This window comes from Mustelus asterias, chromosome 27 (assembly GCF_964213995.1).
Source record: "Mustelus asterias chromosome 27, sMusAst1.hap1.1, whole genome shotgun sequence".
Taxonomy (NCBI): Eukaryota; Metazoa; Chordata; class Chondrichthyes; order Carcharhiniformes; family Triakidae; genus Mustelus; species Mustelus asterias.
In genome coordinates this window covers 16243409-16387587 of record NC_135827.1, presented here as the reverse complement: position 1 = coordinate 16387587, position 144179 = coordinate 16243409, and the positions used below count along the sequence as shown (strand labels likewise).

Here is a 144179-nt window from a genome sequence, read left to right as displayed (position 1 = left end):
ACTTACACCCTCCTTCAGCCTCTTTCACCCTCCTTCACCCTCCTACACCCTCCTACACCCTCCTACACTCTCCTTCACCCTCTTTCACCCTCCTTCACCCTGTTTCATCCTCCTTCACCCACTTACACCCTCTTTCAGCCTCCTTCACCCACTTTACACCCTCTTTCACCCACTTTCAAACTCCTTCACCCTCTTTCACCCTCCTTCACCCACTTACACCCTCTTTCAGCCTCTTTCACCCTCCTTCACCCACTTACACCCTCCTTCACCCTCCTACACCCTCCTTCACCCTCTTTCACCCTCCTTCACCCTGTTTCATCCTCCTTCACCCTCCTTCACCCTCCTTCACCCACTTTCACCCACTTTCACCCACTTTCACCCTCCTACACTCTCCTTCACCTCTTTCACCGTTTCATCCTCCTTCACCCTCGTTCACCCACTTACACCCTCCTTCAGCCTCTTTCACCCTCCTTCACCCACTTACACCCTCTTTCACCCACTTTCACCCTCCTACACTCTCCTTCACCCTCTTTCACCGTTTCATCCTCCTTCCCCTCCTTCACCCACTTACAACCCTCTTTCACCCACTTTCACCCTCCTACACTCTCCTTCACCCTCTTTCACCGTTTCATCCTCCTTCACCCTCACCCTCCCTTCACCCACTTACACCCTCTTCAGCCGCTTTCACCCTCCTTCACCCTCCTACACCCTCCTACACTCTCCTTCACCCTCTTTCACCCTCCTTCACCCTGTTTCATCCTCCTTCACCCACTTACACCCTCTTTCAGCCTCCTTCTCCCTCTTACTCCTCTGCCCACTTTCAATCTCCTTCACCCTCTTTCACCCACTTACACCCTCTTTCAGCCTCTTCACCCTCCTTCACCCACTTTCACCCCTCCTTCACCCTCCCTACAACCCTCCTACACTCTCCTTCACCCTCTTTCACCCTCCTTCACCCTGTTTCTCTCCTTCAACCCACTTACATCCCTCTTTCAGCCTCCTTCACCCACTTACACCCTCTTTCTCCACTTTCAAACTCACTTCACCCTCTTTTCACCACTTACACCCTCTTTCAGCCTCTTTCACCCTCCTTCACCCACTTACACCCTCCTTCACCCACTTACACCCTCCTTCATCCTCCTTCACCCTCCTTCACCCACTTACACCCTCCTTCACCCACTTACACCCTCCTTCATCCTCCTTCACCCTCCTTCACCCACTTACACCCTCCTTCACCCACTTACACCCTCCTTCACCCTCCTACACTCTCCTTCACCCTCTTTCACCCTGTTTCATCCTCCTTCACCCACTTACACCCTCTTTCAGCCTCCTTCACCCACTTACACCCTCTTTCACCCACTTTCAAACTCCTTCACCCTCTTTCACCCACTTACACCCTCTTTCAGCCTCTTTCACCCTCCTTCACCCACTTACACCCTCCTTCACCCACTTACACCCTCCTTCACCCACTTACACCCTCCTTCACCCACTTACACCCTCCTTCAGCCTCTTTCACCCTCTTTCACCCTCCTTCACCCTCCTACACTCTCCTTCACCCTCCTTCACCCTGTTTCATCCTCCTTCACACTCCTTCACCCTCCTTCACCCACTTTCACCCTCTTTCACCCACTTTCACCCTCCTACACTCTCCTTCACCCTCTTTCACCGTTTCATCCTCCTTCACCCTCCTTCACCCACTTACATCCTCCTTCAGCCTCTTTCACCCTCCTTCACCCACTTACACCCTCTTTCACCCACCTACACTCTCCTTCACCCTCTTTCACCGTTTCATCCTCCTTCACCCACTTACATCCTCCTTCAGCCTCTTTCACCCTCCTTCACCCACTTACACCCTCTTTCACCCACTTTCACCCTCCTACACTCTCCTTCACCCTCTTTCACCGTTTCATCCTCCTTCACCCACTTACACCCTCTTTCACCCACTTTCACCCTCCTACACTCTCCTTCACCCTCTTTCACCGTTTCATCCTCCTTCACCCTCCTTCACCCACTTACACCCTCCTTCAGCCTCTTTCACCCTCCTACACCCTCCTACACTCTCCTTCACCCTCTTTCACCCTCCTTCACCCTGTTTCATCCTCCTTCACCCACTTACACCCTCTTTCAGCCTCCTTCACCCACTTACACCCTCTTTCACCCACTTTCAAACTCCTTCACCCTCTTTCACCCTCCTTCACCCACTTACACCCTCTTTCAGCCTCTTTCACCCTCCTTCACCCACTTACACCCTCCTTCAGCCTCTTTCACCCTCCTTCACCCTCCTTCACCCTCCTACACCCTCCTACACCCTCCTTCACCCTCCTACACCCTCCTACACTCTCCTTCACCCTCTTTCACCCTCCTTCACCCTGTTTCATCCTCCTTCACCCACTTACACCCTCTTTCAGCCTCCTTCACCCACTTACACCCTCTTTCACCCACTTTCAAACTCCTTCACCCTCCTTCACCCACTTACACCCTCCTTCACCCACTTACACCCTCCTTCACCCTCCTTCACCCACTTACACCCTCCTTCAGCCTCTTTCACCCTCCTTCACCCTCCTTCACCCTCCTACACTCTCCTTCACCCTCCTTCACCCTGTTTCACCCTCCTTCACCCACTTACACCCTCTTTCAGCCTCCTTCACCCACTTACACCCTCTTTCACCCACTTTCAAACTCCTTCACCCTCTTTCACCCTCCTTCACCCACTTACAGCCTCTTTCACCCTCCTTCACCCACTTACACCCTCCTTCACCCACTTACACCCTCCTTCACCCACTTACACCCTCCTTCACCCACTTACACCCTCTTTCAGCCTCTTTCACCCTCCTTCACCCACTTACACCCTCCTTCACCCACTTACACCCTCCTTCACCCACTTACACCCTCCTTCACCCACTTACACCCTCCTTCACCCACTTACACCCTCCTTCACCCTCTTTCACCCTCTTTCACCCACTTACACCCTCCTTCACCCACTTACACCCTCCTTCACCCACTTACACCCTCCTTCACCCACTTACACCCTCCTTCACCCACTTACACCCTCCTTCACCCACTTACACCCTCCTTCACCCTCTTTCACCCTCTTTCACCCACTTACACCCTCCTTCACCCTCTTTCACCCTCTTTCACCCTCCTTCACCCTGTTTCATCCTCCTTCACCCTGTTTCATCCTCCTTCACCCTCCTTCACCCTCCTTCACCCTTAAATTCCAACAGGTTTATTTGGTAGCAAATGCCATTAGCTTTCGGAGCCCTGCTCCTTTCGTCAGATGAAGTGGAAATTTGCCACTCCATCTGACGAAGGAGCAGCGCTCCGAAAGCTAATGGCATTTGCTACCAAATAAACCTGTTGGACTTTAACCTGGTGTTGTTAAAACTCTTACACAGATACAAACACATGGTTAGCATTGCTGCTTCACAGCGCCAGGGACCCGGATTCGATTCCCGGCTTGGGTCACTGTCTGTGCGGAGTCTGCACATTCTTCCCGTGTCTGCGTGGGTTTCCTCCGGGTGCTCCAGTTTCCTCCCACAGTCTGAAAGATGCGCTGTTTAGGTGGATTGGCCATGCTAAATTCTCCCTCAGTGTACCCGAACAGGCGCCGGAGTGTGGCGACTCGGGGATTTTCACAGTAACTTCATTGCAGTGTTAATGTAAGCCTACTTGTGACAATAATAAATAAACTTACACACAGAACACACAATCTCTTCTTGGACATTCAGAATAAAATAATTTGCATTTATATGGTGTTTTCCTAGAATTTTGAACATACCAGAAAATGCTTTCTAACCATTGCAGACATCGTCACCATTGCAAAGTAGGAAACTCAAGCAGACAATTTGCACACAGCAAGATCCCACAAACAACAACCTGTTGAGAGGCTGTATAACCCTGTTTTTTTTCTGTTGTCGGTTTTGGGGGGGGGGATAAATATTGAATACAGATTGGGGGTGAGGTAGGGAGAGGGAATCAAGTGGAGACCTGACTTTTATCGAGATGAATGGGGAGCAGGGGTAGCGGCTGTCGCTGAGATAACGCATCCTTCCACACTCCATCCATCCCAGATCGTGCGCCTCACTGGAGTGAAGCTTCCAGTGAACCCCCAGTGCTCCCCGAACGACCCCAACAGCAGAGGCAGCACCTTCAAAAACTAGACTGCGGCACAGTGGTTAGCACTGCTGCTTCACAGCGCCAGGGACCCGGGTTCGATTCCCAGCTTGGGTCACTGTCTGTGCGGATTCTGCACGTTCTCCCCGTGTTTGCATGGGTTTCCTCCGGGTGCTCCGGTTTCCTCCCACAGTCTGATAGACGTGCTGGTTAGGTGCATTGGCCGTGCTAAATTCTCCCTCAGTGTACCCGAACAGGCGCTGGAGTGTGGCGACTAGAGGATTTTCACAGTAACTTCATTACAACCTCGTAACAACACTAATAAATAAACTGTAAACTTAGAGAGGGAAGAGTCAATAAGATTCTTAATTAAGAAGACAGCACACGTTTTCATATCCACATTCGCTGGTCAAACTCTTCAAATGGTGATTTTGAAACCCACTTTGATTTCCGTCACCTCATTCACTCAGAGCCCAGCAGAGCTCAGTCTGACAGCACCAACAGAACCTGCACTCAGAGATACAACATCCCAACTACCTCTGCCTGCAGGATCCCCCCGGCCTAATTGGCTCCTGGACTGTCCTGTCTGAGATCCCTGTGATAGATCTTGTCAGAATATCAGAACCCTTCACCCCATGGCAGGACAATCAGATCAACAACAGACCCAGCTGTTGTGTTCCGCACAGCAAGATCCCACAAGCAGCAAACCAATCAACCTCTTTCAGTGCTGTTGACAGAAGGGCACCTTCATGAGATATTTAACATCTGTCTGAACCACTGCTCTGAATAACATTCTTAACTAACGGGTAACAATGGTGTGGAGTGTTGTTTTCCTGCTCTGCTTTTCAGATGTTTGAGTCAGGCCCCCAAGGAGGCCAGCAGAGGGCCACAGGGAGATGATGGTACAAAACTAACCGATCTCTCGTTCATTCGCTGACTAAAGGCAGGGGAGTCTAAAGCTAGAGGGCATAGCTTTAAGGTGAGAGGGGAGAGATACAAAAGGGTCCAGAGGGGCAATTCTTTCAAACAGAGGGTGTTGAGTGTCTGGAACAAGCTGCCAGAGGTAGTAGTCGAGGCGGGTACAATTTTGTCTTTTAAAAAGCATTCAATTACATGGGTAAGATGGGTATCGAGGGATATGGGCCAAATGCAGGCAATTGGGACTAGCTTAATGGTTAAAAACTGGGCGCATGGACAAGTTGGGCCGAAGGGCCTGTTTCCTTGCTGTAAACCTCTATGACTCTAACCTCTATAGAGGTTTCCCCCGTAAACATTAACCCCTCTCTCTAGCTGCTGCACATTTGCAGAAACATCCTCGTTTCCTCACTGTGCTATTTTAACAGAAATTAGGAGCAGGGGAAGGCCATTCAGCCTATCGAGCCTGCTCCACCATTCATTATGATCATAGCTGATCCGAGCGCATCGCTATGCTCCCGCAATCTCCACACATCTCTTGACACTATTTGTCCCTTTTCAAACTGTTCCGAGTCTCCAGTTTGGTCCATTCCTCAGTGAGAGGAAATGGCTGCTACTCATTTGCTTTGTGAAAATTAAACCTTGGTTCACTTTTAACATTTCACAGCTGAAGTGGGACGGGACAGAACAGGGGAGGATGGGATGGGTGGGGGTGTGCAGGATGGCGAGGGTGGGGGAGTCATGTTGTTAAGTCCACGATGGAAGCTCGAGTTACAGGACGTTATGTGGAAGTGGAGCTGTCGGTCCCCCTCTGTCTCCGACGCTTCAGCATGTAGGGTCCTTGGCTGTGTTCCATCCTCAGCAGGTCCCTTAGGTGTGTCACATAACAGCGTGTTAGTCTGACCAGGTCCAGGAACTGTCGCTTCAAGTCAGTGAACTGCCCGAAAGAACAACAAAATCACTCGTCAGCGACAAACAAAAAGATCTTGGCGACAGCTAATGAAATATCTAGAACTCCAGCCCTTGTAAATCTAGGAAACATGGCAGCCAACCTGTGCACAGCAAGATCCCACAGCCAGTAATTGGAGATGTTGGTTGAGGGAGAAATATCGGCCTTATTCTCCTTTCAAGAGTGGATTTGGATCTTCACCTGATGTCCACCCGACAGTGCCCTGGTTAACATTCCATCTGAAAGGCAGCTCCTCAGGCGAGGTAGCACACCCCTAGAGTCAGCCCAGAGTTCCAGTCTCTGCAGTGGGGGTTGTTGTCACAACCTCATATCTCCAGGGAATGAGTGACACCCTGTGGGCTTTGGCTGACAGGTCAAGGTTCAGGATGGAAGGGGGACAACAATCCCCTCTGGAGCCGACTCCATCAGCGACCATTAGAAAGATTCCACTCGGGCCATTCCTGCTGGACCTCCTTCCCTCACTCCTTTTTTTCTCCCTGAGGGATTGTAGGTCACTATTTGTTCAGCTTGCACTGGCTAGATATTAGCTACACTCAGTCAGCTGACTGTGGGATCCTGCTTTGTGCAAACTAGCCTTTCCCACATTAGAACAGTGACTACATTTCAAAAGTACATTGTTGGTTGTTAAGCGCTTTGGGACATTCTAAGGTTATGAAAAGTGCTACAGGAATTCCTTTCTTTGATGGCAGTGAGAGACCGGTGCAGGGGCTCCCAGGCACCATTTTCACAACCGAGTGATGACTTTTCATTCATTAGCCCAGACCATAGGCCAACTTGGTGAGGCAAGTCCTATCCTCAGTGCACACAGACATTTACCACGTGCGGCCCATCTGGGTTCTGAGTGCAGCCCACCAGAAATTTTGTTGACCATTGCCCAAGCGCAGGGTTGCCACATTCTGCTAGTTTCCAGCCATGTAGTTCTTTGTCTACCGGTGTGACTGAAGAGATATACACATATCGCTTCTGTCACCTCACCCGCTCGGTGCGGGCACTGATCCCCACACCCGCTCGGTGCGGACACTGACCCCCACACCCGCTCGGTGCAGACACTGATCCCCACACCCGCTCGGTGCGGGCACTGATCCCCACACCCGCTCGGTGCAGACACTGATCCCCACACCCGCTCGGTGCAGACACTGATCCCCACACCCGCTCGGTGCCGACACTGATCCCCACACCCGCTCGGTGCAGACACTGATCCCCACACCCGCTCGGTGCAGACACTGATCCCCACACCCGCTCGGTGCAGACACTGATCCCCACACCCGCTCGGTGCAGACACTGATCCCCACACCCGCTCGGTGCAGACACTGATCCCCACACCCGCTCGGTGCAGACACTGATCCCCACACCCGCTCGGTGCAGACTCTGATCCCCACACCCGCTCGGTGCCGACACTGATCCCCACACCCGCTCGGTGCAGACTCTGATCCCCACACCCGCTCGGTGCCGACACTGATCCCCACACCCGCTCGGTGCCGACACTGACCCCCACACCCGCTCGGTGCAGACACTGATCCCCACACCCGCTCGGTGCAGACACTGATCCCCACACCCGCTCGGTGCCGACACTGATCCCCACACCCGCTCGGTGCCGACACTGATCCCCACACCCGCTCGGTGCAGACACTGATCCCCACACCCGCTCGGTGCAGACACTGAGCGGCAGGTCGCAGTTTATTGCCTGGACCGATCCATTCACATGAAATAACACAGAATACCAAACCATTGGAAAGAAGGTAGAAGCGAGTGAAGAAGTGAAAGGTACCTCCTGGTGGATGGAGCTGGGGAAGGTACTCGCCGCTGGGGCTCTCTCAGTGAGGGGCTGGTCCTGTTTGAGGTTTGGCTTAAACGAGGATGCCTGAAGCTCAATTTGCTGCAATGAAAGAACTAGAATTATACATGTCTGTATAGCGCGCAAGAAACAATACTTTTCGCTGCACACTAATACCTGTGACAATAATCAATCCAATCAAGAAAATGGATCTGATTCAAGGAAGCTTCAGGTGGATTGAACCTGGAAATAGAGTGGGGGAGAAAGAGAGGAGGGGGGGGAAGGGGAGGGGAGAGTGGGGGGGAGGGGGGAGTGAGGTGTGGGGAGATGGAACTGGGAGAGGGAGGGAAGGAGACGGGACTGGGGAGGGGAGGAGGAGAGATGGGCCAAGGAGGGGTGGGGGGGGAGAGGGAGAGATGGGACAGAGGGGAGGGGGAAAAGAGGGGGAGATGCTGGATTGGTGAGAGAGTGGGCACGGGGAGACTGAATTGACAGGAGGGGGTGGAACGATTCTGAACTGGATCGGGAATTTAATCAGAAAGGGGAAGGGAAGAGAGGGATTGGTGCTGCCAGAGCCCACACTAGTTTCAGATTAGTGATAAATGTGAAGTTAATTGAATATTAATTGAGACACGGCATCTTGGGTTCAAATAGAAACAAAATCTTTTCCCCAGCACTAATCTTCCCAAACTCTGTCTGGAATACTACCCCAGTGGTGCTGGCTGGTCTCAGTACCTCACACTAACGGGAGTATTAGCCGTATGAAAGCCAAGTTAATGAGTGTGGGCTGTGATGATAATGTGCATTTGTGTCATGTTTCTTGTGAAAGGAATGTTTTACATTTCAGCTCTGATTGCAGTGCCGATTTGTCTGTTCCAGGCAGCCCACATGCGGAGAATGCAGAAGGATAATTGCTCCTAGTTATTGGGGTGTTTGTTTTAATCTGAGCTAATGCAGTTTTGTTACTTTTGGGATGTCCCCTGGGATTTTAGAGTTGGGTTTAATTAGGTTGATTGACAAGAACACGCCATCTGCCAATGGGAGGAGCTAGGCTTACAGAGGAAAAAAGCAGGCAGTTTCTATTTGGATTTGCAATGAGCAGCAGTTCTTTCTCTCTCTCTCTCTGGAGATTGAAGTTTGGGACCTGCTAGAAAATTGGATCTCTCTCCAAAGGGGTTCTGGATGCCGGAGGACTAGCAGCTCGCATGCCAGCATGTGGGCCTGTGTTGTTTTGCTAACTGAGGTTTGAAGAGGGGTTGAGCCTATGAGGAATATTGCTTAAATTGGAACAAATAGATATATGTTAGCAGTTAAGAATTGTACCTTGTCATTAGGGCGGCATGATAGCACAGCGGTTAGACTGCTGCTTCACAGTGCCAGGGACCCGGGTTCGATTCCCGGCTTGGGTCACTGTCTGTGTGGAGTTTGCACGTTCTCCCCGTGTCTGCGTGGGTTTCCTCCGGGTGCTCTGCTTTCCTCCCACATTTTGAAAGACATGCTGGTTAGGTGCATTGACCTGAACAGGCGCCGGACTGTGGCGACTAGAGGAATTTCACAGTAATTTCATTGCAGTGTTAATGTAAGCCTTATTTGTGACTAATATATAAACTTTTACTTTAAGTATTTCAATTGTTAAAAGTTACGCTAATTCTTTTTGCTATAATTAAACTGTAATTGTTAAATAAAGTTTGTTTTAATAAAAGTTTCCTGGTGTGTCAATAGAATCACACCTGGAGTGAAACAGCTTATCCTCACACTAATGCCAAAATAGAAAATAGTTGGGGTCTAGGCTACCTTCATAGTGTACCTTGGAGTTTCTGATCAGGTCCCTAACAGGGGCAGACTAATGGGCCATAACGCATATCACTGCTCAATGTGTCCCTCACGGCCCAACGCACTGCAGTTAACGGCATTGCCCAGTCCTCAATCTCAGAGCAGCCGACATGGCGACACAAGACAATGCTTCCACTCTCAGTGTGGAGACCCAGGCAAGGCCAGCCCAGAGTGAAGGATTAATGCACCCAATCAAAGCTGCCTCCCACTTGGACAACTAATGCAGCATCTGAAAAAATGATAGGAAGCAGTTTGGCAGCCAGCGTATACCTAACCCCAGCCCAGGTTCCAGCTCCAACCCAACCCCACTCCCCATATAAAAGGTGTCAACTGGAATCCTTTGAAGGAAGTGAGCAAGTAACCTTACTGGCCCTGTGGGGACACTACACCCTCCCTACATTTTCTTTATTTAATTATTTCATGGGATGTGGGTGTCACTGGAAGGTCACCATTTGTTGCCCATCCCTAATTGCCCTTGAAGCGAATCAACTGTGGGTCCAGAGTCACAGGTAGATCAGACCAGGTAAGGACGGCATTAATGAATTAGATGGGTTTTTAAACGACAATCGATGATAGTTTCATTGGTCTAAGAAAATTGGGAGTAGTTTTCAATTACAGATTTTATTAATTAAATTTAAATCTCACCAGTTGCCATGGTGGGATTTGAACCCATTACTCTGGGCTTCTGAATGACCAGTTGGGTGACATTACCACTATGCCATCAGCTCTCCCCATATTACCAAGTCCTCTATTGGGTCGGAAATGCTGTCAAGTTCAGGGGGCGCCTTCAGAGGGAAAACAACAAGGAAGGAAATTCCAGATAAAATCCATTTAACTATCGTTCAAAATCTCCACAATCAGATTTCTTCAACTATATTCTATGTGTGGTGATATCTGTAATATCATCACTGAGCTCCTTCTTGAACCGCTGCAGTCCCTGTGATGTAAGTACACCTACAGTGCTGTTAGGGAGGGAGTTCCAAGGTTTTGGCCCAGTGGCTGTGAAGGAGCGGCGATATATTTCAGGATGGGGAGTGGCTTGGTGGGTGTAATAGCTGAGGATCTGATGACCAACAGTGCAGATAAACCAACAGAGGTTTATTTGGGGGAAACTATCTCTATACAAGACAAAGATAAGAGAATGTTTCCAAACTCCATGATTCCCAGACTCCAACTGCCACAAAGCCCGCGCTCCCGCTCTCGATTCGCACGTCTCGTTGCAGTTGGCCAGATGGGTCATGTGACACCTCCGCGATAAGTTGCCTCTGAAAGGGGCACGCTACCACAATGGGGAATTGGGGGTGGTGTCCCGATGCACCTCCTGCCTTGTCCTTCTAGCTGGTAGAGGTGGTTTTTTAAACCAGTATTATTGTGTTAGCAGAATCTCAGACCTTCCGCCTTCCTGCTCCTGATTTCTCACCTTGAAGATGTGAACGCACTCACACTGGGTCATCTGACAGTCGCTCAGCTGGGGGGCTCTCTCTTCAATTTCTTCCACTATCCTCTAAAATTAGGGAGAAAAAGTGGTCAGAAACAACTCTACCCAGGCCAATTATTTCCAGATCAGACTGTCACACTGCACGGTGGCACACTGACCTAGAACAGAGCATCACTGTATGGTGGCACAATGGTCTAGAGTAGAGCATCACTGTGTGGTGACACGCTGATCTGGAACAATTTTGTTAACTACTCACATTACCATTTCTGTTTCAGAATGCAGAGTTCACTATAACATAGGAGAAGGTCATTCATCCCCTCAAGCTTCTTCTTCTACTCCATTAGGTCATGATCTACATTCACCCATTTTTATTTGATAATTATTGATACCCTTGCCTAACCAAAATCTATCAGTTTGGAACATTTTCAAGTGGGGCGGCACGGTGGCACAGTGGTTAGCACTGCTGCCTCACAGCACCAGGGACTCTGGTTCGATTCCCGGCTCCGGTCAGTGTCTGTGTGGAGTCTGCACATTCTCCTCGTGTCTGCATGGGTTTCCTCCGGGTGCTCCGGTTTCCTCCCACAGTCCAAAGATGTGCAGGTTAAGTGGATTGGCCATGCTAAATTAGTATCAGGGGGATTAGCTAGGGTAAATGCATGGGGTTATGGGGATAGGGCCTGGGTGGGATTGTTGGGATGGTGCAGACTCGATGGGCCGAATGGCCTCCTTCTGCACTGTAAGGATTCTATGATCCACAGTTTCAACAGAGAGTTCCAGAATTTTATTACACTTTTATAAAAATATTTTCTGATATCATCACTGAACCACTTCATTCTAATGTGGCTAATGGGTGGCACAGTGGTTAGCACTGCTGCCACACAGTACCAGGGACCTGGGTTCGATTCCCAGCTTTGGATTACTGTCTATGTGGAGTTTGCTCATTCTCCCCGTGTCTGTGTGAGTTTCCGGCTTCCTCCTACAGTCTGAAAGACGTGCTGGTTAGGCGTATTGACCCAAACAGGCACCAGAGTGTGGCGACGAGCAAAGTAAAAAGTTTATTTATTAGTTACAAGTAAGGCTTACATTAACACTGCAATGAAGTTACTGTGAAATTCCCCTAGTCGCCACAATCCTGCGCCTGTTCAGGTCAATGCACCCTAACCAGCACTTCTTTCAGACTGTGGGAGAAAACCAGAGCACCCGGAGGAAACCCACGCAGACACGGGGAGAATGTGCAAACTCCACAGACAGTCACCCAAGCCGGGAATCAAACCAGGGTCCCTAGTGCTGTGAGGCAGCAATGCTAACCACTGTGCCACCGTGACTAGGGGAATTTCACAGTAACTTCATTGCAGTGTTAACGTAAGCCTTACTTGTCATAGAAACCATAGAAACCCTACAGTGCAGAAGGAGGCCATTCAGCCCATCGAGTCTGCACTGCCCACAATCCCACCCAGGCCCTACCCCCACATATTTACCTGCTAATCCCTCGAACCTACGCATCTCAGGACTCTAAGGGGCAATTTTTAACCTGGCCAATCAACCTAACCCGCACATCTTTGTGACAAATAAATAATTTTTACTTTACTGTTAAGGTTTCATGCCCTTGCTTTGGACTCTGCCAATGAGAAGGAATTCAATCTATTATCTCCCTTGGAACATACAGAAAAGGTAGATCCGGGAGGATGTTTCCCCTGACTGGGAGAGTCCACTACTAGGGGATTTAGGACTGAGATAAAGTTGAATTTCTTCATTCACAGGGTGGTAAATCAGTGGAATTCTCTACCCCCGAGGTTTGTAGGGCTGTGTATATTCAAATCAGAGATCGCTGAATTCCTGGTTAGTGGAGACATCAAGGGATATGGGGAGAGTGCGGGGAAAATGGTGTCTAACGTTGCAGATCAGTCACGATCAAATTGAATTGTGAAGCAGGCTTGAGGGGCTGGTTGGTTTTCTCCTGGCTCCTGTATTCCTTTCTTTAAATCCTTTAATCATCTCAACCTCTCTTAATTAGATCACCCCTTAATCGTTTGTATTCAAGCTCCGTCTTCAGAATTTAATATTTTTAGCCCAGTATCATTCCGGTGAAACTGTGCTGTACATAGAATCCCTACAGTGCAGGAGGAGGCCATTCAAGTCTGCACCGAGCACAATCCCACCCAGGCCCTATCCCCATAACCCTACTTATTTACCCTACTAACCCCGACACTAAGGGGTCTGGCCAATCCACCTAACCCGCACACCTTTGGACTGTGGGAGGAAACCGGAGCGCCCGGAGGAAACCCAAGCAAACACTGGGGAGAACGTGCAAACTCCACACAGACAGTGACCCAAGCCGGAAATTGAACCTGGGTCCCTGGCGCTGTGAGGCAGTGGTGCTAACCACTGTGCCACCGCGCCCCGTCCTTCCACATCCTTCCCGAGATGGTGTTCCCAGGCTGAAAATAGTTACTCCAGATGAGGTCTAACTAGGTTCTGTGCAGCTAGAATATAACTTCCACCCGTTTGTCTTCCAGCCCTCTGGGAACAGTTTTTTGTAACAATTCAGGAGTTTCAGTGATATCTATACTTGGATTCCTAAATCCTCTCTGCTCCTCCAAGCTTCCCAGTCTCCCAATATATAAAATACCCAGGGTGGGATTTTCCAGCCGCGCTGGCCCCAAGGTCAGAAAATCCCGCCTGAGGTCAACAGACCTTTGTGAGGTCCGTGTCCTGCCCGCTACGATTCCCGTGGCAAGCGGGACAGGAAAATTCCGCCCCCTGTCTTTCTCAGTGCGAAGGTCGTGATCTCTCACTACCTCACCGAGAGCGAGATTGATTTGTTCCCTCTCTTTTGTCTATCCGGTGAACTATTCCCATTAAATCGCTGGTCCAAGATCGGTTAAATTAAAGTTACGGAGAGGGTTGATAAGGGTAATGCAGATGGTGTTGCCTATGTGGGCTTTCAAAAGGTGAACAAAGTATCACAGAATAGATTTGTCAGCTAAATTAAAGCTTTTATCAAATCAATGTGATTTGGGGGAGAGGGGGGGAGGACGGGGAGCGTGGGGGGTGATGATACACTCCAGCCCCTGCTGTGCCCACTGGTCAGAGAAGGCCGGAAGCGTGTTCGTGGACACTGCACACTCCCTCTCCAAGGACACCTGGCCATGAATGTTGTCGGGGAAGAGGGCAGACAATTGAGTGGGATGACCGCCTGATCCACCTGCTGCCTGGACTTGTTAATGGCCATCCTGGCCAGGTCCAGGAGCAGGTTTATAAGGAGGTACTCCTTCCCCCTTCTGCAAAGATCAGGAAATCTCTTTCTAGCTTTTTTTTGTTTTATCAGAAAATTTGCCTACAATATGAGGGAAGGGCCGTGGATTGACGAGGGAAGGGCCGTGGATGTCGTCTATATGGACTTCAGTAAAGCGTTTGACAAAGTCCCTCATGGTAGGCTGGTGCAAAAGGGTGGATCTCATGGGATAAAGGGGGAGATGGCTAGATGGGTGAAGAACTGGCTTGGTCACAGAAGACAGAGGGTGGTAGTGGAAGGGTCTTTTTCCGGCTGGAGGCCTGTGACTTGTGGTGTTCCGCAGGGCTCTGTATTGGGACCTCTGCTGTTTGTGATTTATATAAACGATCTGGAAGAAGGTGTAACTGGGGTGATCAGTAAATTTGCGGACGACACAAAATTGGCAGGACTTGCAGATAGTGAGGTGCATTGTCAGAGGCTACAGAAGGATATAGATAGGCTGGAAATTTGGGCAAAGAAATGGCAGATGGAGTTCAATCCTGATAAATGCGAAGTGATGCATTTTGGTAGAACTAATGTAGGGAGGAGCTATACGATAAATGGCAGAACCATAAAGGGTGTAGATACGCAGAGGGACCTGGGTGTGCAAGTCCACAGATCCTTGAAGGTGACGTCACAGGTGGAGAAGGTGGTGAAGAAGGCATATGGCATGCTTGCCTTTATAGGACGGGGCATAGAGTATAAAAGTTGGGGTCTGATGTTGCAGTTGTACAGAACGTTGGTTCGGCCGCATTTGGAATACTGCGTCCAGTTCTGGTCGCCACACTACCAGAAGGACGTGGAGGCTTTGGAGAGAGTACAGAGGAGGTTTACCAGGATGTTGCCTGGTATAGAGGGGCTTAGTTATGAGGAGAGATTGGGTAAACTGGGGTTGTTCTCCCTGGAAAGACAGAAGATGAGGGGAGACTTAATAGAGGTGTATAAAATTATGATCGGGTGAACGGTGGGAAGCTTTTCCCCAGGTCGGTGGTGACGTTCACGAGGGGTCATAGGTTCAAGGTGAAGGGGGGGCAGGTTTAACACAGATATCAGAAGGACATATTTTACACAGAGGGTGGTGGGGGCCTGGAATGCGCTGCCAGGCAAGGTGGTGGAGACGGACACACTGGGAACGTTTAAGACTTATCTCGATAGCCACATGAACGGAGTGGGAATGGAGGGATACAAAAGAATGGTCTAGTTTGGACCAGGGAGCGGCACGGGCTTGGAGGGCCGAAGGGCCTGTTCCTGTGCTGTATTGTTCTTTGTTCTTTGTTAATACAGTCAGTCCTTTCAAATAAGTCATTAAGGATCTTAAATAGTTCTGGCCCCAGTTCTGATCACTCTGTTCTTAATTTGATCCCCAACAAGTTGAAGTAAGTCTCTCTTTATAAGTGCTTAATTAAACAATGCCCTTCACATGTGTATCTTAACAATTAACATACCATTAATGCTCGCACCCCTGTGGAGTGGCTCCCAGTCCCCCTCCGGTTGTGCAGAGTTCTGAATCATTATCACCTACCCCCCGCCCCCCCCCACCCCCCGCAACCCCACCACCCCCCGCAACCCCACCACTCCTCCTTCCTGGGACCGCAATGTGGAGCCGCTCCTACTTCCTGTTCACATGACAGGAAGCAGATTCAGGTCACGGGGCGAGGAGAAATCGATACCCCAATGGCGCCCAAACACTTCCATGGCTACCCGAGGCTCAGGAATGAAGGCAGCAAAAATAAGCCTGGCTTACTGCAGGGCTGAACACAATAATACAAGGGGTGGGAGCGTGATGGACCACGTAGCCACTCGAGCCTGCTCCACTGTTCAATATCATTGTGACTGATCTTCAAACTCAATCCCACTTTCTCAGCTCAGCCCCATTCCCCTTGATTGCCTTAGGGTCAGACAGCATAGTTTTGTAAGAGGGAGGTCGTGCCTTACAAATTTGGAGGAGTTTTTTGAGGAAGTGACAAAAACGGTTGATGAAGGAAGGGCCGTGGATATCGTCTATATGGATTTCAGTAAGGCATTTGACAAAGTCCCACATGGCAGGTTGGTTAAGAAGGTTAAGGCTCATGGGATACAAGGAGAAGTGGCTAGGTGGGTGGAGAACTGGCTTGGCCATAGGAGACAGAGGGTAGTGGTCGAAGGGTCTTTTTCCGGCTGGAGGTCTGTGACCAGTGGTGTTCCGCAGGGCTCTGTACTGGGACCTCTGCTATTTGTGATATATATAAATGATTTGGAAGAAGGTGTAACTGGTGTAATCAGCAAGTTTGCGGATGACACGAAGATGGCTGGAATTGCGGATAGCGAAGAGCATTGTCAGGCAATACAGCAGGATATAGATAGGCTGGAAAATTGGGCGGAGAGGTGGCAGATGGAGTTTAATCCGGATAAATGCGAAGTGATGCATTTTGGAAGAAATAATGTAGGGAGGAGTTATACAATAAATGGCAGAGTCATCAGGAGTATAGAAACACAGAGGGACCTAGGTGTGCAAGTCCACAAATCCTTGAAGGTGGCAACACAGGTGGAGAAGGTGGTGAAGAAGGCATATGGTATGCTTGCCTTTATAGGACGGGGTATAGAGTATAAAAGCTGGAGTCTGATGATGCAGCTGTATAGAACGCTGGTTAGGCCACATTTGGAGTACTGCGTCCAGTTCTGGTCGCCGCACTACCAGAAGGACGTGGAGGCGTTAGAGAGAGTGCAGATAAGGTTTATCAGGATGTTGCCTGGTATGGATGGTCTTAGCTATGAGGAGAGATTGGGTAGACTGGGGTTGTTCTCCTTGGAAAGACGGAGAATGAGGGGAGATCTAATAGAGGTGTACAAGATTATGAAGGGTATAGATAGGGTGAACAGTGGGAAGCTTTTTCCCAGGTCGGAGGTGACGATCACAAGAGGTCACGGGCTCAAGGTGAGAGGGGCGAAGTATAACTCAGATATCAGAGGGACGTTTTTTACACAGAGGGTGGTGGGGGCCTGGAATGCGCTGCCAAGTAGGGTGGTGGAGGCAGGCACGCTGACATCGTTTAAGACTTACCTGGATAGTCACATGAGCAGCCTGGGAATGGAGGGATACAAACGATTGGTCTAGTTGGACCAAGGAGCGGCACAGGCTTGGAGGGCCGAAGGGCCTGTTTCCTGTGCTGTACTGTTCTTTGTTCTTGTTCTTTGGTCCAAAGACCTCAGCCCTCAATATACTCAAAGACAGAGCACCACCACCCTTTGGAGTAGACAATTCCAAAGATTCACAACCTTTTGAGCGAAGACATTTCCCTTCATCTCAGTGCCAAGTGATTGATCTCTTGTCCTGAGAGTGTGTCCCCTTGTTCTAGATTCCCCTGCCAGGCGAAATAATCTCCCTGTCAAATAGTCTCAGAAACATGTATGTTTTAAAGAGTTCAACTCTCATTCTTCCAGAGTGTATTGACCCATTCTCCTTAATCGTTCATATAAATAATCCCTCTTATCACCGGTGGCACGGTGGTTAGCACTGTTGCCTCAGTGTCAGGGACCCGGGGTTCAACGCCTGGGTTGGGTCACTGTCTGTGCAGAGTCTGCACGTTCTCCCCGTGTCTGTGTGGGTTTCCTCCGGGTGCTCCGGTTTCCTCCCAGTCTGAAAGACATACTGGTTAGGTGCATTGGCCATGCTAAATTCTCCCTCAGTGTATCCGAACACTGGTGCCGGAGTGTAGCGACTAGGGGATTTTCACAGTAGCTTCATTGCAGTGTTAATGTAAGCCTACTTGTGACACTAATAAATAAACTTAAACAAAAGTTCCTTTGTTGCATCACCTGAGGCCAAAACAGTGTTCCTGCTGTGGACCCAGTAATCTCCCATATCACTGCAGTTAGACATCCCTGTTATTTACTCCAATCCCAAGCAATAAATTCCAATCTGCCATTTGCCTTTGTAATTGCGTGCTGTGACTGTACGTTATATTTGTGTGTTTAGTGCACAAGGACACCCAAATCCCCCTGAACAGAGACATTTAATGATTTCTCACCTTTTCAAAAGAAAATTGTTATTCTCTCTGTCCCATCAGTGTGGCTAGTATTAGTATACCTGTCTTAGTATTGGACTGGGGACAGTATGAGTATACCTAGTCTGGTACAGGATTGGGGACAGTATGAATATACCTGTCCTGGTACAGGACTGGGGGCTGTATGAGTATACCTGTGGTGTTACAGACTGGGGGCAGTATGAGTATAGAAACATAGAACATAGAAAAACTACAGCACGAAACAGGCCCTTCGGCCCCACAAGTTGTGCCGAACATATCCCTACCTTTTAGGCCTGCCTATAACCCTCCATCCTATTAAATCCCATGTACTCATCCAGGAGTGTCTTAAAAAACCCTATTGAGTTTGCCTCCACCACCACTGACGGCAGCCAATTCCACTCGCCCACCACCCTCTGTGTGAAAAACTTCCCCCTAACATTTTCCCTGTACCTACCCCCCAGCACCTTAAACCTGTGTCCTCTCGTAGCAGCCATTTCCACCCTGGGAAAAAGCCTCTGAGAGTCCACCCGATCTATGCCTCTCAACATCTTATACACCTCTATTAGGTCTTCTCTCATCCGACGTCTCTCCAAGGAGAAAAGACCGAGCTCCCTCAGCCTATCCTCATAAGGCATGCCACTTAATCCAGGCAACATCCTTGTAAATCTCCTCTGCACCCTTTCAATCTTTTCCACATCCTTCCTGTAATGAGGCGACCAGAACTGAGCACAGTACTCCAAGTGGGGCCTGACGAGGGTCTTATATAGCTGCATCATTATCCCCAGACTCCTAAACTCAATCCCTCGATTGATAAAGGCCAGCACACCATACGCCTTCTTAACCACCTCCTCCACCTGTGGGGCCGATTTTAGAGTCCTATGGACCCGGACCCCAAGGTCCTTCTGATCCTCTACAGTACTAAGAGTCTTTCCCTTTATATTGTACTCCTTCATCCCATTTGACCTGCCAAAATGGACCACTACGCATTTATCTGGGTTGAAGTCCATCTGCCACTTCTCCGCCCAGCCTTGCATCCTATCTATGTCCCTCTGTAACTTCTGACATCCCTCCAGACTATCCACAACCCCACCAACCTTCGTGTCATCGGCAAACTTACCAACCCATCCCTCCACTTCCTCATCCAGGTCATTTATGAAAATGACAAACAGCAAGGCTCCCAGAACAGATCCCTGGGGCACACCACTGGTGACCAACCTCCATTTAGAAAAAGACCCATCTATACCCACTCTCTGCCTCCTTTGGGCAATCATGATGTGGAGATGCCGGCGTTGGACTGGGGTAAACACAGTAAGAAGTTTAACAACACCAGGTTAAAGTCCAACAGGTTTATTTGGTAGCAAAAGCCACACAAGCTTTCGAGGCTCTGAGCCCCTTCTTCAGGTGAGTGGGAATTCTGTTCACAAACAGAACTTACAAGACACCACACAACCCTGCCACAGCAACCTCTGCAAGACGTGCCGGATCATCGACACAGATGCCATCATCTCACGTGAGAACACCATCCACCAGGTACACGGTACATACTCTTGCAACTCGGCCAACGTTGTCTACCTGATACGCTGCAAGAAAGGATGTCCCGAGGCATGGTACATTGGGGAAACTATGCAGACGCTGCGACAACGGATGAATGAACACCGCTCGACAATCACCAGGCAAGACTGTTCTCTTCCTGTTGGGGAGCACTTCAGCGGTCACGGGCATTCGGCCTCTGATATTCGGGTAAGCGTTCTCCAAGGCGGCCTTCGCGACACACGACAGCGCAGAGTCGCGGAGCAGAAACTGATAGCCAGGTTCCGCACACACAAGGACGGCCTCAACCGGGATATTGGGTTTATGTCACACTATTTCACATAAATATTTCTGCTTTTTTCCTCCTGAGTCTTTATCATGCGATCCTAGAATCAGAATTTATGTCACACTATTTGTAACTCCCACAGTTGCGTGGACCTGCAGAGTTTCACTGGCTGTCTTGTCTGGAGACAATACACATCTTTTTAGCCTGTCTTGATGCTCTCTCCACTCCCATTGTTTTGTTTCTTAAAGACTGGATTAGTTGTAAGTATTCGCATTCCAACCATTATTCATGTAAATTGAGTCTGTGTCTTATAAGTTCTGTTTGTGAACAGAATTCCCACTCACCTGAAGAAGGGGCTCAGAGCCTCGAAAGCTTGTGTGGCTTTTGCTACCAAATAAACCTGTTGGACTTTAACCTGGTGTTGTTAAACTTCTTACTCCTTTGGGCAAGCCAGTTCTGGATTCACAGGGCAGCAGCCCCTTGGATCCCATGCCCTCTCACTTTTTCTAGAAGCCTTGCATGGGGGACCTTATCGAACGCCTTGCTAAAATCCATATAAACCACATCTACATCTTTCCCTTCGTCAATGTGTTTAGTCACATTTTCGAAGAACTCCACCAGGCTCGTAAGGCACGATCTGCCTTTGACAAAGCCATGCTGAGTAATCTTGAGCATACAAAACCTCTCTAAATGCTCATAAATCTTGTCCCTCAGGATCTTCTCCATCAGTTTACCAACCACTGAGGTTAGACTCACCGGTCGGTAATTTCCTGGGCTATCCCTATTCCCCTTCTTGAAAATAGGAACCACATCCGCAATCCTCCAATTCTCCGGCACCTCCCCGGTCTCCATCGACGATGCAAAGATCATCGCCAGAGACTCTGCAATCTCTTCCCTCGCCTCCCATAGTAACCTGGGGTACATCCCATCCGGACCCGGCGACTTATCTATCTTGATGCCATTCAAAGATTCCAGCACAACCTCTTTGTTAAATTCCACATACTCAATCTTTTCAGTCCACCGCAAGCCCGCAGTACATCCACCCAGGTCCTTCTCCTCTGTGAAAACCGAGGCAAAATACTCATTAAGCACCTCTGCCATTTCGACTGGTTCCGTACAGATTTTCCCGCCTTCACCTTTTATGGGCCCTATTCCTTCACGTCTCATCCTTTTACTCTTCACATATTTATAGAACGCCTTAGGGTTTTCCTTAATCCTACCTGCCAAGGCCTTCTCGTGACCCCTTCTGGCTCTCCTAATTTCCTTCTTTAGTCCCTTCCTACAAGCTGTATACTCATCTAGATCCCTATCTTCGCCAAGCTCTCTGAACCTTTTGTACGCTTTCCTTTTCTTCTCGACTAGGTCCCACACAGCTTTCGCGCACCACGGTTCCTTTAACCGACCAACTCCTCCCTGTCTGCTCGGAACGTTGTCCTGTAGAACTCTAGACAGTATACCTGTCCTGGTACGGGATTGGAGGCAATATGAGTATACCTGTGCTGCAACAGGACTGGGGGCAATATGAGTACATCTGTCCTGGAACGGGACTGGAGGCTGTATGAGTATACCTGGCCTGGTATAGGACTGGGGGCAGTATGAGTATACCTGGCCTGGTATAGGACTGGGGGCAGTATGAGTATACCTGGCCTGGTACACAACCGAGGTTGTGAGACACTGTCACTGTGAGAATGTGGAAATACCCACCCTGACATCAGCATCACTAATTCCTAACATTAATCTGCTGCAGGTTCCTGGTTAATGGGGTATCCTCGGTATGCCAATGTGCTTTTCATATACCAATCCTGTTACAAGAAAATCCATTAAATAAGTTGTCCTTCACTGCTGCAAGCTATATAAAATGTCTTTTAGGGTTAGGAGCATAACATCACCAGAAAGGAAGTGTGTCAGGCAATCCAATTTGAGTTTCACTTTTGCTTTTGAGCAGAGAAGGGCATAGCATGGATAGCTCTGCTGCTAATATCTTTAAGCTTAATGCCTCGGAGCCTAATCTCAATAAGTGACCCTCCAACACATTTACACAATCCCTTATGAGCAATTGTAACATCATAAAAACACAACACAGGTGTCTGCTCCCACGCAAAAGACCCTCACCTTCTGGTGAGTGAGGTTCGTGATGATCAGAGTCTCGCTGTCGCACCCTGTGGAGTGAATCCATTCCTGGAACTTGTTGGTCCGCACCACCCAGTTGTGGAGCTTATAGTACAATAACTGGTAAGATTCATAACAACTGGCAAAACTGTTCAATAACTGCAGCCTGGAATTCAGAACACTGGGTTAGAATGCGGAGATCAATTAGAATCAGGAATGCACATTAATTTACTGGAATGATATCTGGACACCAAGGGTTAATCCACGAGGAAAGATGAAGCTGGGGTTGTATTCCCTGGAACTGGGAAGGTGAAGGGGCAACTCAATTGATGTATTTAATATATTAAGTGGAGCAGATGGGGCCGGTAAAGATAAACTATTCCTGCTGATTGGGGACTCTCGGACTAGGGGACATAGACTAAACATTGGAGCCAGACATTTCAGGAGTTAGATAAGGAAACACTTCTTCATGAAAGAGACAGTAAAAGTCAAAATTCCCTTCTGCAAATGACGATAAAGAGTTATTTTTAAAACTGAGATTGATGGATTTTTGGCAGCCAAAGATATTAAGGATGTGGGAAAAGATGGGTATCTGGGGCAAGGTTGTAGATCAGCCAAACTTCACATCATAGAATTATGGAATCCCTACAGTTCAGTAGAAGGCCATTTGGCCCATCAAGTCTGCACTGACCCTACAATGAGCATCCCACCCAGGCCCACCCCCGCAACCCAGCACATCCATCCTTGTTAATCCCCCCTAACCTACACCCCAACGTCAATTTAGCATGGCTAATCCAAACAACCCGCACATCTATGGACTGAGGGAGGAAACCGGAGCACCCGGAGGAAATCCATGCTGACACGGGACGAACGTGTAAACTTCACAAAGTCACCCAAAGCCAGAATTGAACCCGGGTCCCTGGCGCTGAGAGGCAGCAGTGCTAACCACTGTGCCACTATGCTGCCCCTTCAACATCTCTGTCAATCTCTCCTTAGCTCTGATCTATCACTGATTTTCCGTTCTGTCCCATACCCCTCTCTGGTATATAATTCATCACATTTCTATCCCTTCAATTCCAAAGGTCACTGATCAATAAGTTAGATTGAGGTAAATGAATCAAATCAAATGGCATCCTCACTCAGTGTCTCTATTGCTGAAACCCTCCATTGTTACCTCGAGACTTGACTATTCCAACCCAATCCTGACTGCTCTCACTCATTCTACTCTCCATAAACTGGAGGACATCCAAAACTCCCCATGGTTTAACTCGCAGCGAGTCCCATTCCCGTATCAGCCTCTTCCTTGCTGACTTACACTGGCTCCGAGCCGAGCAACATCTTGATTTTAAAATCCTCCGCCTTGCTTCCAAATCCCTCCCTCTCTCTCTCTCTCGCCTCTTCTCAAGATCCTCTGGGATATCTGCGCTCCTCAAACTCTGGCCTCAGTGTATTCCTGATCATAATTGCTCCAACTTTGGTGGCCATGTCTTTGGTTGCCGAGGTCCCAAGTTCTGGAATGCCGATCCTAAACCGCTCTGCCTCTCTATCTCACCTTCCTCCTCAAAGCTTCTCCTTAAATCTACCAACCTACCCTTAAACCAAGCTTTTGGTCACCTGACCTAATATCCCCTCATGTGGCTTAACGGTTTGTTTTGTAATGCTCCTGTGAAGTGCTTTGGGACATTTTGGCATGTTAAAGGTGCTATTTAAATGTAGGTTATTGTTTTTGTAATTTCAAAGGACATTTCAAATACAACGCCTGGGAACCAGGCAGACTAGATTGGGCTGTGCTTGTCACAGACTTCACAGTGTCGCACCTCAGGCATTGTTTTTTTTAATTCATTCATGGGACATGGGCGTTGCTGGCTGGCCAGCATTTATTGCCCATCCCTAATTGCCCGAGGGCAGCTGAGAGTCAACCACATTGCTGTGGCTCTGGAGTCACATGTAGGCCAGACCAGGTAAGGACGGCAGATTTCCTTCCCTAAAAGGACATTAGTGAACCAGATGGGTTTGTCGACAATCAACTGGACAAAACCGACACACCACGGGAAATTAGTCACCAAAGTTCCCGCACCCCCAGCCAAGGATATAGAGAGAGTGGACTGAGGGATGACAGTGTTTGAAACCACCCCCCCCCCCCACCCCATTAAACAAGTCTCACTGACATTTGAAAAAATGTCTTTTTTGGTGGTGAAAAGTGCGTCCCTTCGAGAAAAGTACAGAATGATTTTCATTTATATAAATGTCTTTCACAGTCACAGGGCGCCCCAAAGTACTTTGACCTACTTTCAGAGCTTAGTCACTGCTGTAACATCAAAAATGCACAGCATGATCCCACAAGCAGCAATAAGATGGAAGATTTGGTATGTTTTAGGTGTTGCCCGAGGGATAAACACAACAGCAAAATACAAACTGGACTTTGCAGCATAAAATGAGGAGGAGGTTGTCTTCAACTGGCATTGCCAACGCTGGAGAGTAATCCATCGATGGACTCACCTTTCCTCGGTGTATATTTTCATTGATTGAAGTCTACTGCTCAACAGCTGAATCCTCTGCCCGTCTCTGGCTGTTACTACCTCATCGCTCTTGGTGTTATTCTGTGTGTTGCCCCCTGGTAAAACCAGAAGGTTCTTGGTGCTCCGGTTTAACTCATAATCTCGGTGATTCTCAGAGTCTCTCTCGGCTGCACTACACCGAGGCCCGAGGCCCTGTAGCACCGAGTCCACTCGGTGGATCTCTCGATGTAGCTTCTGAAATTAAAGACGATGATAAAGGTTTGGTTTCTCATGCCTGCCATCCCTTCATCAGGCATCGTGCTAAAGAAATGTTAATGAATAACGCATAGAATAGAATCCCTACAATGCAGAAGGAGGCCATTTGGCCCATCCAGTCTGCACCGACTTTCTGACAGAGCATCCCACCCAGGCTTTATAATCCCACATATTTACCCTGCTAATCCCCCTAACATACACATCTTGGAGTACCAAAGGGATAATTTATCATGGCCAAATCCATCTAACCTGCACATCTTTGGACTGTGGGAGGAACTGGAGCACCCGGAGGAAACCCATGCAGACACGGGGAGTGATCCAAGGCTGGAATCGAAGCTAGGTCCCTGGCGCTGTCAGGCAGCAGTGCTAACCACTGTGCCGCCATGCCGACTATTGATAGCAATGAGTGATTTTCACATCTGTTAATGGTGAACAAAAAAAAAACTGCAACTGAAGATGACTGAAGTCAAGTACATGGGTCATAACCTTAGAGTTAAAAGACTTTGCCCTGATCCTGATAAGGTGCAAGCTGCAGCAACCACCAGATGTGAAGATGGTGCATCAATTTGTTGTATTGGTAAATGACCTAGCCAGGTTTTTGCCCAATCTGTCATCAGAGTGTGAATCTCTACACAAGCTCATTGCAAAGGATGTTCAGTGGTATTTTGGCACAGAACAAGAAACAACTTTCACTCACATCAAACAAGTGACCACAACACTAATTCTGGATAGACACACGAACAGGTGGGGAATAGAGGGATACAGGCAGTTGGTCTAGGTGGGACAACATGATTGGCGCAGGCTTGGTGGGTCAAAGGGCCTGTTCCTGTGCTGTACTGTTCTTTGTTCTATATTCTTTGTTTGATAAAAGCTCCCCAGTGGGTCATTTGCATCAAACCTGAAGTGAAACATATAAAGCTCACCCGAGCCAAATTCAAGGTGCAAAACCTATGATTCAGGCGGGCTCCATAAAACACTTTGGAGTTTCTGATTTGAACCATAACAGAGGTCAATCATCTCAGTCCTGGATACTGATGCAGGAGTCCCTCAGGGTAGTGTCCCAGGCCAAACCACCTTCATTTGCTTCATCAGTGACCTGCCTTCCATCATAAGGTCAGAAGTGGAGTTGTTCACTGGTGATTGCACAATGTTCAGCTCCATTCGCCACTCCTCAGATATTGAAGCATTTCATGTCCAAATGCAGCAAGACCTGGACAACGTCTGGGCTTGGGGTGACAAATGGCAAGTAACATTTGCGCCACACAAGTGACAGAGACAATGACCATCTCCAATGTGAGGGGGATCTAACCATCTCTCCATGACGTTCAATGGCATTACCATCGCTGAATCCCTTTCTATCACCATACTGAGCAATTGACCAGAAACTGAGCACGACGAACCACATACATACTGTGGCTACAAGACAAGGTCAGAGACTAGGAATCCTGCAAGTAATTCACCACCTGGTTCCCCAGAGCCTGTCCACTGTCCACATGGCACCAGTCAGGAGTGTGATGGTACTCTTCACTTGCCGGGATGAGCAACCCTCAATACGTTTGACACCATTCAAGAAAAGCAGCCTCCTCAATTGGGACCCTATCCATCACCTTAAACATTCATTCCCTCCACCACTGGTTCACCGTGGCAGCAGTATGTACCATGAACAGGAAACACTGCAGCAACTCACCAAGGCTCCTTCGACAGCACCTTCCAACCCGCAACCTCTGCCACCTAGAAGGACAAGGGCAGCAGATACCTGGGAACACCACCACCTGCAAGTTCCCCTCCAAGCCACTCACCATCCTGACTTGGAAATTTATCGCCGTTCCTTTACTGTCATTGGGTAAAAATCCAGGAACTTCCTCCCTAACAGCACTGTGGGTGTACCTACATCACAGGGGCTGCAGCCATTCAAGAAGTCACTCAGCACCACCTTCTCAAGGGCAATTAGGGATGGGCAAAAAATGCTGGCCTAGCAAGTGACGCCCATGTCCCATGAATGAGTAAAAGAAAATTCAGTAGGTGGGACCTAAGTTTGAACATCTCATCATAGAATCCCTCTCTTGCAGGAGGAGGCTATTCGGCCCATCGAGTCTGTACTGACCACAATTCCATCCCGGCCCTATTCCTGTAACTCCACACATTCACCCTGCTAATCCCCCGACACTAGGGGGCAATTTAGCATGGCCAATCCACCTAACCTGCACATCTTTGGACTGTGGGAGGAAACCGGAGCACCCGGAGAAAACACACGCAGACATGGGGGAGAACATGCAAACTCCACACAGACAGTGACCCAAGGCTGGAATTGAACCCGGGTCCCTGGTGCTGTGAAACAGCAGTGCTAACCACCGTGCCACCTTGCCGCCCTCATCCAATGATCAGAACCTCCAACACCTAGTGTAGCACTCCCTCAGTACTGCACCAATGTGTCAGCCTAAATTTTGAACTCAAGTATCTGGAGTGAGAGCGCTGCCCACAGCTTAAAGGAGAGAGGAAGTCAATCAGCAGCTACCAGAGAATAACTTCACCCCCAAACTTCAGCAAGGAAACACCTTGCATTAAAAACATTAGGAAAAAACAAATCCAACTTCTCACCACGAATATCTTTCTGTATTTGGGATTGTAACACTGATCACTACTGTCTGTGCTCAGATCCGACTCCAGCATCAGCACCCTCTCTGCTGCTGAGGAAAGTGTATGGACAGGAGACTCCCTCTTTGTATTAGAGTAACTGGAAAACAGAAGGCAAATCAGCAAATCAACCATCTGTGTACAAAACCAGTTATAAAGAAACACACCATCGATTCAAGATCAAATGTCCCATTTGCAGTGTTCAATGTTTTTGTGCTTGATTATGAGTCTGATAGCTAACCCATGCTCACTGTACATGATTGGTTAAGTCTGGGTGTTGACTCAGAGCAAAGTAAATACATATTGGTACATACTGCTGCCATGGTGAACCAGTGGTGGAGGGAATGAATGTTTAAGGTGATGGATAGGGTCCCAATTGAGGTCAGTCACCAGTGGAGTGCCCCAGAGATCTGTTCTGGGACCCTTGCTCTTTCTAATTTTTATAAATGACCTGGATGAGGAAGTGGAAGGATGGGTTGGCAAGTTTGCTGATGACACAAAGATTGGTGGGGTTGCGGACAGTGTAGAGGGATGTCAGCAGTTGCAACGAGACATTGATAAGATGCAAGACTGGGCGGAGAAGTGGCAGATGGACTTCAACCCAGATAAGTGTGTGGTGGTTCATTTTGGCAGGTCGAATAGGATGAAAGAATATAATATTAAGGGAAAGATGCTTGGACGTGTGGAAGATCAGAGGATCTTGGGGTCCGGGTTCACAGGACACTCAAAGCAGCGTCGCAGGTGGAGGCTGTGGTTAAGAAGGCGTATGGAATACTGGCCTTCATCAATAGAGGAATTGAGTTTAGAAAATCGGGAGATAATGCTGCAGCTGTATAGGACCCTGGTCAGACCCCACCTGGAGTACTGTGCCCAGTTCTGGTCGCCTCATTACAGAAAGGATGTGGAAGCCATAGAAAGGGTGCAGAGGAGATTTACAAGGATGTTGCCTGGATTAGGTGGCATGCCTTATGAGGATAGGTTGAGAGAGTTAGGTCTTTTCTCCTTGGAGAGGCGAAGGATGAGAGGTGACCTGATAGAGGTGTATAAGATGTTGAGGGGTATTGATAGAGTGGATTCTCTGAGCTTCTACCCAGGGCTGAAATGGTTGCCACAAGAGGTCACAGGTTTAGGGTGCTGGGGAGTAGGTACAGAGATGTTAGGGGTAAGTTTTTCACTCAGAGGGTGGTGCGTGGAATGGGCTTCCGGTAGTGGTGGTGGAGGCAGATTCGATAGGGTCTTTTAAGAGACTTTTGGATAAGTTCATGGAAGTTAGTAAGATAGAGGGTTATAGGTAAGCCTAGTAGGTAGGGACATGTTCGGCGCAACTTGTGGGCCAAAGGGCCTGTTTGTGCTGTAGCTTTTCTATGTTCTATGTTCTAAATAGACACCACAGAAGTTACTAGAAGTTAGAGCTGGGATAATCATGGTGCAGATATTCCGTGATACGAACGAACGCATGAACTAGGAGCAGGCCATTCAGCCCCTTGAAACAACTCCGCCATTCAATAAGATCATGGCTGATCTGATTGTGGCCTCATCTCCACATTCTGCCAACCCCCGATAACCTTTGGTTCCTTCCTTAGTCAAGAATTTATTTTCCTCTTTCTTACAAATCGAATTGATTCTGCCTCCACTGCTCTCTGAGGAAGAGAATTCCAAAAATATTTGCAGAGATATTTTAAAATTCTTGTAAATAAACCTGTTGCACACTTAGAAACTAGTGTCACCTTACTCTCAGATATAAAGGAAAATACACAACATCATCTGCTCTTCTTTCTCCACTCACTGAGTTAAGGAAACAAAATCTGTTCTTTGGGGTTACAGGAGACATAGTTTTCAGTCCACATTGTAATCTAGCCTTATGCTGATTGAGCCCTGTAACAGTCAGCACAATGACTTCCTATCAGTGTCTAATGTTGACTGTAATTAGGTGGAACCTGTGAATCATAATCAGGCTGCGAGTGAAAATAGCTATCAGAATTGCAAGTTGACTACAGTAGATTGTGTTTCTTTTTGACCTTCTGTGATAGGCTTTCAAATTGAATACAGACAACAATGTGAAGGATTCTTTCGCTGCCTTTCCCAAGAACACATCTTCCTCGAACTAGAAGGACAAGTGCAGAGGTACATGGGAACACCACCAATGGCAAGTTCCCTTCCAAGTCGCACACCACCTCTGGTGCATATGCGTCTCCGTCTCGTCACTGGGTCAAAATCCCACCCCTCGAAAAGAATACCTTCATCACAATAACTGTAGCAGTTCACAATGACAGCTCACTGCTACCTTCTCAAGAACAATTAGGGATGGGCAATAAACGCTGGCTTTATCAGTGAAACATTGAAAATAGGAGCAGGAGTAGGCCATTCAGCCCATTATGCCTGCTCCGCCATTCATTCTGATCATCCAACTCAGTAGCCTAATCCCACCTTCCCCACCACCATATCATTTGATCCTTCACCCCAAGTGCTATATTTAACGCCTTCTTGAAAACATATAATGTTTTGGCCTCACCTGCTTTCCGTGGTGGTAGCGAATTCCATAGGTTGACCACTCTCTGGGTGAAGAAATTTCTCCTCATCTCAGTCCTAAAAGGTTTACCCCGTATCCTTACACTCTGACCCCTGGTTCTGGACACCCCACTATTGGGAACATCCTTCCTGCAACTACCCTGTCAAATCCTGTTGGACTCGTGGTGAAGACTACATCCCATGAGTGTTTTGTTTTAAGTATTATTTCAGTAGTTTTATAGCTCGGTCATTTCAACTTAATTTTGTGGGGTCACTTTTCTCTTATGCTGAAGGAGCTATGTCCTTACTGAGAAATGGATTTGCCAGAGACCCATTAGCACCTTTTCCAAATAGTTATTATATGTGACCCTTGACAGAAAGTGGCAATAGTATATTAAACTGTGGGAGACATCATAGCCCAGCACTATTCTGTCTTCACCTGACATCCACACGTACACGCATGTGAGATTCCAGAACAGAAGCTGGTCAACTTTTCCCAATCCCTAACCTACTCCAACCAACAATGGGCGGCATGGTGGCACAGTAGTTAGCACTGCTGCCTCACAGCACCAGGGACCCGGGTTCAGGTCACTGTCTGTGCGGAGTTTGCACATTCTCCCCATGTCTGCGTGGATTTCCTGCGGGTGCTCCGGTTTCCTCCCACAATCCGAAAGACGTGCTGGTTAGGTGCATTGGCCGTGCTAAATTCTCCTTCAGTGTACCCGAACAGGCGCCGGAGTGTGGCGACTGGGGGATTTTCACAGTAACTTCATGTAAGCCTATTTATGACACTAATAAATAAACTTTTAACTTTAAAGTAACAATCTTATACAACATAGACTTGCACATGATCCAAAACCGGACAAGGATTGACACTGATATGGTGCAGTTCTCCCACAACTCCCCACCCCCAAAAAACTTTCTTTCCTTTAACAACTAAGAACAACAAATTGGAGAAATCTAACCTCTCCCGCGTGACATTGTCTAGATGTTAGACTGGGTTTTTGAATGAACAATTTGCTAACCAGCTCAGCAAAAAACAGCAGATAACTGATATCTTAATCCAAATCTGAAATTTCTGAGAATTATGGGAACAGTAGGCCACTCAGCCCATCAGGTCTGTACCAGCTCTCAGAAAGAGCTATGCGATTGAGCCCACCCTTCTGTTCTCTGTCTATAGTCCCTGGACTCGTTTCCCCCTTTTCAAGCATTTATCCAATTCCCTTTCAAAAGTTTCTGACTGAATTTACTTCCACTGCCCTCTTGGACCCTGCGTTCCAGTTCATAACAATCACTGCATGAAAAAATTGTCATCACTACTTTGTTTTTTTTTGTCAGTTGTCTTAAATCTGTCCCTCCGGTTACTGACCCTTCTGCCAATGGAAACAATTAATTCTCATTTACTCTACCAAAACTCTGAACGCCATTATTAAATCTCTCCTTAGCCTTTTTCTAACGAAGGCAAACTCCAGCTTCTCCAGTCTCCCCACATAACAAGAGTTGTTTTTCCTTCGGTGAGATCTGATTCTGTTTAAACAATAATTTACATTCTTCTACAGCCAACGTGGGAAAAGGAAACATCCAAAGGGTCATCACAGGAGTGGACAGTAATCGGACAAATATGGACCTTGACTCAGAAAGAGGAATGAGAGGGGTGAGGGCGGGGAGCGAAACTTTGCTCAAACACTGATATCAAGGTTGGAAACAGTCTGCAGGTCAGTCAGCACCCAGAGCAGAGATACACGCCCAAAACACGTCGCTGTCCTTTACACGTGACTGAACCACAACACACTGTTTTTAGGTCACATTTTCTGATTTCACTAATCTCAGTTACAGTTTCAATCAATGATGTTAACACAGCCTCAATACTCACAGCCCAGCGCGTGGCATCCCATCACCACCCTCTGGTGTACGTTTCTGGTAACAAAATAAACATGGTTCATTTAAAGCAAATATTTCCCAAACATGCACCAACACTACTTTCACAGCCCTCACCACACCATCAACCCCCAGCCCCTCCCCTCCCCTCACCCCCACCGATCCCCTCCAACACCTCCCCACCACCTCCTAGGGAGGGGCAATGGCCTAGTGGTATTAGCGCTAGACTATTAATCCGGAAACTCAGCCAATACTCTGGGGACCCGGGTTCGAATCCCACCATTGGCAGATGGTGGGATTTGAATTCAATAAAAAATATCTGGAATTAAAAATCTGTGAAAGTAAGTAGAAAAAAAATTTAAACAAGGAGTAAGGAGGGTGAAAAGTCATTGGCCAGCAGGATTAAGGAAAATCCCAAGGTTTTTTATACATATATAAAGAGCAAGAGGGTCGCCAGGGAGAGGATTGGCCCACTCAAGGACAAGGGAGGGAATATATGCGTGGAACCAGAGGAAAACCACAGAGGAAAACCACAGAGGAAAACCACAGGATAGCCAGCAAGTTCAGGAGGCAAACTATGGGGGTTACTGATAATGTGACATAAATCCAACATCCCGGTTTAGGCCGTCCTCATGTGTGCGGAACTTGGCTATCAGTTTCTGCTCAGTGACTTCACGACACACGACAGCGCAGAGTCGCTGAGCAGAAACTGATAGCCAGGTTCCGCACACATGAGGACGGCCTAAACCGGGATGTTGGATTTAGGTCACATTATCAGTAACCCCCATAGTTTGCCTCCTGGACTTGCAGGCTATCCTGTCTGGAGACAATACACATCTCTTTAACCTGTGCTTAATGCTCCCTCCACCCACATTGTCTGTATCTTTAAGATCTGGTTGGCTGTAGGGATTCGCATTCTGATCAGTATTCTGTAATTTGATTTTGTGTCTCTGTGCCCTGTTTGAGAGCAGATTTCCACTCCATCTGACGAAGGAGCAGCGCTCCGAAAGCTAATGGTATTTGCTACCAAATAAACCTGTTGGACTTTAACCTGGTGTTGTTAAAACTCTTACAGGAGAAGTCCCAGAGGATTGGAGAATAGCCAATGTTGTTCCTTTGTTTAAGAATGGTAGCAAGAATAATCCAGGTAATTACAGGCCGGTGAGCCTGACGTCAGTGGTAGGGGAATTATTGGAGAGGCAGGATTTATTCCCACTTGGAAATAAATGGACGTATTAGCGAGAGGCAACATGGTTTTGTGAATGGGAGGTCGTGCCTCACTAACTTGGTCGAGTTTTTCAAGGAAGTGACGAAGATGATTAATGAGGGTAGGGCAGTGGATGTTGTCTGCATGGACTTCAGTAAGGCCTTTGACAAGGTCCCTCATGGCAGACTGGTGCAAAAGGTGAAGTCACTTGGAATCAGAGGTGAGCTGGCAAGGTGGATACAGAACTGGTCGATCATAGAAGACAGAGGGTAGCAGTGGAAGGGTTTGTTTCTGAATGGAGGGCTGTGACAAGTGGCGTTCCTCAGGGATCAGTGCTGGGACCTTTGCTGTTTGTAATATATATAAATGATTTGGAGGAAAATGTAGCTGGTTTGATTAGTAAGTTTGCGGATGACACAAAGGTTGGTGGATTTGCGGATAGCGATGAGGACCATCAGAGGATACAGCAGGATATAGATCGGTTGGAGACTTGGGCGAAGAGATGGCAGATGGAGTTTAATCCGGACAAATGTGAGGTAATGCATTTTGGAAGGTCTAATACAGATAGGAAATATACTGTAAATGGCAGAACCTTTAAGAGTATTGATAGGCAGAGAGATCTGGGTGTACAGGTACACAAGTCACTGAAAGTGGCAACGCAGGTGGAGAAGGTAGTCAAGAAGGCATACGGCATGCTTGCCTTCATCGGCCGGGGCATTGAGTTTAAAATTTGGCAAGTCATGTTGCAGCTTTATAGAACCTTAGTTAGGCCGCACTTGGAATTCAATTCTGGTTGCCACACTACCAGAAGAATGTGGAGGCTTTGGAGAGGGTTCAGAAAAGATTTACCAGGATGTTGCCTGGTATGGAGGACATTAGCTATGAGGGGAGGTTGGAGAAACTTGGTTTGTTCTCACTGGAACGACGCAGGTTGAGGGGCGAGCTGACAGAAGTCTACAAGATTATAAGGGGCATGGACAGAGTGGATAGTCAGAAGCTTTTTCCCAGGGTGGAAGAGTCAATTACTAGGGGGCACAGGTTTAAGGTGCGAGGGGCAAGGTTTAAAGGAGATGTACGAGGCAAGTTTTTTTTTACAGAGGGTGATGTGTGTCTGGAACTCGCTGCCGGTGGAGGTAGTGGAAGTGGATACGATAGTGACATTTAAGGGGCACCTTGACAAATACATGAATAGGATGGGAATAGAGGGATACGGTCCCCAGAAGGGTAGGGGGTTTTAGGTCAGTCGGGCAGCATGGTCAGTGCAGGTTTGGAGGGCCGAAGAGCCTATTCCTTACCTGGTCTGGCCTACATGTGACTCCAGAGCCACAGCAATGTGGTTGATTCTCAACTGCCCTCAGGCAGTTAGGGATGGGCAATTATTGCTGGCCAGCCAGTGACACTCATATCCCATGAATGGGTAAAACAGAATAAAACACCACCAACCCCTGCCCCATCACCAGTCCCTCCCCCTGCGTGACTGTGTGGAGTTTGCATATTCTCCCTGTGTCTGCATGGGTTTTCTCTGGGTTCTCTGGTTTCTTCCCACAGTCCGAAGATGTGTGGGTTAGGTTGATTGGTCATGATAAATTGCCCCTTAGTGTCAGGGGGGATTAGCAGGGTAAACACGTGGGATAGGGATAGGGCCTGGATGGGATAAATAAAGCTAAACTTAAACATGTGACAATAATAAATCAAATCAAATCAAAAACCAATTGAACCACAGCTGACATTCAAGCGGAGCTAAGGGGATTGTTGTTGGTGCAGGTTGGGCCGAATGGCTTCCTTCTGCACAGTAGCAATTCTATAATGTTCTCCCTCTTGTGAAGGGAGCAAAGAAAACAGTTTACCAAGTCAGCCTCAGACCATGTGATGGCACAAGATGAGTGGGGAACTAGAACTGGGACACTCCTGATTCTGTGACTGCACTCCCACACTAACCTGACTGACTCTGGCCTGAGATGAACAGGTGGCAATGGGGAATGGATAAATGCTGCCCATCCTCAACCCAAAAATTCACTTCTATAAAAAAGAGACACAAGTGTCTCCACAGCCATTTGGACTGAGGGGAATGGCAGGAGGGGGGCTGGATGACTGGGAGGGGGACTGGGCGACGGGGATGGGGAGGGACAGGGACCAATTAGCAGTAAACAAACCTTAGACAAATTTATCTTTAACATAGAGTTTGCCTTACCTTACACCAAATCCCCACCTTCACCAGCGTCTGGAATGGACTGAAACACTCGAGGACATCGAAGTAGGTTAGGAGGCTGATAACAGACAACAGACTGAACATAATGGTAGACAGGCAGAAGTCAGCTACAGTTCCAAACAAGCCTTGCTGGGACAGCAGATATTCCAGCCGATCCATGCCAAAGAATTGCGAACAGTTACTCTAACTGGGACCGAACACAGTTCATACTTAAAGATATTGAATTAGTTTTATCCTAGTGTGTTCAACAAAGCAGTGCTCCTGTTAGATTCATTTTTAAAAACTTTTATACTTGGACTAGATCTGTTTTCTCCTCTTCTCCCTCCTCCCCCTCTCTCCACCTGCACTGTCTCTCACTGTCCTTTCCCAGTTATGTCTTCTCCTCCAGTCTCTCTCTCCTCATCTACCTTTTTGTTTCTCGCCCGGGTTTTGTTTATTGTCTCTCTGAACTCTTGACACTTACAATTTTTGTCTCCTTCAGTTTTTAATCAGCTAGTTTGCTTTATGGTCCCTGTTTAACTTTGCCAGTTTTGTTATGTGTCTGTCTCTCTCTCTCAGCGACTAATCTCACTGCCTGCTCATGCTTTCTGTTTAGTAATAGCTTTAATCATTTTCTTGCTCTCTTGATTTCTATCAGCAATCCTGGGCACATTTCCAGTCTGCCACCCTCACATGTAACCTCAGAGTTATCGCATTTCTGAAGTGGCTCAGCAAGCAAGACGGGTTTTCAAAAATGCGAAAGTCAGAAACGTGGGAGGCCGAGAACATTCCCACCCCTGAAAACAAATAGCCAAATCCAGCGGGCAAATTAAAGTTGACAAGAGGAAAATAATTCAAGAATCTTAAGAGGATTTAGAAATGGGTCGATAAACTGAAGCTGGAAATCCCAAATCCTTTTCTGTTTATTCAGAACAATGACCCCGGTGTGCAGGGCAAAATTAGCGGATGATATGAAACTTGGAAGCATTATGAACTATGAGGAGGGCAGTGTAGAACTTCAAAAGGACATAGACAAATACGGTGGCACAGTGATTAGCACTGCTGCCTCATCGCACCAGGGACCCGGGCTCGATTCCCAAACTTGGGTCACTGTCTGCACGTTCTCCCCGTGTCTGTGTGGGTTTCCTCCGGGTGCTCCGGTTTCCTCCCAGTCTGAAAGACATGCTGGTTAGGTGCATTGGCCATGCTAAATTCTCCCTCAGTGTACCCGAACAGGCACCAGAGTGTGGCGACTAGGGGATTTTCACAGTAGCTTCATTGCAGTGTTAACGTAAGCCTACTTGTCACACTAATAAGTAAACTTAAACTTAAATTGGTGGAATGGGAGGACAAGTGCCACGTGAATTTCAATGTGGAAAAATGTGAAATGATTCGTTTTGGTAAATTCCTTAATCCAGAGTGGTGAATCTGTGATCTGTGGAATTTGCTGCCACAGAAAGTAGTTGAGGCCAAAACACTGTGACTTCAAGAAGAAATTAGATGTAGCTCTTGCATTGGGGGGGGAGGGTGGAAAATCAGGATATTGAATGTGATGATCAGCCATGTTCAAAATGAATGGCAGAGGAAGCTCAAAGGGCTGAATGGCCTATTCCTGCTTCTATTTTCTATGTTTCTAACAACACGAAGAAACAATGGTACAACTCTAAAGGCGGTGCAGGAGCAGAGGGTGACTACGTACATGAGTCATTGAAGGTGGCTGTACAGGTGGAGAGTGTGGTTAATAAAGCATACAGTATCGTAGGTTTAATTAATAGGAACATGGAGTACAAGAGCAAGGAGGTTTGGTTGGACTTGTGTAAGTCACTCGTTTGTCTTCAACTGGAATATTGTGTCCAGTTCTGGACACCGCACTTTAGAAAGGATGGGAAGGCATTAGAGAGAGTGTAGGAAAGATTCAGGTGAATGGTTTCTGGATAAAGAACTTTAGTTATGAAGACAGATTGGAGAAATTAGAACTGTTTTTCTTGAAGAGAAGGTTGAGAGGAGATTGAAAGAGCTATTTTCAAAATTGTAAGTAGATAGGGAAAAACTGTTCCCATTCACAAAAGGATCGAGGACGAATGGGCACAGATTTAAAGTAATTAGTAAAAGACTCAAAAGCAATCAGAAAAGAATCTTTTTCACACAGCAAGTGGTTAAGGTTGGGAATGCACTGCCTGAGAGTATGGTGGAGGCAGATTCAACCAGGACATTCAAAAGGAAATTAGGTTGTTATCTGAAAAGGAAGAATGTGTAGAGTTACGGGGAGAAGGTGGTAGAATGGCACTAAGGGAATTGCTCATGTGGAGAGCCAATGTGGGCACGATGGGCTGAATGGCCTCCTGCTGCACTGTAACAATTCTGTGGTATTGTTCACATTCGATGGAATTGGAATGTCCTGAAGTGTTATACATCTACTCTCCTTTGCTTCCTTTGAGCTTCAACTGTTCTGTCCGACTGGGACTTCTGTCCTCTTACTGGATTGAAATCAACTCATTAGCCAGGCTCCAATTCAACTCATTATTTCCCAGGAATTACATACTAAAGAATTCCTCACCTCCCCACAGTCTCCTCCTCCTCCAAAAAACTCTGGCTTTTATCTAAACTTGACATTGGCGAACCATTACTTTGTGATTTCTCTCATTTTCTCTCCATTACACTGTGGGCTTTGGCCCTTTCTTTGGGTTTCTCGGCACTTCTTTGAACAAGAGTGATTCCCACTATCGGCATGTGGACCTGGCAGGAGTGTGAGCACTGCACCTATTACCATCGCATGCTCAACTTCAGTAGACAAAAAGATAGGGAGAAAAATGGAGACACAGAAATAAAGAGCAACAACAAAAGATAAAGTACATAGATATAAATGTATATATATATATATGAAAAAAAGTTGTTGATTGGTTGGAAATGGACTCAAAACAGTGTCCAACATTAACTTTGACTCTCCAATTGGACAGCACCTACTGAACAATCGGAGTGTGCTAAGAACTATACTGACAACAAATTTAAGATTAGACTCAAAGCGTGGCTCACTTACACTTGCTAGGAGCTTGGGGTGAACAGCCATTCACTGATGAATACCCCATTGGCAACACCTCAACCAATCAAGAGTCAACATGCCTGTTTGAATTTCAACAAAAGCTTGTTCCCTTGTGCATTTTTCATGATATCAATTTGACCAATCAACATCCTTTTCCTATGCAGTATAAATTTGAAGTTCACCTGACCTCTGCAAACAAAAAATCATTGCACTTCTTTTAATTCAAAGAAAGCCTGGGGGAACAGCCATTCTGACATTTGGTATTCTTGCAGTCCGATCCTGATGAGTCCAAGACAAAAAACTTCAGCAGCATTTCTTGTTTCAGCAACATTCAAATTCTGTACTACCTCCAGAGAGAGACTGACGACAGTCTGCTCCGCTATCATCAATCAATATTACCATGATGTACCACAAGTCTCTTTATTATTGGCCTATGAAGGTGGCTCATTGGCACAGTGGTTAGCACTGCTGCCTCTCAGCACCAGGGACCCAGGTTCGATTCTCGGCTTGGGTCACTGTGCGGAGTCTGCAAGTTCTCCCCGTGTCTGCGTGGATTTCCTCCGGGTGCTCCGGTTTCCTCCCACAGTCCAAAGTGCTGGTTAGGTGCATTGGCTGTGCTAAATTCTCCCTCAGTGTACCCGAACAGGCACTGGAGTGTGATGACTAGGAGACTTTCACAGTAACTTCATTGCAGTGTTAATGTAAGCCTACTTGTGAACTCAGAAGTAAACTTTAGACCCGAGTTTATAAGTACCTTAATTGCAAAGTGAATTGTGCATTTATATAGCACCTGTAACATAGTGAAAAATCCCAAATTAGGTCATAGGAGGGCTGTTAGACAAAATCTAACAACCCAGCTATTTATGGACATATTAGGCCAAACAAACAGAAGCTTGGTCACATTGCGGTAAGTCCGAAGGAACAGGCATGGCAGAGAGAGAGAGGGGGGGGGGGGGGGGAGATTTCCAGGGCCTTTGGACACAGCATACAATTTCAAAAGGAAAGCTAATCACTAATCCAGGATATATTTCATGTTACCTAGATGTAACTCTCAAAGCTACGGCGGCATTACCAAAACCAACAAAAGAATTGACACAGACACAATGGACTAAATGGCTTTTCTGGTGATTCTCACTATAGATTGGCTCAGGGATCAGGTTCAATAGCCCTCCCTAATTTTATCAGTAATTGCTTAAGTAAATCTTGTCAATCCCACCCTGTGCTATAACGAGTGTTCCATCTGAAAGTTTTAAAACAAATAGATTGTGTCGTCATATTTTATCATATTTACCATAGAGCCCTCAGAAAGGGTCACCTCTTTTGAAAAGAATGTTTCTTCCCTGAGTAATGTTAGTATTGTGAAATGGGATATTCTTCTCAATGAGTGCCAGCACCAAGCACTCCCTAGACAGGTACTGTATGACGTAAATCCAGGGTGGAGTTCCTGATATGTTACCACATTAATGTGGCTTAATTCTCAATCTCACTGTGTGGCATTCACACCCCAACCCTACCCCAGTAAAATTGAGACTGATAGATTTTTGTTAAAGGCCTTAAGACATAGGAGCAGAATTAGGCCACTCAGCCCATTGCGTCCGTTCTGCTTGGCTGATATTTTTCTCATCCCCATTCTCCTGCCTGAAGATATTAAAGGATAGGGACAGGTATAAAGTTAGGTCGCAGATCAGCCATGATTTCATTGGATGGCGGAACAGGATCAAGGGGATAAATGGTTTCCTCCTGTCCCTACATTCATGGATAAAAGATCCCATGGAACTATTTAAGAGAAGGCAGTTTCTCCCAGTACCGTGGCCAACATTTATCTTGTAAGGAGTCTAACAACACCAGGTTAAAGTCCAACAGGTTTATTTGGTAGCAAACGCCACTAACTTTCGGAGCGCTGCTCTTTTGTCAGGTAAGTGGGATTTCAGTTCACAAACAGGGCATATAAAGACACAAACTCAATTTACAAAATAATAGTTGGAATGCGAGTCTTTACAGGTAATCAAGTCTTAAAGGTACAGACAATGTGAGTGGAGAGAGCGTTAAGCACAGGTTAAAGAGATGTGTATTGTCTCCAGCCAGGACAGTTAGTGAGATTTTGCAAGCCCAGGCAAGTCATGGGGTTACAGATAGTGTGACATGAACCCAAGATCCCGGTTGAGGCCGTCCTCACGTGTGCGGAACTTAGCTATCAATCTCTGCTCAGCGATTCTGCGTTGTCGTGTGTCGTGAAGGCCGCCTTGGAGAACGCTTACCCGAAGATCAGAGGCCAAATGCCCGTGACCGCTGAAGTGTTCCCCAACAGGAAGAGAACACTCTTGCCTGGTGGACTTTAACCTGGTGTTGTTAAGACTCCTTACTGTGTTTACCCCAGTCCAACGCCAGCATCTCCACATCATGTCCACTTTCAACAACCAGTTCTTCATCCAGACACACTGAACAGCCATGGGGACCAAATTTGCACCTCAATATGCCAACATCTTCATGCACAGGTTCGAACAAGACCTCTTCACCGCACAAGACCTTCAACCGATGCTATACACTAGATACATCGATGCCATTTTCTTCCTTTGGACTCATGATGAATAATCACTGAAACAACTATATGATGACATCAACAAGTTCCATCCCACCATCAGACTCACCATGGACTACTCTCCGGAATCGGCTGCATTCTTGGACACACGCATCTCCATCAAGGACGGTCACCTCAGCATTTCACTGTACCGCAAGCCCACGGATAACCTCATGATGCTCCAGTTCTCCAGCTTGCACCCTAAACACGTTAAAGAAACCATCCCCTACAGACAAGACCGTAGGGTCTGTTCATATGAGGAGGATCGCAACAGACACCTCCAGACGCTGAAAGATCCCTTCATAAGAACAGGATATGGCGCTTGACTCATCGATCAACAGTTCCGACGTGCCACAGTGAAAAACCGCACCGACCTCCTCAGAAGACAAACATGGGACATGGGGGACAGAGTACCCTTCGTTGTCCAGTACTTCCCCGGAGCGGAGAAGCTACATCTTCTCCGGAGCCTTCAACATGCCATTGATGAAGACGAACATCTCGCCAAGGCCATCCCCACACCCCCACTTCTTGCCTTCAAACAACTGCGCAACCTCAAACAGACCCTTGTCCGCAGCAAACTACCCAGCCTTCAGGAGAACAGTGATCACGACACCACACAACCCTGCTACAGCAACCTCTGCAAGATGTGCCAGATCATCGACAGGGATGCCATCATCTCACGTGAGAACACCATCCACCAGGTACATACTCTTGCAACTCGGCCAACGTTGTCGACCTGATACGCTGCAGGAAAGGACGTCCCAAGGCATGATACATTGGGGAGACCATGCAGACGCTATGGCAACGGATGAATGAACACCGCTCGACAATCACCAGGCAAGAGTGTTCTCTTCCTGTTGGGGAACACTTCAGCGGTCACGGACATTTGGCCTCTGATCTTCAGGTAAGCGTTCTCCAAGGCGGCCTTCATGACACAGGACAACGCAGAGTCGCTGAGCAGAGACTGATAGCAAAGTTCCGCACACATGAGGATGGCCTCAACCGGAATCTAGGGTTCATGTCACACTATCTGTAACCCCACGACTTGCTTGGGCTTGCAAAATCTCATTTAACTGTCCTGGCTGTAGACAATACACATCTCTTTAACCTGTGCTTAACGTTCTCTCCACTCACATTGTCTGTACCTTTAAGACTCGATTACCTGTAAAGACTCGCGTTCCAACCATTATCTTGTAAATTGAGTTTGTGTCTTTATATGCCCTGTTTGTGAACAGAACTCCCACTTACCTGACGAAGGAGCAGCGCTCTGAAAGCTAGTGGCGTTTGCTACCAAATAAACCTGTTGGACTTTAACCTGGTGTTGTTAGACTCCTTACTGTGTTTACCCCAATCCAACGCTGGCATCTCCACATCACAACATTTATCTCTCAGCCAAAGTTATTAAAATGGATTATCTTTTAATTCATATCATTGCAATTTGTTTGATCTTGCTGTGTGCAAACTAGCTGTTGTTTCTTACAATTAGCAAATACCCTTTGAAAGGACCGAAAAGCATATAAGGGATGTCCTGAGGTTGCGAAAGATGCTACAAAAGTTCAGGTTTGTAAACTCATCACTTGACTGTAAAGAGTACATGCAGTTCTAGAACAAAGATGTTGAAGTATACCCACACTGGCATCAAAGCAGTTTAAAAGACATCTATCTTACTTACATGGCATGTGGATTGTGTCGTCATTGTGGGTGATATGTTACTTGAGAGGCTCACCTCATTGCTCAGGAATTATCAGGTTAGTCTCACCCAGATATGTTTCTCATTCCTCAGGGCCAAGGCAGATAAACATTAGAAGGTATTCACCTGAATCGAGACGAAGCTGAAAATGTTTCAACTGCAACCCGCCTGACATTTTATCTGATCGAGATATTTAAAATGTTTCAAGGAGTCGACAGCGAGAGAAACTACTCCCTCTGGTTGGGAAACCCAGAACAAGGGAACATAATCTTAAAATTAGAAGCAGGTCATTGAAGAGGGAAATCAGGAGCATTTTTTCCATTCAGAGGGGAACATAAATCTGGGCAATTCGCACAAGTCTCAATGAAATTGTACAAGGGTTGCTGAGGCCACACCTGGAGCACTATGTAGTTGTGGTCTCCTTAGCTAGAGGAGGAAATATTTGTCTTAGACAATAAAGGTTCACTCAACTTACTCCTGTGAGAAACTGAGTTGACCGGGTCTATATTCCTGAGAATTTAGGCGAATGAAAGCTACCATTAAAACACACAAAATTCTTAAGCAACCTGACAGCAGAAGTCTCTCATGTTTGGGGAGTCAATGGAGTAAGGATATCAAAAGATATCCTTGGAGCAGGCTTGAAGGGCCAAATGGCCTCCTCCTGCTCCTATCTTCTGTGTTTCTATATGGAACAAAGACAACAAAATTTAATTGATGAACAACTGAAATCTAACTATGATTACCTGCGCCACTGAAGGTGAGGAGCGGGGAGGGGTAATGTTTTCATCTGTTTGCAAACATTGGCTCAAATCTTCCAGTCTCTGGTGCTACATTATTTCAAATGGGGTTTATTACATTTTGTGTACTAAGCTGATAAATCCGATACATATTAAAAACGGAGAGATCAGTGTTATCACACCACATTACATATTGAAATGGATTTAGCAAAGAGCTTGTGATTTGGGCGTCAAATCCTACCACTGTTCCGTGTTATTAGAAAATGGAGCAGCATACACAGACAGAAACACTTTATTCATTATTTTCCATACATATTTAAAAGGTTTGTTAGAAACTGTCCCAGAATGATAACTCTTGCGGGGAGAGGTCAGCCAACGCCCCTCCCTCTCACAAACAGTATCGGCACACAGGCTCTGCATCCACTTAGCAAAAGCTAACCAAACTGAGTGAAGTTCATGGACAAAACAAAGCAGCATTGTAAAGGGAAAACGTCAACTTTTAGTTAGGGTGTGCGAGGGTCAGGGTAAAAAGGATAGAGGTAAGTTTAAAAATGCTGGAAATTTTGAATCAAGGTGCATAATGGAGTAGACAGCAGAGAGATAAACAGTCCCACCTGAAACATTAGCCTGCCCCTCCCTCTCAAGGCACTCGGCAATTTCCAAGCATCTCTCACATTTGACTTGTACTCGTCAGCTGGGGGTGGGGGAAGAGACAGCTTCATGCCAACAGCTACCATCATACAATCCTGAAAGTTCTCCCTTCTACAGAACAATTGCTTCCCTAAGATTCAATAAGCTGAGCTCTCGCAAACTCTACAAAGAACAGTCAGAATTTCACATAGACAAATATATCTACAAACAGGAAAACTAGAAAAATCACAAACTGGATTATTGGCTAGTTATTTTGTGCAGCCTATCTATTTTAACTCAAAGAGGAACATCAAGCTGGCATGGCATCAGACAGAATCACTTTAACCCAAGTGAGAGCTACGCTGCAACAGTGCGATTCTACGAACCAAAAATTTGTACCTAAAAGTGTGTGTCATATTTCCCACTTCCCAGGGAGCAGCAGAAATGAAATCAGGGTCTAGTCACAGCAGACAAACTGAGATTTTTTTTTTCCTTTTTTACCATGTTTCAAAAAATATTTATTTATGGTGTTTCAGTGGCCTGCTCTCATATTGTGAAACCGTTACACTTTAGCGAGTGACAGTTCGCCACTCGACTTATATACGGTGCTTGGGGCATTACTGTGGCCTCCCACTGGTAATGCTATCATCTTTTAATAAGCAGGACGATATAGGAGTGAAAGAACAGCATAAGCATGAGTTCCCGTGTCCCAGCACAGGGATAGAAGCTGCAATGTCCAACTCATTGAAGCCAGTTTCATAGCATACCTAAAGTTTAGCCTGGGGCGGAAATAAGAGCAAATGCAAAATAAAAATATTGCTAGTGTTAATTTGTGAGCCTGATCATAGCTGAATCCTTCTGTACCCTTAACTGTAACTTAATCCTCAAAAGTGCTGATTTTGCTTTTGTAAAATTGTGTATGATTTACCATAAGGTGTTTCATACTGTAACGGCGGATTCAGGGTACACAGTCCACAACATATAGTCTAGTTGATTTGGTGATGCTATGCAAGCTAGTTACTTTCTTAAAAAGATAAAGTTAACTAACTGGTAAAGTTGTGCCAGGTGCGCACATCTGATTCACCAGTTAGAGAACTGACAGGATTTTCTGCTAAGCGAAGGCACGAGAATGAACCTTTGGATGTGGAGCGGGGTATCCAAAAAGCCCACCGCTAGTGGAATTACATCCCCTGCCAGTACATTCATCACAAGATATGTTGATCTGTTGTACAGACAAGCATTCCAGTGATATTTAGACGCACACAGTCCTTGAACAGATAATTTGAAAAACTAATATTGCGCCGTTTATTCTAACTAAAATAGTTAAACTAGACACCAAATCTATGACTGTGCATTCTATAATACTAACAGCAGAGTGACTCCTACAGAATCTAATGGACAAGTTGCAAATTCTCATCAATTCTAATCCTTCACCCATCTCTGCATTTTGAATCAAACACTCAGACAGAAAGTCAGTTTGGTATGCTGAGTGTAGTAAAAGAGAAACCCATCCAAAACAGACTGACATCTTTCCTGACCTACAGATGCTGGACTCCAACAGACCTCCTCATCTTGTATGAAAACCACATTGTGACTACACTAGAAAAGTTCTTGTTTTCAAAAAACAAAAAGATGCTTTCCGAACATTTTGGAAGCCAGTTGATCCACATGTTGGGAGATAGCAGCTAAACCACCAAGGGAAGAATTGACTGTTCCCTTTCATTCTCATCTTTCCGTAAATAACAATCACACATTCATCCACAGGCTGTGTTTTGTGTGTGGATACACGGATGCTCCACAAGGTCAGATCAATTTCATAGTGTTGCACATAATTGGGAAAATTCTACAAATTTCAGAAGCTCCTCCCAACTCTTAAAAACACAAAAGAATGGAGCACGCAGTGTTTCTGGCAGAAATTCAAGTATTGACTCTGCTAGAGTCTGGAGGAGAGAAGCACTAGAATCCTGAGTGTGGGATCATTTGCTCAGGGTTTAAAATCTACATTTTAGCTGATGATCCATTGCTTGAAGTCTCTGTAAACTACAATAGGGGATTAACTTTCAACGCTCAAACATACACACAAGCTCACAGAGTCTACAAGCTGGGTGGGAATAGGTATTCCAGCCGTTACCCCACACAATTCCTTTCACAATTCTCGTTTCAGCAGAGATGCGGCACAGAAAGGTCAGATTACAGGCAGAAGGACTTTCTGACTGTAGATGATGTCACTCAGTTTGTGTTTGATGGTCACAAAGTGTCTTTTGAATTCTAGACCATCTCCCTGCAAGGAAGATATAAATAAAAGTCAGTGCAAAAACATGGGTGAGAAGGCAATTCTAAAGAGAGATGAACTGCAGAATATTAAAACGCTTAAGTCTTCCTGTAAAATGTTTCATGAGAAACATGTGGCCCTATTTGGGGATGGAGGAGTGGGGGGGGGGGGTCACTTTATACAGGGATCACTTGATTGTATGTTCTCTTGGGAACCCCTCCAACCCAACTCACCAGAAAGGCAATTTTCCGAAGACCAGTTCTGTGAACTATCTGGTCATTATCAGTGTTGTTTGTGGAGGCTTGCTGTAAATTGTTGCTGCATTTCCCACATTGCAACATGACTGCACCTCAAAACATTGGTTGCAAACTCCTTTAGGACATCCAGTGATTGTGAGGGCCGCTGTATAAACACAAGTCTTCTTCCATACAAAGCCACTATTCACACCTTCAATTTCTGTTAGGTTCTGTTTCTGACCTCAGCTGGGGTGGTTGTCGGGTGTCATAGAATCATAGAATCCTACAGTGCAGAAGGAGGCCATTTGGCCTGTCGAGTCTGCACCAACCACAATCCCACCTATCCCCATAGCCCCTTGCATTTACCCTAGCTAGTTCCCCTGACATTAAGGGGCAATTTAGCATGGCCAATTCACCTAACCCGCATATCTTTGGACTGTGGGAGGAAACCGGAGCACCCGGAAGAAACCCACGCAGACACCTGGAGAACATGCAAACTCCACACAGACAGTGACCCAAGCCGGGAATCGAACCCAGATCCCAGGCGCTGTGAAGCAGCAGTGCTAACCACTGTGCTGGAACACATGCTGGAACAATTAAAACATTTTCTTGGTTTCTTTCATGGGATGGGAGCATCGCTGGCAAGGCCAGCATTTGTTGCCCATAACTGCCCTTCAATTCTGTGGCTTGCAAGACCATTTCAGAGGGCAGTTAGGAGTCAACCACATTGCTGTGGCTCTGGAGTCACATGTAGGCCAGACAAGGCAAGGACGGCAGATTTCCTTCACTAAAGGGCATTAGTGAACCAGATGGGTTTCTACAACAACCGATGATGGTTTTATGATCACCATCACCGAGACTAGCTTTCAATTCCAGATTAATTGTATTTGTAATTGGATTTGAACGCATGTTTCCACAGCATTAGTCTGGGCCTCTGGATTACCAGTCCAGTGACATTACCACCATCTTCCTATAAATCAAGATGTGCAAAAGGGCAGAACTGGGAGAAGCACAGATATCTGAGGGTTGTGGAGAGGTTATAGAGATGGAGAGATTTAAAAACCAGAATGTAAATCTTAAAATAAAAGGTGCGAGGGATCAGGAACTAATATAGGGCAGCAATCACAGGGTGCTGGGTGACTGGGATTTGGTGCAAGGTAGGATACAGGCAGTGAAGTTTTGAAAGAACTTAAGTTTATGGAGGATAGAAGCCTGAGTTGCAGCATGTTGGAAGCATCAAGCCTGGAGCTAAGAAAGGATGAGGGTTTCAGCAGCAGCTGAGATGAAGCAAGAGTGGATTTGGGTGTTGTTAAGGAGGTGGAAGTAGGTGGTTTTAGTGATAGTGCGGCCACGTGGTCAAAAGCCCATCTCTGGGTCAAATAACACCCAGGTTACGGCCAGGGTGGGATTGTGGTCGGTGCAGACTCGATGGGCCGAATGGCTTCCTTCTGCACTGTAGGGATTCTATGAATTTGGTTCAGCATCAGACAGTTGCCAGGGAGAGGGATGTAGACTTAGCTAGAATTCTTATTGCCTCTCAGTGACCCCTGCTGGTAAGTGTGTAGGGAGGACAGGTTGGCTTTGAATTAAAGGCATTGCAGCAATAGTTACACTACAAAGATGATCACTTTGGTCAGGCGCTCCCTAACAGTTCACGTGCAAACAAACACCAGTGCATCAGGAATTTAAAAGTATTTCAAAAATCGTGAAACAAAACATGTTTCTCCCATAACACATTCTTCCAACTCTTCCAATACAGTAAGATGCAGTGGTTTTGGACATGAAGCCAACTGGCCCTTCCTTCACAAAGGGTCTGGACTGAGGCTGAATCGCAGACATAAATCTGTAGATGGACTTGGGCCAAATTAGAGTTCAAAAGTTTACATAGTCTGGTTTACAAAGCAGACATCAGATTCAATCAAATTGAAATCCAAAGCCATTGGGGACACTAACACTCCTTCTCTAACTATTTTCAGTAATTGTGCTGATTCTTACTGATGCCAAGTCTGCTTGTTTACATTGTGGAGCTGACCCAGCAGGGGAAAATATACTGCACACACAAGGTGCATGCGTACACAGTTGCTCTAAAGCTGTCACGGGATTTCAGGACCTTCCCAGATATCCAGAAAGGAAGGTGTCTGCGTGGGTTTCCTCCGGGTTCGAACCATTGAACCATCGAACCCCTACAGTGCAGAAAGAGGCCATTCGGCTCATCGAGTCTGCACCGACCATAATCCCACCCAGGCCCTATCCCCATATCCCTACATATTTACCTGCTAATCTCTCTAACCCTCATTTTTACCCGCTAATCCCTCAAACCTATGTCTCCTGGGAGACTAAGGGGCAATTTAGCTTGGCCAATCAACCTAACCCGCACATCTTTGGACTGTGGGAGGAAACCGGAGCACCCGGAGGAAACCCACGCAGACACAGGGAGAATGTGCAAACTCCGCACAGACAGTGACCTGAGCCGGGAATCGAACCCAGGTCCCTGGAGCTGTGAAGCAGCAGTGCTAACACTGTGCTACCGTGCCGCCCAGGAGTTAGGTGTCTAACGTCCTTTAGGGAAGGAAACCTGCTATCCTTATCGGGTTTGGCTCAATGTGACCCCAGACCCACAGCAATGTAGTTAACCATTAACTGCCTTCTGAACTGTTCAGTTCAAGGGTAACTAGGGATGGGCAACAAATGCTGGCCTTGTCAGCAACGCCTACATCAGACGACAGAATAAATAATGCGTGCACCATTGCAATAGGGAAAATACTGTGCTGGGGTGTATAAATTGATTGACACAGAGTGTTGTCGCTGCCACAAGCTGTAGGTCTCAGACTTGAACAGAATTTTCTGCCAGACATACCAGGCAAAAAGCCAGGGTCATTTCATTGTCTTCAACAGAAACCGTGCTGGGTCATTGTAGTACAGTGCACTTGATGTTGGAGTTATTGGAGGCAACCTTGTGCAAATGGGGTACTAGACATTTGACCATTCTCACAGCCACCGGTTTAAAGCTTGCAATGCTTTGCTGAGCACCAATGCTCAAACTGGGGATGCAAACACCGTCTCTACTTCCCCATCCCCAAGTACAGTTGATAATCAGGACTCGTTGCTTTATTAAGTTTTTTTCTCGTTAGACTTCTTGTCCAACTAAATCCAATTGAAAATCCAAAGGGAAAATTAGAACAGCAATAAACCTCAAGAGACTAAACATCAACACATTTGGATCTCCCAAATAATATTTTGCTGGATGCACTATTCCATACTTTTCCAACATTTTTATTCGTACAGGGGTAAATGGCATTATACTGCTCCACTTTTGACAAACTCGTGAGATTCCAGGGTAATGTAAGTCAGGAGTGCTTTGCTTCTTGGTAAAGACTGATTAGTAAATCCTTAGTAAATCTGTCAGTGAAAATTGTTAAATAAATCCCAAAAGGGAACCACTTAATAATATTCGACAATTCTCTTAAATTATCTCATTCCGTGCAAGAAAACCTGTAAATAAGATTGACAGATAACTATTTTTTAATTTTACCTTGGACAGTCTGAAATCCACCAGAATCCTCTCGTTCATCTCGATCAGATTCACTTTGAATATCAACTTGTTGTTCCGTCTGTCCATCGTTGATATGGTCACCTAGAAAAGCAGCACATGTATCTTTGAAAAAAGCCTCCGTCCAGTTAATGTGAGCAGGTGGTACGATTTATCGTGGAGCCCTGAAGATTCACTCTTGCTTGAAGATAGTGTCCCGTGTTCAATCCTGTCTACGTTCACACATTAACGATCTAGGCTCATTACTCTCTCATTTCTACATGACCAACCTGTTCTCACTCTCTCCATTCCTACATTGCTGACCTGTTCTCATTACTCTTTCAGTTCCAAAGAAAAAACGAATCAACACTTGAGAGAGTGGAATGCAATAAAATGTTAAAATTTCTTGCTTAATCTATTACCTGGTTATTGCAGTTCTTCTTCCAAATATAGCCCAGTTTCTCGCAAACCTCCTTCAGGGCCAGGTAAGAATGTTCAGCATTCAACTTTGTGAAGAATCGAGTCATTCGTTTCACTAGCCTTTGCCAAGGATTCTATAAATCAAGCAGTGTATTGTTAGCAGAGGCACTCTGATGGAACGCACAAACAACTCATTAAAACCGCTTTAAAGAGCAAGTTAAAGGTGCATTTCCTATAGAATGCAAAGTGAGGAGCATCTGAAGATCATAGTTCTGCTTTAGGATTTGTTTTAGCCATACGTAGACATAGAACTAGTGATGGGAACATTATTTTGCTAATTACAAATGCAACCGGTACAATAAAACCGAGATTTCTCATTAAGATGCATACAGGTCCCAGCTTTAGTGTGACCAAAAGAAAAAGGAATAAACCCTACGGTCCTTTGAGCCTGCCCCACTGTTCAATAGAATCATGGCTAATCTTCTGTCTCAACTCAACTTTACACTGCTCCCTGGGTCCCTTGGTTCAAAGAAACCAAACAAAATCTGTCTTTTCCACCTCTGCAGCGTCTTGGGATGTTTTGCCACATTAAGTGCACTACATAAATATAAGTTGCTGTTGAGGGTGTTGGATGACATCTTAAAACACAATGCAGCCATGCAACCCTTGCAGTGGCACAGTGGGTTAGCACTGCTGCATCACAGCGTCAGGGACCCGGGTTCAATTCCCAGTTTGGGTCACTGTCTGTGTGGAGTTTGCACATTCTCCCCGTGTCTGTGTGGGTTTCCTCCAGGTGCTCTGGTTTCCTCCCACAGTCCAAAGGTGCGCAGGTCAGGTGAATTGGCCATGCTAAATTCTCCCTCAGTGTACTCGAACAGACGCCGGAATGTGGCGACTAGGGGGATTTTCACAGTAACTTCATTGCAGTGTGAATGTAAGCCTACTTGTGACTAATAAATAAATGAACTTTAAGTGTTAGTGAATGAATCAGTTTTACCTGTGATGATCCAGGTGTACTTTGCAATTGGCTGCCGACAAGCATGTGATCCGTGCAGGTAGGCTGGGAGAAGCTGATCCCCTGCACTAAATTATCAATGCTGGAGTGACTGGATTCCCATGATGACACAGCAACCCGAGGTTCAGGCTGGGAGCTCGAGTACCTGGTTTGATCCTCACTATAATATGTTAAAAAAAGTGGTAGAAAACACAGATTGGAATTTAGAATGTGCAGCAGGATGAAATTTCTGGTTAGAATGTTTAGAACAGGGCTATACCCAAATTGCTGGATATCGGAAAGAGTATATATTAGAGCATCTACACAGAAAATATAAACTGGAGTATTACGATGCAGTTACAGTTGGAGGACAGGGTTCAATTCTGGTCACCACACCATGAGCATTTACAAATACTGAAGAGGACGGGGGAAGTGAGGCAAGCTTATGGAATGTCAGCAGCAGCACTCTCACCTCGCAGTTGGAAGTTGTGTGTACAAGTCCCAGTCATAGAATCTAGGATGACAACATTACCACAGTACTGGGGGAGCGTTGCACAGCTGGAAGTGCCCTCTTTCAGAAGAGATGTTAATCGAGGCCACAACTGTCTTTGCAGGTGGCCAACATGGCACCATGTTGAGGATGGCCCAATGACCACGCTAAAGTCTCATTAACCAAGCTAATATCTATCCCCAAACCAACATCACTAATACTTAACACATTCCTGTGTGTAGGACCTCGCGGTGCAGATATTGCTTGTTACATGTGCCATGACGCAACCTCAGCTACACTTCAAAAGTACTTTATTGGGCTGCAGAGAGTTTTGGGACTTCCTGAAGCCAGGTAAGACACCATTTAGATACAAGTCCTTTCTTTCACCCCAAAGTAAAGGGAGATCAGCTCTGTGGGAACACTGGAGAAACACAAGCTTTAAAAGCCTAGACAGGAGACAAACCTCGTTGAGGTACATCAAAAATTAATTAATGGGAGTGAATTTGAAATCGATATTAAAAGAGTATCTTTATCAAAGAACCATAGAAGGTTTATGGCACAGAAAGAGGCCACTTAGCCCACCGTGTCTGCACCTGCTGAAAAACGAACCATGCAGCCTAATTGCACTTTCAACCATTTGGTTTGTAGCCCCACAGGTTACAGCAGTTGAGATGCAAATCCCAACATCTTTTAAATGAGTTGAGGGTTATTACCCTTTCAGGCCATGAGTTCCAGACCCCCACAACCCTCTGGGTGAAAACATTTTTACTCATCTCCCCTCTAATCCTTCAACCAGTTTAAATCTATCCCACTAGTTCTTGACCCCTCTGTTGAAGTACATAAGCCCTTCCCATTCACTCTGTAATGAGGTGACCAAAAGCGCCCTCAGAATTCAAGTTAGGAATTTTACTCAATATTTACTTGAGTACATTTTAATCTGATGGGGTGCTGGTAGAATCATAAACATTAGGAACATTATAAACACAATCATAGAACATAGAACATTACAGCGCAGAACAGGCCCTTCGGCCCACGATGTTGCACCGACCAGTTAAAAAAAAAAACTGTGACCCTCCAACCTAAACCAATTTCTTTTCGTCCATGAACCTATCTACGGATCTCTTAAACGCCCCCAAACTAGGCGCATTTACTACTGATGCTGGCAGGGCATTCCAATCCCTCACCACCCTCTGGGTAAAGAACCTACCCCTGACATCGGTTCTATAACTACCCCCCCTCAATTTAAAGCCATGCCCCCTCGTGCTGGATTTCTCCATCAGAGGAAAAAGGCTATCACTATCCACCCTATCTAAACCTCTAATCATCTTATATGTTTCAATAAGATCCCCTCTTAGCCGCCGCCTTTCCAGCGAAAACAATCCCAAATCCCTCAGCCTCTCCTCATAGGATCTCCCCTCCATACCAGGCAACATCCTGGTAAACCTCCTCTGCACCCTCTCCAAAGCCTCCACATCCTTCCTGTAATGTGGGGACCAGAACTGCACACAGTACTCCAAGTGCGGCCGCACCAGAGTTGTGTACAGTTGCAACATAACGCTACGACTCCTAAATTCAATCCCCCTACCAATAAACGCCAAGACACCATATGCCTTCTTAACAACCTTATCTACTTGATTCCCAACTTTCAGGGATCTATGCACACATACACCTAGATCCCTCTGCTCCTCCACACTATTCAAAGTCCTCCCGTTAGCCCTATACTCAACACATCTGTTATTCCTACCAAAGTGAATTACCTCACACTTCTCCGCATTAAACTCCATCCGCCACCTCTCGGCCCAACTTTGCAACCTGTCTAAGTCTTCCTGCAAACTACGACACCCTTCCTCACTGTCTACCACACCACCGACTTTGGTGTCATCAGCAAATTTGCTAATCCACCCAACTATACCCTCATCCAGATCATTAATAAATATTACAAACAGCAGTGGCCCCAAAACAGATCCCTGAGGTACACCACTTGTAACCGCACTCCATGATGAATATTTACTATCAACCACCACCCTCTGTTTCCTATCCGCTAGCCAATTCCTGATCCAATTTCCTAGATCACCCCCAATCCCATACATCTGCATTTTCTGCAGAAGCTTACCATGGTGAACCTTATCAAACGCCTTACTAAAATCCATATATACCACGTCCACTGCCTTGCCCCCATCCACCTCCTTGGTCACTTTCTCAAAAAACTCAATAAGGTTAGTAAGGCACGACCTACCTGCCACAAAACCATGCTGACTATCACCTATCAATTCATTACTCTCCAAATAACTATAAATCCTATCCCTTATAATTTTTTCCAACATCTTGCCGACAACAGAAGTGAGACTCACCGGTCTATAATTCCCGGGGAAGTCTCTGTTCCCCTTCTTAAACAATGGGACAACATTCGCTAACCTCCAATCTTCTGGTACTATACCAGAGGCCAACGACGACCTGAAGATCAGAGCCAGAGGCTCTGCAATCACTTCTCTTGCCTCCCAGAGAATCCTTGGATAAATCCCATCCGGACCAGGGGATTTATCTATTTTCAGTTTTTCTTTTGAGCAGAGGGGTGAACTATTATGGACTGAATTATCTCCTCATAATGTAATTGTGCATATGTTAGGAACAAGAGCATTCATCGAATCCAGTTAGGTCTGCATTAATAGAGCTGTTGTATGGTTCCCACAGCTCAAACTGTACATTTTTATTTGAACTCAAAAAACATCAATCTTTGGGATTCACTAAAAAGATTTGAATTTTTATTTTTTTTAATGCCCAATATAACCAAGGAAACAATTTGTCGCTGCAGGATACTGCCTGAATTAGACAGTGATTGAGCAGCAAGAGATTCATAATCCAACTTTTCAATTAATTCACTAAAGCTGAGAATCGGGTAAAACAACCACCTCAAATTAAGTGTTTATGGCAGCGTAACCAAGGCTATTAAAGTTTATGCAATCCCATCAACCCATTCATAAATCAACAAACCTACAATTGTTGGGTTTGCTGCAAGTGACATTTGCCCAAATGTACAATCTTTCAAATCAACAGTGCATTTACCTCCAAGATACACCACTCACAGGGGACAGATCCACGTTGGAATGAATGTGCTTAGAGAAAGGCCCCTGAGAGTCGTTGGGGCTCCCGGAGGACAACCGAGCTCTCTTCACACCTGGGAACACAAGGAACAGAAGAAACTGAGGACCAGCCAGGAGGCTTCGAAACATAGCACGGAATAAAACTCCTGTCTCTCACAAAGTGGGCCACTCTCTTCTCGGGGATGGAGCTCATCACCTGATCAGGTTTCAGTCTTAGCACACGGGCACCAGCTTATCTTCCAAATTCCTCTACTTTCTCAGGGGGCTAAGGAAATTCAGCATGTCCGCTGCGACTCTCTCCGATTTTTACAGATGCACCACAGAAAGCATCCTTTCCAAATGCATCATAGCTTGGTATGGCTCCGGCTCTGACCAAGACCAAAAGGGTTGTAAACACAGCCCAGTCCACCATGCAAACCAGCCTCCCATCCACTGACTCCATGTACACTTCCCACTACCTCGGGAATCAAGGACCCCACACGCTCTTCCACCTTCTTCCGTCAAGAAAAAGATACAAGTCTGAGATCACGCCGACCGACTCAAGAACAGCTGCCATCAAGACTTTTGAATGGACCAACCATATATTAAGCTGATTTTTCTCTACACCCAAGTAACGCCTGCAACATTATATTCTGCACCCTCTCCTTGCCTTCTCCTCTATGTACTCTATGAATGGTATGTTTTGTCTGTATAACACGCAATAAACAATACTTTTCATTGTATCCCAATACATGTGATAATAATAAATTAAATCAAATCCACTGACCAGTCCCAATAAAAAGGTCAGCAACTAGTTGGAATTCTGGCTTCAATCCTGCTCATTAAGTGAAAGCATATACAAGCACTGGAGAGTGTGCAGGGTAGAACAATAATGGCAATGCCAAATGTAAAGGGTATAAGCTACAGTGGACACAAGTTTAAACTCCGCAGTCTTCAAAGAAAGTGGTTAATAAGGAACACCTAATTAAGGATATAAAAGTATTAAATGCCAGATAACCAGGAAACTATTCTAAATTAATGCATGAAACAAAGTAGGAACCGAGGACAACAAACTTAAATTAGCCCAAGGTTAACATTGAGAGAGTAGTGTTTTGCAAAATAAGTGCTAAATATTTTGAACTGTTAGATTAGTGAAGGCAAAATATGAGTTTTCAAAGTGAGAATGAATGTTCTCATGGGTTAGTAGGGTACGCAAGGCAGAGTACTGGTTTTAGATGGGCCATCTGGCCTTGTGTTTAAATGCTGCATGTCCCAACAGCGTCTGAATATCAAAAAACATTTCCAAAATTCCTCAACAGAACTGTTGAGCACGGTGGCACAATAGTTAGCACTGCTGCATCACAGTGCCAGGGACCCAGGTTCGATTCCGGCCTTGGTCACTGTCTGTGTGGAGTTTGCACATTCTCCCAGTGTCTGTGTGGGTTCCCTTCGGGTGTTCCAGTTTCCGCCCACAGTCCAAAGATGTGCGGGTTGGTTGATTGGCCAGGCTAAAAATTGTGCCGGAGGATTAGCAAGGCAAATGCGTGAGGTCGCAGGGACAGGGCCTGGGTGGGATTGTGGTCGGTACAGGCTCGACGGCCCGAATGGCCTCCTTCTGTACTGCAGGGATTCTATGATTCGATGTGAATGAATGGATTTCCCTTCCCCCACTCCTCCCCTCCCAGTAGAGTACAACACAAATGCATTTACCCCACTCTTCCTAGTTGGAAGAAACACCAGCACAGCTTCTAACCAATAGTCCCCACCCTTTTCATTCCCAATTGAATTCAAGAATTCCCAACCAGACAATCGTTAAACAAAGAATCCTCGATGTACACAATGGATCTGTCGATATTCGGCAGGGAGAGAACAGGTAGGTTGTAATTTCAGACACACAGAAACTTACAGTTCAGAAGGCCATTCCGCCCACTGTCTGCACCAGCAATAAAAAAATCTATCCAACCTAAAAACTTATTTTGATCTGTAGCCTTGCAGGGTACAGCACCCACATCTCCAAGTTATTGTTAAAAGTGATGAGGGTTGCTGCCACTCAAGTCAGATTCCCACTACCTTCTGGGGAAAAATTAATTTCTCCTTCAACTCCTCTCTAATCCTTCTAACAATTATTTTAAACCTACGTCCCTGGGTTACTGATCCCTTCACTGGGGGAAAATAGGTCCTTTAAACCCACTCTATCTAGACCCTTCATTTTATACACCTCATTGAAATCTCTCCCAGAGGCAACAATTTAAACCTATCCAATCTTTCTTCACAACTTAACTTCTCCGGCCTTGTAAATCTCGTCTCAATCCTCCCCACTGCAATCACATCCTGAAGAGTGAGGTTACCTGCATCCTTAGAGCTAGAATCTCAAATAATCCAACCAGATTCCAAACAAACTAATCTATCAAATACTGTCTCCATCAAGCATCATAAAGGAACTAATTGCATTTTATTTGTGATGTAAATTGAATCTACATCACTTAGAATTTAAGTAGCCATAGTTTTTAGATACAATCGTTGTGTCAAGTTTACTTACCCCTTTTAAATTGATTAACAAACCACCGGTCCTTCTTAATGTCTGAAATGGTGGCTCTGTTCTTTGGACTTTCGATCAGAATTTTGTTCAGCAGGCCTGCATAAACGAGACAGACAGTCATACACCAGGCAGTGTTACCAAGTCTTCATGGAAATGAGCTGTCATTGTAAAGGGGTAAGGGTCTCCTTTCTGCCCCTCTTCACCAGTAACAAGGTATCCGCCATTACATCACAGTAGAAAAGAATCAAACTTTACAACAGTGGAAGTCAGTTTACCAGCAGCAGGATGATAGCTATATCAGCTGGGCAGCAAGGGAAAAAAGCAGCAAATATGTATGGCCAGCAATAGGCCATTCAATTACATCAAATCTTAACTCCGTTTACAAACCGTGATTTCATAGTTCTCAACAAGCTTACCGAATAAAAATCTATTCCTCTGAGTTTGGAAATTTTCAATTGACCTCAGACTCTTCAAGGGTTAGAATGTCATATTTCCTCTACCCTTTGTGTGAAAAAGTGCTGGCTGACATCGCCCTTGAATGGCCGAACACTAATTTTAAAGGAGGGCTGCCTGGTTTGGCACCTCCCTCCCATCAGAAGAAATAGTCTCTTCGTCTACCAAATCAGTTGATTAATAATCTTAAATACCTCAACAAGATTGACCCTTCATCTGCTATACCCATACAACCACTGTGTGTTTACCCACAATGTGGAGATGCCGGCGTTGGACTGGGGTGAACACAGTAAGAAGCCTCACAACACCAGGTTAAAGTCCAACAGGTTTATTTGGTAGCAAATACTTATGGTATTTGCTACCAAATAAACCTGTTGGACTTTAACTTGGTGTTGTGAGACTTCTTACTGTGTTTACCCACAGCCACTCATGGGACATCCATAAAGAAAACTCAAACAAAGGGGTAGATTCTTGAAAAAGAATCAGTAACTCCAGAGTGTACATCACAAGGACACCATGGAAAAGCAGTGGCTGTTTTCGGCAATGATTAAGGAAGACAAAAAGATTAATGTTTGGAGTTATTACTTCTCTCAGTCCAAACTCCTAAGATTCAGTTATGGCCGAGAAACCACTTCCTATTGAAGGCAGTGGTGTGAAATGAACAATGGGAATTTATTCGCTTTAGATAATTTCGGCATCAATAGCACTGTCAGAGCTTGCTGGCCACGTTAACCTGGTGTTGTTAAACTTTTCACTGATACACTGACAGGAACACCGGAGGATTCATGATTCTCACATCATTGCTGCAAATAATTAAAAAAAGCAAGTGTTAGACATGACAGAAAACTTACATTACCTTTACCAAATCTGGTTAGATTTTATAGATTCACTATTTCACTCAGGATCAAGCACCACTTACAAATTCCCTTGCTCACCACAAATTAGAGTGTGACCTCGTATCCACAGTCCCTGGTTAATGGTAAACCAGAGGCCAATGAGCCCACCAGAATTAACAGCTGGTGTTCCCCTAGCCGTTCAATAAACCAGAGTATGAACCTTAGTTTATAAACTATAAAGAAAGAGGCACATGACATGCATAGGCAGCTGGGATCAAGTGAATCCCATGGAGCGGCACGGTAGCACAGTGGTTAGCACTGCTGCTTCACAGCTCCAGGGGCCTGGGTTCGATTCCCGGCTTGGGTCACTGTCTGTGTGGAGTTTGCACAGTCTCCTCGTGTCTGCGTGGGTTTCCTCCGGGTGCTCCGGTTTCCTCCCACAGTCTAAAGATGTGCGGGTTAGGTTGATTGGCCATGCTAAAATTGTCCCTTAGTGTCCTGAGATGCGTAGGTTAGAGGGATTAGCGGGTAAACGTGTAGGGGATAAGGGGGTAGGGCCTGGGTGGGATTGTGGTCGGTGCAGACTCGATGGGCCAGATGGCCTCTTTCTGCACTGTAGGGTTTCTATGATTCTTCTATGAAGAGTATAGGGGGTGTAGGAGTAGAGTTAAGAGAGAAATCAGAGGGCAAAAAGGGGACACGAGATTGTTTTGGCAGATAAGGCAAAGGAGAATCTAAAGAGTTTCTACAAATACATAAAGTGCAAAAGAGTAACCAGGGAGAGAGTAGGGCCTCTTAAAGATCAACAAGGTCATCTATGTGCGGATCCACAAGAGATGGATGAGATCCTAAATGCATATTTCTCATCACTATTTACTGTTGAGAAAAGCATGGATGTTAGGGAACTTGGGGAAATAGTGATGTCTTGAGGAGTGTACATATTACAGGTGGTGCTGGAAGTCTTAAAGTGCATCAAGGTAGATAAATCCCCGGGACCTGATGAAGTGTATCCCAGGACATAGTGGGAGGCTAGGGAGGAAATTGCAGGTCCCCTAGCCAAGATATTTGAATCATCGATAGTCACGGGTGAGGTGCCTGAAGATTGGAGGGTGGCAAATGTTGTGCCTTTGCTTAAAAAGGGCTGCAGGGAAAAGCCTGGGAACTACAGGCCAGTGAGCCTCACATCTGTGGTGGGTAAATTGTTGGAAGGTATTTTGAGAGACAGGATCTACAGGCATTTAGAGACGCAAGGACTGATCAGGGACAGCCAGCATGGCTTTGTGAGTGGAAAATCATGTCTCACAAATTTGATTGAGTTTTTTGAAGGGGTAACCAAGAAGGTAGATGAGGGCAGTACAGTTGATGTTGTCTACATAGACTTTAGCAAGGCCTTTGACAAGGTACCACTTGGTAGGTTGTTGCACAAGGTTAAATCTCATGGGATTCAGGGTGAGGTATCTAAATGGATACAAAATTGGTTGGAGAGAGTTGTTTTTCAAACTGGAGGCCTGTGACCAGTGGTGTGCCTCAGGGATCAGTGCTGGGTCCACTGTTATTTGCCATTTATATTAATGATTTGGATGAGAATATAGGAGGCATGGTTAGTAAGTTTGCAGATGACACTAGGATTGGTGACATAGTGGACAGTGAAGAAAGTTATCTCCAATTGCAACGGGATCTTGATCAATTGGGCCAGTGGGCTGACGAATGGCAGATGGAGTTTAATTTAGATAAATGCAAGGTGATGCATTTTGGTAGATTGAACCAGGGCAGGACTTACTCAGTTAATGGTGGGGCGTTGGGGAGAGTTACAGAACAAAGAGGTCTAGGGGTACATGTTCATAGCTCCTTGAAAGTGGAGTCACAGGTGGACCGAGTGGTGAAGAAGGCATTCAGCATGCTTGGTTTCATCGGTCAGAACATTGAATACAGGAGTTGGGACGTCTTGTTGAAGTTGTACAAGACATTGGTAAGGCCACACTTGGAATACTGTGTGCAATTCTGGTCACCCTATTATAGAAAGGATATTATTAAACTAGAAAGAGTGCAGAAAAGATTTACTAGGATGCTACCAGGACTTGATGGTTTGGGTTATAAGGAGAGGCTGGATAGACTAGGACTTTTTTCTCTGGAGCGTAGGAGGCTGAGGGGTGATCTTATAGAGGTCTATAAAAAATGAGGGGCACAGATCAGCTAGATAGTCAATATCTTTTCTCAAAGATAGGGGAATCTAAAACTAGAGGGCATAAGTTTAAGGTGAGAGATACAAAAGTGTCCAGCGGGGCAATTTTTTCACACAGAGGGTGGTGAGTGTCTGGAACAAGCTGCCAGAGGTAGTAGTAGAGGCGGGTACAATTTTGTCTTTTAAAAAGCATTTAGATAGTTACATGGGTATGATGGGTATAGCGGGATATGGGCCAAATGTGGGCAACTGGGATTAGCTTAGGGGGTTTTTTTAAAAAGCTGCATGGACAAGTTGGGCCGAAGGGCCTGTTTCCATGCTGTAAACCTCTATGACTCTAACTATGAATAAGGCTTACCGGAAGCAAATATTAAACAATAGGCAAAAGTCAGGACCACTGATTTCACTTGACCACACTCGTTACATTTCCATGACCCTGGACCAGCGTTCCTGGTATAAACTCACACCTGAGATGCAATCTATACTCATGGAGTCTCCACGTAACCATCATAGACTGCAGGAAGACTTGAAACATTAGCAGAGATCAGTCAAATCCCATAGGCACTGCTCGATGAGGAACTGTCAAAACAAGGCCTCCCCACAGAAACTGTGTGGATTCTCTTCCATCAGCACAACCTTGTTCTTTCAGATCTGGAAAGTGCCTCCAGAAGGTCCATGAATCACAACACCTGGCCAGCACTTGTCTGGAACAAAATCCAACACATTTAAGTGCGAGTTTTCTCCCAAACCAAAAAACGCAAGCCAGCCAGAAAGTTAAATTGATGAGCAACCTTCCGTATACAGAAAGTGAAAGTTTTTCTCCATCTGTCACATGTTTATTTCACCCAAGGGCTATCATACACAATTCCTGTCATTACTGCAAGAATATCTGCAGTCAATTATTGGAAAATGATCTAATTATCAATTAATTATTAAGACTAATTATCAACCACAACCCTGTCATGTGGTAAGCATTAATTCTAGGTTACAGCTGAGGGCTAATTGTACAGAGTGGAGTGCTGCTGAATCAGATCATGCGTTCAAGTTTTACTCCAGAGACTCCATGTAATCTAGGACGGTCCGAATCCAGTGCTGAGAGGGTGCTACACCGTCTTTTTATTGAAACTGTAAACCAAGATTCTATCTGTCCTTTCAGGTAGTGTTAAAGATCCCTTGCCCTGTTCCAAGAAGAGCATCCTGATGCTCTGGCCAACTTTTACCCCTCAACCAGGCTTACTGGTCATTTCACTACCTGGCTGTGTGCAGTTTAGCTGCTGGGCTTGCCTACAAAGACAATGAGAACACTTCAAAAGCAAATCACTGGCTCTGATGTTAGGACGTCACCCCCATCCAAAAATAAAAACAGGGCAAGTCTATTTCTCCCCTTAATCTAAAAGGAGTCTAATTATTATATAATACATGAAACACTTGATAGTTTCGTTACTGTAACTTTGGGGATTGCAGAATCACAAAAGGGAATTGGGTTGCTATCGAAAAGAATGTGCAAGGTTACAGAGGTACGGTAGGAAAGCGCAACAAGATAGAATGCTTTCAAGAGAACCAGTCTGACCTGATGGGCCGAATAGCCTCCTTCTGCACTGTTAAGATTCAGTGACATTCCTTTAAAGCTTCAGTTAGGATGAGCTCCCGTAGCTCAAAGTGGTTAAATTCCACAGACCCTGAAAAGGTCCCCATTGCAAGCCCAAGTCTGAATTGGCCTAACTGGTCTCAGAAACTCCAGGTTTGGGCAAGTAGAGAGAAGGGTCACAGAGTCATACAGCACAAAAAGAGGCCATGTGGCCCATCATGTCTGTGCCAGCCATCAAACATCTATCTATTCTAATCCCATTTTGCAGCACTTGGTCCATAGTCTTGGTGTTTCAATTTAAATGGCATGAAATCAGTGCTCCTGACTGATGCACTATCAATCAAGCAAAGACTAGCTTGTACGCAAGAACAAATAGGCTTTTATTCGCAAAAGACTTGGAGCACACCCATGCTGATGAACTGGTCCGGCGACTGAGGCAGGGGGGTTGGGGGCAGTCACCTTTATACCTGCACCAGGGGGGGAGGAGTCTCAGGCAGGGCCGGCAGGGGCATGCCCGGGCATGTCTCACACACACAGCCAATAAGCTTAACAGTGGTTTACCACACTGACTTTTGCCTATTGCTTAATCTTTGCTTTCGGTGAGCCTTATTCATAGTTTATAAACTAAGTTGCTTACTCTGGTTTATCAAAAGGCTCGGAGAACACGAGCTGTCAATTCTCATTGGAGTAGTGGTTTATCATTAACCAGGGACTGTGCCTATGAGGTCACACTTTAATTTGTGGTGAGCAAGGGCTTTTGTGTGAGGTGCTTGATCCTGCTGTGGCATTTCAAGTGCTCATCTAAATGCTTCTTAAATATTGAGGGGGTTCCGGCCTCAACCACCCTTTCAGGCAGCGAGTTCCAGATTCCTGCCATCCTCTGGGTTTTCCTCCAATCCCTTCTTATTGTCCTGCTGCTACCTTAAATATATGCCCCCTGGTATGGACCCCTCTATTAAGTGGAAAGGTTCCTTCCCGTTTACCCTACGTCCTTCATAGTTTTGTACGCCTCAATTAGTTACCCCTCTCAGCCTTCTCTGCTCCCAGGAGAACAACCACAGCCTAACCAGCCTCTCTTCCTAGCTGAAACGCTCCAGCCCAGGCAACATCCTGGTGAATCTCCTCTGTGCCCTTTCGAGTGCAATCACATCCTTCCTATAATGTGGTGACCAGAACTGCACACAATCCTCTAGCTGTGGCCTGAGTGTTTTATACAGTTCCATAACCTCCCTGCTCTTATATTCCATGCCTCAGCTAATAAATGCAAGTATGCCATATGCATTCTTAACCAACTTATCTACCTGTCCTGCTGCCTTCAGGGATCTATGGACGTGCACCCCAAGGTCCCTCTGATCCTCTGTACTTCCTGGCATCCTACCGGTCATTGTGCATTCCCTTGCCTTGTATTCCTGCAGAAATGTATCACCGCAAACTTTTCACGGTTAAATTCCATTTGACACTTTTCTGCCCATCTGGCCAGCCTGTCGATATTGCCCTGCGATCTAAGACTTTCCTTCTAACTATTTACCACACCATCAATTTTTGTGTCGTCTGCGAGCTTACTGATCATATTCAGTACTGATCACATTCCTGTTTAGATCATTAATGTATACTGCAAACAGCAAGGAACCCAGCACCAATCCCTGCGGCACCCCACTGGACACAGGCTTCCAGTCACAAAAACAACCTTTGGCTATCACCCTCTGTCTCCTGCCATTAAGCCCATTTTGGATCCGATCTGCCAAAATGCCTTGGGTCCCATGGACCACCTTCTTGTTCAGTCTCCCAAGCAGGGCCTGGTCAAAAGCTTTACCGAAGTCCATGTAGACTACATCAACTGCACTGCCCGAGAAACACGTACATTGTGCTGCCAATGACCACAGCCTGAGGTAAATGGACAGACATCAGAGGAGGACAGAGGTACATGCTTTGAAGACAGGATTCAAATGGCTGTGATGTCTTTGAATAGCTTGCTTCACCCTCTAGGCTCATAGAGAACAGTCACTTGGGCAAGGTATTAGAGGCTGGCCCTGCCCATAGATCCATAACCCAGCATATAATGGTTAACTAAGATGAGAGAGGAGAAATGATCAGAGAAAACAAAAAAGACGGTGTTATCTGAACCCATCAAAAAAAGGTTGAGATTGTAACTCTTTGCATTATGCACTTTATCTGTTAGCGTACCGCTAGTACAAGTCTTCTTTTGTTCCACTCACAGAGCTGGCCTGTTATCCATTCCTAGTTTCAGCCATCCTAATAATAATGGTGTCATAGTAATGGAATAGGAGTAGGCCATTCAGCCCCTTTGGCCCATTCTGTCATTCAAGTAGATCATAAAATAGATTGCACTTACTCCTTCATTACTGCTTGAAGTGCCAGTCCAGATTATAAATGGTCAAGTCTCAAAGACTGACACTTGGGTATTTTCCCAGGGTAGAAGTGTCAATTATTAGGAGACGTGGGTTTAAAGTAAAAAGGGGGAAAATTTAAAGGAGATGTGAAAGGCAAGTTTTTTTTTAAACAGAGGGTGTTAAGTGCCTAGAATACGCTGCCGGAAGAGGTGGTAAAAGCAGATACAACGTTTAAGAGGCATCTTCACAGATATAGGAATAGGCAGGCAGCAGAGGGATATGATCTGCATCGAGGCAAAAGGTCTTCAGGAAGGCGTCATGTGTCAGCGCAGGCTTGGTGGACCATAGGGCCTGTGCCATACTGTTCTTTGAGTCTGCAGCTTTCCGACTGAGGGCGAGAATGCCACCCACAGAACTACAAACTTCTAATCTGGCAGTAATTCCTCCCCTCTGTAAATTTACCAAGACTTATTGGACTGGTCAAGGAACAGATCCCTTATCATTTCCTTACTTAGTGGAACAGGATCGATCTTTTTCCACGGTGTCAGGTACAGTTTCTTCTCATTCCAATCACAGTACTCCTGGCAACTGTCCGCAGGCTGGTCCCAGGGTAGCTCTGCAACATATAATCATCCATTCATTAAAAAAAACGAACAAACACTAGCACATTCTCCCTACAATCCTTCCACTAATGTCGCTCCCCCAATGCTTTTCATGTTGAGCCTGGCCTGCTTATTTAAATTTTTTTGCATGGTTCCAGGAAAACTTCTAGAATGCTCTGTGAGGTAACTTCCGGCTTGCTGCATGTCCGTGCATGCTGCTTAGGAGAATTTCGGAGCAAAATAATAGGTCATTTGGTCCTTCGAGCCATTCAATAAGATCATGGCTGATGCTTGTGGCCTGAACTCCACTTTCCTGCCCGAGCCCCACCACCCTTGAAGTACATTTAAAATTAATGAAATTTAGAAATGTTGTAGAAATGTTTTGACAGCATTCATCACACTTTGAAATGTCAAAAATAAAAGAAAAGACAGTCAGATAGGAATCAGAACATCAGAGAGCTAGTATCTGAAATTCGGAAACACTTCTGCACACAAATAGTTTGGAACACTCTTTTGTTAATGGACAAAACCACCACAGCAAAAGAGCACATCAACGAAGCTGAGGTTCTGGGTTAAATCACTGCATCTGCTCCTGCTCAAGATCAACGCTCTGTGGGGGTGTAGGAAAGGATCTGGGAAAGCAGCGAACATTGTCGTGAGTAGAATAAAATTCAAATTTCTCTGGCGCAAAGGGGTAAAAAGGGAACAGTTGTTGAGAGCAAATCAGGATTGGTCGCCTGCCAAGATACTTGCGGAGTAAGGAGAGATATTCAGGACCACCTTGATATCCTGTTCAGCATGGAGCTGATCACTCAACACTGATTGCAGCAACTTCCGTAACAAATCTGCTCGACAGGGAAGGAGCAAAATGATGATAGGAAGATACTTTCCCCTTAGCACAGGGGTTAGTAACCAGAGGACATAGATTTAAGAGTTACTAGAACTGACGGGCACAGCCTCAAAATAAAGGGGGGTCAGTTTAGGACAGAATTGAGGAGGAACTTCTTCTCTCAGAGGGTCGTGAATCTCTGGAATTCTCTGCCCACTGAAGTGGTGGAGGCTACCTCGTTGAATATGTTTAAATCACGGATAGATGGATTCCTGATCGGTAAGGGAATTAGGGGTTATAGGGATCAGGCGGGTAAGTGGAACTGATCCACTTCAGATCAGCCATGATCTTATTGAATGGCGGGGCAGGCTCGAGGGGCTAGATGGCCTACTCCTGCTCCTATTTCTTATATTCTTATGTTCTTAAGGTAAGGGGCAGGACAGTAAGAAGGGATTTGAGAAAGTACTTTACTTATCCAGAGGATAGTGGGAATCTGGAACTCACTGGATGGTAGAGGTGAGAACCCTCAACATTTAAGGAGCATTTAGATGAGCCATAGCATACAAGGCTATGGACAGGTGCTGAAAAATGGGGGTTAGAATAGATAGGCGCTTGATGGCCAGCACAGATATGATGGGCTGAAAGGCCTCTTTTTGTGCTGAACAAAAGTACTAAGTAATAACCTGACATCTATTAATTTTAAAACAAAATTCAAAGACGTTCAGTCAGTTGGATCAATAACAACTTTACACCATCGGCAACAGCAGTTCAGCAAATATCCCTTGATACCATCATGCCTGCCAGTCCCTCACACTGTACCTTTTTACTACGGTTAGAGTAGTAAAATCAGACCCTGAACTCCAACATCCTCTAGTGGCAACCCGCTGTCTTTACTCACTGAAATAAAAACAAAATACTGCCTATGCTGGAGATCTGAAATCAAATCAGAAAATACTGGAAAAACTCAGCAGGTCTGGCAGCATCTGTGGAGAGGTAAACAATGTTTAGAGTCCAATACTTGGAGTTTATAAACAAAACTTCCTGTTTTTATTTCACTGTCATTACTCTCCCTTCTCTACGGACAATTCCACACTGAAATCTGCAACAAACAAATGCCGTAAATCTTCATCGTAGCTCTGAAAACCTCTCGATAGTATTAACGATAGCCAGTACAGATACTCACTGCTGTACAAAATGGTCCAATCTACCTATACACTATCTTTAGGATGCACTGCAATAACTCACCAAAACTTGTTTGGCAGGAATTACCAAACCTGCGACCTCCACCTCCGAGGACAAAGGACAGCAGGTGCACGGGGCACTATCACCTCCGCGTCACACACTGTCCTGACTTGGATATGTGTATCTTTCATTGTCACTGGGTCAAAATCCTGGAATTCCCTCCCTAACAGCAGTAGCAGACCCAAAATCTGTTCTGCATTGCTCCCAAACTGAAGACAGCTCAATGTGATCAGTAATTCCGAAACTGGTGCTTGCTACTTCTGCTGTTAGAAAGATGCATGCAGCAAAATCAGAGTCAGGAAGTCGGGGGGGGCAGAGGGACAGGCGGGGGGGGCAGAGGGACAGGCGGGGGGGGCAGAGGGACAGGCGAGGGGGGCAGAGGGACAGGCGAGGGGCAGGCAGGCAGAGACAAATCGAAATCAGTGCTGTACAATCAACCACACCATTTTATACAAAGCAAGCGGTTCCCTTTTGATCTCACAACTTAAAACATTGAACTAACCTCCAGCCAGCATTGCAACAAGGACAATTCCACATGACCAGATATCCACAGGTTCCGCATGGAACTCCTTCCTCCTCAGCAGCTCCGGAGCAACATATGGCAGTGTGCCACACATCTTATTAAGTAACCTCTCGCGGTTATTGTGTCTGTATACTGTTGCCAAGCCAAAATCAGATAGCTTCAGGTTATCTAGAAGGAAGGGAACAAAAAAATATCAAAGAGCTAGGGATGTTGTATTTGAGGTCAAGGACATTGGTACAAGTACAGTCAAATTATTTTTACATAGTTTTCATTATTGATGATAGATGGACAGTAGTAGCTTTGCAAGATTCCCTCCATTACAGCGACAGAATCAATGAAGGCTGAACTACATGACTGTGACAATATCAGGACCTGACTTTTCATGAATTGCAAGCGCTGCAGTTGACAGCCCTTTAGCTGGAATTAAAAGAAATACTGAAACAACATTTGTGGGTTACGGATCTGTGAATTTCCTGGGACCAACTCAGAAACAGACTCAAGGTAGGTGACTTTAAGGTTTTCTGCCACTCAGCAAGTCTCACTTGGTTGGAAAATGCAAGTGAGAGACACCGAGTGAAGTGAGGTATTTCTCTGTGTACGGGCTGCAGGAAGATGGGGAAAGTCTGCTCCATATCTTTTTCACGTACTGACCAACACCCAGTTGGTTATGAATCAGTGCATATACATTTTTGGGGATTGGAAGGGGGTTGGAGGCAGGTACAGCAAAGTACAAAGCTTGAAAAGTTAAGTCAAGATCAGCTCTCTTCATTGCGGAATTACATTTTATATATAGCACAGAAACAGACAATTTATCTCAACCAGTTCTACTAGCAATATATATATATATATATATAAAATATAAAATATATACACACATACACACACACTAGAGTCTTCCCCCATCCTTACAAATCTAAATCTGTCATCCTAACCCTTCTTCCATAAATGTTTGTCCAGCTTCCCTTTAAATATATCTATCTTATTCCTTCAACCACTCACTGTGGTAGCGAGTTTTACATTCTCACCACTGAGGAAATGAATTTCTTTTGAATTTCTTATTGGATTTCTGGGTGACTATCTTAGTCTAGTCGAATCTAGACCATCTTATCTTAGTTTGGATGGCCTCTAGTTTTGCTCTTACCCACAGGAGAATTCTTTCTGTATCCACTCTATCAAAATCTTCCATAATTTTAAAGGTCCCTATTAAGCCTACTTTTTTTTTTAAACAAAAGAGACCCAACTTGCTCATCTTCTCCTGGTAAAAAGATCTACAAACTTGTAAATCTTTCACTCTCTCTACTGACTCTATATCCTTTTTATAATGTGGCAACCAAAACTGCACACTCCCAAAAGTGTAGTCTGGGCAAGCTTCAACAATAATTTAGCATAATTCCCCTACTTTGCAATTCTCTCAAACCGATGTCTCAGCTAGATGTAAACGGTCGATTGGTAACTATTTCAACGATCAGAGGAGTTATCCTGTTTCCTGATCAATATTCATTCCTCTCTCAACACTGCAAAAACAGCCCATCAGCCACTGTTATTGCTGTTTGTGAGAGCTTGCTCTGCACAGATTGGAACACTGCAATATATACCAATTGCGACTACATTTCAGAAGTATTTAATTGGTTGAAAGGTGCTATCTAAATGCAAATCTTTCTTTTCCAAAGTTTAACACCTCACACGGATTTATGTTGAAATTCATTTGCCACCACTTACTCCATTGCTATTGTCGGCTCATAGTCACACAGATATATATGTTGGGACCATATTAAACATTGTTTAGTATCTGGACATGACTACAGATGTGGATATACCTCAGATTTTAAAAGGTTTATTGTTTTTTAAACTCAGATTTAAATTTTGGGGTTTAGTATCAATATAAAAGCCAGAAGTTGGTCTATATTGCTAAAAAAAGACATGTTGCTGAAGCTTTTCATCTTGCACTCATCAGGACAAGCACAAGAAAGCATAAATTGTTACGATTGTTTGAAATTTGGCAATCGGCTCCCAATCTCCCAGGTAATTCAGATCAGGCACAAGGCACGAACATATTTCTTGTTTACAGAGAATGGGTCTCTGTATACAAATAGTAGTAAGTGTAAATGAGTCCCGTTAAGTAACCAGCCATTTCACCTGTACTGTAAATCGTGGTGATCATTTTAAAATTTGGTATTCTTGCATTTGTCCTGATGAACGCAAGACAAAAATCATCAGAACATGGTCTCTCTTCTCAGCAACGTTCAAGTTCTGAACCACCAAGTGACTATTCGCCAATATGTGAAGCACAATATGTTCATGGATATGGCCCATCCTCTACAAACAACAGACAAAGTCAGAAAATACCTTGGGACGTGGCAAATTACCATGGGAAGTAGAGATAAGCTTAAAGAAGAGATAAGCTTGAAACCACAGGGTAGGCATGAGTATGAAGGATTTCACAGAACCTCACAGTAACCTGACCCAAGCACTACCAGCTTCAGGAGAGAAAGGAATCACCATAAAAATAAATTATTCACACCCTTTTCCTGGAACACAATATCTTTTTCTATTGCAGCTTACTGCAGACCAACAAAACATAGCTTAAAATAATGTGCTTTCCATCAATTGACCTGCTGAAGGCACTGACATAGCTGAACTCGAGCACTGGTGAGGAACTAATGGCAGCCTGAAGTGATCAACCCCCCATATCTGAGATACAGAAGTATGGAGAGATAATCAGCGAAAGAGAAAGAGTTGCCTTTGTTCAACTACCATTTACACCTTGCAAACAATAGAAATCAATGGACAATAATCAGAGGCGGGAAGGTTAGAGGGATTAGGAGGGTAAATATGTGGGGTTACGGGTTGGGATTGTTGTTGGTGCAGGTTCAATGGGCCGAATCCTTCTTCACTGTAGGGATTCTCTGAACGCTGGTTAATTGCACCCCCCCTTGCTCAGAGTCACCGAGGCCACCAATTTCTTCTCAATGAGGTCTGATCACCCAGCACTGATGCTGCTTCAGCTGTGAGAACTATCCTAGTCTGCAAATGACCAGCTTTTCTTGGGTCAAATGATCAGTCTTTTAAATGAAGATCATATATAGTCAAGATAAACCAGTAGGAGTAGGTGAGGTGCTGAAACAAAAATTCAGTTAGAAATCATAGAAATCATAGAAACCCTACAGTGCAGAAGGAGGCCATTCGGCCCATCGAGTCTGCACCGACCACAATCCCACCCAGGCCCTTCCCCCACATATTTACCCGCTAATCCCTCTAACCTACGCATCTCAGGACTCTAAGGGGCAATTTTTAACCTGGCCAATCAACCTAACCCGCACATCTTTGGACTGTTACAATCAGTCACCTTCTTTACCATATTTTTCACTTAGCTGTCAAAAAGTGCAGAGCTCAAACTCTACTCCAGACAGTCTCAGCAAAGGGAAGGCAATGGCCTAGTGCTACTATTGCTAGATTTTTAATCCAGAAACTCAGCTACTGTTCTGGGGACCTGGGTTCGAATCCCGCCACAGCAGGTGGTGGAATTTAAATTCAATAAAAATATCTTGAATTAACAATCTTTCACAAGGTGCCACATGGTAGGTTGTTGCATAAAGTTAAATCTCGCGGGATCCAGGGTGAGGTATCTAAATGGATACAAAATGGTTGTAGAGAGTTGTTTTTCAAGTTGGAGGCCTGTGTGCCTCAGGGATCAGTGCTGGGCCCACAGTTATTTGCCATTTATATTAATGATTTGGATGGGAATATAGGGGGCATGGTCAGTAAGTTTGCAGATTACACCAAGATTGGTGGCATGGTGGACAGTGAGGAAGGTTATCTCCAATTGCAGCGGGATCTTGATCAATTGGGCCAGTGGGCTGACGAATGGCAGATGGAGTTTAATTTAGACAAATGCAAGGTAATGCATTTTGGTAGATTGAACCAGGGCAGGACTTATTCAGTTAATGGTAGGGCGTTGGGGAGACTTACAGAACAAAGAGATCTAGGGGTACAAGTTCATAGCTCCTTGAAAATGGAGTCACAGGTGGACAGAGTGGTGAAGAAGGCATTCACCATGCTTGGTTTCATCGGTCAGAACATTGAATACAGGAGTTGGGACGTCTTGTTGAAGTTGTACAAGACATTGGTAAGGACACACTTGGAATACTGTGTGCAATTCTGGTCACACTGTTATAGGAAGGATATTATTAAACTAGAAAGAGTGCAGAAAAGATTTACTAGGATGTTACCGGGACTTGATGGATTGAGTTATAAGGAGAGGCTGAATAGACTGGGATTTTTTTCTCTGGAGCGTGACAGGCTGAGGGGTGACCTTATAGAGGTCTGTAAAATAATGAGGGGCATAGACAAGGTTGATAGTCAATATCTTTTCCCAAAGGTAGGGGAGTCTAAAACTAGAGGGCATAGGTTTAAGGTGAGAGATACAAAAGTGTCCAGAGGGACAATTTTTTCACACAGAGGGTGGTGAGTGTCTGGAACAAGCTGCCAGAGGTAATAGTAGAGGCGGGTACAATTTTATCTTTTAAAAAGCATTTAGATAGTTACATGGGTACGATGGGTATAGAGCAGTGGTTCCCAAAGGGTGCGGCGCGCCACACTGGTGCGGCGAGAGAGGATGGCAAGTGTGGCGGGAAGATTCAAGGACAATCAAAGAAACATTTAAACATGGTTTAAACAAGCATTGTTCTATACTTTCTGGATGTCCCATGATCATATTATAAAGTAGTTGTGTTCTATGTTATGAATCAAGCACTGCTAGGAGTTTTTTTTTGTTTTTGAATGTATTTCTTATCAATAAACAATTAGGTGTGGCGCGAGCAAATTTTTATTCTGAAAGTGCGGCCCAGTGAAAAAAGTTTGGGAACCACTGGTATAGAGGGAAATGGGCCAAATGCGGGCAATTGGGATTAGTTTAGGGGTTTTTAAAAAAAAAGGGTGGCATGGACAGGTTGGGCCGAAGGGCCTGTTTCCATGCTGTAAACCTCTATGACTCTACTGATGACCATGAAGCCATTGTCCAAAAAACCCATCTGGTTCACTAATGTCCTTTAGGGAAGGAAATCTGCCATCCTTACCTGATCTGACCTTCATGTGACTCCAGAGCCACAAAAATGTGGTTGACTCTCAACTGCCCTCCCAGGGCAACTAGTGATGGGCAATAATGCTGGCAACGCCCATGAATGAATAAAAAAAAGTGGAGACTGGAACAGCAGCAGCTCGGAAGTCTGGCCTGATATCCAGCAGGACAGCACAGCTGTTGGCTCTCTCTCATCCTATTGCTGTGGGAGCCCAATAAACTCTTGCACAGAATCTGACTAAGCCTTCCATCAGCTAGTTATCAGAACCCGTCAGACTGCTGGGGAATCCTTTCACCACTACCTACTGTGCTCTGAGGAGAAAAAGGAACCTTCTCTATCACATCTTTCATTGTGCTTCCCACATCAGTTACACACCTTGCGCTGCCCATTACTCATGGTATTTCTGTTGTAAAAGTACAGCTCAAGTTTTCCCAGAAATTTAGAGAGTGCGTCACATAAAAAACGATTGGCTTTTGTGTTTTCTTCATCATTAAAGAAGGTGTTTTGTCATTACACACTGTACCTCTGTCATCGAGCAGCAGATTCTCGGGCTTGATGTCCCTGTGTGTAATTCCAATACTGTGGAGGTATTCCTAGAAAAAGGCAAAGGCAGAGGCTTTTATTTTGAATTAAATGACAGCTCTCTCCAAATCTCCAGGCTCACACAAAAGATAAAAGAGACTACAGATACAAGAGAGAATTACAATGCATGGGGTTACGGGGATGGGGCTTGGGGTTACGGGGATGATGCAGGTTCAATTGGCCGAATGGCCCCCTTCTGCACTGTAGGGATTCTATGAAGTCCAAATAGGACAAGTTTATCGATCAGACTGGCAGGGCTAATGGCCCAGATGTGGCTGCAGAACCGCAGCTTGGGACCTCTAATTTACAGTACATCTGATTTGCTTTGGCTTCCAACACTCATTTTGTTTCTCATTTGAAACAGCGAAACACAGTCATCTTGGAACTCTGTAGTATTAGTTGGACAGACAAATCGAATTCTGACAGACAAAAAGCTCACTTAAAATGCATGTGTAAATAGATCGGCATCCCACAATCCACCTTTAGTTACACTGTGTAATGCTACATAAAGAAAATCCATCATTAAATGCATCCCATTCAACACATCAGAATTTTAAAAAATTATAAAATCAACAAGGCAAAGGACTACAAAAGCAATTTGCATTACAAAATCAAAATATTGCAGAGGCTATAAACCTAAAATAACAGAAAATGCCTGGCAGCATCTGCAGGAAAGAGAGTTAACAAGAGATGACGTTTCAGGTTAATGACCTTCATCTGCACGTTCAAATCGAGGAAGGGAAATGCAGAGTCACTAATAGACCAGGTGCAGTTAAGGAAAAGGTAGGGATTGGAAGCAAAGTTGGCAAAATTATTTTAGGGTATGAGCAGGAAGTGGTACGAAATATATGGACAAGGAGCAGTAGGCCTTTCGCCCCCTCAAGCCTGCTCCCCCATCTAATAAGATCATGGCTGATCAGCTGGTAATCTCTATCCTGCCTACTCCCCCAATACCTAACACCCCTTTGTTTCCCAAGAGTCTATCCACTTCTGCCTTAAAAAGACTCTGCTTCCACCACCTTTTCAGGAAGAAAGTTCCAAAGACTCACGACCCTCAGAAAATAAATTCACCTTATCTCAGTTATAAATGGACCACCCCTTATTTTTAAACAGTGATTCCTAGTTCTAGATTCTTCTGCAAGAGGAAACATTCTCTCCACATCTACCCCGGCAAGGTCCCTCAGGATCTGAAAGGTTTTGATCAAGCTGCCTCTTACTCTTCTAAACTCCAGTGGATACAAACCTAACGTCTCCAACCTTTCCACATATGACAACCCACCCATTCCATGTATTAGTCTGGTAAACCTTCCCTGAACTGCTTCCAAAGCTTTTACACCCTCCTTTAAAAAAGGTGACCAATACTGTACACAGTACTCCAAATGTGGTCTCACTGGTGCCCAGTACAACTGAAGTATAACCACCCTATTTTTGTGTTCAATTCCCGTTGCAATAAATGATAACATTCCATCTTCTTTCCTAATTTTTTGCCGTGCCAATATAGTCATCAAACATACATGGCATTTATCGCGAGGGGGATAGAATATAAAAGCAGAGAAGTCTTGCTGCATCTGTACAAGGCATTGGTGAGGCTGCAGCTGGAATACTGTGTGCAGTTTTGGTCCCCTTACTTGCGAAAGGATATATTGGCCTTGAGGGGAGTGCAGAGAAGGTTCACCAGGTTGATACCAGAGATGAGGGGTGTAGATTATGAGGAGAGATTGGGCAGATTAGGTTTGTACTCGTTAGAGTTTAGAAGGCTGAGGGGTGATCTTATAGAGGCATATAAGATAATGAAGGGGTTGGATAGGGTAGAAGTGGAGAGATTCTTTCCACTTCTACCCTATCCAGTGGCTTAATGGTATTGTCACTGGACTAGTAATTCAGAATGCTCTGGGGATCCAAGTTCAAATCCCAGCACAGTAAATAGTGAAATTTGAACTGAATGATGGCCATGAAACAGTTGTTGATTGTCGTAAAAACCCATCTGGTTCACTAATGTACTTTAGGAAAGGAAATCTGCTGTCCCTACCTGATCTGGGTTACATGTGACTCCAGAGCCACAGCAATGTGGTAGAATCTTAAATGTCCCCTCAAGGGCAATTGGAGATAGGCAATAAATGATGGCTCAGCCAGCGACACCCACATCGAATAAAATAAGAACCTGAACAGATTCCTATGATGAATCGCTACATTAAAACACATTTATGGGCGGCACGGTAGCACAGTGGTTAGCACTGCTGCTTCACAGCTCCAGGGTCCCGGGTTCGATTCCCGGCTCGGGTCACTGTCTGTGTGGAGTTTGCACATTCTCCTCGTGTCTGCGTGGGTTTCCTCCGGGTGCTCCGGTTTCCTCCCACAGTCCAAAGATGTGTGGGTTAGGTTGATTGGCCAGGTTAAAAATTTCCCCTTAGAGTCCTGAGATGCGTAGGTTAGAGGGATTAGCGGGTAAATATGTGGGGGTAGGGCCTGGGTGGGATTGTGGTCGGTGCAGACTCGATGGGCCGAATGGCCTCCTTCTGCACTGTAGGGTTTCTATGATTTCTAAGAATGGAAGCTAGAACTAGAGGGCACAGCCTCAAATTAAAGGGGGGGTCAGTTTAGGACAGAGTTGAGGATGAACTTCTTCTCTCAGAGGGTGGTGAATCTCTGGAATTCTCTGCCCACTGAAGTGGTGGAGGCTACCTCGTTGAATATGTTTAAGTCACGGATAGATGGATTTCTGATCGGTAAGGGAATTAAGGGTTATGGGGAGCAGGCGGGTAAGTGGAACTGATTCACTTCAGATCAGCCATGATCTTATTGAATGGCGGGGCAGGCTCGAGGGGCTAGATGGCCTACTCCTGCTCCTATTTCTTACGTTCTTATACCAGAAAGAGAGATAGAAACAAAGACCATTCCATGAATCACCCAAAAAATGTGTTCATGGCTTAGCTCCATACAGGTTCGCAACTAAAACCTTTTTATTTGGAGGAAGCGAGTGGAGTCGAAGGAGAAATTGCTCAATTTAACAACATGTTCAGCTACATGGAGTGGAGATGGTGGCTGGGGATGGACAAGGCCTCCATTCAATGAAAAATTAAGGATACTTACCACTCCAGCTATCAGCTGCTGGAAAAACCTGTGTGCGTCCACTTCAGACATTCCCACGTCAGGTTCTACAGAATTACAAAAATCAAATCACAGCCTTAATTTGTTATCATAGAGGATTACACTGGATAACGTAATTGGCTATTGGCCCAACTAGTCAATATTAGTGTTTATGCTCCACTCCAGCCGTACCCATCTTTCTTTCCAAATCTAGCATCATAACCCTCTGTCTTCTCACTCGCTGTTTGTCTCGTTTCTTTTTAACTACAAACACTGCCTGTGATAGTGAGGTTCACATTCTCGCTACTCTGGGAGAAATTTCTTCTGAATTCTCTCCTGGATTTCTTGGTGTGGAGATGCCGGCGTTGGACTAGGTACAGTAAGAAGTTTCACAACACCAGGTTAAAGTCCAACAGGTTTATTTGATAGCACGAGCTTTTGGAGCGTTGCCCCTTCTTCAGGTGAGTGAAGAGTTGTGTTCACAAACAGGGCATATATAGACACAGACACAATTTACAAGATAATGGTTGGAATTCGAGTCTTTACAGGTAATTTCTTGGTGACTATCTTATATCAATGGCCTCTAGTTATGCTCTTCCCCACAAGTGGAAACATTCTCCCGATATTCACTTTATCAAAACTTTTCAGAATTTTAAAGACCTCTATCAGGCTGCCCTTCAGCCTTCCCCACACCCCCACGCCTCCTCCAAGAGAAAGGAAACCCAGCCAGTCAATCCTTCCTTGCTATGTATCCCCATGGTTTTCTGTATCATCCTTGTAAATCTTCTCTGCACCCTCCCCAGTGCCTCGATAACCTTATTAGAATATGGTGACCAGATAATATTCCAACGGTGGTCTAACCAAGGTTTGATACAGGTTCAGCATATCTTCCCTGCTTCGCAATTCTACTTCCTTACTTTGAATTGTCAGTCATCGGATAATTAAAAACGTGTATAAACTGAAGCACCTCACTTCACACCAGAATTAATCATTTAGCTTTAATCCCATTTTCTAGTTTAGACCGAACATCAGGGCAAAGTTATGGCCTCCAGAATGTTAGGAACATTCCAAATGGAAAGTCCACTCAAACAGGTCATGTAATGAACAAAAATTCATTCATTTTGTTCCTTGGCTGTCCGAGCAAGCTCAGAAATGCACACCCCAGTAATGCCCCTCTACGAGAGGCTGATTCCATTCCAATAGACTACGGTGAACAAAATCCACATCACTTACAAGGAAGACTAATGGTTACAGACAATAAGCAGCTTTTAACATAAAACAGTCAATTGTTCTAAAAATCTACACAGGTTTAGGATCTGTTTAATATTCAGATAGACATTCCTTATAGTTTGTGCTATTGTATAATACATAAACTAGTAATGATTGAAAGCTTTGTATGGCTCATGGAAGTAAAGTCACGAGATACCCTCAAACTGCATCAGCCTTCTGTAACAGGCTGTGAAAAAGACAAGGTTATAGTTCAGTTTAGCAGCAAGGGCCCAACTAATGAAGAATTCCTCAGGCTGCGACTTCCTCCGCACTCTCCATATCAATCATCTTCTCCAAAAATCAAACAATCCTCTCCATTCTTTCACTGACACTTTCATTCTACAGTTAACTGCCTACAGATTACTATCAGCCTCCAGTACTCTTGCAATGCCAAGACTCAATCGCTGCATCCTGACCTCCTCTGTGCCCTGGAAAGGCACGATGAAAGATTCTCTCAATTTCTTAGAAAAGTCTCATGCCAGTCCAACCAATCGATATAGTCTCTTCCTCTAGATAAATTAGGTGGCTCCTCCCATAGTCCCCCAATTTTTGAAATTCTTTTTAAAGTCCACATCAGTGCAATGTGTGAATATCACTCCCATGCCTGGGTAGATACCCAACACCTCATTCACACTGCTGGACTGGAGTCTGATGGAGTATGTGAAATAGAAACAGCAGCAAAACACAGCTGCTCAAGACAGCACCACCATTCAACAAGAAAATGATTGAACTTCTACATAATTCCATCAGCCTGCCCTATCGTTTTCTTAATGCACCAAAATCTACTGATTTAATTTGTGAATATACTCAACATCCACAACCCTCTTGGAGAGAGTTTCAAAAATTCATCAACTCTTTGAGTAAATGGAATAAATCCCATCTCAATCCTAAATGGCCAATTCCTATCCGGAAGCTGTGATTCCGAGTTCAAGACTCTGCAGCCAGGCAACAGCAGCATTAACTCAGAGTGTACCCTGTCAAACATTCAAAGAATTTATGGACCATCACTTCCGAGCTCCCCAGCATCAGATAGGGAGGGGCAGGGGTACTCCAAAAATGCGCTGGGAACCCTGCTTGGAAGTTCACAGGTAAGGTTTGCATGGCAATTGCCCAGAAGTGCAAACCTTCCTGGGGCAATTTTTGCCCTGTGCTGGGAACCATCCGAAAATCTGATTTAAATCACAAACTTCAGATGGTTCCAGGATTATACCAATAGCTGCACAGAAAAAGTCAGAAGAATTAAATCTCTTCAAAACCTCTTAGTTTGTGCTTAACTAATGTATGGGTCCAATTCGACTGCCCATGGAGCTCCCCATCCCCCCACCTCTCCAACCAAATCCTATCCACCTTCTTTGGACATTTTCCTTGTCCCAGGCCTGTCAACTTCAATGGACCTTTGAGCTTGCCTTGTTTACACCAGCTAAAAAAGGCACTTTGATGCTGGTCCTCAAGGATGCGCTGCACTGCCTGGATCTCACCCAGCCTGAGTCTGAAGGCTGGATGAGATAGGTTGGGCACAGAGGGACAATATGACACTAAGTCTCACTCTGAGGATATTCAGGCCCATTATGATCACGTAGGTATCGCCTCTTACCTATAGCCTCAAAAACTTTCCTTCAGCTGTTTGCAGTGACACAGACATACACATGTAACTCAGACATCCAGCAAATGCGCTGGGGTTTTTTTTTTATTTGTTCACAGGAGGTGGGTGTCGCATGCTTGCCCAGCACTTATTGTCCATCCCTAATTGCCCTTGAACTGAGTACCTTCATCTTTACACTTTTAATTCCAGGTTAATTTTCTTTTAATTGAATTTGAATTTTAACATCTGTCGTGGTGGGATTTGAACCCTGGTGCCCAGAGCATTATGCTAGGTTTCTGAATTACTAGTCTAGTAATAATACCACTATGCCATTGCCTCCCCCTTAAATTTAAATTCAATTCAATAAATCTAGTCTCAGTAATGATAAGATTGGTGGCATAGTGGACAGTGAAGAAAGTTATCTCCAATGGCAACGGGATCTTGATCAATTGGGCCAGTGGGCTGACGAATGGCAGATGGAGTTTAATTTAGATAAATGCGAGGTGATGCATTTTGGTAGATTGAACCAGGGCAGGACTTACTCAGTTAATGATAGGGCATTGGGGAGAGTTAGAGAACAAAGAGATCGAGACGTATATGTTCATAGCTCCTTGAAAGTGGAGTCACACGTGGACAGAGTAGTGAAGAAGGCATTCGGCATGCTTGGTTTCATCGGTCAGAACACTGAATACAGGAGTTGGGACGTCTTGTTGAAGTTGTACAAGACATTGGTAAGGCCACACTTGGAATACTGTGTACAGTTCTGGTCACCCTATTATAGAAAGGATATTATTAAACTAGAAAGAGTGCAGAAAAGATTTACTAGGATGCTACCGGGACTCGATGGTTTGAGTTATAAGGCGAGGCTGGATAGACTGAGACTTTTTTCTCTTGATCGTAGGGGGCTGAGGGGTGATCTTATAGAGGTCTATAAAATAATGAGGGGCACAGATCAGCTAGTCAATATCTTTCCCATAGGTAGGGGAGTCTAAAACTAGAGGGCATAGGTTTAAGGTGAGAGGGGAGAGATACAAAAGTGTCCAAAGGGGCAATTTTTTCACACAGAGGGTGGTGAGTGTCTGGAACAAGCTGTCTTTTAAAAAGCATTTAGATAGTTACATGGTTACGATGGGTATAGCAGGATACGGGTCAAATGCGGGCAATTGGGATTAGCTTAGGGGGTTTTTTAAAAAAAGGGCGGCATGGACAAATTGGGCCGAAGGGCCTGTTTCCATGCTGTAAACCTCCATGACTCTTTGACTCTAATGGTGACCATGAAACTATCATTGATTGTTGTAAAAACCCACCTAATGTGCTTTAGGGAAGAAATCTGCCCTTACCCAGTTTGGCCTACATGCAACTTCGGACATTAGGCAATGCCCTCTGAAATGGCTGAGCGAGACAGTCAGTTCAAGGGTGATTAGGGATGGGCAACAAATACTGGCCTTGCCACCGACACCCCATGGAAGAATAAAGAAAAAAAATTAGACGCAGTCAGAACAATATACCACACAAACTGAAGTTAATTGCAGTGCATTCTTAGTGCCCCGGTTGAGATCACCTACCTCAGCACAGATCAAATTGACCTCCACCACCCACAAGGCAACATTAACAACATTTATATAACACTGTGAATATAGTTAAACATTCCAATGTGCTTCACAGGAGCAAAATGTGACACCGAGCCACGCAAGACACAATCAGAATAGATGACTTAAGTTTGGAGAAAGTTTTAATGAACCGCTTAAAGGGAAAAGGTGCAGAGATTTGGAGTGGGAATTCCAGTGCTCCATGTCCACAAGACCTGACTTGAATAGCTCAGTATCCAGTAGTGATTAATCTTGAGGGTGTTAACCAGTGAATCCTGACAGGAATGTCAACATTAAGAGCATTCAAAAGGTTATTGGATAAACATATGGATGGTATTGGAATAGTGTAGATTAGAGGGGTTTTAGATTGGTTCCACTGGTCGGCGCAACATCGAGGGCCGAAGGGCCTGTACTGCGCTGTAATGTTCTATGTTGAAGTGGCTCCAACATTGTAACCAAACCAACATAGAATTCACCAATCCAGAGTCAGCTGTTCTGTCTCATTTGCCTTTTGTTGTCACCGCACTTCACTATTTCCAACATTCTCCTGCCCATCCTCCCATCTTCTACCTTCTATAAACCCACCCAAAGCTCTGCCATCTGAATCCTAACTCGCAGAGTCCCATACCTTCTGATCTACGCTGGCACCCAGCCCATCAACATTTCTTCCTTCTTTACAAATTTCTCCATGACCTTGTCTCTCCTTATTGTTATAACTTTCTCCAGCTACACAACTCTACAAGATATCCACACTCCTCCAATTCTGGCCTCGAGTATTGCCCAATTTTAATCACTCCACAACTACTGGGCTGCTTCTTCAGCTGCCTTGGTTCTGAACTGCAGAATGCCCTCCCGAGATCTCTTCCGCCTCAGTTAAAGCACTCTTAAACCTACCATCTTCCCTAGCTTTCAGTTACTTGTCGTAACATCTCTGAGACTGTTAAAATTTGTTTGATAATGCTCCTGTGAAACACCTCGAGATATTAATGGTGCTATAGAAATAAAAGTAATTGTTCTTCCCGGCCACCCACAGGTTTATTAGTGGCTCCTACCTATTCTGTCAAAGAGTTCCCCTCCGCTGCAATACTCCAGAAACAGGTACTGGATGTTAGCCTCACGTCTATGTCCATAGAAACGGACAATGTTTGGGTGGTTCAACATCTTATTGATGCAGATTTCTTTTTTGATATTCTCGGGGCAGTCGAGAGCCCTTGCAGTGTCCACTTTCTTCACTGCGACCGCCTCCTCTGTTCGCCGATTCACAGCCAATTGCACCCTGCAAGCAAACAGAAGTTACTTAAAATACAATGCAAAGTCCAAAAAAACTTATCGATTTTGCTTCCAATTTCCATCCCTCTCTCGCCTTCACATGGTCCACCTCTGATACTTCCCTTCCTTGACCTCTCTAACCCCATTCCCAGCGACAGACTTATCACCAGTACTCATTATAAACCCCACAGTTACCTCGACCACACCCCGTTTCCTGTAAGCACGCCATCCCATTCTCCTGGTTTCCCCTCCTCCGTCCCCAAAATGCCACTTTCAGCATTAAGACTTCCTCCGTTTCTTGCCCTACATATCTTTATTGCAACCTCCACCTGTCACTGACCTAGTCTGATCCACCCCTCCCATAGTTTATTTCTCTCTCTGAAGACACATACAAACTCAAAATGTTACCTCTGTTTCTCTCTGCATTGATGCTGCCAGACCAGCTGAATTTTTACAGCATTTTTGGTTTTTATTCTAAAACCATTCCATCTACTGCACCCCAGACATTCTCTCTGCCACGTTCGTCCATCGGGAAAAAGATACAAAAGTCTGAAATCATGTACCAACCAACTCAAAAACAGCTTCTTCCCTGCTGCCATCAGACTTTTGAATGGACCTACCTTGCATTAAGTTGATCTTTCTCTACACCCCAGCTATGACTGTAACACTACATTCTGCACTCTCTCCTTTCCTTCCCTATGTACGATATGCTTTGTCTGTATAGCGCGCAAGAAACAAGTAAGCTTTAAAGATTCAGCTAACTTTTCAAGAGATTTTATTTTTTACCAATTTGAGAGGTCCGAGATGTATTTTTTTATTTTAAAAGAGCTCCAACTCTGCTAATTACTCCACAGGAGAGATACATCTACTATTCACCTCCCTGAAGGGCATTGAATAGCAGCTTAGACTTACTCGCCATATGCTCCTTCACCGAGCGTCTGCACCAGATCCCAATCTTCGACAAATGGAACAGCCATCTTCCCAGTCAATCACCAAGAACACTGAAAAACAAACAGTACTTGTTAACACAAGAGAACAAAATTATTAGGTACACAAGATGATCTAACTTTTCTTTTGTCGCATCTGAATAGAACCCCTGATCCAGGATGCTAATCCCTGACACCCCAGCATCCCACTTAAAGCTAAACATTAAAGTAAAATCAAGATACAGACTTTATAGATAATGGAAAGACTATCTGCGACTTTCTTTCCAGATTAGTTTCCTACCTCACTTCCCACACCCCAGCTAATAACAGCAGAGGAAAAAATCCAAAGAGATGGGCACACCGCATTTTGTGTACACATTTCCAAATTTTAGCTTTGAGCTTTACAAGGGCAGTATGCTTATGTTTTAAGATATATTCATAAGCACTCAAGAACAAACTGTTATTTTCATCGATTCTGAGAATCCTTTTCTTTCAAATCAAGTCTTGCACAATTTTTCTGGTTACTGGTGAGGAAGTAAACTGCGCGATCCTGATATGGTTGCCACACTTCAGGCCCAATGTACAAATCCAGTCCACTGAACAATAGTTAACAGCTCCTTCTCCCCCAGCTTAATACACCACCTTAAAAACTACCTTCCAATCACTGCCTGTATCTTTCCATTCCTTAGGACATTTCAGTACAATAAAGGCAGCTAAAGTACATCTCCATGTTGTCATGCCATCAGCTGTACTCCAGGAAATCAGCACCGACAGCATCCCAAACAAAACAGCACCACGGCTACAAATCATCAACTATTAGGATGCGAATAATGGTAAAAGGGAGAAATTGACAGCATTCTAACTCATCTGGAGTATTATGGTGGCACAGTGGTTAGCACTGCTGCCTCAGTGCCAGGGATCCAGCTTCTATTCCCAGCTTGGGTCACTGTCTGCGCAGAGTCTGCACATTCTCCCCATGTCTGCGTGAGTTTCCTCCAGATGCTCCGATTTCCTCCCACAGTCCGAAAGACGTGCTGGTTAGGTGTATTGGCAATGCTAAATTCTCCGTGTACCCGAACAGGTGCAAGAGTGTGACGACTAGGGGATTTTCACAGTAACTTCATTACAGTGTTAATGTAAGCTTACCTGTGACACTAATAAACTTATACTTAAGAAATCACTGCAAAATTGTTCACCATTCATGTGTTCCTTTTCTACTATTACTTCTAGCAACCTCTATATCCTTATTGATGCAAGGCGTTAAAAGACCGCAAGGGAGTAGACACCAAACATCCATTCTCACGACCACACTATAGGTCAAACTCAGGACAATCACCAACTGTCCTGCATTTATGTCTTTCAGTAGAGTCCATGATGTTGAACACAACATCCAACATCGATCAATGAATTTCCTCACAATCAAGAATTTGTGCAACATCAAATTCTCTCAGTAGAATCCCATAAAGAGCTGAGTGCTCTTGATCAATTCAGCACAATTATTTTCCTTCCTTCCTGTATGTGAAAGTCTGATGACCTGTGGTACTATTGAAATATCTTCAGTCTAACAGGCTCCAGTACATCGCCGACACACTGTCTCCTAACATATCTGATGTTTTGCTTGCTTGAGGTCCTTCAATTCCAGCTCTCCCACCACTTTCCGCCAGACAAACGAGATCTTTTCAACTTCTCCAATGAATTTTTGAATATCCTTCTGGTATCAACGTCTGTTTCCTGCTTGTCAAATCCACACAACATTTTAGCATCAGCCCAGAGACCAACCCGACATCAGGGCCCATTCCCTCTGGGCCAAAACCAGAATCCTGCCCTCCCGCCAACTCCAGCAAGATTCTATCCCCCAAACCAGGTGTCGCGCCCCCAACTAGACAGCAACCCCCCCCCCCAACAAAAAATGACTCTCCATTCCGAACTCCCCAAAACCAGGATCATCCCGAATTGTCTCTCAAACCCAAACCCTCCTTTTCCATTCTCCACCACCCCCCCCCACGCCAAACAAATCTAACGCCTTCACCTCAACACCCCCAATCCAGGACCATCCGTGGACTGGCCCACCAAAATCATGATCCTGAACCCACCTCACCCTCCCAAAACCTGGACACTAACCACCCCCCACCAACCACGACCCCTACCATCCCCTGTATCACTGCAAAGCCAGGGCTCCTAACCCACCCCCTTCCCCAAAAAACCAGGGCACTAAACCTCATCCCCCCCAAAACAACCGGACCCTGACCCCCCCCCCAAAGCAAAACCAGGACCCTGCCCAGCTCCCACCGCAAACCCAAAGCCCCCCCAGACCCCCCCCCTCCCCGGTTTCCCCTCTCCCCAGATCACCAAGCGCTCCCTATCCCGGGTGTGGGGCTCCGGACCTGGCAGTGCGGCCGGCTGGCTGTGTGTGAGGGGCGGTGTGAGTCTCTGGCCCTCCTGGGACCGGGTCTCAGTGTGAGGCACCGTCTCTCTGTCGGCGGCTCTCACTCTGTCCACTCGCACAACCAGTCAGTTTTGGCGCCTTGCGTAACTCCAGCACGTCCAACCGACGTCATCGCGCTGCCGGCGTCGTGCGTCAGGCCGTGACGTAACGGCGGCGGGAGATTCAAAGCGGAAGCTGCTGCTGCAGAGATTCCCTGTGACACAGAATGACAGTGCAGAGTGAGGGTGTGAGTGCAGAGTGTGACAGCGCAGAGTGAGAGTGCAGAGTGAGAGTGTGAGAGTGCAGAGTGAGAGTGTGACGGTGCAGATTGAGAGTGTGAGGGCGCAGAGTGAGAGTGTGAGGGCGCAGAGTGAGAGTGTGAGGGCGCAGAGTGAGAGTGTGACGGCGCAGAGTGAGAGTGTGACGGCGCAGAGTGAGAGTGTGACGGCGCAGAGTGAGAGTGTGACGGCGCAGAGTGAGAGTGTGACGGCGCAGAGTGAGAGTGTGACGGCGCAGAGTGAGAGTGTGAGGGCGCAGAGTGAAGTGTGAGGGCGCAGAGTGAAGTGTGAGGGCGCAGAGTGAAGTGTGAGGGCGCAGAGTGAAGTGTGAGGGCGCAGAGTGAAGTGTGAGGGCGCAGAGTGAAGTGTGAGGGCGCAGAGTGAAGTGTGAGGGCGCAGAGTGAGAGTGTGAGGGCGCAGAGTGAGAGTGTGAGGGCGCAGAGTGAGAGTGTGAGGGCGCAGAGTGAGAGTGTGAGGGCGCAGAGTGAGAGTGTGAGGGCGCAGAGTGAGAGTGTGAGGGCGCAGAGTGAGAGTGTGAGGGCGCAGAGTGTGAGGGCGCAGAGTGTGAGGGCGCAGAGTGTGAGGGCGCAGAGTGTGAGGGCGCAGAGTGAGAGTGTGAGGGCGCAGAGTGAGAGTGTGAGGGCGCAGAGTGAGAGTGTGAGGGCGCAGAGTGAGAGTGTGAGGGCGCAGAGTGAGAGTGTGAGGGCGCAGAGTGAGAGTGTGAGGGCGCAGAGTGAGAGTGTGAGGGCGCAGAGTGAGAGTGTGAGGGCGCAGAGTGTGAGGGCGCAGAGTGAGAGTGTGAGGGCGCAGGGTGAGAGTGTGAGGGCGCAGAGTGAGAGTGTGAGGGCGCAGAGTGAGAGTGTGAGGGCGCAGAGTGAGAGTGTGAGGGCGCAGAGTGAGAGTGTGAGGGCGCAGAGTGAGAGTGTGAGGGCGCAGAGTGAGAGTGTGAGGGCGCAGAGTGTGAGGGCGCAGAGTGAGAGTGTGAGGGCGCAGAGTGAGAGTGTGAGGGCGCAGAGTGTGAGGGCGCAGAGTGAGAGTGTGAGGGCGCAGAGTGAGAGTGTGAGGGCGCAGAGTGTGAGGGCGCAGAGTGAGAGTGTGAGGGCGCAGAGTGAGAGTGTGAGGGCGCAGAGTGAGTGTGAGGGCGCAGAGTGAGAGTGTGAGGGCGCAGAGTGAGAGTGTGAGGGCGCAGAGTGAGAGTGTGAGGGCGCAGAGTGAGAGTGTGAGGGTGCAGAGTGAGAGTGTGAGGGCGCAGAGTGAGAGTGTGAGGGCGCAGAGTGGGAGTGTGAGGGCGCAGAGTGGGAGTGTGAGGGCGCAGAGTGGGAGTGTGAGGGCGCAGAGTGGGAGTGTGAGGGCGCAGAGTGGGAGTGTGAGGGCGCAGAGTGGGAGTGTGAGGGCGCAGAGTGGGAGTGTGAGGGCGCAGAGTGGGAGTGTGAGGGCGCAGAGTGGGAGTGTGAGGGCGCAGAGTGGGAGTGTGAGGGCGCAGAGTGGGAGTGTGAGGGCGCAGAGTGGGAGTGTGAGGGCGCAGAGTGGGAGTGTGAGGGCGCGGAGTGTGAGGGCGCGGAGTGTGAGGGCGCGGAGTGTGAGGGCGCGGGCGCGGAGTGAGAGTGTGAGGGCGCAGTGTGAGAGTGTGAGGGCGCAGTGTGAGAGTGTGAGGGCGCAGTGTGAGAGTGTGAGGGCGCAGTGTGAGAGTGCGGAGCGAGAGTGCAGAGTGAAATTTCCTGGACTTTCTTAACTATAGCGTCACCGTAGAGGATCAGGACAGGTTATTGGTGACCTGGAAACTTGAAGCTCTCGACCAGAAGGTGACCATTCGGCCCATCGGGCACACACCGGCTCTCCAAAAGAGCATCTTACCCAGACACTATCCCCATGATCTCATGTATTTACCCTCCTAATTCCCCTAACCTATCCATCTTGGGACACTAAGGGATCATTGAGCATGGCCAATCCACCTAACCCACACATTTTCGGACTGTGGGAGGAAACCGAAGCACCCGGAGGAAACCCACGCAGACACAGGGAGAATGTGCAATCTCCACACAGTCATCCAGGGTTGGAATTGAACCCGGGTCTCTGGTGCTGTGAGTGGTGCTAACCACTGCACCACCCCAAAATCACAGCGCCAGCAACCAAGGTTTGATTCCTGGCTTGGGTCACTGTCTGTGTGGAGTTTGCACATTCTCTCCGTGTCTGCGTGGGTTTCCTCCGGGTGCTCCGGTTTCCTCCTGCAGTCCAAGAGACATGCTGGTTGGGTGCATTGGCCATGCTAAATTCTCCCTCAGTGTACCCGAACAGGTGCCGGAGTGTGGCGACTTGGGGATTTTCACAGTAACTTCATTGCAGTGTTAATGTAAGCCTACTTGTGATACTAATAAATACACTTTAAATGAAGTAAACGGCCCATACAGGATCTGACAGTATCTATGCAGAGAGAAACAGAGTTAATGTCTCAGGTCGTGATTTCAACAGAACTGTGGACAGATTAGAATTGTAATAACTTTTAGATGAAATGAGGGAGGGTGGAAAAAGAACAAAATGGAGGGTCTGTGATTGGGTGCAAAATGGGAGGCGTAACATGCCAAGAGTTTGCAAAGTGAAAGGTCGTGATAAATCTCAATTCATCTCCTTAAAATACAGGATTACATTTCTAACTTGTCCCAGTTCTGATGGAAGGTCACCTCAACTCTGAACGTTAACACTGCTTCTCTCTGCAAAGATACCGCCAGACCGGTCAATCATTTCCAACATCTTCTGGTTTTATTTCCAGCATCTACAGTAATTGCTTTTGGAACAATTTACTCTTAACTGAGCGCCCTGGTTCAATCGACAACACCCTCGGCTCTCAATGAAGTTCTGAGGTTGTGCATTTAAGTCCCACTCCATAACCTGTGCGCGTAAATCCTGGCTGACGCTCCAGTTCAGGACGAGGGGAGTGCTGCATTGTTGGAGGAGCTGACTTGCAAATCACCTAATGGATTAATCAAGGGGGCAAAATTATGCCAGATGGATTTCAATGCAGAGTAAGTGCGAAGTCATTCATTTTCCAACAGAAAGGGATAGATCTGAATATTACTTAAGTCGTGAAAAGTTAGGAATAATGGTGACACAGAGATTTAGGGGTCAATGTACATAGATCAATACACAGTGGGGATAGACTCTATCTGTCACTTTGATAAATGATTGTTCAGCAAGGAAACCAATTGTCCACGGTAGATTGAAGTTGTAAGGTACAAAAATCAGGCATAAAAGCTGAATGATTGTTGGAATATAAATGGGAGAAAGTTTTGTTAGGATTATCCAAAGCCCTGGCCAGGCTATCTCGAGAATATTGATTGCAGTTCTGAACATTACACCTTAAAAATGATATATTAACCTTGGACACAGCAGATTCAATGGAATGGTACTTGAGTTCCAAAGATATGCAGATTAGGTTGATTGGCCATGCCAAATTGTCCCTTAGTGTCCAAAGATATATAGGTTAGGGGGATTGGCAGGGTAAGTACATGGGGTGACGGGATAAGCCTGGGTATGAGTCAGTGCAGGCTTGATGGGCCAAATTGCCTCCTGCTGCACTTTAAGGATCCTATGATTCTGCTTAGATTGTGGGCATGCATAAACTTAGATTGTTTGTCTAGAATATAAAGGGTTAAGGGTGATTTGACATGAGTTGATAAAGTAGATTGAAAAAAATATTTGTTGATGGGGGAGATAAGGACAAGGGACATAGCTTTAATATGGAGACAAGCCATTCAGGATAGAAGTTAAGAACATTTCTTGCATACAAAGAGTGGTAGAGTTGTGGAACCCACCCCAAAAAAGGAGTAGATGTCAGCTGAATTCATCATTTAAAATCTGATTGATGGATTGTCCTCTTTGCTTCCCAATGGTATGAAAATATATGGAAGTTGGATTGCTTTAAGAAAAAGATTGGCTCTGATCTCATTGAATAACAGAACTGAATCAAGGGACTGAATGGTCTCCTCCAGTCCCTATGCTCCACACTAATCTCCTTATGCCTCCCACCCCATTTTCACAACACCTTTTCAGTGCAGAAGGAGCCCATTCAGCCCATCGAGTCTGCACTGGCTCACTGATAGAGCATTCTGCCTAACCCCACGCCGCTGCCTTGTCTCTGTAACCTTGTACACGTTTTCTTTTCATATAGCAATCCAGTTCCTTTTTGAATATCTCGATTGAACCTGCCTCCACCATCTTCAAAATTAGCTGAAGAATGCCCTGGACACTGACGTAGGCTTGGGAGTCTTGAGTATATATGGGCGGCACGGTAGCACAGTGGTTAGCACTGCTGCTTCACAGCTCCAGGGACCTGCGTTCGATTCCCGGCTTGGGTCACTGTCTGTGTGGAGTTTGCACATTCTCCTCGTGTCTGCGTGGGTTTCCTCCGGGTGCTCCGGTTTCCTCCCACAGTCCAAAGATGTGTGGGTTAGGTTGATTGGCCATGCTAAATTGCCCTTAGTGTCCTGAGATGCATAGGTTAGAGGGATTCGTGGGTAAATATGTAGGGATCTGGGGGTAGGGCCTGAGTGGGATTGTGGTCGGTGCAGACTCGATGGGCTGAATGGCCTCTTTCTGTGCTGTAGGGTTTCTAAGTTTCTAAGTTTTTATATTAGCAGTAAGTCAGTATTAACAACTCATAATTCTATACATATCTGGGTACAGGTATGGAACTGACTCCATCTGAGGTCTTTACCCATCTGTATCCATCTCTAGACTGATTCTGGCTCTGGGTCATGTACCTTCTTTTGTAACGATGGGGGCAGCATTGAACTCAGTTCTACATTAATCCTGTATGTGTACCAGACACTTATACTACAGTAGGAACCCCAGGTGATCTAATCTTCTCTAACCCAGGGAGCTGAGGGTAATTATAGCATCCTGGATAGCTGAGCAGAGAACAATATTTCTCTACTCATACAACATAGAACATAGAACAGTACAGCACAGAACAGGCCCTTCGGCCCACGATGTTGTGCCGAGCTTTATCTGAAACCAAGATCAAGCTATCCCACTCCCTATCATCCTGGTGTGCTCCATGTGCCTATCCAATAACCGCTTAAATGTTTCTAAAGTGTCTGACTCTACTATCACTGCAGGCAGTCCATTCCACACCCCAACCACTCTCTGCGTAAAGAACCTACCTCTGATATCCGTCCTGTATCTCCCACCACGAACCCTATAGTTATGCCCCCTTGTAATAGCTCCATCCACCCGAGGAAATAGTCTTTGAACGTTCACTCTATCTATCCCCTTCATCATTTTATACACCTCTATTAAGTCTCCCCTCAGCCTCCTCCGCTCCAGAGAGAACAGCCCTAGCTCCCTCAACCTTTCCTCATATGACCTACCCTCCAAACCAGGCAACATCCTGGTAAATCTCTGCACTCTTTCCAGCGCTTCCACATCCTTCTTATAGTGAGGTGACCAGAACTGCACACAATATTCCAAATGTGGTCTCACCAAGGTCCTGTACAGTTGCAGCATAACCCACGGCTCTTAAACTCCAACCCCCTGTTAATAAAAGCTAACACACTATAGGCCTTCTTCACAGCTCTATCCACTTGACTGGCAACCTTTAGAGATCTGTGGATATGGACCCCAAGATCTCTCTATTCCTCCACAGTCTTCAGAACCCTACCTTTGACCCTGTAATCCACATTTAAATTTGTCCTACCAAAATGAATCACCTCACATTTATCAGGGTTAAACTCCATTTGCCATTTTTCAGCCCAGCTTTGCATCCTATCTATGTCTCTTTGCAGCCTACAACAGCCCTCCACCTCATCCACTACTCCACCAATCTTGGTGTCATCAGCAAATTTACTGATCCACCCTTCAGCCCCCTCCTCTAAGTCATTAATAAAAATCACAAAGAGCAGAGGACCAAGCACTGATCCCTGCGGCACACCGCTAGCAACCTGCCTCCAATACGAAAATTTTCCATCGACCACCACCCTCTGTCTTCGGTCAGACAGCCAGTTACCTATCCAATCGGCCAACTTTCCCTCTATCCCACACCTCCTCACTTTCATCATAAGCCGACCATGGGGGACCTTATCAAACGCCTTACTAAAATCCATGTATATGACATCAACTGCCCTACCTTCATCAACACACTTAGTTACCTCCTCAAAAAATTCTATCAAATTTGTGAGGCACGACTTGCCCTTCACGAATCCGTGCTGACTATCTCGGATTAATCCGCATCTTTCTAAATGGTCGTAAATCCCATCCCTAAGGACCCTTTCCATCAATTTACCAACCACCGAAGTAAGACTAACCGGTCTATAATTACCAGGGTCATTTCTATTCCCTTTCTTAAACAGAGGAACAACATTCGCCATTCTCCAGTCCTCTGGCACCATCCCCGTGGACAGTGAGGACCCAAAGATCAATGCCAAAGGCTCTGCAATCTCATCCCTTGCCTCCCAAAGAATCCTAGGATACATTTCATCAGGCCCAGGGGACTTATCGACCTTCAGTTTATTCAAAGCTGCCAGGACATCCTCCCTCCGAACATCTATTTCCTCCAGCCTATTAGCCTGTAACACCTTCTCTTCCTCAAAAACATGGCCCCTCTCCTTGGTGAACACTGAAGAAAAGTATTCATTCATCACCTCGCCTATCTCTACTGACTCCATACACAAGTTCCCACTACTGTCCTTGACCGGCCCTAACCTCACCCTGGTCATTCTTTTATTCCTCACATAAGAGTAAAAAGCCTTGGGGTTTTCCTTGATCCGACCCGCCAAGGACTTCTCATGTCCCCTCCTAGCTCTCCTAAGCCCCTTTTTCAGCTCATTCCTTGCTAACTTGTAACCCTCAATCGAGCCATCTGAACCTTGTTTCCTCATCCCTACATAAGCTTCCCTCTTCCTTTTCACAAGACATTCCACCTCTTTTGTGAACCATGGTTCCCTCACTCGGCCATTTCCTCCCTGCCTGACAGGAACATACCTATCAAGGACATCCAGTATTTGTTCCTTGAAAAAGTTCCACTTTTCATTCGTTCCTTTCTCTGACAGTTTCTGTTCCCAACTTATGCCCCCTAATTCTTGCCTAATCGCATCATAATTACCCCTCCCCCAATTGTAAACCTTGCCCTGCCGTACGGCCCTATCCCTCTCCATTGCAATAACAAAAAACACCGAATTGTGGTCACTATCTCCAAATTGCTCTCCCACAACCAAATCTAACACTTGGCCCGGTTCATTTCCCAGTACCAAATCCAATGTGGCCTCACCTCTAGTCGGCCCATCCACATATTGTGTCAGGAAACCCTCCCGCACACACTGCACAAAAACTGCCCCATCCAAACTATTTGACCTACAAAGGTTCCAATCAATATTTGGAAAGTTAAAGTCCCCCATGACAACTACCCTGTGACCCCCACACATATCCATGATCTGCTTAGCAATTTCTTCCTCCACATCTCTATTACTATTTGGGGGCCTATAGTAAACTCCTAGCAACGTGACCGCTCCTTTCCTATTTCTAACTTCAGCCCATATTACCTCAGTGTGCAGATCCCCCACGAAGTGCCTTTCCGCAGCCGTTAAACTATCCTTGATTAACAATGCCACTCCTCCACCTCTTTTACCAGCTTCCCTACACTTAGTGAAACATCTATACCCCGGAACGTCCAACAACCATTCCTGTCCTTGTTCTACCCACGTCTCCGTAATGGCCACAACATCGTAGTCCCAAGTACCAATCCACGTCCCAAGTTCATCTACCTTGTTCCGGATGCTCCTTGCATTGAAGTAGACACACTTCAACCCACCTTCCTGTCTACCAGTACCCACCCTTGACCCTGATACCTTCCCCAATACCTCACCACCCTCACTGACTTCTGGACTACAACTCCCTTTCCCACTCCCCTGACAAATTAGTTTAAACCCCCCTGAAGAGCCGTAACAAATTTCCCTCCGAGGATATTGGTGCCCCTCTGGTTCAGGTGCACCCCATCCTGTTTGTACAGGTCCCACCTTCCCCAGAACGTGTTCCAATTATCCACGTATCTGAAACCCTCCCTCCTACACCATCCCTGCAACCACATATTTAACTGCACTCTCTCCCTGTTCCTCAACTCGCTATCACGTGGTACCGGCAACGTACCAGAGATGACCACATGTTTCGTCTTGGCTCTCAGCTTCCAGCCCAGCTCCAGAAATTCCTGCTTTAAATCCCCGTCCCTTCTCTTACCTATGTCATTGGTACCAATGTGCACCACGACTTGTGACTGTTTGCCCTCCCCCTTCAGAATCTGGAAAACACGGTCTGAGACATCACGGACCTTGGCATCCGGTAGGCAACATACCATCCGTGAGTCTCTTTTGCTGCCACAGAACCTCCTATCTATCCCTCTAACTAACGAGTCCCCAATAACTATCGCCCTCCCGCTCTCCCGCTGGATAGACTGGGACTGGGAGATTGGATGATCTCTTGCTCACACGATAGTCTGATTAAGATGGAGAGTGAACCAGCGGCACAGTGGTTAGCACTGCTGCCTCACTGCGCCAGAGACCCAGGTTCGATTCCCGGCTTGGGTCACTGTGTGGAACAAAGAACAAAGAACAGTACAGCACAGGAAACAGGCCCTTCGGCCCTCCAAGCCTGTGCCGCTCCTTGGTCCAACTAGACCAATCGTTTGTATCCCTCCATTCCCAGGCTGCTCTCGTGACTATCCAGGTAAGTCTTAAACGATGTCAGCGTGTCTGCCTCCACCACCCTACTTGGCAGCGCATTCCAGGCCCCCACCACCCTCTGTATAAAAAACATCCCTCTAATATCTGAGTTATACTTCACCCCTCTCACCTTGAGCCCATGACCCCTCGTGATCGTCACTTCTGATCTGGGAAAAAGCTTCCCACCGTTCACCCTATCTATCCCCTTCATAATCTTGTACACCTCTATTAAGTCTCCCCTCATTCTCCATCTTTCCAGAGAGAATAACTCCAGTTTACCCAATCTCTCCTCATAGCTAAGACCCTCCATACCAGGCAACATCCTGGTAAACCTTCTCTGCACTCTCTCTAACGCCTCCACGTCCTTCTGGTAGTGCGGCGACCAGAACTGGACGCAGTACTCCAAATATGGCCTAACCAGCATTCTATACAGCTGCAACATCAGACTCCAGCTTTTATACTCTATACCCCGTCCTATAAAGGCAAGCATACCATATGCCTTCTTCACCACCTTCTCCACCTGTATTGCCACCTTCAAGAATTTGTGGACTTGCACACCTAGGTCCCTCTGTGTTTCTATACTCTTGATGAATCTGCCATTTATTGTATAACTCCTCCCTACATTATTTCTTCCAAAATGCATCACTTCGCATTTATCCGGATTAAACTCCATCTGCCACCTCTCCGCCCAATTTTCCAGCCTATCTATATCCTGCTGTATTGCCCAACAATGCTCATCGCTATCCGCAAGTCCGGCCATCTTTGTGTCATCCGCAAACTTGCTGATAACACCAGTTACACCTTCTTCCAAATCATTTATATATATCACAAATAGCAGCGGTCCCAGTACAGAGTCCTGCGGAACACCACTGGTCACAGACCTCCAGCCGGAAAAAGACCCTTCGACCGCTACCCTCTGTCTCCTATGGCCAAGCCAGTTCTCCACCCATCTAGCCACTTCTCCTTGTATCCTATGAGCCTTAACCTTCTTAACCAACCTGCCATGTGGGACTTTGTCAAATGCCTTACTGAAATCCATATAGACGACATCCACGGCCCTTCCTTCGTCAACCGTTTTTGTCACTTCCTCAAAAAACTCCACCAAATTTGTAAGGCACGACCTCCCTCTTACAAAACCATGCTGTCTGTCACTAATGAGATTGTTCCGTTCTTAAATGCACATATATCCTGTCTCTAAGAATCGTCTCCAACAACTTCCCTACCACGGACGTCAAGCTCACCGACCTATAATTTCCCAGGTTATCCCTGCTACCCTTCTTAAACAACGGGACCACATTCGCTATCCTCCAATCCTCAGGGACCTCACCTGTGTCCAAAGAAGCGACAAAGATTTCCGTCAGAGGCCCAGCAATTTCATCTCTCGTCTCCCTGAGCAGTCTAGGATAGATGCCATCAGGCCCTGGGGCTTTTTCAGTTTTAATGTTCCCTAAAAAACCTAACACTTCCTCCCTTGTAATGGAGATTTTCTCTAACGGGTCAACACCTCCCTCCGAGACACTCCCGGTTAACACGTCCCTCTCCTTTGTGAATACCGATGCAAAGTATTCATTTAGGATCTCCCCTATACCCTTGGGTTCTAAGCATAATTCCCCTCCTTTGTCCCTGAGAGGTCCGATTTTCTCCCTGACAACTCTTTTGTTCCTAATGTATGAATAGAATGCCTTAGGGTTCTCCTTAACCCTGCCTGTCAAGAACACCTCGTGACCTCTTTTTGCCCTTCTAACTCCCTGTTTGAGTTCTTTCCTACTCTCTCTGTATTCCTCCAGAGCTCCATCTGTTTTCCGTTGCCTGGACTTAACGTATGCCTCCCTTTTCATTTTAATCAGATCCTCAATTCCCTGGTTATCCACGGCACTTGAATCCGACCTTTCCTATCTTTCCTTTTTACAGGCACATGCCTATCCTGCAGCCTTATCAATTGTTTGCATTTTCTCCCCATGTCTGCGTGGGTTTCCTCCGGGTGCCCCGGTTTCCTCCCACGGTCTAGAGATGTGCAGGTTAGGTTGATTGGCCATGCTAAATTGCCCCTTAGTATCAGGGGGACTGGCTAAGGTAAATGCATAGGGTTATGGGGATCGGGCCTGGGTGGGATTGTGGTCGGTGCAGACTCGATGGGCTGAATGGCCTCCTTCTGCACTGCAGGGATTCTATGAGATACAGATCTTCAAACTCGAATTCCCCTTCCAGCCTCCTGTTAAGTAAAACTCCATGCCAGTAAATTGTAAATTTGACCAGCTACCGTCATAGTGAATCCATTTGCAAAGCAACAAGAGCACAAAGTATTTTATTCTAAACGGACTCTATTTATAATAGTCGTCTTGATGTGGAGTTGCCGGCATTGGACTGGGGTGGGCACAGTAAGTAGTCTCACAACACCAGGTTAAAGTCCAACAGGTTTATTTGGTAGCAAGAGCTTTCGGAGCGTTGCCCCTTCACCAAGTGAGTAATAGTGGCCTGTATGTTAATACTGAACGATGCCAGTCCATTCTAGTGATTTTTCAGGTTAAACAGTATCATGAACAATATCCCTCAACTAGCATCATTGGAACAGATAATCTGGTCATTATCACATTGCAGTTTGTGGGAGCTTGCTGTGCACTAATTTGTTGCCACATTCCCTACATTACAATAGTGTCCATGCTGTAAATTGACAAAGGGTCACCTGGACTCGAAACATCAGCTCTTTTCTCTCCTTACAGATGCTGCCAGACCTGCTGAGATTTTCCAGCATTTTCTCTTTTGGTTTCAGATTCCAGCATCCGCAGTAATTTGCTTTTATTCTGTAAATGGACTTAACTGACTGCAGCAATCTGGGACAACTTGAAGTTGTGAAGGCTGCTATAAAAATGCAGAAACGTTTTCCTTTTCAGTCAACCAAAGAGGGTGCCGACTGTCGTCTCTGGGCCAGACACTTCATTATGGCGTCTGCACTGACAACAATCCCACCCGGTAAGGCCACACTTGGAATACTGTGTACTGTTCTGGTCACCTTATTATAGAAAGGATATTATTAAACTAGAAAGAGTGCAGAAAAGATTTACTAGGATGCTACCGGGACTTGATAGATTGAGTTATAAGGAGAGGCTGGATAGACTGGGAGTTTTTTCCCTGGAGCGTAGGAGGCTTAAGGGTGATCTTATGGAGATCTATAAAATAATGAGGGGCACATACAAGGTAGATAGTCAATATCTTTTCCCAAAGGTAGGAGAGTCTAAAACTAGAGGGCATAGGTTTAAGGTGAGAGGGGAGGGATACAAAAGGGTCCAGAGGGGCAATTATTTCACACACAGGGTGGTGAATGTCTGGAACAATGTCTGCCAGAGATAGTAGTAGAGGCGGGTGCAATTTTGTATTTTAAAAAGCATTTAGACAGTTACATGGGTAAGATGGGTATAGAGAGATATGGGCCAAATGCGGGCAATTTGGACTAGCTTAGTGGTTTAAAAAAAAGGGTGGCATGGACAAGTTGGGCCGAAGGGCCTGTTTCCATACTGTAAACCTCTATGACTCTATAACCCCAGGAGAAGCGAGAGAGACAGGGAAAAAGGTGAGAGGACAATGAGGAGTTAAAAACAAAGTTCCCAGTAAGGGAAGAAGACAGAGAAAATAGGAGGTTTGCTTCAAGTCAAGGGTGGGGGCACGGTGGCACAGTGGTTAGCACTGTTGCCTCACAGTGCCAGAGACCCAGGTTCGATTCCCGGCTTGGATCACTGTCTGTGTGGAGTTTGCACATTCTCCCCGCGTCTGCATGGGTTTCCTCCGGGTGCTCCGGCTTCCTCCCACAGTCTGAAAGACGTGCTGGTTAGGTGCATTGGCTTGAACAGGTGCCGGAGTGTGGCGACTAGGGGATTTTCACAGTAACTTCATTGCAGTGTTAATGTAAGCCTACTTGTGACTAATAAATCAATTTTTAAAAAAAAGTTATTTTTCTAGTAATAGAGGTGTAATAGAGGTGTAGTAGAGGTGTGCCATGACTTATAAAAGGTTGGGAACAACTGGCCCAGTCTAATGTCCTGAGGACAAGGATTCAAATCCCACCACGCAGCAAAGTGAGTTTGAAATCTATTAATCTGGAATTGAAAAAGCTAGTCTCAGTAATGATAACCATGAAACCATTGTCGATTGTTATAAAAACCCATCTGGTTCACTAATGTCCTTTAGGGAAGGAAATCTCCCGTCCTTACCCGGTCTGGCCTACATGTGACTCCAGACCCACAGCAATGTGGTTGATTCTCAACCACCCTCTGAAATGGTGTGCAGAGTCATTCAGTTCAAGGGCACCTAGTGATGGGTTTTGCCAGTGCTGCCTACCTCCCATGAAATGATAAATAACAAAGGGACAGCTCAGTGCAGTGCTGTAGGAGTGCTGCGGTATCATTGGTGCCGCCATCCAGATGAAACGTTAAGCTGAGTACAGATGGAAGTAAAATTTCCAGGTCACTAATCAAAGTTCTCCTGATGTTTTTTTTCCCATCCAGAAATACCACTGGAAGTGGAGTAAAAGTTAAAGTTTATTGATTAGTCAGAAGTAGGCTTACATTAACACTGCAATGAAGTTACTGTGAAAATCTCCTAGTTGCCACACTCCGGCGCCTGTTCGGGTACACTGAGGGAGAATTTAGCATGGCCAATGCACCTAAACAGCACGTCTTTCAGACTGTGGGAGGAAACCGGAGCACCCGGAGGAAACCCACGCAGACACGGGGAGAACGTGCAGACTCCGTACAGACAGTGACCCAAGCCGGGAATTGGACCCAGGTCCCTGGCGCTGTGAGGCAGCAGTTCAAACTACATGGAGCTTTGACAAAGGGTCATCTGGACTCGAAACGTCAGCTCTTTTCTCTCCTTACAGATGCTGCCAGACCTGCTGAGATTTTCCAGCATTTTCTCTTTTGGGGTTTCAGATTCCAGCATCTGCAGTAAATTGCTTTTATCCAGTGCTAAGTACTGTGCCACTGTGCCGCCAAGTAAGTGGCCATACCTTTGTGGGATCTTGCTATGTGCTATTCGGCTGCACCTCCGAGGTGATTAATTGACCCCAAAGGCCTTCGGAGTGTAAGAGAGTAAGACTGTGAGCGGTGCCAGATGAATGCAAATTCTACCTTGCCGCTCATTGAAGGGCTGTTCAAGATCGACAAGTAACTACTGAAAATTAATACAAAATTATATTTCATTTTAATTACCCGAAAGGACAAAGCTGCATTACAACCACTGTTAAGCAGTAACTTTTTAAAACAAGTTTAAAGCAGTATTTATTAAATGGCATGAAAGTACGTTTTTGACAAAGGCAGCATTTAAGTGGCATTAAAAAAATGCTTGCAACTTGACCCCGCAGATACATCCTGCCAGTCTCCTGTAGGGTTCAGTTCTGACTTTGTTTTTGTCTTTGCAATGCCAAGATTCTGATGCTGCAGCCAGCAAGAGAGAGAGAGAGGGAGCTGGGAGCACAGGAGAGCAGGATTGTGGGGCACAGGGTGAATTGAGTTCATTGCCTGACTTCACCAGGGTGAAAGGAGTTCGTTCCCTCACTCGAACCCAGCAGAGCAGCAGCAAGCGCCTCTGTCACCCTCAGCCAGGGAGGTCGAGCGAGTTCGGGAGGAAGTGCTACATTCTGGGGAACGAGTTCCTTGAGTGCAACTGCTTGTCAGGAGGGGGTGAAGTGAGTTCGTCTGGTTCGACTGGGATGCTGTTCACTGAGGCAGGCAGGGAAATCCAAGGATAGCTGGTGGGCTTGCCAGGAGAACAGGCAATGGAATTTGACATTCTGCACAGCTCCTGACTGCAAAACAAATCTGAGGGTGTTACAGGATACGTCAGCCAAAGTGGCCTGAACATGTGTTAAAAGCATTTCATTTACATCCCTCCACTAAGATCAATTGACTCTCAATCTTCTTAATTGGCCCTTCACAACCTGGGTGATCCTATCACTGAGTGAGCCAGGGTTGGTAAACCTTACCCAGTGATAGGAACTTTACTGCACAGTATTTACTGTCACATTACAGCAACAACAACTGGCATTTATTTACCGCCTTTAACAGAATAAAACGTCCCTGGACGCTTCACGGGGGTGAATGTCAAAATATGACAAGTAAAGTTTATTTATTAGTTACAGGTAGGCTTACATTAACACTGCAATGAAGTTACTGTGAAAATCCCCAAGTCGCCACACTCCGGCGCCTGTTCGGGTACACTGAGGGAGAATTTAGCATGGCCGATGCACCTAACCAGCACGTCTTTGGACTGTGGGAGGAAACCGGAGCACCCGGAGGAAACCCACGCAGACATGGGGGAGAACGTGCAGACTCCACACAGACAGTGACCCAAGCCGGGAATCGAACCCTGGTCCATGGTGCAGTGAGGCAGCAGTGCTAACCACTGTGCCACCGTGCTGCCCAAGTCACAACCCAAGTCAGAGAAGGAGGTGGGTGAACCAAAGGTTAGCGATGGGGCAGAGGAGAGGAGAGATGGAGAGAGGTTGTAAAGAGGGAATTCCAGAGCAGAGGGTCGCGCTGAAGGCACAGCGCCTACCCCAACCCCCCGATAGTGGGAGGTAGGCATGCTGATGAGGCTGGCGTTGGAGGAAGGCAGAGACTCTGAAGGGTTGTAGAGCTGGAGGAGGAAGTGAGGGGCAAGGCAGTGGTGGGATTTGAAACCAGGATGGGAATTTCCAATAGGCTGGCAGCCAATTTAAATCGACAAGCAAGGGTGAGTGGGACTTTGCACAGACTGGGATGAGTTTGTATTTGACCAGCAAAGCATCAGGACAGTCAGGCCCAGAGGTAACAACACGGCGGGATTTTCTCTGAACAATTCTCAGTGTAAAACGAGAGATTTTCTCGCCGGTCTTTTCAGTGAGGTAGGTCACGGTCATTTATGGCACTCTGAGCAATAAGTGCCAGAGTGCTGGTCACATGAAGTTACTGTGACCTTTCCCCCCCCCTCCTCTTCCCCCCCCTCCTCTTCCCCCCCCCTCCTCTTCCCCCCCTCCTCTTCCCCCCCCTCCTCTTCCCCCCCTCCTCTTCCCCCCCTCCTCTTCCCCCCCTCCTCTTCCCCACCTCCTCTTCCCCCCCTCCTCTTCCCCCCTCCTCTTCCCCCCCTCCTCTTCCCCCCCTCCTCTCCCCCCCCTCCTCTTCCCCCCCTCCTCTTCCCCCCCCTCCTCTTCCCCCCCTCCTCTTCCCCCCCTCCTCTTCCCCCCTCCTCTTCCCCCTCCTCCTCTTCCCCCCCTCCTCTTCCCCCCCTCCTCTTCCCCCCCTCCTCTTCCCCCCCTCCTCTTCCCCCCTCCTCTTCCCCCCTCCTCTTCCCCCCCTCCTCTTCCCCCCCTCCTCTTCCCCCCTCCTCTTCCCCCTCCTCCTCTTCCCCCCTCCTCCTTCCCCCCCTCCTCTTCCCCCCCTCCTCTCCCCCCCTCCTCTTCCCCCCCTCCTCTTCCCCCCCTCCTCTTCCCCCCTCCTCTTCCCCCCCTCCTCTTCCCCCCCTCCTCTTCCCCCCTCCTCTTCCCCCCCCACCTCTTCCCCCCCCTCCTCTTCCCCCCCCTCCTCTTCCCCCCCTCCTCTTCCCCCCCTCCTCTTCCCCCCCTCCTCTTCCCCCCCACCTCTTCCCCCCCTCCTCTTCCCCCCTTCCTCTTCCCCCCCCTCCTCTTCCCCCCCACCTCTTCCCCCCCCTCCTCTTCCCCCCCCACCTCTTCCCCCTCTCCTCTTCCCCACTGTTTTAATGTGATAGGATGGGTGGAGTCTCAACCTGCCCGTGAGGCCCACTGCTAAGCTCTAGGGGCACCATTGAGCAGGCGCCCCGATCTCTCAGTGTACACAGTATATTGGGAGATCTGTCACACCCTCCAACACGGACATGGCTTCACCCCCGACCATCACCCCAGCCGATTGCCCCCTCTCCACTGCCCCCCCCCCCCCACACCCCCCCCCCCCCCCCCCCGGATCATAGCCCTAACCCCCAGTCATGGCCCTGCCCCAATCAGGCCCGCCCCCATCAGACCCTCTTTTGGGTCCTGCCCCATCAGCTGCCCAGGCTAGGTGGTGCCAGGGCACTGTCCCCCCTGCCCCCTCTCACCTGGGGGGGCTTCAATGGCCTCTGGTGTCACCAGTGAGGCCACCACATCGGGTCTCCGTTGATGGGGACCATCTGTGATCCTCACTGGTGAAGGGGCTAAGGTAAGTGTGCCCCGAATATTGCATCTTGGGCTCGTTAATAACACGCTAAACATGTCAATCGGCCTTCCTGCGCACAGGGCTGATATCGCCGACAGAATGGTGCCACCAAGATCGTGAGTGGCGGGAAATCGGGCACAAATCTGATTTTCCACCTCTCACCCTATCTTACCAGCTCACCACACCAATCAATCGGCATGGTGAGCCGGTAAGATCCCACCTAAAGACAGAAGTGAAAGTTGCAGCAATAGATGAGCTGCAGTGGGGCAGGAACAGGCAATGATTGGAATAGAGTTTTGGTCATGGGAAAATGGAGTAGGATGTTCTGTTTTGGGTCAATTTTAGGGCAAAGTTTACCATGAATGTCTTCAGTTCTTTGGAACTTACAAGCACGAAGGAACATAGAAGCAGAGTAGGCCATTCGGCCCCTTGAACATGCTCCACCATTTAACTAGATCGTGGCCGGTCTTCTACCTTAATACTATCTTCCCGCAATACCCATAGAACCATAGAAATGTTATGGCGCAGAAAGAGGCCATTCAGCCCGTTGTGTCCATGCCAGCCATTCAAAAGAGAAAAGGAAACAAGCTGCTCATTTTAACCCCACTATCCAGTACCTGATCTGTAGCCTTGCAGGTTACAGCACTCCCAGGTGCAGATCAGGTACCTTTTAAGTGAGTTGAGCTTTTAAGAACATAAGAACATAAGAAATAGAAGCAGGAGTAGGCCTTCTGGCCCCGCCATTCAATAAGACCATGGCTGATCTGATAGTGGGTTCAGTTCCACTTACCCGCCCGCTCCCCATAACCCTTAATTCCCTTAATGGTTAAAAATCTATCTATCTGTGACTTAAACACATTTAACGAGGTAGCCTCTACTGCTCCGTTGGGCAGAGAATTCCAAAGATTCACTACCCTCTGGGAGAAGAAGTTCCTCCTCAACTCTGTTCTAAATTGACTCCCCCGTATTTTGAGGCTATGCCCCCTCGTTCTTGTTTCCATTGTAAGTGGAAATAACCTCGCTGCTTCTACCCTGTCTAGCCCCTTCATTATCTTATATGTCTCAATAAGATCTCCCCTCAACCTTCTAAACTCCAATGAGTACGGGCCCAGTCTACTCAATCTCTCCTCATAAGCCAACCCCCTCATCTCCGGAATCAGGGCTAAATGAGGCTAAATGAGCAATCACACTTTGCTAGGGCATTAGGGTTTGCTGGAGTGCGAGTGCGTACATTGTTGTAAAGGGCGCACGTTTCAATTTATTGGGAGCCTAGGGAGATTCACCCTGCTTTCAGCCAATTCCAGATGCCCACAACCTCTGAGTGAAAATGTTTTTCCTCATGTCCCCTCTAATCCTTCCACCAATCACCTTAGATATAGGCGCCCTGTAACTGACCCCTCAGCTCGGGGATTAAGTCTTTCCTGTCCACTCTATCTAGGCCCCTCACAATTTTATACACCTCAATTAGGTCACCCCTTAGCCTCTTCTGTTCTAAGGAAAACAACCCGAGCCTATCCAATCTATCCTCACAACAGCAATTTTCAATCCTTGGAACATTCTTGTAAATCTCCTCTGCACTCTCTCCAGAGCAATTGTTTCCTTCCTGTAATGTGGTAACCAGAACTGTTCACAAAATACCAGCATTATATTTAGTTCCATCATTACATCCCTGCTTTGTATTCAGTATCTCGCTCAATAAAGGAAAGCATTCCACAGGCTTTCTCGATTACCTTACCCACCTTGCCCTGCCACCTTCAAGGACATGCACTCCAAGGTCTCTCACTTCCTCAACCCCTCTCAATATCCTCCTGTTTATTGAGATTCCCTTGCTTTGTTTGTCTTCCCCAAATGCATTGCCTCACACTTTTCCGGACTGAATTCCATTTGCCACTTCTCAGCCCACTCAACCAAACCATTGATATCATCCTGGAGTCGACAGCTATCCTCTTCAGTATCAACTACCCAGCCAATTTTAGTGTCATCTGCAAATTTCCCAATCATGTCTCCCACATTTACATTCCCATATCCATTCCCGTATCCGTTATTATTGTATTGGTGAGCCCACATCTCCAATAGTGTGCGCGGTTTTGGTCTCCTTACTTAAGGAAGGGTGTAAATATGTTGGAGACAGTTTTGTTGTGAGGCAAGAGGATCAAGGGTTATCGGGGTAATTGGGAATTAGAAACACAAACAGATCAGCCATGATCTTATTGAATGGCGGAGCAGGCTTAAGGTATGCCTCTGAACCCTAACCCTGCTTTGCTGAGGTAACCTTACCCAGGTTGGATGCCTTTCCCGTGTGGAATCAGGTGCAGAATAATAACCCCAATATTCCCATACCGGGGCTTTAACCCTCCAGCAAAACACTCACTCTCTCCAACCTAAATCCCAGTAAAACCTCAAGAAGTGACTTGGGTTTATTATAATCTCATTGTACTTTATAAAATTGGTGCCTGAATGAGTGGGTGGTCTTATAGAGACAGGTTAGACAAACTGGATTCATTTCCACTGGAGATTGGAGTGCGGGGTAACTTGATTGAAGTATATAAGATCCCGAACGATCTCGACAAGGTGGACGTGGAAAGGATGTTTCCTCTTGTAGGTGAGTCCAGAACTAGGGGTCACTGTTTTAAAATTAGGGGATGCCCTTTGAGGACTGAGATGAGGAGAAACTCTTTCTTTCAGAGGGTTGTGTGACTTTGGAACACTCTGCCTCAGAGGGCAGTGGAGGAAGGGCCATTGGATATTTTTAAGCAGAGGTTGATAGATTGTTGTGAGGCAAGAGGATCAAGGGTTATCGGGGTAATTGGGAATTAGAAACACAAACAGATCAGCCATGATCTTATTGAATGGCGGAGCAGGCTTGAGGGGCCGAATGGCCTACTTCTGCTCCTATTTCATTTGTTCGTACAACATAATGACATTGACTGGATGGCAAAGGTGGTGCTGTAGTTTAGCATACTTTTTTCTCATCTACAGAGCAATATTCCTCGCCTGACATAAGTTGAGGCTAAATGAGCAATCACACTTTGCTAGGGCATTAGGGTTTGCTGGAGTGCGAGTGCGTACATTGTTGTGAAGGGCACACATTTCAATTTATTGGGAGCCTCAGGAGATTCACCCTGCTTCCAGTTGGCATTCAGACTGACCTGACACAATCTGGTCAGTTAGGCCCTGTCATTGGGGTTTAATCTGCATTTGATCAGTCCTGTAACTATTTGACAGAGCACTCTACAGGGAGCTGCCACTTCCATCTGACTCAGTTTTGGGTCAAAAATAAAAAGTTTCTATTGGTAGGACTGACATACTGAACTTGTTCACCTCACGTCCTGCACGTGACAAACCGAGTTCAATAACTACACCCCTCGCTTCCAAAAAAAATGGGTGAAGTAACAGCATAACACTGATTAGCATTTTCCTTGCTGCTGCTTACAATCATCCTATTAAAGAGTTCATTCCCTTGCTTCACCATCCCCCCCCCCCCTTCCCCCTCCTTGACACGCTCACACTACCCAGGGGTTACCGAGTTTATGAGGGTACCCACTGCATTCTGGGATGAGTTGGGCTGAGTTCATCAAGTGTAGCTGACAACAGGGGAGAAGGTGAATTGAGTTTATGTTCCATCTGACATACAAGTCACGGCTATTAGAATGTGGGCTGTGCATGAGAAGCAGGAACGAGAATCCTCCCGACTCTCTCTCAATGGCAAAAACAGCTTTAGCTGTGGCTAAGCACTGTCGGTTCTTGTTAGTACGACACTGATAGCTAAAGCATTCTGTGTCAAAGTGCAGTCATGAAAAATGTTGAACGCATCACAAACAAAACTCTTGATCTTATTCCGATTAAAGCTCTCTGCTACTAGGCACATTTGTCTCAAGATAATTAATTACCACAATAATCATTTTGGCTCTGCAGTTGAACCTTGACTGGTGACAGCTGATTTGGGGAGGCAGTGGCGTAGTGGTATTGTCACTGGATTAGTAATCCAGACACCCAGGGTAATACTCTGGGAACATAAGAAATAGGAGCAGGAGTAGGCCATCTAGCCCCTCGAGCCTGCCCCGCCATTCAATAAGATCATGGCTGATCTGTTAGTGGTTTAGTTCCACTTACCCGCCTGCTCCCCATAACCCTTAATTCCCTTATTGATCAGAAATCTATCTACCTGTGTCTTAAACATATTTAACGAGGTAGCCTCCACTGCTTCAATGGGCAGAGAATTCCAGAGATTCACTACCCTCTGAGAGAAGAAGTTCCTCCTCAACTCTGTTCTAAACAGACTCCCCCTTATTTTGAGGCTGTGTCCTCTAGTTCTTGTTTCCTTTCTAAGTGGAAAGAATCTCTCTGCCTCTACCCTGTCTAGCCCCTTCATTATCTTATATGTCTCTATAAGATCTCCCCTCAGCCTTCTAAACTCCAACGAGTACAGGCCCAATCTACTCAATCTCTCCTCATAAGCTAACCCCCTCATCTTCGGTATCATCCTATTAAAGAGTTCATTCCCTTGGTCCACCATCCCCTCCCCCCTTCCCTCTCCTTGACACGCTCACACTATCCAGGGGTTACCGAGTTTATGAGGGTACCCACTGCATTCTGGGATGAGTTGGGCTGAGTTCATCAAGTGTAGCTGACAACAGGGGAGAAGGGGACCAAAATTGCACACAGTAGTCCAGTTCTGGCCTCACCAGTACCTTGTACAATTGCAGCAAGACCTCCCTGCTTTTATATTCTATCCCCCTCGCGATAAAGGCCAACATTCCATTCGCCTTCTTGATCACCTGCTGCACCTGCAAACTGAGTTTTTGTGATTCATGCACAAGGACCCCCAGGTCCCTCTGCACAGTAGCATGTTGTAATTTTTCACCATTTAAATAATAATCCATTTTACCATTATTCCTTCCAAAGTGGATAACCTCACACTTGTCAACGTTATACTCCATCTGCCAGATCCTCGCCCGCTCACTTAGCCTATCCAAATCTCTCTGCAGACTTTCCACATCCTCCACGCAATTCGCTTTCCCACTCATCTATGTGTCATCCGCAAATGTTGTTACCCTACACTCGGTCCCCTCCTCCAGATCGTCTATGTAAATGGTAAACAGTTGAGGCCCCAGCACCGATCCCTGCGGCACAAACAAAGGTTTGAATCCCGCCACGGCAGATGGTGAACTCTGAATCCAATAAAAATCTGGAATTAAGAATCTACCAGGAAACCATTGTCGATTGTTGGAAAAACCCATCTGGTTCACTCATGTCCTTTATAGAAACATAGAAAAACTACAGCACAAAAACAGGCCCTTCGGCCCCACAAGTTGTGCCGAACATATCCCTACCTTTTAGGCCTACCTATAACCCTCCATCCTATTAAGTCCCATGTACTCATCCAGGAGTCTCTTAAAAAACCCTACTAAGTTTGCCTCCACCACCACTGACGGCAGCCAATTCCACTCGCCCACCATCCTCTGTGTGAAAAACTTCCCCCTAACATTTCCCCTGTACCTACCCCCCAGCACCTTAAACCTGTGTCCTCTCGTAGCAGCCATTTCCATCCTGGGAAAAAGCCTCTGAGAGTCCACCCGATCTATGCCTCTCAACATCTTGTATACCCCTATTAGGTCTCCTCTCATCCTTCATCTCTCCAAGGAGAAAAGACCGAGCTCCCTCAGCCTATCCTCATAAGGCATGCCACTCAATCCAGGCAACATCCTTGTAAATCTCCTCTGCACCCTTTCAATTTTTTCCACATCCTTCCTGTAATGAGGCGACCAGAACTGAGCACAGTACTCCAAGTGGGGTCTGACGAGGGTCTTATATAGCTGCATCATTAACCCCGGACTCCTAAACTCAATCCCTCAATTGATAAAGGTCAGCACACCATACGCCTTCTTAACCACCTCCTCCACCTGCGGGGCCGATTTTAGAGTCCTATGGACCCGGACCCCAAGGTCCTTCTGATCCTCTACAGTACTAAGAGTCTTTCCCTTTATATTGTACTCCTTCATCCCATTTGACCTGCCAAAATGGACCACTACGCATTTATCTGGGTTGAAGTCCATCTGCCACTTCTCTGCCCAGCCTTGCATCCTATCTATGTCCCTCTGTAACTTCTGACATCCCTCCAGACTATCCACAACCCCACCAACCTTCGTGTCGTCGGCAAACTTACCAACCCATCCCTCCACTTCCTCACCCAGCAAGGGTCCCAGAACCGATCCCTGGGGCACACCACTGGTGACCGACCTCCATTTAGAAAAAGACCCACCTATACCCACTCTCTGCCTCCTTTGGGCAAGCCAGTTCTGGATCCACAGGGCAGCAGCCCCTTGGATCCCATGCCCTCTCACTTTTTCTAGAAGCCTCGCATGGGGGACTTTATCGAACGCCTTGCTAAAATCCATATAAACCACATCTACCGCTTTCCCTTCGTCAATGTGTTTAGTCACATTTTCGAAGAACTCCACCAGGCTCGTAAGGCACGATCTGCCTTTGACAAAGCCATGCTGAGTATTCTTGAGCATACTAAACCTCTCTAAATGCTCATAAATCCTGTCCCTCAGGATCTTCTCCATCAGCTTACCAACCACTGAGGTTAGACTCACCAATCGGTAATTTCCTGGGCTATCCCTATTCCCTTTCTTGAAAATAGGAACCACATCCGCAATCCTCCAATCCTCCGGCACCTCCCCCGTCTCCATCGACGACGCAAAGATCATCGCCAGAGGCTCTGCAATCTCTTCCCTCGCCTCCCACAGTAACCTGGGGTACATCCCATCCAGACCCGGCGACCTATCTATCTTGATGGCATTCAAAGATTCCAGCACAACCTCTTTGTTAAAGTCCACATACTCAATCTTTTCAGTCCACCGCAAGCCCGCAGTACATCCACCCAGGTCCTTCTCCTCTGTGAAAACCGAGGCAAAATACTCATTAAGCACCTCTGCCATTTCGACTGGTTCCATACAGATTTTCCCGCCTTCACCTTTTATGGGTCCTATTCCTTCACGTCTCATCCTTTTACTCTTCACATATTTATAGAACGCCTTAGGGTTTTCCTTAATCCTACCTGCCAAGGCCTTCTCGTGACCCCTTCTGGCTCTCCTAATTTCCTTCTTTAGTCCCTTCCTACAAGCCGTATACTCATCTAGATCCCTATCTTCGCCAAGCTCTCTTAACCTTTTGTACACTTTCCTTTTCTTCTTGACTAGGTCCCGCACAGCTTTCGTGCACCACGGTTCCTTTAACCGATCAACTCCTCCCTGTCTGCTCGGAACGTTGTCCTGTAGAACTCTAGACAGACATTCCTTGAAAAACTGCCACATCTCTTCAGTACATTTCCCCAAGAATACCTCCTTCCAATTTACTCCTCTAATTTGCTGCCCTATGTCTTCATATTTCCCCTTACTCCATATAAACGCTTTCCTAGCTTGCCTGATCCTCTCTTTTTCCAATGCAAGCATAAAGGAGATTGAGTTATGATTGCTTTCCCCAAGATGCTCTCCCACTGAGAGATCTGACACCTGTCCAGGTTCATTGGTCAGTATCAGATCAAGTACAGCCTCTCCTCTTGTAGGCTTGTCCACATGCTGTGTCAGGAAACCCTCCTGAACACAGTTAACGAACTCCTCCCCATCCAATCCCCTTACCCTAGGGATATTCCAATCTATGTTTGGGAAATTAAAGTCTCCCATCACAACAACTCTGCTATTACTGCAGCTCCACATCATTACTGCATCTCTCCAGGATCTGTTTCCCTATCTGCTCCTCCACCTCCCTGTTACTATTGGGCGGCCTATAGAAAACTCCCAGCAAAGTGATCGACCCCTTCCCACTCCGAACTTCCACCCACAGAGACTCTGTAGACAATCCCTCCACAGCATACACCTTCTCTACAGCTGTGACACTATTCCTGATCAGCAGTGCCACTCCACCCCGTCTCTTGCCTCCCTCCCTGTCCTTCCTGAAACATCTGAATCCCGGCACCTGTAGTATCCAGTCCTGTCCCTGAGACATTCAAGTCTCCGTAATGGCCACTGCATCACACTTCGAGGCATCGATCCACGCTGTGAGCTCATCCCCTTTATTCACTATACTCCTGGCATTAAAGTAAACACATCTCAATCCTTTGGTCTGAGCTCTCCCCTTCTCTATTCCCCGTCCATCTTCCCTCTTGCACCGTCTATAACCCTTCTCTGTTTGCGAGCTAACTTCCTCGCTCCCAGGGACCTCGTCTCGATCCCCTCCCCCCAACCTGTCTAGTCTAAACTCTCCCCAGTAGCCTTAGCCAACCTTCCCGCCAGGATATTGGTCCCCCTGGGATTCAAGTGCCACCCGTTTTGTGCGTACAGGTCACACCTGCCCCTAAAGAGGTCCCAATGGTCCAGGAACCTGAATCCCTGCCCCCTGCACCAGCCCCTCAGCCACACATTCATCCTCCACCTCACTCCATTCCTGCCCTCACCCTCCCGTGGCACAGGCAGCAATCCTGAGATTACTACCTTTGCTTTCCTCCTTCTCAGATGTCTCCCTAATTCCCTATACTCTCTTTTCATGACCCCTTCCCCCTTCCTTCCCACATCAGCGGTACCAATATGTACCGCTACCTCTGGCTCCTCTCCTTCCCCCCTCAGGATTTCCGGGAGTCGACCAGCGACATCCTGGATCCCGGCCCCAGGGAGGCAGACCACCATCCGAGACTCCCGCCTGCCTCCGCAAAAAAGCCTGTCCGACCCCCTTACTGTCGAGTCCCCGATTAACACTACCTTCCTCCTCTTTTCCTTGGCCCTCTGAGTGACAGGGCCGGACTCCACTCCGAGACACAGCCACTGCTGCTTCCCCCAGGCGGGCTGTCCCCCCCAGCAGTACTCAGGCAGGAGTACTTGTTGTGTAGGGGCACATCCACCGGGGTGCTCTCAATCACCTGAGCTTTACCCTTCCTGGCCATCACCCACTTGGCCTCCTCCCGTGGCCCTGGTGTGACCACCTGATGATAGCTCTTGTCTATCACCTCCTCATTCTCCCTCATCAGCCTAAGATCCTCGAGCTGCAGTTCCAGCTCCTTAACACGGCCCCTCAGGAACCGCAGCTCGACACATCCCTCACAGATGTGGATGTCCAGGAGGCCAGGTGCCTCCAGGACCTCCCACATCCTACACTGGGAACAACACACTGGCCTCACACTCATATTTGCCCCTTTATACCAAGGTACACAAGGTACCAAGGTCCCTCCTTTAGGGAAGGAAATCTGCCGTCCTTACCCGGTCTGGCCTACATGTGGCTCCAGAGCCACGGCAATGTGTTTGATTTGTAAATGCCCTCTGAAATGGCTAAGCGAGACACTCAGTTCAAGGCCGGTTAGGGACGGGCAACAAATGTTGGCTCAACCAGCGAAGCCCACATCCCCTGAATGAATAAAAAAATTCCTGATTGATAGCCAGCAAGGCTTTGCTGTAAATTGATTCTGAGGGTGTCACTGTTGCTGACAAACATCATCATTTATGGCCTGTCCCCTCGTTACTGACCACACAGAAGGGATTGGTTAGGACAAAAATATGTAGCTCGTTCATTAAGGATTTGTTAGCAGTATTATTGTTGGAGGACTCATACAAATGTCTGAGTTGGGAGCTTCCTCAGAACAAATCTGACGCCGATGTCCAAATCACATGATACATGATCACATCATTTCCCCTCTGGTGATGTACACAGAATACGGGGGCAATTCTCCCAGCCCACTGCGCTGCTCAGGTAGCCATGATGTGAAGGAGTGACACTCCAAAAGCTTGTGCTACCAAATAAACCTGTTGGACTTTAACCTTGGTGTTGTGAGACTTCTTACTGTGCCCGAGTAGCGCAGCTGGCCAGGAGACATCAGCAGCGGCCATTTTGTGGGATTCATGCTGGGCAGCAGGGTTCTGTGCATCTCCCAAGGTAAGTTTTGACGTCATCAGCTCCACACCGGAAATCGACGCAGAACTGATTATCATGTGGAAATGTCATGGAAGTTGACATTTCGATATGATTAGCAGACCTGGGACGGAATTCTCTGGGTCTGCTAGCACCCACCCCCGGCCAGGAGTGGTTCCCTCCAGCGGTGTTTACGACTGCTCCCCACTGACGGGGACCAGATGTCCTGACCCCTGCTGGAGGGAACAAAGGCTATTGAGGCCCCCTGGGAGGTCGGGAGCAAGGGGGGGGGGGGGGGGGGGGAAGGCCCTTGGACAGTGCCAAGGGGTGGGGTAATCGGGATCTTTGGGAGAGGGAGGAAGGACGGACGACGATCAGGGCTGGCCATCAGGCAGGGGTGGGCCCGGATTGTTGGAGGCGGGTCCGGATTGTCAGGAGGGAGAAGATCGGAGCTGGCCGGGGGTGTGGGGTGGGGGGCTTCAGGCTGGTCAGCGGGATCAGGGGAAGACAAGGCAAGGGAAACATCATAAATTGTAGTTAGAAGTATAGAGGAATAGAGGGTTTAAGTTTATTTATTAGTGTCACAAGCTTACATTCACACTGCAATGAAGTTACTGTGAAAATCCCCTAGTCGCCACACTCTGGTGCCTGTTCGGGAAATACTGAGGGAGAATTTAGCATGGCCAATCCACCTAACCAGCACGCCTATCAGACTGTGGGGGGAAACCGCAGCACCCTGAGGAAACCCACGCAGACACGGGGAGAACGTGCAGAATCCGCACAGTGACCCAAACCGGGAATCAAACCCGGGTCCCTGGTGCTGTGAGGCAGCAGTGCTAACCACTGTGCTGCCCTATTTATGGACCAAAAATCAGAAAGCTAGATTGCTTATTTTTTGGCCAGTGCACACACACGATGAACTGATTAGTCTTCCTCTGTGCTGCAAATTTGATACGTCAGTCAGGATTACAGTACAGACACTAGTTAACCAGTGTGATTTGGCAGCCATATTGTGCATGTGTGTTGTACACAGCACTGGCTCAACCAATGCTATTGTCCCATTACACCGCATGAAACTAGAGATATTTGAGGATATTTTGAATTCTGCATTAGGTGAGCAAATCAAACCACAGAACCTTTTACATGAAGTGAAGCAAACATATGCCCTCTGGATTGGGTTACAGGACAACACTAGAAAGAGTTGTTTCAAATTGACAAAACTTTGCAAATAATATGGCCTTGTTTCATTTCATTGTGTGATCCACATTAGAAATCTGGGACTGAATCTTGTGTTCTGGTGGTGGGTGAGGGAATGGGAGTGATTTCCTCTGGAGTGCCAGGATAGCTGACCATGCACAACCATGTGTCATTATGGAGATGATGTGGAGATGATTTCCACTCCGAAAGCTAATGGTATTTGCTACCAAATAAATCTGTTGGACTTAAACCTGGTGTTGTTAAAACTCTTACTCATTCTAGAGATACAGAGCAGAGCGCACTAGCTGTGTGACGGGTGAAGATTCACTCCTCTTGTTCTTGGATTCACCTTCTTTGACACCCTCGGAAGGGTGTTGAATAATTGTCGATGTTGGCAGCTGAAAGCATCCTGCTCGGTGGTAGCAGAATAGCCAGGTAACTGCTCCAGATCCCCCAGTTCTCACTTCTCCTCCACCCCCCACCCCCGCTGCTCCTCCAATCATAGGCACAATCTCTGGAGGAGTAGGAAGAAAGGGAAAGCTGGAGGGAGAGAGCACAGTACTGGCCAGAGTTGGTGGCAATGGTTGGGATGAGGGAAGAGGGGGGTGAGGGAATGGAAGAGGGGGACCGGGGGGGGGGTGGGGTGGGCGAGGGAAGAAGGGGACCGGGGGGGGGGGGGGGGGGGGGGGGTGGGCCGAGGGGGGGCCGAGGGAAGAGGGGGGGGCCGAGGGAAGAGGGGGGGCGACGGAAGAGGGGGGCGACGGAAGAGGGGGGTGACGGAAGAGGGAAGAAGGGGCTGCGGGGTGAGGGGAGGGAAAGAGGGCATTGAGGAGAGAGCTGTTAGGGAGGAGGGGGGGGGGGTAATGAAAGGAGAATATAAAGGGGAGGCGAGAGAGAAACCACAAGTACATCTGCAGCTATGCTAGTTGTAAAGGTTCAAATCTCTTTATCCAACAGGAAATTGAAGTCTTAGCTTGAACTGAAAGCTTCTCCCCGAAGTTAATCCACGGATTCTGCTCGTAATGAACGGGAAACTGATTTCATTTGCAAACATTAAACATTTCCTGTCATAAAACAGAAGTTTAAAAGTAGATTAAAGAATGACTCAATGTAATTGCATTTCTCCATTTATAGCAGTGAGTCACCTCCCGGGGGGCCCAGCCTCAATCTCTGGTCAAGGCAGCCAGCTGAGAGGTGGGTGGTTTTCACTGTGTCCCCCCCCACGCCTGGGGCTAGCAGAGTCGAGGATTGATCGAATAGAATGATGCAAACAGAAGGATGCCATTGTGGCCACTGTGCTTGTGACAGTTCTATAATACTGGATCTTGCTGGCGGATTCAGTGAACCTCACCCTCCCTGTGGCGGCAGGGGAGGGGGAAAGAGGGCGGCGGGGGATGAGGTGACAGGGGAGGGGGTGGAGGGGGAAAGAGAGGGTGTTAAGGAGAGGGATGTTAGGAGGGGATAGGTAGCGGGGTGGGGGAAGAAGGGGCGGGAGGGGGAAATGAGATAGGAATAGAGAGGGGGCCCACTGTGCCTGTGACAGTTCTATAGTCGTGGATCTCATTGACTGATTCAGTGACTCCTCCCCTCCCCGCCATGTGAAGACGGGATTAACATAGCCGTGATGCCCTCCATGGCCAAATAGGTTGTGGTCATTCACTGAATGCGTATGAAAACAGACCATGTGAGCGCAGATAAGACAAATTAAGTTAAGCCAGCGAATTAGAAAGTTAGGGAGGAGGAGGCTTGAGGATATTTGGACAGCAGGAGGACATTTGAATCCACACTCGTCAGAACCAAACTTCATACAGCGTATCGCAACGACCTTGGAAAGAGAATCACACCAGTCCACATCACCCCGCAGGTGTCCATTTGAACCCTTTATTTGACCAGGGTAGAACATTAAGCCCAGCATAATAATGTTTTGGTCACTTGCCATGAATCATTCACCAATCAATTGGACATTTCAGACAGATTGCCGCAGATAGGTCGCAACATGTAAACAAACTCTGAGATCTTCCTTTATTCCCAAACTAGTGTATATAAAAAAAATACAGCTCTTCTTCACAGGACAAGGCCTCAGTGCTGATATCGATCGTAGCTGTTGTATGGTCTCCTTACGTTCTTGAGAGCCCTCGGTTATCCAGATCTTTCACCTGTGGAGAGGCAGCAGAACGTGATAAAGAGTTCTGGACATTAAATCTTTGACTTTTTAAAAAAAAAACCAGCCCAGTTCCACCGCTGCACCACAAGAAGATGAACTGAAGCAATCTCAAATACTGAACTGGACAAGTAACTCAGGAGAGGTAGGGACGCAGCCCGTCATCAAGCCTTCTCACAACCTTTCCAGGAGAAATCTCTCCTCATCTCAATGCTAAACATTCAGCCCCTTCCCCCCCGAGACTGTGCCCCAAGATTTCACTGCCCAGAGAGCAACCCTCTCACAGTGTCTGTCTCTCTCAATGTGATCAACTCTCATTCTGTTCAGGAAGACCTCAACTATGGCACAGTGGTTAGCACTGCTGCCTCACAGCAGTGACCCGGGTTCAATCCCAGCCTCAGGTGACTGTAGAAACATAGAAAAACTACAGCACAAAACAGGCCCTTCGGCCCCACAAGTTGTGCCGAACATATCCCTACCTTCTAGACCTACCTATAACCCTCCATCCTATTAAGCTCCATGTACTCATCCAGGAGTCTCTTAAAAGACCCTATTGAATTTGCCTCCACCACCACTGACGGCAGCCGATTCCACTCGCCCACCACCCTGTGTGAAAAACTTCCCCCTAACATTTCCCCTGTACCTACCCCCCAGCACCTTAAACCTGTGTACTCTCGTAGCAGCCATTTCCACCCTGGGAAAAAGCCTCTGAGAGTCCACCCGATCTATGCCTCTCAACATCTTACATACTTCTATTAGGTCTCCTCTCATCCTACGTCTCTCCAAGGAGAAAAGACAGAGCTCCCTCAGCCTATCCTCATAAGGCATGCCACTCAATCCAGGCAACATCCTTGTAAATCTCCTCTGCACCCTTTCAATCTTTTCCACATCCTTCCTGTAATGAGGCGACCAGAACTGAGCACAGTAGAGTTTGCACGTTCTCCCCGTGTCTGCGTGGGTTTCCTCCGGGTGCTCCGGTTTCCTCCCACAGTCCAAAGGTGTGCGGGTTAGGTTGACTGGGCCTTGTTAAATTGCTCCTTAGTGTCGGAGTAAATATGTGGCGTTACGGGGATAGGGCCTGGGTGGGATTGTTGTCGGTACAGGCTTGATGGGCCGAATGGCCTCCTTCTGCACTGCAGGGATTCTACGATTCTAAAGTTGGGTTCGTGTTTCTGAAAGTTGTGACTAAAGTGAAACAAGTGGCTGTCTCACCGGAGTCAATGTTAAAGCCGGTGTGAGCTTTCTATAGACATTTCTAACCTGGAAAAACTGATGTAAAATTTGAAATACACACTACACAGTGAAGTACTGTGCATCTATGGCTGAAACAACTTGCAAAATTAGAGATATTATTAAATATAAAAGAAATATAACACACAAAACAACACTTAGAAAATGTGTTCACCGACTGTACAGCATTTTAGATTGAGCAGGCTCCATCCAGTGGCAGAAGCTGGTCAGTACAGGTGGCTGTCTCAGCTCCACCTGCACCAACCAATCTCTGCAACTAGATGGAGCCCTTCAGTGCAAGTTTTAAAGTTATTAGTGTCACAAGCAGGCTTACATTAACACTGCAATTAAGTTACTGTGAAAATCCCCTCGTCGCCACACTCAAATTAGCATCTCAAAAGGGACCGTTCGCTCTGTGACACCCTGGTCCTCTCCTCTACCACCCTCAACACCTCACCTGCTTCCCACAGCACCCACCCCAGGAGGTGTAAACCCCTTTATTTCCTCCTCCGTCACCAGCCAAGGTCCCAGACACTCCTTCCAGATGAAGCAGTGATTTACTTGTACTTATCCCCATTTCGTCAATGCAGTCGCTGCCAGGAAGGGGTCTCTTCTGCACTGGGGGAGACCTAACATAAACTTTGCGGAACACATTCGCTCGGTCTGCAAGTATGGCTCTGACCTTCTGGTCACTTGCTGTTTCAATTCACCACCTTGCTCATATTTCTATCCTTTGCCTGCTGTAATGTTCTAGAGAAACCCATTGCAAGCTGGGGGAACAGCACCTCATCTTCTGAATAGGAATTCAACAGCCCCTAATGATTCCAAGGAGGAATTCAGGAGAAACTTTACCCAGAAAGCAGAACTTGTTACAAACGGCCAGGTGAATAGTATTTAAGTGGGAGCTCGGTAATTCATAGAATCCCTACAGTGCAGAAGGAGGCCATTTGGCCCATCTAGTCTGCACTAACCATAATTCCACCCAGGCCCTATCCCCGTAACCCCACGTATTCACCCTACTAGTGGCAATTTAGCGTGGCCAATCAACCTAATGAGGGGAAAGGAATAAGACACGTTGAAAGGATAAGAGAAGGCTCTCACTGGATGAGAGAAGGCTCTCACTGAGCACAAATGCTGGCGTTGACCTGTTGGACATAATCTCCTGATTCTGTGCTCTGAATTTATTTATAATTATCTTTTCATCCATCCAAGGTTGGGTGGTGCTTGAGGAGGAAATTCTGAGCTGCATAACACTAGGCATGAAGTACTCAACGTTTGTGGGTGGTGACAGTGATGGAAGCAGCTTGAAATATTAGAGGCAGTAATTTACAACGTTACAGTACACTACTCAATATTAATTCTTCCACTGAATGATTCCAATCTCCAAGTATTCAACTAGACTCAAGGACATGGGACTGCTTGAAATCAAAACTGAAAATGCGGGGGGCTAGTGTCCATATGGATAGTTTAACAGATTGGGGAGGCCTAGAGGGCACAAATCGAGTGCGTGTGGAAACAGACTGGATGCTCGGTGGTTCTTCTCTCAAGGTGTAGCGAGTCTCGAATGCAGCGCTGACGGGTTTGGTGCATACTGATTCTTTGCCTTCGAGAGCGAGATGGACTGGTTTCTGACTGGGGCAGAAATCGTATCATATAAAAGACAAGTGTCTTTGTTGATGATACTTGGTCAACGGGATTACCCTAAGGGGTCAGAGAGGAATTTTCCAGAATACGCCCTTGTAAAGGGTTAGGGTTTCTGCCTCTCCGGAGATGGAAGTGTGGGGAGGGAGCAAAAACTTTATCGGGGCGGCACAGTGGGTTAGCACTGCTGCCTCTCAGCGCCAGGGAGCCGGGTTCAATTCCGGCCTCGGGTCACTGTCTGTGTGGAGTTTTCACATTCTCCCCATGTCTGCGTGGGTTTCCTCCGGGTGCTCCGGTTTCCTCCCACAGTCCAAAGATGTGCGGGTTAGGTTGATTGGCCGTGCTAAATTGCCCCTTAGTGTCAGGAAGATTAGCAGGGTCAATGAGGCTTACAGGAATAGGGCCTGGGTGGGATTGTTGTTGGTGCAAACTAGTTGGGCCAAATGGTCTCCTTCTGTACTATACGGATTCTATGAATGAAGCTCCCTCCAGCCACCATGAACCAGCTGCTCTTCTGCCTGCCAACTCAATGTCTGTACGCATAAACCCAGCAACAAGAGAACCCAGATATGGACAACAGGATCACTGCACCCCACCTCTACAATACCTGGGTAAAATATGTGTATAATTGAAAGTATTTATTGTGATCTATTTGGCAACACCTACACCAGACTGAAGGCACTGCCCTCAGTCAACCACATCATCACTGGGTGATATCGATTTGCTTGATTCACAAACATTGGACTGTTTACAGCTATAATAAAAAGCTGACACCAGACAGCTTTTTGAGGATTAACCCTTACAACAAGGTACTCAGCCAGGAGACAAGTACAAAGATATCAGCAACCCACAAATGTTTGTGCATGCTGAATTAGAAAAGCAATCTTCCCGTACAAAATCAAACCGGATTATACTCGCACAGGGACCAATTGTACTGCGCTCACTCTCACTCATCGCTTTCAGCAAGCCTCGTAACTGTGGATGACACTACACCCAACTCGTTCGCTTTCGACAATCCACCTACACAAACTCCCCTGCAGGAGTTGCTGAGCAGCTACGATGAGGAGAAACTCTGGAAGATTTTACACATCCACACTCAGGAGATTACAGTCCAGAGTGTCTTCGCCCACTTGGCTGTTGCAACACTCTTTATTTTACCACGGAGGCCAAAACCTACGGCTCACAAACTGAAACCCCCAGAATGATCAGTGAGGTCACTTTGTAACAGTGAGCCATGGCACCCTGACGGTAGTGCACTGCACTGCTGTTTGCAGCACTTACCTTGTATATACGGACCAGCCAGTGCTCGGTGGTGTAAGCTTCTTCTAGCACATCAAGCTCAAAGTCTTTGTTCCCAATCTCAGCATTCCTTACTCTGTCATATCCAGGCGGGCGTTCTGTGGGGAAAGATGATGGCACCGTTAACATGTCCAATTAATATAGTCGTCAACTCATTCCTTAGTTAAGACTCTGTGCAATGCTTGTCCCAACTTAGCATCTCAGAGCACAGAGCAACTCATATAATGTGTAACCAAAACATCAGAACGATGCAGCTTTGGGGTTGTGTGTGTGGGGATGTGAGGCAAAAAGGAGGGCTCTTCTGAGGGGTGACTTTGGGCACATTGAGGTAACATTTATAGCTAAACAGTCTATCTTACCTGGACATGGTACGGTTGTGTTAAGCAGTTTGACATTGCCTATTATCTGTATCTGATATTGCTGTTCTTAACCTCATTGAACCCCAGTCTCTCTGCATTCAGTCTGTGCAATATCACACCAGAAATCCTTGGTCTGGGCGAAAAGTGAAGAAATATTTAATTCCCAAACTGACAGATGAGGTTTCATCCTGACAGTCTTTACGTATCACTTTAAAGTTACAGCAATCTTAAAAGTAGGATGAAAGCAATTGTTGGGAGGCAGTAATGACTGCCTCCAGATGATGATTTGCCTGGGACTCCAATGAACTTTGATTCAAACTTGATATTCTTCGAAGGGGAGGGTGCATTTTTTACACTTTACAGCTGCCGGCGATTAAAGCTGGAAGACAACATTCATTCTGAAAGCACCATCTCGGTGATCTGAGTGAACTTGAAACTCAAGATGCAGTTTAGGTTCAGTCCCATTCCTCTTCAATTCCATGCTATAACTCACTGCCCGTTCGCTGAGTAATGGAGGAATCTGGAGCCAGTCTTTCCTTAGTATAGGTTTATTCACAAAATCCAGAGAACACAGGCGCAAACTGCCTTCTCCTCCCTCACACAGACACAGATTCCCCTCTTCTCCCCCGCACAAGTGGAAACCCGTTCTTGTATATACTTTAGAATAATGTCCCAAGCTTTCCCCCATTAGTAACAGCTGCTCTCACTTACAACTCAAGCATGCATTTCATTGACAGGGTTGCAACATTAACATTCTGAAGTCCATGCTCCCTATTATTAACAGCGGGTTTCAGGCTTATAGCCAAGTCCATTGGCTGCTTTCACCTCAATACATATCACGATGAGTCGAGTGCTTACCTGGGAGGGAACAGCTGAATTTTCAACCCTGTGCTGGACCTGTTCAGTTTAAAAGCCCAGTGTGGGTGTGAATCGCACCTTTCTATATCTTTTGGAATACATTTAGAATTCTGTTTTAGCACATTAAGGATATAAATTCCTCACATCTATATGTGCTTGCAAAATGGTCTTAAGTGGAGATCAGCAATGGGTAACCCATTTTAGAATGTGCCAGCTTAAAGAATTTGATATCTACATTGTGCCTGCTTGCTCCATTATCCAACCATTCTCAACACTGATACTAAATGATTGGTGCTCAATGCAGAGTCTGAATCAGATGTCAAAGCATTGACTCTCTGGTGAAAAAACAAGACTGCTTCCTCCTTGTTGGGTGTCTCACTCCGGTTTGACGATGTGGATCAGTTAGCAGCTCTCCTGCCTCCCAGTCAAAGTTAAATGTTCATTCAACAGACTTCAGCACACATTTCTAAGTCGATATTACAGTGCAGCATTGAGGGAGTGCTGCACTGTTGGAAGTGAAGTCTTTAGTACAGGATATTAAATCAAGACCCTGTCTGGCCTCTCGGGGGGGATGTAAAAAGATTCCACATCATGATGTTGACGCAGCCACAAATTCACCAATGTCCAAGCCAATATTTATCCCTCAACCGACATCACTACAACAGATAATCTGGTCGTTACCTGACTGCCATTTGCGGGATCTTGCTGTGCGTAAACTGGTTGCTGTATTCTGACATCCCAATAGTGACTACACTCAACCAGCATTTTAATGGGTGTATAGATGTCGGGGATGCAAGGAACCATACAAACACAGGTGATTCTTCCTCGCGAGATGGAGTCGAGGCCTTTACTCTCAATTCTGGCTGTGATTCCAATATGATTGCAATGTTGTGTTTTATTATCCATTCAAGGGACGTGGGCTTTGCTGGCTGGGCCAGCATTTATTGCCCATCCCTAATTGCCCTCGAGAAGGTGATGGTGAGCTGTCTGCTTGAAACCGCTGCAGTCCAGGTGGTGTAGGTACACCCACAATGCTGTGAGAGAGAGAATTCCAGGATTTTATTCCAGTGCAGTGAAGGAACAGCTGATATATTTCCAAGTCAATCAGGATTGAGAGTGGCTTTGAGGGAAGCCTGCAGATGGTGGTATAAAGAGTAAACTCTGCACTGATGCTACAGCTAACCCATGTCAACACACAGTAAAGGACAGGCATCTTTGGCACTTACTTGCTTCGGTGTAGACTTGGCCAAAGCGATAGTAACACATTTTGTACATCATACAGTTGAGCAGGACAGGGGAGCCCTCCCTGTCGACACGGAACTCTCCTGTTGGGGTGTAGTAATCATGCTCCTTGATGTGTCTGCCCGTGTCCGTGCTTCCCCCGATTCTCACCATCCACAAGAACTTGTTTATATCTAAAAGGGAAAAGAAAAATAAATGGAAATGAAGAAGTTTAAACATAAAAGGACTCATAGAAATCATAGAAACCCTACAGTGCAGAAGGAGGCCATTCGGCCCATCGAGTCTGCACCGACCACAATCCCACCCAGGCCCTATCCCCACATATTTACCCGCTAATCCCTCTAACTTACACATCTCAGGACTCTAAGGGGCAATTTCTAACCTGGCCAATCAACCTAACCCGCACATCTTTGGACTGTGGGAGGAAATCGGAGCACCCAGAGGAAACCCACGCAGACACGGGGAGAATGTGCAAACTCCACACAGACAGTGACCCGAGCCGGGAATTGAACCCGGGACCCTGGAGCTGTGAAGCAGCAGTGCTAACCACTGTGCTACCGTGCCGCCCTATTCTGTTCTGCATCATGTCAGGTCCCTCGAATCACACAGCTAACCAGAAAAATGGAAATGCAGCAGTGCTTTGAAGCGAGCTTGGAATCCATATATTTATAACTCGGATGTTTCAACTTCTTCTGTCGATGCCTGGATTGGGCAAAATGAAAAGCTACATAAAAGCCAGGTGGCAGCATTTATTCTTCACTTCCTTCTTTTCCCAGCATGACACAGGCTGCAGACAAGTGGGAGACATTTGACTTTCTGGACATGTCGACCAAGACTATAAGAATTACAATGGATTTGAAAATGTTATCCATTTGGAATTTAAAATGCTGGTGAGGAATCAAGGGTCTATTACTAAAGAACAAAGAGCAAAGAAAATTACAGCACAGGAACAGGCCCATCGGCCCTCCAAGCCTGCACCGACCATGTTGCCCGTCTGAACTAAAACCCCCTAATCTTCCAGGGACCATAGATCTCTATTCCCTCCTATTCATGTATTTGTCCAGATGCCCCTTAAAAGTCAATATCGTATCTGCTTCCACCACCCTCTGTGTAAAAAAACCTGCCTCGTACATCTCCTTTAAACCTCGCCCTTCACACCTTAAACCTCTGCCTCCTAATAATTGATTCTTCCACCCTGGGAAAAAGCTTCTGACTACCCACTCTGCCGACCAATCCCCTTTTCTTGATTGTTATTAAGGGGCAGAAGTAACAAGAGCTACGGCTTGACAAAGAGAAAACTCAACAAACACTTGAAAAGGTCGAATATAGTATTATGGGGAAAGGATTAGAACAAGAGGCTCCAGGTCGGGGGGACTAGCACTGGCACAATGTTCAAACGGCCCCCTTTTCAGCTCCTTTGGTATTGATCCAGCGTCAAATGGCGTTTCCATGTAATAATGCACTTATAAATCCAGATTTTTAATTTTTTTAACTCGTGCTATAACGTCAACCTTCTGAAACAAGAATGTTATTATGCACTTAAACAGCACAAGAGATTAATTCACTCTCCTGTGCAATGTTGAGCTATACTGGAACATGCATTTGCCTACAAAATAGTGAGTACATTCCAAATGCAATTCAGTAGCTTGGGACCTCCCAAGTTGAGGTACCAACAAAAGTTACTTTACATTTCAGGTTCCTTCCTCCTTTTTTAAATGGTAAAAAAATTGCAGCATGCTGCTGTGCAGAGGGACCTGGGTGTGCTGGTGCAGGAATCTCAAGGAGTTGGTTTGCAGGTGCAGCAGCTAATTAAGGCGGCAAATGGAATTTTGTCCTTCATTGCTAGAGGGATGGAGTTTAAAAACAGCGAGATTATGTTGCAGCTGTATAAGGTGCTGGTGAGGCCACACCTGGAGTACTGTGTACAGTTTTGGTCTCCTTACTTGAGAAAGGATATACTGGCACTGGAGGGGGTGCAGAGGAGATTCACTAGGTTGATTCCAGAGTTGAGAGGGTTGGCTTATGAGGAGAGACTGAGTAGACTGGGGCTATACTCATTGGAATTCAGAAGAATGAGAGGAGATCTTATAGAAACATATAAGATTATGAAGGGAATAGATATGATAGAAGCAGGGAAGTTGTTTCCACTGGCGGGTGAAACTAGAACTAGGGGGCATAGCCTCAAAATAAGGGGAAGCAGATTTAGGACTGAGTTGAGGAGGAACTTCTTCACACAAAGGGTTGTGAATCTGTGGAATTCCCTGCCCAGTGAAGCAGTTGAGGCTACCTCATTGAATGTTTTTAAGGCAAGAATAGATACATTTTTGAACAGTAAAGGAATTAAGGGTTATGGTGAGCGGGCGGGTAAGTGGAGCTCAGTCCACGAAAAGATCAGCCATGATCTTATTGAATGGCGGAGCAGGCTCGAAGGGCCAGATGGCCTACTCCTGCTCCTAGTTCTTATGTTCTATTCAGTCAGGGATGCTCTCACATTCCTTCTGCAACCTGTGCTGAGTCCATTAACTTTAACCTGATCAATCATTGGGCATTGCAATTGACTACATTATTGCTGCAGATACAAGTAGCCAATTCCCTATTCAACTGATCTTCCTGGAATATGGACATCAAGTAAGGATGGGACTACTATATCCCCCTTTGGTCAGAATGTCTGCCAAAGCTCACTACCTGGCTTAATATAAAAAGAACAGTCATTGGAGAAAAGGTAACGAGGGTTCAGAACTCCCAGAAAACCGCATGTCAACTGCACTGAAACATCAGCTATAATTTTGAAGAGGGGACCCCCCCCGCCCCCACCAAATTCCCCCAAGCAGCTTGGGCCTATACCCTTTAGAGTTAAAAAGAACGAGATGATCTTATTGAAATATAAGGTTCTGAGGGGGGTTGGCAAGGGTTTTAAAGTTAAAAGTTTATTTATTAGTCACAAGTAAGGCTTACATTAACGCTGCAATGAAGTTACTGTGAAATTCCCCTAGTTGCCACATTCTGGCACCTTTTCGGGTCAATGCACCTAATCAGCACATCTTTCAGACTGTGGGAGGAAACCGAAACACCCGGAGGAAACCCACACAGACACGGGGAGAATGTGCAAATTCCACACAGACAGTTTCCCAAGCTGGGAATCGAACCTGGGTCCCTGGCGCTGTGAGGCAGCAGTGCTAGTCACTGTGCCACCGTGAATGCAGAGATGATTCCTCATGGTACAATCTAGAACCAGAGGGCACATATTCAAATCAGTCGGAGATGAGGAGGAATTTCTTCGCTTTAGGGTCATCAGTTTTTGGAATTGTTTAACTGAGAGAGCAGTGGAAGCTAGATTACTGAATATATTCAAGAGTTAGACAGACTTTTGATCTATCAGGGAGTCAAGAATGATGTGAGGCAGGCAGGAAAGTGGAGATAAGACCACATATCAGATCAGCCACATCTTACTGAATGGACAGGCACAGGGCGCCAGATAGCCCACTCTTGCTATTCATGTTCTTATGTTTTCAAAGTGTGAAGTTGGCATCAGTGTAATTATTTAAGCGTCTAATCATGGACTGGAGAAACCCAGATATCTTACCGTCAGAGGAATATCCTGTGAGACCTCCAAAAATGACCAGTACGTAGCTAACATCCAGCTCCCTCATGATCTCATAGGCCTTTTCCTCTGGAGAAGCCATTGCCTAGTGGTGGATAAATATACCCAGTGTTAATGACATTTGGATGCAACATCAATAACGTTTTCACTCATTCTGTCTGCCCTTGTCCACGCTTCTACAGCTGGTGTGTGAGTAAGTACACCTTCTAATAGCTTGTCTTCTGAGGTTATGTGATTGGGATATCAGGTAAATGCTGTTTCCTTTGCAGAGTTTTTATTAATGCATGTCACCAGGTCTTACATTGGATGAATTTACATTGTGGCTCAGCACTGCTCTGGATGGTTACACAACTTCCAAATAAACTGCACCTTTAACACTGGGGAGAATGGACACTGAAACAATAGTGAGACTCAGGAAGGTGATTGAAGGTGAAGGGCTTTATGGAAGCGCTTGACGAGTATAAGAGTTAGAACAATGTAGTGGATGTAAGAATGTAAAGGCTGGAAAGTAGATTGCAGAATGGACTGGGATAAGCCAACTCTGGTCTTGCGTCTGCAATATAACACAGCAGCAAGGCATCCTAAGATGCTTCAGGTGGGAGAGACCTGGATTGAAAGGTAGACAATTCAAGATAGTCTGCTGAAAACTAGCTTTTTGCAGGGAGGGAAGCAGAGAGTTCCAGAGGGGCAGGGGGGGGGGGGGGGGGGGGGGGGGGAAGAGGGCCCCAGAGAGGGGGGGGGGGGGAGAGGGCCCCAGAGGGGCACGGGGGGGGGGGGGGGGAGGGCCCCAGGGGGGGGGGGGGCAGGAGAGGACCCCAGAGGGGCACGGGGGGGGGGGGGGGGGGAGAGAGGGCCCCAGAGGGGCACGGGGGGGGGGGGGGGGGGGGGAGAGAGGGCCCCAGAGGGGCACGGGGGGGGGGGGGGGGGGGGGGGGGGGGGGAGAAAAGAGGGCCCCAGAGGGGCACGGGGGCAGGGGGGGGGGGGAGAGAGAGAGGGCCCCAGAGGGGCACGGGGGGGGGGGGGGGGGGGGGGGGGAGAGAGGGCCCCAGAGGGGCACGGGGGGGGGGGGGGGGCAGAGGGGCACGGGGGGGGGGGGGGGGGGGGAGAGAGGGCCCCAGAGGGGCACGGGGGGGGGGGGGGGGGGGGGGGGGAGAGGGCCCCAGAGGGGCACGGGGGGGGGGGGGGGGGGAGAGGGCCCCAGAGGGGCACGGGGGGGGGGGAGAGGGCCCCAGAGGGGCACGGGGGGGAGAGGGCCCCAGAGGGGCACGGGGGGGGGAGAGGGCCCCAGAGGGGCACGGGGGGGGGGGGGGGGGGGGGGGGGAGGGCTCCAGAGGGGCACAGTGGGGAGAGGGCTCCAGAGGGGCACAGGGGGGAGAGGGCTCCAGAGGGGAGAGGGCTCCAGAGGGGCACAGGGGGGAGAGGGATCCAGAGGGGCACAGGGGGGAGAGGGCTCCAGAGGGGCACAGGGGGGAGAGGGCTCCAGAGGGGCACAGGGGGGGGGAGAGAGCACTCCACTGGGGCACGGGGGGGGGGGGGAGAGAGCGCTCCACTTGGGCGCGCGGGGGGGGGGGGGGGGGGGGGGGGGGGGGGAGAGAGAAAGAGAGCTCCACAGGGGTACGTGGCGGGGGGGAAGAGAGCTCCAGAGGGGCACGGGGGGGAGGCAGCTCTAGAGGGGGACAGGGGGGAGAGAGAGCTCCAGAGGGTGCGACCAGGAAATCTCTGTCACTGTTAAGCATCACCCTCAAGTGTAAAGATGGAGGATTGAACAGAATGAGTGGAGTCAAAATGCTACAAGTGGTTGTGATGCTGGAACGGAATGGGTTGAGGCTGTGCAGGGGTTTGTAAATAAGGTCAATGATGTTGAAACCAGGACAGAGTGAGTGGAAGTTACTGAGGACAGGGTAACAGGCAACTGACTCCAACAGGATTAGTTATGAAGCGCTGAGTTTTTAAGAAGAGTTAAGCTCAGATGCCAGAGAAGAAAGAGTTGAAAAGGTTCAATTTTAGAACTTGGTTGCATCATCGGAATAGGGGAAGGTAGGGACAGAAAAGTGAAATGTTAGAGAGGGAAACTTGGGAGTTTACATTCCAGCTTGCCAAGAACACTAATTTCACTGAACCCCAATAAGAAAGCAGATAAAAAGGAAGACTGGTAATAAGATAGAAGGAAGGAGAGATGAAATGGCAACAAGGATGATGGTACAAGATAAAAAGAGATGGTAAGGCAACAGGCAAAGGAACAAAAGATGGATTCTAGAGAAGAACCAAATGGCAAAAGCAGCATCATCTGCTTAAAACAACTGGCAGCGGTGGTTATGATCTGAAATAGTTGACCTCAATGTTGAGGTCTGGAAGACCGTAAAGTGCTTAATCAAACGATGAGGTGTTAATCCTAAAGCTTCCATTGAGCTCCATAGAAATTGTACAGGGCGGCAGTGACAGAGAGGTCAGAATGGGAATGAGGCAGGAAATCAAAGGCGATAAAAAGCATGGGATCACACTTATCAACTTAATGGAGATGTTCTGCCAAGTGATTACCCGATCTGCATTTAGCCTCCCTGAAGACAGTGGGCAGACTTGGTGGACCTCCTTCTGCTCTGTAAAGATTCAGTGATGTAGTGGACACCACACTGCGAGCAGTGGCTACAGCATACAAAGCTGAACAGTAAATCTCCGTTACACCAGGAAGGAGAGTCTGAGGCCCCGGACAGTGGGAAGGGAGGAGGCAAAAGAGCAAGGATTGGTTACATCTCCTGTACTTGTACAGGAACGTACCTGGAGAAGGAGAGGGGGCTACCTTTGGGAATGGTGATTGTGAAGTGAACCAGGATGAACCTTCAGAATGCTGGGAGGGGAGGGAATACAAAAGGTGAGAAAGAAAAATGTGACACCAACACCAGACAAATTGGGAAAGTTGCATATAATCTGAAACTTGGCCTGCACACTATGCTTTTCAGTGGGTGCGTGATGTGGCTTCTGCCGAGCAGGAACTATATTTTCTTAAGATACGCACCTGCCCAACTCTGGAGATGTGAGTGTTATTCCAGGTGTTATTGTCCACTAGGATGGTTCGATTGGCCATTGCTGTGATTTGATAACCGTAATCCCACCATGACATCACCTTGGCATCCTGAAAGTTTAGCATGAGGGACATCAATTATTCAATTAACTCTCATCAATCACCAGCTTCCTTGAAGCAGCACAACACCATCGGAGCAACAATGATGGATAGGAAAATAGCCACTGGTCCATCCAGCCTGTTACACACAACTGCAATAGTTTATTGCTTAACATAGACACACCCCACACCAAAAGGTGCTGTTCCAATGCTCTGAGGAGGCAAATACCCAGACAACGAGCAGAAACAAAATCTGGAAAATTTCCAACAGAACTAAAAAAAAAAGCTCCTTTTAAAGGCTTATTGTTTTTGGTGATAACAATAGTTACAGATTTGCATTTGCCCTGAGGCCATTTAGTACCAGCCACATAATGTGGGTCTGGAGTCACTTGTTTAAAGTTTACTTATTCGTGTCACAAGTAGGTTTACATTAACACTGCAATGAAGTTACTGTGAAAATCCCCCAGTCGCCACACTCCGGCGCCTGTTCGGGTAACACGGAGGGAGAATTTAGCATGGCCAATGCACCTAACCAGCACATCCTTTGGACTGTGGGGTGAAACTGAAGCACCCGGAGGAAACCCACGCAGACACGGGGATAATGTGCAAACTCCGCACAGACAGTGACACAAGTTGGCGCTGTGAGACATCACTGCTAACCACTGTGCCACGAGGCCAGGTTCTCTGCCCTGAAGGATATTGATTTTTATACAATCTGGTAGGTTTCTTGACACCAGTTCATTATTTCCTAGATTTATTGAATTCAGTTCCACAACTTGCCCAGGGAGGGACCTGAACAGATGACTTCTGGGTTACTGGTCCAGCACCGTAATCACTGGATTACTGCACCCTTGTGATTATTTTTTTTTACACTATGAAAGTACACATGGGAGGAGTATTTCAAATCATTGATAAGAAATACAGAATTGGTATTCTTACAGGAGGACTGAAGTTAGAATACACACTGGCGCAGAGGATTACTGGAACACGAAATGGTTCAGTACAAATACCCTGCATGAAACATGACTGTTCCCCTGAGTTGAAGGGTCAGTCGCAAGGGGACATAGGTTCAAGGCGAGGGGGCAAGAGGTTTAGCGGAATGTGAGGAAAATATTTTTACCCAGAGGGTGGTGACGGTCTGGAATGCGCTGCCTGGGAGAGCGGTGGAGGCGGGATGCCTCACATCCTTTAAAAAGTATCTGGATGAGAACTTGGCAAATATTCAGGGCTATGGGCCAAGTGCTGGCAGATGAGATTAGGTGGAAGTTCAGGTGTTTCTAATGTGTCAGTGTGGACTCGATGGGCTGAACGGCCTCTTCTGCGCTGTATGGTTCTATTCAAACAACTCAAGCTTGGCAAATACTAGTTAGACAAAGTACTAGTTTATGGGCCTGCAAGAGAGGGTTAATTGTTCTTCATTCCTACACTACAACATACAAGTTAAATTTAACATACAAGTTACATTTTACCCAAAGCACATTCTACTAAAAGGCTTCAAAGGCAGAGGCATCTGAAAGGCAAAATGCTGCTACAATTCATTAAGCTCCTGCTCAGGGGAAGCTCTATTATATTTGCTGGAGGCATCATCGTCCACACACTTGGTGCACAAACATTTCAGATTTGTTTTGTGAAACCAAGCAACTTAGCTGTCACACAGACAAAACTTCAAAATGGTCTTGTCTCTCGCATCCTGCTCTTTCTCCTGCTTCACACCGGGAGCCAGCAGAGATGTGCTTCCTGGCTTCTGCCAATTCCAAGTCAATAGGTATGCCCTTACCTCTGGGGTGTTGTGCCTGAGCCAGTAGTAAGCCTCCCTGAAGTCGTCGAAGATGATCCTGCTGCCGTCCCCCCCACGGGCAGACAGCACGATGGAGGGAGAGGAGTATGCCTCGCTCGTCACCCAGGTGGAATGAAACGTGTAGGTGATCAGGAAGAAGGTCATTACAAGCACCATTCCACTCGCTACCTAAACAAGAACAGACAACAGGAAAAATACTGTTAAATACTTCCATTGTGGCCTGGGACAACAGAAACTTCCCAAGTGGCAATGGACCAAGTAAACAGCAAAAGGCATGTCATAGAGTCAGAGGTTTACAGCATGGAAACAGGCCTTTCCTCCCAACCTGTCCATGCCGTCCAGTTTTTAACCACTAAGCTAGTCCCAATTGCCGGCGTTTAGCCCATACCCCTCTGTACCCATCTTACCGATGTAACTGTCTAAATGCTTTTTAAAAGACAAAATTGTACCCGCCTCTAGCAGCTCGTTCCAGACACTCACCACCCTCTGGGTGAAAGAATTGCTCCTCTGGACCCTTTTGTCTCTCTCCCCTTAAAACCTATGCCCTCTAGTTTTCGACTCCCCTACCTTTGGGAAAAGATGTTGATTATCTACCTTGTCTATGCCCCTCATTATTTTATAGACCTCTATAAGGTCACCCCTCATCCTCCTACGCTCCAGAGAAAAAAGCCCCAGTCTATCCAGCCTCTCCTTATAATTCAAACCATCGAGTCCCGGTAGCATCCTAGTAAATCTCTTCTGCACTCTTTCTAGTTTAATAATATCTTTTCTATAATAGGGTGATCAGAACTGTACACAGTATTCCAAGTGTGGCCTTCCCAATGTCTTGTACAACTTCAACAAGACGTCCCAACTCCTGTATTCAATGTTTTGACTAACGAAACCAAGCATGCTGAATATCTTCTTCATCACCCTGTCCACCTGTGACTCCACTTTCAAGGAGCTATGAACATGTAATCCTCGATCTCTTTGTACTATAACTCTCCCTAACACCCTACCATTAACTGAGTAGGTCCTGCCCCAATTCCATCTACCAAAATGCATCACCTCACATTTATCTAAAGGAGCATGTCTAGAGGAAGTACAGATGGCAGGATCATGTATAGCTGCCACCTGAAAACAATAAAGGCAAACAAGAGAGAAGAAACAAATCAAAGCAGGAACTTCTGAATCACTGCCAGTCAGCATGCCTTTCCCCTCATTCTACTAACTACAAATGAAGCATGCCCAATAGGCGTCGAAAGCTCAGCTTTACCATCTTCAATGGCTGCCCTTCATAGGCAGTGATGAATATTCATCACTGGCAGGTTACTCAATCACAGGAAACATCCCAGCCAATATCCACATGCACTTTCCAGAAACTGGGCAGGAATCCTGGCTGGTTGTTCCCTCTCAAACTCGGGGATGCTGTTGTCAATTGTTGTGGTCTCAGACTGAACCTGAAAACTTTTGTCCTGTACCTGTCCCAAACCCACTAAGCAAAGGAGGAGTTGCAGCGATGTGGAACAGTTTACAGTAACGCTGCACAAAACTAAACCAGGAGAATCAATCTCTAAAGTGCAGAAGGAGGTCATTCGACCCATCGAGCCTGCACCAACAACAATCCCACCCAGGCCCTGTCCCTGTAACTCCAGGTATTTCTTCTGCTAATTCCCCTGACACTATGGGGCAATTTACCATGGCCTATCAACCTAACCCACACATAGAACATAGAAAAACTACAGCACAAACAGGCCCTTCGGCCCACAAGTTGCACCGGCCATGTCCCTACCTACCTAGGTCTATATATAGGCTTACCTATAACCCTCAATCCTATTAGGTCCCATGTACTCATCCAGAAGTCTCTTAAAAGACCCTATTGAGTTTGCCTCCACCACCATTGACGGCAGCCGATTCAACTCACTCACTACCCTCAGTGAAAAACGTACCCCTGACATCTCCTCTGTACCACTCCCCAGCACCTTAAACCTGTGTCCTCTCGTAGCCCCCATTTCAGCCCTGGGAAAAAGCCTCCGAGAATCCACCTGATCTATACCTCTCAACATCTTGTACAACTCTATCAGGTCACCTCTCATCCTTCGTCTCTCCAAAGAGAAAAGACCGAGCTCCCTCAACCTATCCTCATAAGGCATGTCACCCAATCCAGGCAACATCCTTTTAAATCTTCTCTGCACCCTTTCAATAATTTCTACATCCTTCCTGTAATGAGGCGACCAGAACTGAGCACAGTACTCTAGGTGGGGTCTGACGAGGGTCTTATAAAGCTGCATCGTTATCTCCCGACTCCTAAACTCAATCCCTCGATTGATGAAGGCCAGCACACCATACGTCTTCTTAACCACCTCCTCTACCTGCAAGGCCGATTTAAGAGTCCTATGGACCCGGACCCCAAGGTCCTTCTGATCCTCTACACTGCTAAGAGTCTCACCCTTGATATTATATTCCTTCATCCCATTTGACCTGCCAAAATGTACCACTACACATTTATCCGGGTTGAAGTCCATCTGCCACTTCTCCGCCCAGTCTTGCATCCTATCTATGTCACGCTGCAGCTTCTGACATCCCTCCAAACTATCCACAACGCCACCAACCTTCGTGTCGTCGGCAAACTTACCAACCCATCCCTCCACTTCCTCATCCAGGTCTCTTCCTCATCCAGGTTTCTTCCCACCATCTTTGGATGGTGGGAAGAAACCGGAGCATCTGGAGATAACCAATGAAGACACGGGGAGCACGTGCAATCTCCACACAGACAGTCACCCAAGGCTGGAATTGAACACTGGTCTCTGGTGCTGTGAGGCAGCAGTGCTAACTACTGTGCCACCGTGCACAAAGCAAAATTGTTCTTATCCTAAATGGACTCAAAACATTAACTGTGTTTCTCTCTCCACAGATGCTGCCAGACCTGTTGAGTTTATCCGGCATTTTCTGTTTTTATTGCACACACTCAGAGGACAGGCCAAGTCAGTGGTTGGGGGAGCATTTTTTGCCCATCCTTAATTGCCCTTCAACTAAGTGGCTTGCTAGGCTATGTCAGAGGGCATTCAACCACACACTGCTGTGGCTCTGGAGTCACAAGGAGGTCAGACCAGATAACGACGGATGAGTGTTGAAAAGACTTTCTAGAATACACAGACAATCTTTCATCCAAATTTTTGTTGCGTTTGGTATTTTGTTACATTAAAAACCACCCAGCAAATTCTTCGTTGCACTTATTATCTGAACAAATATACAAAAGTCTGAGGTCATGTACCAACCGACTCAAGGACAGCTTCTTCCCTGCTGCCATTAGACCTTTGAATGGACCTACCTCGCATTAAGTTGACCTTTCTCTACACCCTAGCTATGACTGTTACACTACATTCTGCACTCTCCCGTTTCCTTCTCTATGAACGGTATGCTCTGTATAGCACGCAAGAAACAATACTTTTCACTGCATGCTAATACATGTGACAATAATAAATCAAATCAAATAAAATGAATGGGCGGCACGGTGGCACAGTAGTTAGCACTGTTGCCTCACATCGCCAGGGACCTGGGTTCAATTCCGGCCTTGGGTCACTGTCTGTGTGGAGTTTGCACATTCTTTCCTTGTCTGCGTGGGTTTCCTCCGGGTGCTCAGGTTCTCTCCCACAGTCCAAAGATGTGTGGGTTAGGTTGATAGGCTATGTTAAATTGACCCTAGTGTCAGGAGATTAGCAGGGTAAATATGTGGGGTTATGGGGATAGGGTCTGGGTGGGATTGTGGTCGGTGCAGACTCGATGGGCCGAATGGCCTCCTTCTGCACTGTAGGGATTCTATGAATCAACTAAGTCATGCTGGGCACTGTGTTCAGGTTAGTAGGTGTGAAACTGGCAAAACAGGTTCTTGCATTTAATTGCATCATCACCAGTTGAACAATAAGTACTCAAACATGCAGTTTAGGCTTTCAGCTTGCTGCTTCTTCACTTCCTCAATGCTTCAACTCACCAGGGCTCCATCAACAGCACCTTCCAAACCCATGACCTCTGCTGTCAAGAAGGACTAGGGCAGCAGATACATGGGAACACCACCACCTGCAAGGTCCCCTCCAAGCTACTCACCACCCTGAACTGGAAATACATCGACCTTCCTTCACTGTCACTGGGTCAAAATCCTGGATTCCCCCCTAATAGCACTGTGGGTGTACGTACACCACATGGGTTGCAGCAGTTCAAAGTAGCTCACCACAATCTCAAGGGCAATTAGGGATGAGTAATAAATGCTGGCCTCGAGAGTGACGCCCTCACCCGGGTGAGATAATTTAAAAAAATCTTCTGAGGAACAGACCGGGTTACAGGTAAACTAAAGGGCAGCACGATGGCACAGTGGTTAGCACTGCTGCCTCACTGCATCAGTCAATCCCAGCCTTGGGTCAGTGTATGCGTGTGGAGTTTGCACGTTCTTCCTGTGTCTGCGTGGGTTTCCTCCGGGTGCTCCGGTTTGCTCCCACACTCCAAAGATGTGTGGGTTAGGTTGATGGGCCATGCTAAATTGCCTCTTAGTGTCAGGAAGACTAGCAGAGTAAAATACATGGGGTTAAGGGGATAAGGCCTGGTTAGGATTGTTGTGGGTGCAAGCTTGATTGGCCAAATGGCCTCCTTCTGCATTGTAGGGATTCTACGAGTTTTCATAGAATCATAGAAACCCTACAGTGCAGAAAGAGGCCATGTGGCCCATCGAGTCTGCACCGACCACAATCCCACCCAGGCCATACCTCTGCATCCCTACATATTTACCTGCTTATCCCTCTAACCTATGCATCTCAGGGCAATTTTAGCATGGCCAATCAACCTAACCCGCAAATCTTTGGACTGTGGGAGGAAACCAGAGCACCCAGAGGAAACCCACAGTTTCTCTGCTGCTGTCATGGATTGTGCTTTTGTGGGGCTCGGTTTAGATTGACAGGCGATCAAGCAGGAATTGGAACGATTTCTCCTGTAGGCTGGAGGACATACAGGGCAACTGCAAATACTATTACTGCTATCCTGCTTGAGATCAGCTAACTCAGTACTGAAGTTTGGAACTAGGTACACTCCTGATCAGTACGGCCTGGTGCAGTTAGCAACTTAATGATTAGGGCACCACCGATGAGTTTTATCAGTCACCACAAGCTACCTTGCTCAAGCGGCTATCCTTAATGTTTGAGCCAAGGCAGTGATGACACAGGGCATCACCGCACACTCCATTCTCAACCCATGGCCCAATCTACTCCAGTCCATGGTGCAACCCACTGTCATCCTCACCCAAAATCCACTTCCAGTAGTTATCACCGGATGGTGATCAGCAGCGAAAAACGTGACTGAATTTCCACATTATGGTCTGCGGGCATCAATGCCAGTTGTCATGCTCCACCTGCTGTCTTGGCCCAGATCAGCTAACTCAGTGCAGCCTTGGAACACAGCTTACCAGGCAATGTCTTCAGCACGCCAGCATGACTTTAATGACACAGTTAGTGCAGCAATTAGCTATCCACCCCCCCCCCCCGCGCGGCTGGTGAATACAAGAGAGGCTCATACCTCATTCTTAATCGGATAAGTGGAATCCTGTTGCTTTTTTAACTTCTTATCTGGACGGCTGATGTCCAAATTCTTTATGTAAGTTGACAGCACCTGAGAAACACCGATTCCCGAGAGTATACACATCACTGGGGCCAGGACCAGCATGAGCCGAACCTGTGGGGACAAGGAAGACATGGAAATGAAAAACAAAGATAAAAAGCTGGCTGATACATTTTTTCCAGAACACTTGTCCTTGGGTCTGAATCCAAGGTGATGATGAGGATGCAGTATATCCTGTGTACATGCTATATATTCAGTGTGCCATTGGGGTGGGGTTGGCACCGATCAAGCAATGCAAGTAACAAGAGGAACATTTGGTAGGAAGAATGTAGTTTTTATTCAATATCATTTCGCAAATAAATCAGACCCAGAATTTTATTTGACATTTCTATTTCAGACAAGGAGCATATTAATTTATTTCTGGTTGGCCTGATCCAGTGAGATTGCTGGCACAATATTTGCAGTATCTCCGCTGGATGGAGTGTGGGTTGCTATGGTGGAAGGAGAGTGCCGCTGTATTCCAGGGTTTTGCCATATCTAATGGATGGGATGCATGTGGACAAAACGTACACGTGATTTTCAAAAAGTTCTTTCACAGAATGTGAGTGTCACTGGCAAGGCCTGCAATCTGTTGCCTAATTGCCCTTAAGATGATGGCGAGCTGCCTTCTTGAATGGCTACAATCCATGTGGTGTAGACCCACTGTGCGATGTTAGGTGGTCCACCTGGTTTCATTCCTTTTTGACTTTGCAGTGGTTTGGTTTATCATTTTGTGGACTGAGAAGCTTCCTAGACCATTTCAGTGAGTAATTTGGAGTCAATTACATTGCTGAGGGTCTGAGATAAGGAGAGCAGCTTTCCTTCCTGAAAAAAGGACATTGAGTAAAGCAGATGGGTTTTTATGACAAATTGACCGTGGTTTCATGGTCAACATAAGTGGGACCAGCTTATAATTCCAGATTTATTCATTAATTGAATTTCATCAGCTGCCATGATGGGTTTTGAACCCATGTTCCCAAGGCCTGGGCTCCTGGATTACATGTCCAGTGACATTCCCACTATGCTGCCACTGCCTCTCCTCCTAAAAGTTCAAAGGCACAGGAGTTGAGAGAAACTTGGCTTGATGGTGCTGTGTGGAAGAAAATCAATAGTTTCATAGGAATGCCAAACAAAATTCTGATGAAGCAATGATTTTTTTCCTAAGAGGGCAATAAGGAGGGGCAAAGTGTACCCCTCTAAGCTTTGCTGAACTGTTCCACATGACTGCATTTGTGACAACTAAATCCAGCGCTGCATAACCGCTCCCCAGACATGCACTCTGCAATTGCAAAAAGTGCACACAGATGGATGGAATTTGGAACAGCAATGCAGCTCTGGCTATAAGCAGATATTAGAATCAAATATAGGCACACACAACATTTTATTTGCACCTCATTACAACACAAGTGTGGTAGTACAAGCTTAAGTGCACAATGTGGCAAGTTCAAAGGTCTGGCTTGAAGGACTGGCTACTTTTAATCACTCCAAGAATTTTGATTTGATTTGTCACATGTATTAACATACAGTGAAAAATAACGTTTAGTGCACGCTATACAGACAAAGCATACCGTTCACAGAGAAGGAAAGGAGAGGGTGCAGAATATAGTGTTACAGTCATAGCTAGGGTGTAGAAAAAGATCAACTTAGGTAAATAGGTAAGAGGATCATGAGTGAATATTGGAACATGCCAGAGAAATCCCTAACCTGGAACCCCCCGCAGCAGAGTTTTGTTCTGCCTGCTCCCTATCTTGTTCGAAAACTAAGCGACTCTGCATGAAATGCAACAGCACAGGACTGAGGCAACTGTGTGACAGGCTTTGACCTGAATAGCTGCCCTCGCCAAAGCAGTTCATAGAAAAATTTGTTTTAACTTCATCTTTTAAAGTGTTTACCAAACACACAACACATCAGGGATTTGTCATCTCATTACAGTTAATGAAACAGAAACAACTGGAAAACAAGGGCCTCAGCGGGTAACTATGGCAGTGAAGGGTTGTTGGGCATTGGTGATATGCTGATCAGTAAAGTACAGGAGGAGGAAACGCTCTTGAATCACATCTTTTGTTTGAATGTTATAAAGTACCCCATGTGTGATCATATAATCCATCACTTCACACCCCGCTTCCTAAGTGGCATTTCTGCAGTTACCAGGACATGCTGCACAGTCTAACAGTACCTTGCTGTTTATTATTTTTGGTTAACTGCTTAATTAGAGAGCAGGAGCATCAAGCTGGATTCAGGTGTCTCAGTTTAGAGCGCAAACATTTCACCAACATTTCCAACGAATCTCATTGGCAACACTGTGCACGGGGGTGGAAAGATTCTTACCATCACAGCTGAGAAGTACATGCTGGTGACCCCATACATGATGATGAAAATCCTGGCGTCCGACAGGTTGTTAAAACAATAGTACAAACCGACTGCAGGAAGAAAGCAGAAGGAAATATCAGTCAGACACAAACTAAGCCATCCAATATTTACAAGCTGCTGCCAAGTTGCAGATGTCACTACTCACTTACACAGAAAACCAGAAAGTAAACTAAGAAACTAAAGATAATTTAAATACCAAATTCCATCAGCTCAAGATGACCCACAGACATTAACGTAATCCAGAAGTTTGGACTAACAATCCCGAGAACACGAGACCAAAATTTGAACTCAGATCAAAAAAAATTGTATATAAAAGGTAGGCATGTCTAAAGTGATCCCCCCCACCCCACCCCATGATGTTGATGCCTTTAAAACCAACTGGCTCACAACTCTCTTCTGAGGAAGGAAACCAGTCAACCTTGCTCAATTTAACTTGTCCTCTTTTTAGGTCAAACCAAACCAAGTAAACAAACTCAGATTAAATCAGGACAAAGTAAAAGGGGCAGCTCCCCAAAAAGGAGGGGGAACAGCCCAAACAGAAATCAAAGTACAAAGGAAACTTAAAAACATCAAATTAAAATGTGATTATTAGGGTCAATAATGCACCCCAACCCCTGCGGTGCCCAGCGGGCGCGGAAAGCGTCAACCGCGCCCGTGGACACCGCATGCTCCCTCTCCAGGGACACCTGGCCGCGAACGTAGCCGCGGTAGAGGGGAAGACAGTCAGGATGGACGGCCCCCTCGATCGCCCGCAGCCTGGACCGGTAAATGGCGCGTTTCCCCAGGCCCAGGATCACGAGGAGGTCGCCATCCCGACCCTCCCCTCTCCGCACCGGGTGTCCGTAGATCAGGAGCGTGGGACTGAAGTGCAGACAAAACATCAACAAAAGGTTCTTTAGGAAAACATAAAGGGAATGCAGCCCAAGACATTTTTTGTAACTCCAATCCCACAACAATGGGGCTGAACTTTAATTAGTTGCTGCAGCGAGCCACTCAGCGACATCAAACTGCTACCAAGGAGTTAAGGAAGTGAGTGGTTTGATAGTGGAAGTCCCACACGAGGATCTTTAGGTGAGGCAGAAACATAGCAATTGCTCCAGTACAGAGCCTCAAATTCAGGTGTCCTAAAACCGGAGTGGTCTGTAAACTGGACATTTTTCGAGTGGTCATGCATTAATTTGAATCGAATTAGGGGCGAGTGTAACATTTCCCTTCCCGCTGGTTTCCTGCTGACCCTGACTGCTTTGTAATCTTGTACTTGGATGGATGAGGCCTACGCCAGCCCACCAACACCCCATTGAGGCCCTTAAGTGGGCAACTACTGACCACTTGAGGGCCATTTCCAGCCCACTCTCAATTTCAGGCTGGCAGGAGTTTGAGAGCAGGGGGATGTCCGAAAATAAACTGGGTTCAGGGCGCAGGTGGGGAGTTTGGGTGCCACAATCAGCAGCCTCCTACTAACATCTGGCAACCCGCCCTCCCACCCCCCAGTCCCTGCAGGTCCTCCCTCCCCCAACCTCTTCACCAATCTCCTTCTGACCACTACCCCATGTCTCACTAATCCTCCCCGAGACCCCCAAAATGTACCTGGCCCTCGACTCTTGGGACACAGGCTCTGGGGACTGCTCGTAATTCCAGTCCTTTCCACTGCAGCTTGTGGCGCAGCAGGGTCCAGAGAACGCCAGCCAATCAAGTTGGCCGGCAGCTCTCTGAGGCGGGACTTCCTCCCGAGTGAGGGCCTGAAATTCCATCGACAGCCAATTAACACTTGTTGGATGCTGGGCAGGCATAAAAGGCGGGGATGTGCTTTCTGTCTACCCTTCCGATGGCGGGAAGGAAAATTCCGCCATCCTAATAATCCTGGCCATTGACAAAGTGAAGGGAAAAACTGGCAAATTGATTGTGTATTAGGCAAAAATGAGATAATCTACTTTGGGTCTAAAAAAATAGAATAAGGAACTTTCTAGATGGTACAAAACTAGAAACAACAGAGGATCCAGGTACATAGATCATTAAAATGTCATGAACAGGTACAGAAAACAATCAGAAAGGCTAATGGGATGGTGCTCTTTATATCTAAAGAATTAGAATACAATGAAATAGGAGTCATTCCTCAGTTATTCGAAACTCCAGTAAGACCACACCCGAAATATACACAGTTCTAAGCATCACACCGTAGGGAGGATATACTGGTGTTGGAGGGAGTGTAAATTTAGCAGAATTAAACTGGAACTCCAAGGGCTGAATTGCAAGAAACAATTACTCAAATTAAGACTGTATGCCCTGGAATTTAGAAGATTAACAGGTGACTTGATTAAAGTTCTCAAGATGCTAAGGGAATAGATAGGGTAGATGGAGCGAGGGAATGGAGAGAAATTACTTGCATTGGTTAGGGAGTTTAAGATTGAGGGCATAGTCTAAAACTTAGATCAGCCATTCGAGGAGTGAAATTAGGAAATATTTCTACAAACAATTTTGGAACTCTTTTGCAAACAGCAACTGATGCTAGATCAACTAAAAATATTAAATCTGAGATTGATGTTATTCTAATGCATATGGGACAAAGACGGGTCTACAGAGTTAGCCATGATCTCATTCCAGGAATATAGGTTATTTAGCCCCGCAAATCTGTTCTGCTATTCAATAAATTCTTGGCTGATCTGTGGCCTAACTCCATGGTCACATTCTGTTCAATGTCTTCATACAGATTGCATGCAACAATGTGTTTTAAGTTTATTTATTAGTGTCACAATGAAGTTACTGTGAAAATCCCATAGTCGTCACACTCGGGCACCTGTTCGGGTACACAGAGGGCCAATTTAGCATGGCCAATGGACCTAACCAGCACGTCTTCCGGATTGGAGGAAGAAACCTGAGCACCTGGAGGAAACCCACGCAGACACAAGGAAAACATGCAGACTCTGTACAAAAGCAAGCTGGGAATCGAACCCTGCTGTGAATCGCTGCTGCCTTCAGACATTTTTCTACATTAAACGTGCTATATCATTGCATTATTGGGCGGCACGGTAGCACAGTGGTTAGCACTGCTGCTTCACAGCTCCAGGGACCTGGGTTCGAATCCCGGCTCGGGTCGCTGTCTGCGTGGAGTTTGCACATTCTCCCGGTGTCTGCGTGGGTTTCCTCCGGGTGCTCCGGTTTCCGCCCACAGTCCAAAGATGTGCGGGCTAGGTTGATTGGCCATTCTAAATTGCCCCTTAGTATCCCGGGATGCATAGGTTAGAGGGGGTTAGTGGGTAAATATGTAGGGATATGTGGATCGGGTCTGGGTGGGATTGTGGTTGGTGCAGACACGATGGGCCAAATGGCCTCTTTCTGCACTGTAGGATTCTATGATTCCGGGTCCCTGGCACTGTGAGGCAGCAGTGCTAACCACTATGCCACCAAGTCGCCCAATAATGCAATGATATAGCACGTTTAATGTAGAAAAATGTCTGAAGGCAGCAGTGATTCACAGCAACTCAGAGGAACAAACATTGTTGAAGAGTAAGCATTCCTCTTAAGTTTCATGTTTGGAAAGTCTTTGGTCAACGTGGCCGTTTAACAGCTCTCAAAACCTTTTGGATGGGGGAATTTGCATAAATCCAAATGCCTAATGCAGGTGGAGTGTGCACATAGACTGCTTCCTCATTCCCTTGTGAACACGCGTACCTGGAAACATGAAGACGAGGAGCTGCAGGTCAAAGTAATATGATGACCAAGTGGTGGGCTGATGTTCGGACACCGAGGCAATGATGGGAATGTTGTTCTTTGCATAAGAAGGGTCCAGTAAAGAGTAGAATCGGCCAGTCCATGGGGAAATCTTGCCTGCAATGAAAACATACCTAGTTATATTCAGAAAACAAAACAAGCTAAAATCTGTTAATTCATCGTGAATACAATATAAAACCACTTTAATTCTTCATATCAGAGGTCTGAATCAGAAGCAAAAGTTACTCAACCTTAAGGAGCAGCAACTATGAAGGGACCTGACAAGAGGTACACCAATTCACTCCAAAAAAATTAAATCTAGAACACTACTTTAAATTCAACCCATGAAAGCAGCACAAATGGTACAGGAGCAAATAAAATACAAATTAGATAATGTTAAGAGCGATTGATTGTAGAGTGGACTTCTGGTGGTTGACATCATACCCACAAGCTGTTGTGCACCTTAATGATGGAGGGGCCCTAGGGTTATTTATAGACAGACAAGATGAGATGGCCATCTCCATTATCTTGTGAACAAATAGTATTCTTTGTATTTCGTAGTGAAAGCAGCCTGTATGCCAATCCAGGAAGGAATATTCGGAAAGCTAATAATCCATAAGGAACAAGCAGAAAACAGTACAGGAAGCTCATTAAGGAAACACAGGAATAGTTACATAGTCTTCAGGAAACACTTGACCATGATCATGGAATGTTGCAGTTATAAACTATAAGAATAGAGAAATCGATTTTCCTGCAAGTGCAGAGACAACCAACAAACCAAAAACAATAAGGAGCACATTAACCTTCCCCCTCAATCTGTACACAAGCAGGA

At 46.6% G+C, this 144179-nt stretch overlaps 2 protein-coding genes and 1 long non-coding RNA gene across 4 annotated transcripts in view; all 3 read right to left on the bottom strand.

Annotated features, from left to right (window-relative positions):
* Window positions 1–5809: 5809 nt before the first annotated feature.
* LOC144479896 (uncharacterized) lies at window positions 5810–22277 on the bottom strand. The gene is made up of 4 exons (XR_013495584.1): window positions 22250–22277; window positions 11026–11109; window positions 7767–7874; window positions 5810–5965 (listed from the first exon to the last, which is right to left on the bottom strand). It is a non-coding gene; the product is annotated as an uncharacterized LOC144479896 (long non-coding RNA).
* Window positions 22278–43566: 21289 nt separating this feature from the next.
* chek1 (checkpoint kinase 1) lies at window positions 43567–86180 on the bottom strand. Of its 2 annotated transcripts, none has more exons than XM_078198856.1 (13): window positions 86043–86180; window positions 83645–83733; window positions 82516–82739; window positions 77027–77091; window positions 73878–73947; window positions 68256–68444; window positions 65592–65696; window positions 57671–57766; window positions 55115–55226; window positions 51565–51742; window positions 50570–50701; window positions 50151–50252; window positions 43567–46391 (listed from the first exon to the last, which is right to left on the bottom strand). In XM_078198856.1, exons 2-13 carry the CDS (start codon window positions 83707–83709, stop codon window positions 46296–46298), a joined length of 1434 nt encoding a protein of 477 aa, XP_078054982.1. In that variant the 5' UTR covers window positions 83710–83733; window positions 86043–86180; the 3' UTR covers window positions 43567–46295. The 2 variants fall into 2 exon arrangements, with proteins under 2 accessions (XP_078054982.1, XP_078054983.1); XM_078198857.1 differs by lacking the exon at window positions 86043–86180 and adding an exon at window positions 85193–85307 and having other exon boundaries at window positions 43757–46391.
* A 30030-nt stretch (window positions 86181–116210) lies between these two features.
* The window catches only part of stt3a (STT3 oligosaccharyltransferase complex catalytic subunit A), a 73486-nt gene continuing 45517 nt past the window's right edge, over window positions 116211–144179 (bottom strand). The window contains exons 10-18 of the mRNA XM_078198854.1: window positions 143309–143464; window positions 139598–139689; window positions 137189–137344; window positions 131630–131818; window positions 129748–129864; window positions 126717–126819; window positions 123118–123306; window positions 120657–120772; window positions 116211–116499 (exon numbers count right to left, since the gene is read on the bottom strand). Coding sequence (XP_078054980.1) covers window positions 116461–116499; window positions 120657–120772; window positions 123118–123306; window positions 126717–126819; window positions 129748–129864; window positions 131630–131818; window positions 137189–137344; window positions 139598–139689; window positions 143309–143464 — 1157 coding nt within the window. The 3' untranslated portion in view covers window positions 116211–116460. The remainder of the gene's footprint in view (window positions 116500–120656; window positions 120773–123117; window positions 123307–126716; window positions 126820–129747; window positions 129865–131629; window positions 131819–137188; window positions 137345–139597; window positions 139690–143308; window positions 143465–144179) is intronic.

Bases quoted from the DNA above. Each gene is read 5' to 3' on its own strand.
- chek1 (XM_078198856.1), bottom strand. From the start codon at position 83,709: ATGGCTGTTCCATTTGTCGAAGATTGGGATCTGGTGCAGACGCTCGGT. The intron at 57,767-65,591 runs GTAAGGAAATGA...TCGTTTATGCAG, and splicing joins GATCGATCCTGTTCCACTAA to GCCTGCTGAACAAAATTCTG. The intron at 50,702-51,564 runs GTAAAACTGATT...CTTGATTTATAG, and splicing joins GTACACCTGGATCATCACAG to AATCCTTGGCAAAGGCTAGT.